At 34.1% G+C, this 144,179-nt stretch overlaps 11 protein-coding genes across 28 annotated transcripts; 5 read left to right on the top strand and 6 right to left on the bottom strand.

The window, feature by feature from the left end:
* The first annotated feature begins 4,044 nt into the window (after positions 1 to 4,044).
* On the top strand, positions 4,045 to 9,148 carry LOC107645605 (Zinc finger C-x8-C-x5-C-x3-H type family protein). Its single transcript, XM_016349672.3, has 7 exons — positions 4,045 to 4,603; positions 4,735 to 4,877; positions 5,344 to 5,406; positions 5,572 to 5,691; positions 5,785 to 6,072; positions 6,162 to 6,473; positions 8,228 to 9,148. Exons 1-7 carry the CDS (start codon positions 4,510 to 4,512, stop codon positions 8,603 to 8,605), a joined length of 1,398 nt encoding a protein of 465 aa, XP_016205158.1. The 5' UTR covers positions 4,045 to 4,509; the 3' UTR covers positions 8,606 to 9,148.
* Positions 9,149 to 13,054: 3,906 nt separating this feature from the next.
* Positions 13,055 to 16,848, top strand: LOC107645604 (BTB/POZ domain-containing protein At1g03010). 4 transcript variants are annotated; one of them, XM_016349666.3, is made up of 4 exons: positions 13,055 to 13,275; positions 14,412 to 14,478; positions 14,685 to 15,896; positions 16,113 to 16,848. In XM_016349666.3, the coding sequence occupies exons 1-4, from the start codon at positions 13,055 to 13,057 to the stop codon at positions 16,692 to 16,694; spliced, it is 2,082 nt and encodes a 693-aa protein (XP_016205152.2). In that variant the 3' UTR covers positions 16,695 to 16,848. The 4 variants fall into 4 exon arrangements, with proteins under 4 accessions (XP_016205152.2, XP_016205157.1, XP_016205153.1 ...); XM_016349671.3 differs by lacking the exon at positions 13,055 to 13,275 and adding an exon at positions 14,128 to 14,306; XM_016349667.3 differs by lacking the exon at positions 13,055 to 13,275 and adding an exon at positions 14,128 to 14,320.
* Positions 16,849 to 18,002: 1,154 nt separating this feature from the next.
* Positions 18,003 to 21,555, top strand: LOC107645602 (zinc metalloproteinase aureolysin). 6 transcript variants are annotated; one of them, XM_088489448.1, is made up of 5 exons: positions 18,003 to 18,423; positions 19,219 to 19,309; positions 19,774 to 19,802; positions 20,458 to 20,564; positions 21,165 to 21,555. In XM_088489448.1, exons 4-5 carry the CDS (start codon positions 20,524 to 20,526, stop codon positions 21,355 to 21,357), a joined length of 234 nt encoding a protein of 77 aa, XP_088345574.1. In that variant the 5' UTR covers positions 18,003 to 18,423; positions 19,219 to 19,309; positions 19,774 to 19,802; positions 20,458 to 20,523; the 3' UTR covers positions 21,358 to 21,555. The 6 variants fall into 6 exon arrangements, with proteins under 6 accessions (XP_088345574.1, XP_088345573.1, XP_088345572.1 ...); XM_088489447.1 differs by lacking the exon at positions 19,774 to 19,802; XM_088489446.1 differs by lacking the exon at positions 19,774 to 19,802 and having other exon boundaries at positions 20,363 to 20,564.
* A 1,771-nt stretch (positions 21,556 to 23,326) lies between these two features.
* Positions 23,327 to 23,968, bottom strand: LOC107647948 (monothiol glutaredoxin-S1). The gene has a single exon (XM_016351993.3). It carries the CDS (start codon positions 23,848 to 23,850, stop codon positions 23,533 to 23,535), a length of 318 nt encoding a protein of 105 aa, XP_016207479.1. The 5' UTR covers positions 23,851 to 23,968; the 3' UTR covers positions 23,327 to 23,532.
* Positions 23,969 to 27,658: 3,690 nt separating this feature from the next.
* On the bottom strand, positions 27,659 to 28,399 carry LOC107647947 (monothiol glutaredoxin-S6). Its single transcript, XM_021103850.2, has one exon. It carries the CDS (start codon positions 28,238 to 28,240, stop codon positions 27,932 to 27,934), a length of 309 nt encoding a protein of 102 aa, XP_020959509.1. The 5' UTR covers positions 28,241 to 28,399; the 3' UTR covers positions 27,659 to 27,931.
* A 2,696-nt stretch (positions 28,400 to 31,095) lies between these two features.
* Positions 31,096 to 34,761, bottom strand: LOC107645601 (Cysteine proteinases superfamily protein). The gene is made up of 3 exons (XM_016349660.3): positions 34,463 to 34,761; positions 33,021 to 33,137; positions 31,096 to 32,320 (listed from the first exon to the last, which is right to left on the bottom strand). The coding sequence occupies exons 2-3, from the start codon at positions 33,125 to 33,127 to the stop codon at positions 31,450 to 31,452; spliced, it is 978 nt and encodes a 325-aa protein (XP_016205146.1). The 5' UTR covers positions 33,128 to 33,137; positions 34,463 to 34,761; the 3' UTR covers positions 31,096 to 31,449.
* A 3,611-nt stretch (positions 34,762 to 38,372) lies between these two features.
* On the bottom strand, positions 38,373 to 66,408 carry LOC107645600 (uncharacterized). 10 transcript variants are annotated; one of them, XM_088490300.1, is made up of 14 exons: positions 66,191 to 66,408; positions 65,822 to 66,040; positions 65,659 to 65,737; positions 65,524 to 65,578; positions 64,430 to 64,540; positions 63,411 to 63,713; positions 61,923 to 62,030; positions 60,792 to 60,938; positions 58,710 to 58,826; positions 57,478 to 57,552; positions 57,073 to 57,109; positions 56,886 to 56,962; positions 55,588 to 55,656; positions 38,373 to 39,024 (listed from the first exon to the last, which is right to left on the bottom strand). In XM_088490300.1, exons 8-13 carry the CDS (start codon positions 60,803 to 60,805, stop codon positions 55,596 to 55,598), a joined length of 381 nt encoding a protein of 126 aa, XP_088346426.1. In that variant the 5' UTR covers positions 60,806 to 60,938; positions 61,923 to 62,030; positions 63,411 to 63,713; positions 64,430 to 64,540; positions 65,524 to 65,578; positions 65,659 to 65,737; positions 65,822 to 66,040; positions 66,191 to 66,408; the 3' UTR covers positions 38,373 to 39,024; positions 55,588 to 55,595. The 10 variants fall into 10 exon arrangements, 9 of the variants coding, with proteins under 9 accessions (XP_088346426.1, XP_088346421.1, XP_088346420.1 ...); XM_088490299.1 differs by lacking the exon at positions 38,373 to 39,024 and having other exon boundaries at positions 53,358 to 55,656; XR_015885906.1 differs by lacking the exons at positions 60,792 to 60,938; positions 61,923 to 62,030; positions 63,411 to 63,713; ... (3 more) ...; positions 65,822 to 66,040; positions 66,191 to 66,408 and adding exons at positions 39,493 to 39,943; positions 59,133 to 59,463.
* An 8,535-nt stretch (positions 66,409 to 74,943) lies between these two features.
* LOC110263683 (uncharacterized) lies at positions 74,944 to 76,483 on the bottom strand. The gene is made up of 6 exons (XM_088489551.1): positions 76,413 to 76,483; positions 76,036 to 76,159; positions 75,628 to 75,895; positions 75,420 to 75,527; positions 75,209 to 75,319; positions 74,944 to 75,122 (listed from the first exon to the last, which is right to left on the bottom strand). Exons 1-6 carry the CDS (start codon positions 76,475 to 76,477, stop codon positions 74,944 to 74,946), a joined length of 855 nt encoding a protein of 284 aa, XP_088345677.1. The 5' UTR covers positions 76,478 to 76,483.
* A 575-nt stretch (positions 76,484 to 77,058) lies between these two features.
* Positions 77,059 to 78,732, top strand: LOC110263682 (uncharacterized). Its single transcript, XM_021105410.1, has 6 exons — positions 77,059 to 77,064; positions 77,758 to 77,844; positions 77,941 to 77,991; positions 78,278 to 78,371; positions 78,451 to 78,535; positions 78,648 to 78,732. Exons 1-6 carry the CDS (start codon positions 77,059 to 77,061, stop codon positions 78,730 to 78,732), a joined length of 408 nt encoding a protein of 135 aa, XP_020961069.1.
* Positions 78,733 to 79,799: 1,067 nt separating this feature from the next.
* LOC148554532 (uncharacterized) lies at positions 79,800 to 80,735 on the bottom strand. Its single transcript, XM_088489773.1, has 2 exons — positions 80,649 to 80,735; positions 79,800 to 80,345 (listed from the first exon to the last, which is right to left on the bottom strand). Exons 1-2 carry the CDS (start codon positions 80,733 to 80,735, stop codon positions 79,800 to 79,802), a joined length of 633 nt encoding a protein of 210 aa, XP_088345899.1.
* Positions 80,736 to 87,380: 6,645 nt separating this feature from the next.
* Positions 87,381 to 87,854, top strand: LOC107646345 (uncharacterized). The gene has a single exon (XM_016350534.1). The coding sequence runs from the start codon at positions 87,381 to 87,383 to the stop codon at positions 87,852 to 87,854; it is 474 nt and encodes a 157-aa protein (XP_016206020.1).
* The last annotated feature ends 56,325 nt before the right edge of the window (positions 87,855 to 144,179 follow it).

Here is a 144,179-nt window from a genome sequence, read left to right as displayed (position 1 = left end):
ATCACCTATAAATACACTGACACACTCAGGTAAACCTAAATTCCAATACTTTAAACCTGCTTAATTCCTTGCAAACTTTGGACCATCGAAGTTGGCCTCCCCAGCAGTGGAAGAACCAGTCTCCGAGGTCTTCCGCTTCTTCTTTTCAGGCTCGGCGGAGGGCTGAACGGGTGGGGCAGGAGCAGGAGGAGGAAGAGAAGAAGTATTAATAGGGTTTACCAGGATATGGCGAGAGGAGGAGTGCCAGAAGCTCCGACATTCGCAGCATCAGCTTAGGCACGAGCCTTCCTCTTCGCCTCTTGCACCTTTTGATAAGCAGCACTCGATCCACTCTTCACCATTTCTGGAAGGAAGATAAAAAAAATAATTAATCTACAAGCCAGATAAATGCTAGTCTGAAGATACCACAAATGGCGACAAAATAAACCAAAAAAGCTACCTAGCTCGGTATGGACGAAACTCGAAGGACCAATGAGGAATTTCTTAGTATTCAGATTTGGAGCTCTCCCCCATACCTTTCGGAAAAACTCAATAACGGCCTCCTCCACCTCATCCAAGTCATCTAGGCCATATTTATCTACGGGGGAGGCCTCCGACCAGTACAGAAAAAATCGGGGCTCGTTATTCTCATTTAAGAAAAAGGGATGATGGCCCTCTACAGCTTGGACCTTGAAGAAAAAGTTTTTGAAGTCATGAAATGACTCATCAAAGATGGAAAAAATTTTTCGACCTTGAATAGCCCGAAAAGACACCCATTGATGTGTGTCTTGCTTACTAAAAAGTCGAGTAAGGTGGAAGAGATAGAAAAAGATTTTTAAGAAAGTCGGAAAGTCAAGCTCTTGGCTGACAAGTTGGTAGATCCTCATTAAACCCCAAGAATTGGGATGAAGCTGGGTACGGACAACTCGGCGGTGGGATAAAACGTCCATTTCAAAATCAGAAAAGGGAAAGGAACCCCCCAAACGGGTGAAAAGGCAGTCGTACATGAAAAAAAAATGAGAATCAGAATCAGCAACCCTCCCACAGCAAACCCGGTCCTCAGGATCCGAGGCCACTAATTCATACTTGGGCTCGTCAACCTCAAGACTACAAATCCTATGATGGGTACGAAGCTCGGTTATGAAGTTAGTATCCACTAAAGGTTTCTCATTAAGTACAGAATCATCTACCCATCTCAAGAGGGTCTCAGGGATACGAGAAGACATTTTTTCAGCAATAAGGGAGTGTATATAAAATCAATAAAACCTACAAAGAAAAATAAAATCATCAAAAACAGGGCTCCCAAAGACAAGACAGTTTCTTCCGAAAGCAAATAAGAAAAAGAATCACCAGGCGGCAACAGAAACGATTTCTACTGAACATGCAAAAATCCTAAAGTCTCGCATAGCAAATAAAGGAGCGGTAAGGGCATGAAATTTTCCTCAAACACACAAGCGCACCAAGTAGGAATAAAGAAAGAACTACACAAATGACAGAGGAAGATGAAGAAGAACCAACCTTCTTTGTAGGATCAAAAGAGAAGCAGTCACGGCGAAAGAAAACGGCAATGCACCCGCGAACGAAAGGCCAAAGAAAGTTTTTGAGCAAAGAAGTAAGATAGTAGGGAGAAAACTTCAAAGAGGAGATGAAAGGAAACAAAAAAAGAAGAGGAAAAAGTATTTATAACAGACCAGGGGCATAACAGTAAAACGACGCGGTCATTAAAGAAACACGCCGTTACCAATATAACTGCCCCCACGTGTAAATACAGAATCCCAAACAGACACGACGTTTGATTAGACGCAACGGTTGAGGAATTCAAAATCACGTCGGTTTTAAACTAAAATCACGTCGTTTTCCAATTTAAATAAACCCGAGTTTAATCAAATACTTGAATCCAACTCATGACTAAGAGATTGGACTCGAGTAGGGGCACTGTTCATCTCCTGGCCCAATATTATGGCACATGCCCAAGTAAGCTAAAAATGCCCAATCCAAAGGTTGGCCTTTACCACCTATCCGACCTCTTCAAAGGAGGTCGGGTTCGACATAGGCTCCTCCGCAAAGAGGACGGGTTCGACATGAGCTGGCAGATAACGCTTATACAAATAAGTAACTGCCCCCTAAAATCTCTCATCCACTTCTAGAAGAGATATCTCAACAACTCTAAAATAAAGAGACGGTTATCCACCTTCAGAAGTGGAACTACTCCAACGGTGGTTATTGGATCATCACCTATAAATACATTGACACACTCAGATAAACCTAAGTTCCAATACTCTAAACCTGCTTAACTCCTTGCTGACTTAGGCATCGGAGTGTTATTGCAGGTATCACCCCCCATTCCTTCAAACACACAACTCGGACGGTGGCTCCCGAACGCGAATAAGTCGGAGACCACCTTCCTCTAACGTTTGGGCCAATCATTCAAGCCCAATCTACCTATTTTAGGTTACCTACATAACAAAAATGATAAAATAAAAATCACTATTAAATTTATAATTTTTATTATATATAAAATTTTTATTTTAATTTATGAGTGTTTAAACACTTAATTTTTTTTATTTTCTAGTTTCTAACCAGTCAAATACACAAGGTAAATTAATGTGAAAAAATAACTATTTTTCATTAATAAATATAAGAATTACACTTAACAATTTTTATTTCCTCTCCTTACTTGAATGATGAAAAATAACTTTGATGGATTTATTAAGAAATTGGCTTCTTGTAGGGGGGTTGGTGCATGATTATGGAGGTTTGTTTAATGTTTTATGGTAACATGGTCTTTGAATCAAAGGACTTGCTCAATAACATTAGTAGAATTATATGAAATGCTTTTTTGGTCATTATGAATATGTGAATCACTTATTAGTTTTAAAATTATTATAGAGTTGAATCCATGTGTGCTTAAATTGAACTGCCGATATAAAATATCATATTTCCATGAACAATTGAACATTCTTCGCTGGTTTAGTTAGCAGAAGAACTGCATAAGTTGAGAATTTCAGCTGTCATTTGTCAAGTATGTTCTTAGGCGACAAGATTTGGCTTTACACGATTGCAAGGGATATAAGTATATAACAATGTAACTTTCTTTTCTTCCCCTTTTTTGACCTATGGGCTGATAACTAAAATTACAAAACAAGAATAAGAATTGAACGTAGAATTACAATGTATGTTGTAATCTTTTAACAAACTGAAATTTAAAACGGTTGAAACTGAAACCCTATTTGCAAATACTTTTCCTTTTTTTACATATTCAAATTACTTGACACCAGCTGAAGTTACAATTTATGAACTTCTAAAAAAGTTCTTAGCCCATACTGTTTTTTTCTTTGGTAACTTAGCCCATCCAGTCTTAAAGTCTTCACATGATTCACCTAGTCTAAATATTTTTTTTTTAAACAAACGAGCTCAACACAATAAAATAAAGCGATAAGAAGAATTAAACACAAAAAAAAAAATCAAAGTGTTAACCGAAAAAAAAAATCAAAGTAAAATAAATTTTATCTCTAATAATATTATCTCTTATATTACCATCAACAACAAAAAAGATCCACACTACTCCATATTTTATAACTGACTATATGTGAAAATTGTTTTCAACACCTACTTCCTTTTTATGAACTTCTCAAGAAATTCTTAACCCATACCGTTTTATTATAAAGTCTTTATAACCCCATGATTCACCTATCTTATGCTCTAAATATCCATCAAAGTATAATAAGAATCTTCTCCTGTATAAATATAATATAAATTAAAGAAAAAAGGAGAAAATAAAAGGACAGCTCGGAATGAGGTGGTACAATTTAAACGGACCAGCAAAAAGTAGGAGGCTAGGGTAAAGTTGAAATGACAAATTCATCCCCCATTTTCGAACCGAAATATCAAAGCCCACTTTTGTCACAGCTCACCCCACACCAACCAAATCAAAACCCCATTCCGTTGCCATCGCCCATCATTATTACCCCGCAGGGATATTCGCGTCATTTCACCACAGACTAGTAGTGTCGGTTACACCTCCTCAGCCCCTTAAGTTTAAACTAAACTATTCCCCCGAATATTATCATTTTCCAGGTGCGCCATTTGGCGGGTACGCACCCAAAAAAAAAAAAAAAAGAAAAAAGAAAAAAGAAAAAAGAAAAAAAAGGAAAAAATGGAGCTGGAAAAAAGCCTACACCAGACCGTACAGTCCTAGAGAGAGAGAAAGAGAAAGCACACGAAACACACGCTCCGTTACAGTCTTAGAGAGAAACAAAACCCATCTCTGTCCATCTCAGTCTCTCTCTCTTTCTTTTTCGGATTCGCGACGCAAACCCCAGCGGCTAAGAGAGCGGACGTATCCGATCTTCTTCCTTCCCTCTTCCTTCCAGAACATTCTAGAACCCTCCACGATCCCCGTTCTCTGTAAAGCACACAGCAATAACACACGTCCCTATCTCTCTCAGACTCTCACTTGTTACACTCTAAACTTGTACATAAGCTTCTCCCTAAAAAACAAAAAGCAGAAAGAAACAAAACCTGGCTTCCATGGAGCTTTACGGTCGCAACCCGGGGAGGAACGGGTCGAACCCGGGGAATCAGCCCGAATGGCGCTCGCCGGGCCCCGATACTGGCCTCGAAGGTTTTCCCCTTTTCAACTCTTGGTTTCGCTTCGGGTCGAATTTTTACTCCTTTTTGTCGGTTTTGTTAGGGTTTTGTTAATGTGGGAGTTAGGGTTTGGGGGATATGGCTGATTTTGTGGTTTGGATGCAGAATCAATGTGGCAGTTGACTCTGGCTAGCAGCGAATCGTACCCGGAGCGACCCAGTGCTCCGAATTGCGTGTATTACATGCGAACTGGGTACTGCGGATATGGTGCAAGGTGCCGTTACAATCACCCTCGTGACCGTGCTGCGGTAACATCTTCATTGTGAATCTAAATGATGTCTGCATTAGGTTGGATTGAAGTGTCGCACTCCTATCTGCATTAGTTCTGTGGTTCTCCATAGTGCTTTCTTTTTCTTTTTAAGTTATAGCTGAGTTTGGGACTTAGGATTGTGTGCTAAAGGGTTAATGTGCTGTTATTAACTTAACATTGTGATTCTATTTTCTTTTGTGGTAGGTTCCCTTTTTTTTTAATGAACTATTTTTCTCCTTTTTGTAATTTTAAATGTTAGTTGTGATTTTTAGAGTAGGAATGATGTTTGGATTTGGAATTATTCAATGCGGACTGAATGCAGTTCAGGTGGAGCAAATTTGTTTCCTGTTGCATAAGTACCACAAGATCAATCTAGATAACTAATATTTAATTTCGTCTAATCTTAGTAAGAATCATATGGTTGCACAAGTGTATAAATATGTATTAAATCAGTTACTGCTCAGGTTGCTGCGGCTGTAAGAGCAACAGGGGAGTACCCGGAAAGAGCAGGGGAACCTCCATGTCAGGTATATATATTTTTTTTCATTTTACTTGCAATGTGAATCATGAAGACCTGAACTTTCTTGTTTTTACATTTCTGTTGTCCCAGCCTCTGATGGGATCCTTACATTATTATCTTTGTAATAATCATCCGCTTGTTATGTTGATTATGTGTCTCTTCTGGTGAGCAGTATTATCTAAAAACTGGAACATGTAAATTTGGTGCATCCTGTAAATTTCACCATCCAAAACATGGAGGTGGATCTTTGAGCCAAGCACCGCTAAATATTTATGGATACCCATTACGGCCGGTTTGAGTCTTATCCCTTTTCTTTTCTTTCATTTAACTGATAGCAAATTATGCAATGGCTAAACCATACCTGTCACTTTTATTTCCACAATAGGGTGAGAAAGAATGCTCCTATTATTTGAAAACGGGGCAGTGCAAATTTGGTGTGACTTGTAAATTCCATCATCCTGCTGCTGGCACATCATTGCCGGCTTCTGCACCTCAATTTTATCAACAGGTGCAATCTCCTACGGTTCCTCTGCCTGACCAATACGGGGGAGCATCCACAAGCTTGAGAGTGGCTAGGCCTCCTATGTTGGCTGGTTCGTACGTTCAAGGGGCTTATGGTCCTGTACTTCTTTCTCCAGGAGTTGTTCCATTTCCTGGATGGAGTCCTTATTCGGTGAGATAAAAATACTCTGTGTTAGAAAGTTATTTATTTTGACTTTTCTTGAGTAGTTACTTAATGGTGGTGCCATTAAATTGGAGCAGGCACCTGTTAGTCCTGTGTTATCTCCTGGTGCTCAACCTGCTGTTGGGGCTACTTCTCTATATGGAGTGACCCAATTGTCTTCATCAACATCAGCTTTTGCTAGGCCATATACTCCACTGCCCTCTTCTATTGGCCCCTCAGGCAGTGGTCAGAAGGAGGAAGTTTTTCCTGAACGTCCTGGCCAACCTGAATGCCAATACTATCTTAAAACAGGGGACTGTAAATTTGGATCGGCTTGTCGATATGATCATCCACGGGATAGGGGTGTGACACGACCACTCCTCAGCCCCATTGGTCTTCCTCTTCGTCCGGTAAGTACAGTTACTCATTTGATTTGACTATTTTGTTTAATTTATCGCCTCAAATTTGTCCATCTCATGTTATATGGTAATAATGTATTTTCAAGTTATAGCTTATGATGTTCTATTTGTTTTTTTTATTTAAATTTAAAATTAGTTGTTCATATCTTAGCTACCTTTTTTTTTGGCACCTGTGGCAATTTCACAGTTGTAGGCCTCAATGACTTATTTGCTTAATCTACTCTTTTGCCTGGAATGAACTGAAGACTTGGAGCCAAGTGTTTTCTGAGTCATCTGATTAGATATAAATTCTGTAGATCTTGGCTCAATTATATTGCATTAAACATGCGGATTTGTACTTATTGTGGTTCTCTGATGTTTTGCTTCCTTCAACATTTGTTGATTTTTCTTCAGGATATTTCGCGACATAATTGAATCTATGTATTGTACGCTGATCATGAAATTTAAGGGATTTATTTCTTCTCCTTTTTGAACTATAGTTTCCCATATAAGAGGGTGAAACATGCATATGGCTTGGAGAACTTTATGAAGTATTTACTTTTTATTTTTACTTGGGGCATGTATCTTGGCAGTTTGTTTGAGACAAATAAAATACATGCCTGGGGCAAAGCTACATTGACATCTAGTGTCTGTATGCAAAACGCATGACCCCCTATATTTTTAGCTATTCGATAAAGCGAAGATGTTAATTAAAGATGTGTGTTTTCCTTCTCTCGCTATATCAGCTGATATTGTCATGTTAAAAAACCACTTCTCTGATTCTGGACAGCATTGACGTATGCTGAATTCCTGTTTTGACCATTTACTTGTGTCAGACCACAGTTTTTTGTTGTGTTATGCATATCTGCGCAATGAACCCATGTTTGCAAATGACTTTTTGAAACATCTTTATGTACTTGTATGTCGAGCTGATAAATATTCCAACTTAGGCTATGACACCGGGACTTATTGATTATTCTGAGAAGAAACTTATATTAATAGGATTCGGAATAAGAAGTCTCTGAGGGTATCGAGTACCCATGTGTGGCATTTAAGTCATAACCCTGATGTCAGTTGCACAAGGTCAAACTTGATAGTGATAGGAATCAAAAGTAACTGTCATAGTGCTATCAATGATGAATAAAGAAGATGCTATCATTTTTGTAATTCCCTGCTTATATTGGCTTCTCAAGATATCTTTTTAGCTGTAGTATTACTGGTGTTCAGGGATAGGAATCTGATTGAATGAGTTAATATAATTCTGCTATTTTTGGTTTTCTGATAACTATATAGGTAGGTATCATCTTTTGATGTAGGACTTCTTTTTGTTCATTTATTCCTTTGTTTTAATTTTTGATTGTTGACATAAGTGAATCCTTTGTTGATTACTGTATTAGACAGTATTAGTATGACGAGTTCTTTAGAGGACATGCTGTTTTTGCTTCATACTTGTTTCCTTTCTCATTATAACCATAAACCATTCAAATCAATAATACTCTCTCTCTCTCTCTCTCTCAAAAGAAGGTTACTTAATAGTTCTTATTGATACCTCTTAAGTGCATTGGATTTGTTCTCACTTAGGTAGTCTTACATAGTTTGAGATTACTAGTAAAAAGCATATCTAATTCTGCCTGTTCCTTTTAATCCTGTTGCAGATGTTTTAATAATTTGAGTTACTTGTTTCTGCATGATAATGCAGTGCAGCATTATAATTGATGCCCTTTCGTTGGAAGTTTTTCTTAATCAATTCCTTTTCTAGAAAACAGGGGGTTCAACCTTGTGCATTTTATTTGCAAAACGGGCATTGCAAGTTTGGCTCCACATGCAAATTTGACCATCCTTTCGGGCCTGTGAGATATAGTCCATCAACATCTTCCCTGACTGATGCACCAGTAACTCCATACCCCGTTGGGTCTTTGCTGTCTACCCTGGCTCCTTCCTTAACATCCTCAGAGCTTCGGCCTGAATTGATGTCGGGGTCCAAAATGGAATCCTCCTTTTCAACCAGAATGCCTTCTTCTGGAAATAGTCCCACTACCTCTGTCAGTTTAATCTTTTCACAAGGTGGAACTGTCTCACTATCTGATGTGCAACTCTCAACTCAGAGTTCTGCCCCTCTAAGCACTAGCCGAAGCACCAGATAGGAAAACGATGAAATACGTTTAGCAGGCTAATTAATTATACCAATGGAAGAAAAAGGTTTTTCCTCATTAGCATTGAATGTTGTTTCATTAGCCTCTATTGCTTCTGTCTATAGTCTCATTGAATATCTAGTTCAAACTACTCCAAGTTCCTTCCAGTGTTTATAATTCACCAGCGTAGGCCATTCGAATTATGTTCATATATTATCTAATTATAATATTATTATGTGGAATAAGCTTCAATAGAAAACTTGATATGGTGTTTTCTTTAATGGTCTCATGGGATAATGGTTTTGGTATGTGTACATTTTACTGAGGCATTCCAGATACTACCCTACACTGCTGCAAAATGGCGGTTCCAGTTACCTTCCTCGCTCGAGAAGGGAGAGCGACTGTTGCTTTTAGTATTTTTCTGGGAACACAGGGTAACCCTATGGCTATGGGGGCCTTTAAAATTAGTGAAGGGTATTTAATATTTATTCTTAGACCAGTAAATGTGTTGTAATTCTAATTTGTTAATTAATTTGAAGGTGTTGATTTTAGTTCTTTCTCCCTTTTTCCCCTTATGAAATTTTTAAAAATTTATATATATTTAGACTTATGATATCATTATCATATTAATTTAGCTGATAAATATTTAATTATATTGATTTTTCTTTAGTTAATAGATGCTTTTATTAACTATATAAATTAAATATTTTTTGGGTTGGGTTAGTTAGGGTTAAGAGATTGTAATACCCACACAACCCAACCCACTAATTAAATGAATGGGTTGCGTTGGAAAATCTTCAATCCATTCAACTCGGTCCACGGACAACCGTAGTCGAAACTAATATTTTAAAGCGAAATCAATATTTTGTAGCTCATGATTAGATAAAATGACACTTTCTAATTAGATATGTTAATTTTCACTTGTCTTTTAAGTTCCAACGGAATTCCAACCCCCCTCCCTCTTTTTTCTATTAGTAATTAGTTGATTGTTCTTTTAAAAAAGAAGTATACCAATAAATGAGGAATCAAACAGAAAGTACCTGTTGTAAATATTTAATCCTGTCTTACCATTTGACTCTAAATAAAGCTGCTCTTAGTTCATAGATAATAAGTTGAAGATTTACAATGTTACTGTAAAGTTTGTAACATAAATAGGAGTTAGGACCACCTGCCAGGTGTTCATATATATAATCATATTTCTTGGATGGAATGGCAATTGTTGGCTGTAAAGCCTGAAATGTTGATAAATAAATTGGTGACACACTCTAGAGCATAGAGTAAAAAATTTAACTAGCGCAACATAATATGCGACGAATCATTTTTACATACCTAAATTTTTCTTTTCCGCACCAATATTTATGTATTTATCAGGTTTTGACTATTGATGTGATATTCATCTAAATTCTTATTAAACGCTATAACTTAATTGAGTTGGATGTACATAAATATTCAATTTTTACGTGTTCAAATATTAAGAATTCCAAGTCCACAACCATAGAAAATAGAAAGAGTTCAATTAATAAGTTGGTTTTTTCCAATCAATATCAGTTAATTTTTTATCATATATTTTAAATTTTAAATTCTCCAAAAAATAAAAATTATTACAATAAAATTTGATAATATTAACTAATTAAAATCTGATTCTCTATTATTATTCAAATAAAAATATATCTATAGTTTGGTATCAAATTATGATATGATTACCTAAGCGGACTATTCGGCCATTCAACAAAAGAAATTGATGGCCTCATGATGACCACCAGATCGATGCAGTGTGAGACCATGATTCATCTAGCAGTTGTCACATTATTAGTAATTGTGATAGCTACACTATCATGAGTTGTGTCTTTTATTTTAATGCATACTTGTTAGTTGTTACTTGTTTACCTTTTATTTGGCTCAACATGATGTACTAATTGGTTGTCCATTGAGTCATCAGCTCCATTATCATACACTATATATTATTATGCATCAAAGTAATTATTATTATTAGAGAAAATATACCTAAACAATGTAAATGTTAAACAACGTTTAACAACAGTTTAAAAAAGAAAATTTAAATTAATTATTAAAATTAAATTTCCAATTTATTAGAATAACCAACTTTTTAAATTTTAATTATTAGGGTTAGACAACATAACCTCCTCTTAATATACCGTTACATCACATTCTCATTTCATTTCAACCCACTTCCGCTCCTCTACTCACACCGTCGTTCATCCCGGTCCTCCTCCGTCGTTCAGTTCGACACTCCTCCACCTCCACCAGTCAACCGGACGCGCCTCCCCTTCCGACGCTCAGCCCAACGCGCCTCTCACCCACCGCCTATCCACTGTTGCTGCTGTTTTTACGCCACTCTTCGTTCTCCTCCTACGAGGTCAGCAAAGGTTGTACAGTTTTACTCTCTTAATCATTTCTTCTTCTTCGTCCAATCCTTCATCTTCATCGGTTGAAGGAGCAGGAGCAGACCAGCAGTGTTAGTCATTGAGTAGTTTTCTACATCAATGACCACTTGAATTAGTGGTTGCGTGGTTTTCACTTGAATCGCTAGAGAAGAACCTTCATCCTCACTGGTGACCGCCGCTGGTAGTTATTGAACCGTTGAAGGAGCAACAGCAGTGTTAGTCGTTGCATCGTTTTCACCACGGCCTTTCAGTAAAATTATTTCATTGGCCAGTTCAGGATGGTCATTTTAGTAAATATGCAGATGGTTATTTTAATTCTTATGTGAATGGTTATTTGATTGGATTGAGTTTAGTTATATACAATTAAAATATGCTGGATGTTCAATCACAAGGTATGCAGATGATTATTTTTATCCTTAAGCGGATGGTTATTTTTACTAGGGGTGAGCGACACCAGTAACGGTGTATGGCAAGCCAAACAGCGACGATGAGAAGAAGTCCAACGGCACCGTTCGTTTCCGATCTAGAGGAAAGCGACGTCGATGAGGGTTTTGTTGACAAATCAGCGGTGGTGAGTAGGATTTCAATGACGATGATAGAACTAATTGGCAACCAAACAACATGACAAGAGTTAGAAGGAGAAGCTAATGCTTTAATAAATTAAAGTATAATAAATAATTAAAATTTTTAAATTATTAAATAAAATTTTTTTATTAAATAATTTAAATAGAATATATTTTTTTTTAATTTGATTGGGCTAAATTTCCAACCCATTATTTACGTTATTCAAAATTTTCATTATCTACGGAGCCGTATTACATGCTTCGTAGTTGTTTTCCTGAGCATGCTAGTTGATCTTAAAGCTATGTCTTAAAGAATGTGAACATTTTAAATATTGGAATATTTTTGTAAATAAAATTATACACCAAGACTTACGGGTCATCCAATAATAGATAGTATATATATTAATAATTAAAAAAATGCAACATGCATGATGCATAACCTTCGAGTCATTAAATATTGCAAGATGAACAATACTTTTCACAATTGTAATTTATTCATGTATTTAAGTTGGTCTACCTAGTGTAAAGAGCAACTTCAATGGATATTTTTTAGGTATTGACTTTTATAGTAACAAAATTAATTTAAAATTAAAACTTTAGTTGAATAAAATCTTTAAAATAATATTGATATTAATAAAGAGATAATGTATTATTTAAAAAAAAATTAATAAAATACTGTCATTTGTATATTCATTAAATTTATTAAATGAACATTATAATTTTGTTATATAATATTGTTAAATTAAAATGAAATCAAGTATTTTAATGACGAATTTCACATTAAATTTTAAATTAATTTTTATAATATATAGTCCATAAATATTTATATAGTATTATGTGAAATTCAAAATAAAATAAAACTAAAATCGAACATTGGAGATATTCTTAGCTTAGCTTGTGGTTCTCATTATGACTTGTAATAATCCAACTATTATTTAAATCCGAGCTACTTTAGTGAGCTTTACATATATAAATATATGATAATATTATTATTTTTGCTAATCTTTTCATGGTGGGTAGCTTTAGCTAGCCATTATTATTATAACTCTCAAAAGCACTATAATATTCTTGCACATTCTTACGATTCATGTCAAGAAAACGTTTGATAGTATAAAGGTTAAATTACTAGAAATTATATTCGTACCCCACTTTTTAGTTCACTTTAAAAGTATATACTTTCTTTTTCTTTTACTGATATAAAAAACAAATCTTTTGCATTATTATTTTTCCTTTAAATACTAAAACGAAAATGCATACACAAACATATAACATTTTTGTTATTGACAAAGTTGTCACATTCCTAGTCCTTTTTATAGGCTTGCATGGCTTCATGTGATTTTCACTTCATCACTCACCACAACTTTTTATTACAGACAGAGTGAAGTGGTCCTCAACAAAAGAAGAATAATGTAAGAAGAAGCAGACACGTGTTTCTTTTATTTTTCATTCTTCAATTTATTATCTTCTTATGTTACTTTAACTGGCATAGATGTATGGAATTGGATTGTTATAGGGTTATAGCATATAGTCCCATTCACATGCAGAGTGACAATTCCTTAGTAGGGTTGGTGCTGCTGCAGTGTTATTATCAAAATACTCACAAGTCAAATTTGTTGGAGATGGGAGTTGTAACTGTTGGTGAATTGAAGCCTAGTATTTCTCAAGGGAAAAGGACCTTTCGTCCAAGTTCAAGCATAAGACATGCCAATGAATGGTAATAATAATAATAATAATCTTCTCTTTGCTTCTTAATCAAGTTTTAGTTATTTTTTGCATTTAAAGTGTGTGTTTGCAATACTACATGTGTGCATTTATGTACATGAATGAATAATGGAGGGTTCATTAAATTTTCTTGTATGTGCAACCATTTTTCACAGACCTTCTAGTAGTAGTTCTTCAGTTCATTAGATTTGTTCAAAGAACAATACCAGAATTGGTTATAATAGAGGGTGAATTTTGGCAGAATAGTATAAGAGCATAGGTAGTTGGAACCTTAATTTTTGTTTTGCCTTGTCCTGTCTCTTCATGCTTTAATTGTGTTTGTTACTGTTTAGTGCATTCCTTCAATCATTGTACCAAAAATCTCTCATATGACTTGGTCACAATGAATCCAAATCAATGTCAGAAAACAACATGTGAGGCATTATATTGATCCGATTGTAATTGGTCAAGCTCTGATCAGATATTGACCTTGATGTAGTAATTTACCAACATGACAGCGGTTTGGCGCTGCATGTTTTGGTGAATGGTTTCAGATCTTTTCATCATGTTTTGCTTTTGTTGAGGACAATAATTACGTTTGTGCATCAATTATTATTCTTATGTTTTATTATCTTTAGGCCTTAAATGAACGAATTTGATAATAATAATTATAATGATGTGATAATAAGATCTCACCGACTATGTGGTAATAAAAATGAAAATCTTTTGGCTGTATGTGGAAATAGAACAGACAGCCATAGACATCAACTTATTTGACCATACTATAGAATGGCTCAAATGATTTTCCATCTTATCTTTAGGATTCAATGATTTGCATAAATGGGTTCCACGCAATGACACAACCAACCATGCAATATAAATTCAATATTGGAACTTACCTTATCCTCTGCAAAATTTAGCCTTGGGGGCCTATTCTATTCCAAGATTTTGATATTGGAAGATTAGATTGTTTCACTTTTTTCTTATAAGCATTCATTAAATTGCAAAATACAAGCTACACAAGAGGCTCTTTCAAGGTCTATGGTAATTTGGTTTTGGTAATATGTATGCCTCCACTGTTTGCCTTATATTGAAAATTTCCACCCCTATATGATGCAATGATTCAGCTAGATTTGTTGTTTCTTTCAGGCCAATATCTGAAGTCTCTAGTGATCTTACTATTGAAGTAGGAGACTCAAGCTTTCCACTTCACAAGGTATATCCTTATTCTGCCATGCTTATAAATATACATAATTGATCATATATATATCCTTATTCTGCCATTCTGATATGATGAATTTTTAATGGTTTCAAAGTTCTCCCCATGTAAAAAAATGAAAAATAAATCTATTGTTATGGACCTATATATTTAGGTTAATGTTTAAACAATGAACTAAAGTACTTGGCAACAAATTTTTGCAGTTTCCTCTAGTTTCTAGGAGTGGAAGAATCAGAAAACTGCTGCTAGAAGCAAAAGATTCCAAGGTTTCACGCATAAGTCTCCAAAATGTGCCTGGTGGTATAGATGCATTTGAGCTAGCAGCTAAATTCTGCTATGGAATAAATGTTGAATTCACTCTCTCAAACGTTGCCAAGCTACGTTGCATAGCGCATTTTCTAGAAATGACTGAAGAATTTGCTGAGAAGAACTTGGAGACTAGAGCGGAATCATATCTAAAAGAGTCAGTGCTACCAAGCATACAAAACAGCATTAGTGTTCTTCACCATTGTGAGACTCTTCTCCCAATTTCAGAAGACATTAACCTTGTTAGCAGGTTAATCAATTCAGTTGCAAACAATGCATGCAAACAACAACTTACCTCTGGATTGCTAAAACTTGATCATACTTTAAATTCTAAGACAATTTCAAACATGGAACCAGAAACTCCCTCGGATTGGTGGGGGAAATCTTTCAATGTTCTTGGCCTTGATTTTTTCCAGAGAGTAATTTCTGTGTTGAAATCAAAGGGGCTAAAACAAGATATGATCAGTAAGATTTTGATAAACTATGCACATAGTTCACTACAGGGGATTGCTCTTATTAGGGATCCTCAAGTTGTTAAAGGGAGTTTACCTGACTTGGAAGTAAAGAAAAAACAAAGGCTGGTCGTTGAAGCCATAGTTGGATTACTCCCTAATCAATCAAGGAAGAGCCAGGTTCCAATGGCATTCTTATCATTCCTGTTGAAGGCTGCTATCGCGGCTGGGGCCCCAACTTCTTGCAGGTGTGATTTGGAGAGGCGAATCGGCCTACAACTCGACCAGGCAATCCTAGAAGACATACTAATTCCGGCTAACTCGCTTCAGAACACACACAGCACAATATATGACACAGATTCAATCTTGAGGATTTTCTCAGTTTTCCTTAACCTTGATGAGGAGGACGATGATGATGATAATGATGGTGGCTGCTTCAGAGATGAAAGCCAAATGGTGTATGACTTCGACAGCCCCGGATCTCCAAAACAAAGCTCAATCCTCAAGGTATCTAAACTGATGGACAACTATCTTGCTGAAGTAGCATTAGACTCAAACTTGTTACCATCAAAATTCACAGCACTTGCAGAACTACTCCCAGATCATGCACGCATAGTGAGTGATGGACTCTACAGAGCAGTTGATATCTTCCTTAAGGTAAGAGAAGCAGAGAATCCCTTTTCTCCATTACTCTTAATCATTCCGTAGCTTAGTCAAAGATGTCAAATTATCTAACAGTTCTTGATTATCATCTTTACACAAAGAGATATCTTTATATGGTTAATTAACATCTATTGTCCATGGCTCAAACACATGGCGTGCGTGTTAGAAATAAAATCATTCATGTACTAATTAATTAGTCTCTTGTTATAGGTTCATCCAAATATAAAGGATTCAGAGAGGTACCGGTTATGCAAAAGCATAGATTGCCAGAAACTGTCTCAAGAAGCATGCAGCCATGCAGCACAGAACGAGAGGCTGCCGGTGCAAATGGCGGTTCAAGTGCTTTACTTCGAGCAAATGAGACTGCGAAACGCGATGAACGGCGGAGGACACCACCACAGCAACAGCTTCTTGTTCGGCGGCCATTTCCCTCAGCGGACGGGAAGCGGTGCCGGAAGCGGCGCCATTTCGCCGAGGGATAACTACGCGTCGGTTCGACGGGAGAATCGAGAGCTGAAGCTGGAGGTAGCGAGAATGAGGATGAGGCTGACTGATTTGGAGAAAGACCATGTTTCCATGAAACAGGAGCTTGTGAAGTCACAATACCCCGCTAACAAGCTTTTCAAATCTTTCACGAAGAAACTAAGCAAACTCAATTCTCTCTTTCGTTTAAGCACTAGTACTTTTAAGCAATCATCATTTGGTGCCAGTAATAATAATGCCAAAGGTATCGCTCATTCAGAAACTCATCGCTTTCCTTTTCCAAAAAGAAGACGCCACTCAGTTTCATGACTGCAATGTATATAGTATGCATAAATCATCATTTTCTAATTTCTCTCTCTTACTTCGCCTTCATGTTGCTGTTTTTTAGTGATGGGTTTGTTAGTAGTTGTTACAATTCTGAAATACGATTTTAAATATATGGAAGATTGTCTTCTTGAGTTAAGTTTCGTAACAAATGAATATGACTTACAAATCACTTTTGTTAAGAATGAAGGAGCAGAAAAGAAACAAAAAATAAAAAATTATAAAGATCACTCTTCACTTCTCACACATTTATATTATGACAACAACTCCTCACAAATTTATAATATGTAAAGAAAGAGATTATTTTTTATTTTAAATTTTAAACCTTAAATCCTCAATTTTAAATTAAAAAAAAAAAAAAAGTTAAAAAATAATTTTATAATAAAAAATTAATTATATTGATTAATTAAAAATTAGTTTTATATATTTATTTCATAAATTAAATTATTATATATGTAAAAAAGTGTATTTTTTTTAGACAAAGTAAAAAATGTATTTCATCTTGCCTTGCAGACATAATTTTTAGAAGCAAAAAAATAAATAAAGGGAAAAAAATGCATAGAGGAATTAAAGGGGAAAAAAACCCGGTGCCATTGGTAGCCACTTTTTTTTTATCATTGTGTGGGTCGAATAACCTAGCTCAAACAGAGATACATCTGTAAATATTGGTGAGCAAATTCACTCCTTCAAAATTGAACCAACTCGGTATCATTTGCCACCATCACTATCGCAATGGTTGCTATGATACCCAGCTTTCTGCCTGCTGCATCCTCTTCATCGTAATGTTTGCTTGCAGATGTTGATGGCAACTGGTTTCTCCTGTCTGCCTTTCCATAATATCAGTTCGCATCTTCTTGATCTTTTTTGTTTTTGGTCTGGGCCGAATCTTCTTGACCTTTCTACTTGTAGCCACTTGAAAACTAGTATACGAGTTTGATGGGCCATTCTATTTTGGGCCCAATGGCCATTCCTTTTGGGCCTGAATGAGCCACTGTGATTAACTATGGAGAACACAAACCTAGCTCACTCCGAGACAAAAAAAAAACCCAGCTCACTCCGTCTCTAGAAAGTGGAAAGTAATGTTCTGAAAATCAGACCGAACCTACCGGTCGGACCAGTTTAACTGCGAACCGATAATATTAACGATCCGGTTAAGCATGTAAAATCATAAATTATAAAACCGGTAAAAAAACTGTTGAATCGGACGACAACCGGCCGGTCGGACCGAACCGGAACCCGGCCGGTTTACACAAAAAAGGGGAGCTCATTCGTTTCTTTCTCCCTTTCTCCCTTTCTTTCTTTCAGTCAGAGAAATCACCCAAACCCAACCACAAAACCCTAGCACTGTAAGCCTACACCACCGCCACAAGGAGTGGCATACTGCCGCCGTCCGTCGCACTCAAAGTTCGCCATCCGTCATCTAGCTTCCCTCCTGCTCCAAATCTTCAACCCCTGTTCGCTGTCACCGATCGCGGTTGCTTCCTCGAGCTCGGCGTCCGTCGTCTTTGTCTGCTCAGCCGCGCTTCCGTCGCCGTTTGTTTGCCGTTCACGTTCGCGTCTTCGTTCGCGTTCGCTCGGCGTTCACCGTTCGCGTTCACTCGCTGTTCACCGTTCGAGTTCGCGTTCGTCAGGAAGCCACGTTGCTCTGCTTCAAACTCTGCCACCAACCCGCGCGCTCCACTCAGCCGTCGAACTGCTCTCTTTTGTCCCCGCCGTGAGTTCCCTAAACCCGCCACCAGACAATACACTCACACAACACCAATACTCTTCTTCAAACTCTGCAACTTCTGATTTCTATTACAATAAGTAATTATTTGATTTGGTAGTGGTTTGGATTTTTTCATAGACTAAATTGAAGTTACAATAGTTATGTTCTCTTCTCTATCACATTGAAATTAAGCTTTGAATTCTCTTATTTCGTTTTAATTTTACCGCACTCAACATGTTTGATGAAATGCTTTAACCATATTTCTGGTTGGTTTTATAATTTCTAGCTTTTAGAAACTTAGTAAGTTGATTGCATGTGAAATTAGAATAATTGGATCATAGTAATTAGGAAATTTTAGCTGTACAAATAGCATCTTTGCAGAAAACATGTTAGCATGATGATTCCACTTGCATTAGTGTTCTTCTGGTAAATTTTTTAGCTGTTATTGTGAACTTGTTAATTTGCTAATGGTTCTTGTGTTCTTCTGTTACTTTTATTTTTTTATTTTTTTTGTGATTCTCTGTTCTTGAATTTGTTAAGTTGATTTGCTAAATTGTTGGACTGCTGTTGTTTTAATTTGTCAAATTGTTTGGTTGCTGCGACTTAATTTGTTGGATTTTCTATTTAGGTCTTGTTCTTGTTTATTTGCTAAATTGTTGTTGTGTATTTATTGTTTATTTGCTGGATATTGGTGATCATTGTCTTTGAGATTATTTACTATGCAGGTTTAGTGTCATCACTGTTTTGGAATGTTTTATAATGTACTAATGTTTGTTTCTGTTTTGTAATTGCTGGTTGCAGGTTTAGTGTGATTATTGGTTAATGTTTTGGTTTAGTGTTCTCTCTTTTCCAGATTCCCCTTCACCCTGTATTTCTGCATGTTGCTGAATTGGTAATCAATAAATTTGCCTTTTTTCTGTAACTCGGGACTTTACTAGGATTTGTTAAATTTGTTGCTGTAACTTGCATTTGTTGCTGAATTTGTTGCTTCCCAATCACAGAATCAGAACAGAATGCTCAGTCAGTGTTTGATTGATTGGCTTTGCTCACCGATTGTATTTGCTGATAAATTTTAAATTGATAACTTTTAAATTTTAAATTTGCACTGCCTATGTTACTGATTCACTGTTCTTTCTGTGCTTTTTGTTGTTGTTAATCATTGTGATGAGCTTTGTTAAAATTTGCACTGCCTATATTACTGAGTGTTCTTTCAGTGCTTTTTGTTGTTGTTAATCATTGTGGTGAACTTTGTTAAAATTTGCACTGCCTATGTTACTGATTCATCCCTCTCGTCATTATCATTGGCATGAACTCCGAACCAAATCCCCAACTCTCTGGATAAAATTGTAATGAAAGCTTATTGGGACTTTTTCTTCTACTTTAAGGTATGAATCAGGATGATGAGGCCAAGTTTGTGAATACACAAGTGTCAATGGACTATAATATATATTGAATTTGTGACATTAGAAGGGTGTAATAATAACAATAATGGAGTCATGTTACTTGAATATTGAGGTTTAACATTTAAACTCTCAGCTTCTCAGCCCTGTTTGATTCTTCATCTCAGGCAATTGAATCGAATCAACCAGGCCTTCCTTTTCTTTTTCTTTTAGTTGATTCTTAATTTTTCTAATATATGTAACTTTCTGAATCAAGTGGATCAGATTATGTAGTTTTCTTGATTTGGGATATTTTCGAAGATGCATTAGAAGAGCTATTTTATTATTATGTTTGCTATAATAATATTCACATGTTCTGTATGCTTGTGATTGTTTTGGTGTTTACATTTTCTTTCCAAGTCACTTGCTGTGGTTGTTCTCTGGGTTAAGGCTTTGTATGTGTGTGTGAGAATATGTGATAATGTTGAATGCTGTTGCATCTAATAGGAGTTCTTGGAGTACCCTCATCTTTGGTCCTTTATAATTTATTTATTATTTTATTCTAGAACGGTTTTTCGGTTGAACCATCGGTTGGACCGGTTAGACCAATAAACCAGTAAACCAGTTACTAAAGTGGTTTGATGACCGGTCCGGTTTTCAGAGACGACGACGTATTTCAGCGAAAGATCACCGTTGCGTTCGATTGTTGCAGTGTCAGTGAGGGATCATGGGGTTTCGAAGTTCGCTGCCATTTTCCGGGCTAATAAGGTGAACCTCTTTTTCATCCTAATCACAGTTCGTAGTTGCCCCACCCTCTCAATTATGAAATAAGGGTTATTTTAATGTTTATTATCGATTTGGGAACATTGCCTTTATATTTCATAATTACATTAGCGTTGTTTTTGCAACAAATAAAAATAAAAATTGTTCTGTTTGATTGCGATACTTTGTAATGTAGGAAAACTCCTCCGGTTGAAAAGTTAACAGAATTGGAAATTGATGTTGTTTCGTAGAATTTTAAATGTTTAACTTTAACCATTCATATTTCACAAATTGTGAGATTGTATAGCAATGTAATCCTACTTGACTCTTTTTTATTAAAAAGGTTATTGATTAAATTTTATATTTCAAAATTTTTTTGGGGAAAAAATGCATTTTTTTAGTAGAATATAGAGCTGTTTTGTAATTTGCTAAGGGGAAAAAGAGGATCTTCTATGTTGAATTTGTCCCTAAAGTATAACTGTCTTTTAATGGTATTCTGAACCCACTAACTGATTTAAGGGTGCATATTAGAGGAGCCTGATCTTTTTGGTAAGTGGGGGTAATTTATTATTATTTCTTATGCAGACTTGTTTGAATGTGTTACAGACAGCTTGAACAAGAGATGGAAACTGTGATTAAAGTATTGCAGCCTGGACCCTTGGGAATCATAGAGCATAAGTTTTCTGCTGAGGAGATTCGTAAGGCTAATGATACTGTCTCTAAGGCTGTGGCCAATTGGCGAACCAATGCAAATTTGCATCAGAAAAATCAACTTTTGAAAGACTATATTCAGAAGTGAAACAACTTCAAAGTGCAGGCATATTTTGGCTCTTACATGTGAGGATAGTTTTATTTTAGATCCTCTAAACGTTTTTTGAGTTTTGCAAATTCCTTTCTGTACTTATTTATGATGTTGTATTAAACATGTGAACTTTGGTACACATAGCATTAGTTATTGAATCATGTTGACTATTTCACTATAATGAAGATCTTTAGTGAATGAGGAGTGAGGTTAGTCGTTTTTCTTGTTATTTAAGTTCATCTATTAGTTTATTCATGAAGGTATATGATGTTAAAATTAGGTTGCATTTGCCTTATTTGACTAAAGAATGACAAGGAATAAAGTTCTGCTTAGTCGTTTAGGTAGTGATGGCACCAATGAGAGACGATTTAATACACCACTTAGAGCGCCTAAGAGGCATAACTTTTGCGAAAAAATCTGTTGATGTAGGTAGAAAACCGAAGTAGTTCCATTATTTTGTGTTATGTAGTTTTTATATTGGATTTTCTCTATCCATTGATCAAACATGCATAAAGTTTTGGGTGCCTTTGTGTGCTGAAAGATAAAAGAAAGAAACCATGTTATTTTGAAGGAGTTAGATTGGTCGAGTGATTAGTTTACTCGTATACTTAAACAAATATTGGGGGGTTCGAATCTTACATTGTGTATGCAACAGTCTATTGGCCAGTGGCCAGAGAATGGCATGGGAGATCAAAAATGAAAAAAAGCTAATGAAATAATATTTTTTAAATAAGAAAAGAAAAAAAAAAAACTTTTGAACCCAAAAATTATGGTTTTCTGTAGTTTAATTGTCATGCATTGAATTCTGTAACCTGTTGTCTGCTGAAAGGTAAAGAAAGAAATCATGCTATTTTAATTTGGAGTTAGGTTCATCAAGTGATTAATTTACTTGTCTACTTATATAATAATTCATTGTCATCAACAAATCTTCAATGGAGCTTAATTTAGTGATAGTTAGTCTTTCATCCATCGGATACAAAAAAAATCATAAAAAAAAAAAAAAGCTAATGGAATTATATTTTTTAAACAAAACAAGGAAAGAGAAAGACCTTTTGGACCCAAAAATTAATGTTTTATATAGTTTGTCATGCATTGAATTCTATAACCTGTTGATGAATCTCTTATATTTTCCATTTATGCATGCTTTCAAAATGTTTAATATAGCTTTCTCTTGATAAATCAAGCTAATATAATGCGCAATCTTTTATCATTTGGCTATAGCTATCTTCGATTTCATTAAGAGTATTCTCACAAAAATTTCCCAGGTGAAAATAAACTCATTGTATGAATGAAGGGTGTGTTTCTCTCCAGCATAAGAACATTTAGAGTTTTCTGAAGTTGAATTATTGTTGGCATATACCCTTGGTAAAACAAAAATTGAAAAGGTCTATGGCATATGCGTTTGGGAAACCAATATAAAAACACAAAACCTAGTGCGAGGTCAGTTCTTGGCATCACAGTGGGGACTCAGGATTCCTCAACAAATAAATGCTTCTGCTTCAGAATTTATCTCTATACTTTCTGTTTTTGCCTCTCACTCCCTCTACTTCTCTCTAATTTATCTTAGGATATCCCACCTATAATAAAGTATAGAATATGTCTCTGTGAAATCTATATACATACGAATACAATACTTAATAAGTTTTGGCACCCTGCATAATTAATCTTCTGTGAAATATATACACATAGGAGATTCTTTATTTATCAACTTCAAAACTAAACGTGTCCTAAATAGGATATACTATAATAAATGTGCTATATTATAACTGCTCTGGTGGTACAATATTTTCAATTGAAATCTGTGATTGTCTATACTTGGGGATTGTTATAATGTTATTAGCATATTGTTCATTTTTTCACATTGCAGAGATTGCACACTGAATTTGGACTTAACTCTTCAAAATCAGATTATTACTCTCCAAAAAGGGACTATAACATGATAGAGCCATCTATGACTATGATGATGTAAAAGCTTAACTACTTGCATTATACAAAATTAGTATTAGGATAACAAGATTCAACAAGAGAAGAACACAAGAAGCATTGCTAGAAGAAGGTCTATACTCATCAAGGTTCCCAAGAACAATACTAGAACCTCTTATTTTCTCATGTGAGTTGAAGTGAAAGGGTGGAATTTACTTTGCAGTTGGATAGCTATAGCTATAGCTACAGCTACCTACCCCAGATGAATATAGCTTTAGCCCTTAGTAGCAATTGAGCAAGCTTGTTTTGAACATTGAGACTTATGAGTTCATCAGCACCACCTATGAATTGCTGTCCAATGAACACCGCCGGCACGCCTGGCCGGCTGCCGAGCTGGACCAGTGCTCTCTCTACTTGCTGACCATTTGGCAACTTGTCAAGCTCAATCATTGCAGGGTTTGCACCAAAGCTTTTTATCAGAGCCTTCACTGTGTGGCTCATGCAACAAGTGCTCTTGCTGAAGATCACCACTGGCTTCTCAGCAGTCAACATTGTCAACACATCCATTACTAATAACGCTATAGAGCTTATAATATAATCTGATATATAGTTTGATATAATATTATGAAGTAACTACTAACTAGAGAGAAAGATATGCGATTTATGTGTTTGGGTTTTTGGTTTGGTTTGGTTTAGTATGTGTAACTTTGAGATCAATAGGTGGTCTATTTATACCATCATTGCACTTGGTTTATTCTATTAGATGAGATTGGAAGGTTTCTTTCACTCACATACAGAGAAGAATAAACATCTGGAAAAGAATAAACGTTTTTGGTATATAAATAAAAAGTTCTGTCATCAATGGATTCCCAAATTGCCCTTTCTGATTGCTTGATTTTTAACTCATGTATCCTTTTGTAGAGTGAATGATAAGTGTAACTCATGGTTAGAGACTTAAAGTCAATGTATCCAACCCATGTTCTTGGCTATGTTAGCATAGCACATAGACTCACATTCATGTTGCAATTTTAGCTTAGAATATTTCAAAGAACATTGTGAAAATTATTCCAGGTGTCTACTTAATTATCAATCATCTTAATCTTTCTTTTTTCTTGTGCCTAATCAATTAATCAGTAATATTCAAAGTTTAGCATAATTACATTATGATTTAATTAACTATAGCAGTGTTTTGACATGATAGAAACTAACTATACCTACTGTTGTTTTTGTTGAAGGGGAATCTGATCAAAATGAAGTGAACGGAGTTGAGTTTATCTATTGCCAGCAAGTAGCAACTTTTTCCATGCCTTAACAATATTCCCACAAAGTTCAAGTACCAAATACCCAAAGATAAGTTGAAAGGTGAAGAACTAAAAATAAAAATAAGAAAAGTTTTTATTTTTTATTTTATTTTATTTTTTTTTATGGAAGGGTGGGGGCAGATAATAGATGCTTATATAATAAAGTTATATACAGTGCACAATAATAGCATTTGCCTTTGCCTTTTAATGGTTACCATGGTTGATTGGTCATTCATATCATGAAAATCTAAATATCCTTATATAGGCATGAGGGAACACAAAACTCTATTCATTGGGTAGCCATAGAATTTTGCTTTTTTTTTTTTTTTTTAAAAAATGCTATTTGTACACCAAAATCAGTCACTAAAATTAGCCACCAATATATTTGTGTATAAATATATGTGTGGTTTAATTTATTTTCAATGTGTATTTGTATTTAAACATGTATTTTATAGTGGTGGCTGACTTTAGTAGCTAATTTTGGTGTATACATAGCATAATCTTTTTTTTTTAGTTGCACGTTGAATAGAGAAAGATGCTAGAAAGATGTTGAGTTTTTATGTGCTTTCTTCTTAGAGCATATGGTTTTCATTTAAATATATTAATTATGTAACTTTGCATGGTCTCATGGTGTTTCCAGTTCAATGTATATGATTGTATGGCTAGTATTTTTGGTAAAGCATTTAGGCACTAATTAAAGAGGTTATTATATTCGTATTAATCTAATCAAATACTATTATAGTCAATAGTAAAAAAAGCAGTATTCGGTAGCACGTTACTACTTCTTCATGAATTACTTTTTTATTAAGAAAATTATCTTAAGTTCTTATAACATAGGTTTTAACCTTTTTCTTGAGTAGTTTTTGTTGACGGATGATATGAGAGACTTGTCAAGCCATTTTTTCTCCCTCTAATCAATAGTTGAGTCTAATTAATCAAAACTTTTATTTTACAAGTTATTTTTTTAATGATATATATTTTTTTGACTCGGCAGGATAAAAACTAGTCTATTATGAATTTGAACTTTATTTAAGAATTTATTATTATTCAATAATTATTGTATATATAAATGATTTACGATATTTATTTAAACCGAGCACTCGATTAATCCAAATTATTTATTTTACAAGTTATTCTAAGTAAAGCAAGAATTGAGTTGTCACAAAATCAAATCCACATCCTTATAGAATAATATATAAGCTATTTCTTGTGAGTGCAACTAATGCTTTGGTGAGAATAGCAGTGAACTACGAAATCATGCACACAATGTCTTCAAATGGTGTCATTATTACTTCCACAAAGATGTATGTGAGGGGTAGAGACTAGAGAAGAGAGGGGAGTGATTCCTTTGCACCCATTTTAATTGGTTATTACAGAGAAAAAACAAGATATGTAAATAGTTCAATATCATCCTGATTTAGATTTGGATCCAATAGGGATCTTACTTTTATGCCAGGCATTTTTTCCAATAACAGATAACATTAAAAATGTGCATGTTCATTTTTGTATATATATATATATATACACAGATTATTCGCAATGTTCTAGTAAGAGAATTTTCCACGTGCCATCAGCTTGTAAAAACAACCCTTGGCTCCAAGTTTTCAATTGTGTCAACCAACTTTGTTCCATCAATCTCAATAAACGGCTCAAACATAAATCAAAGGGCCAACTCTTTTGTACGGTTCCTTTGATCTTCACAATGCTTCATTATCTGCTGTCTATGCTGAAAAAGTGCACAACCATCAAATCATGAGATCGATTTATCTTTGTTTTTTTTGTTTTTTTTTTTTAGTTAATTATTAATTAATTAAGTATTGGTGTTTGATACGGAAACGAAAACGATATATGCTTTCACTAATAATCACAAGGAAAAGAATAATTAAGGTAGAAAAATTTGGAATGATAGATAATCACTTCACGCAAACTTATAATTATTAGCATAGTAAAAAAGAAAAAAAGAAAGAATGTGAGAATATATGATTAAGCTTCTCAGTCACATTTTGCCATTGGCTAATTAGTTTCTTCCATTAGTGTGTCAATGTGTCATTACCTGTCATACATACACAAAGTTATGTAAACTTGATGAAATATGTAAACGACACGTATTAGGTTAGGACGAGTTTTCAATTTAAAACTTTCAGTTAAAAATGTGAATGTTAAATATGAATATAAATGTTAAAGAGATATCTTAAAACAAGACTAAGTATGGCCAAGTATATCGAAGTTCGAATTTCATTTTGCTCGTGCAGTAATTTATTGGCTAATAATAAATTATTAAATAAAATTTCGATTTGTGACGAATTAGTCTTTAACTTATACAATAAAAGATATTATGGGCAACCAAAATAAATGTTAAAGGTGCAGCATATTATATATATACAAAACTTTCAATTCCATTTTAAACTTTTAAGTACTTAGAGATTGGCAGAGTCAACAAAATGGTAGTTATAGCGTGAAATATCAGCGAGATGTTTGTATATCAACAAAATTGTATTTTATATATATTAAATCGTGCATAAATTTACATCTCTAAAGTGATTAGTCACATTAATATATTTTTATGTAAGGATAATAATAATTAAAAATTATTAAATAATAATTTAATCAAACATATAAAATATGCGTCTAACATTTTCATATCAACAACATTTAATGTATATTTGTACATTATATCACCTTTAAAATACTATTGCAATTTAAGAAAGCGTTATAGTTTCCGTATGTACGATATATTGTAAAGCTAATAATTAGTTTTAAATTAATGAAGAGTAAAATGATAAATAAATTTTAAAAATTTATATTTCAAATAAATTAATTGTTAAAAAAAATATTAATAAAGTCTTTTAAATGTGGACACACTATTTTTAAATTAGTTCCTATGATTAGAGTATGTAAAAGATTTTAATTTAAACTAACTTGTTTATTTTTATGATTCTAAAAAATTACATTGATAATTTTTTTAAAAAATTAATATATTGAAAATATAAATTTTCAAGAATTTATTTGTAACTTTATTAAATTAAAATTGAAAGAGATGAACATACATAAAGTAAAACAATACATCATGCATAGCAATAACGCGCCAAATTTTCATTATGATGAAATTAAAGTATCCATATATAATATAAGTAGTGCATGGTAACTACTCATAATAAGTGATATTATATATCACACATGCATTCATAGTACTATATATAATATTAATCATATAGCTAATGTTGCTCACTAATTAATTAACTCCATATACATAGCAAGAGTACGTAACATAGAAATACATATGCATATGTAACTATATATCCTTATAGACTATGGTAGTAGTGATTTAATTTTGGTTACGTTCATGATCAAATCCAAATAGCCTTAGCATCTTTGAGCAATGGAACTAACTCATTCCTGACATGGAGGCTCATGATTCTCTTAGAACCACCAATGAATTGTTGGCCTATGAACACAGCTGGCACACTTGGCTGGCACCCCATTCGGATCAACTCATTCTCAATCTGCTCTCCATTTGAGATCTCATCAAGCTCATAAACAGTTGCATTTGCACCAAAGCTTCTTATCAGTGATTTCATGGAGTGACTCAAGCAACACGTGCTCTTGCTGAATATCACCACTGGCTTCTCAGCCACCATGCTCGCCACAACCTCCATCTTCAATGATTATTATTATATGTATGTGTTTATACGAATGATGATGTAAAGTGAGAATTGATGAAGGGTTATTTATAAGGTGGTGTGTGAGGAGTGGGGTTGTTATTGCATTGCCGACCCATGATTGAAAAAAAAATAAAATGATGGAAAATAAAGGGAATAATAAGATAGAAGAGAAGATTTGAAGAGTATTCTCGATAAATAATGTACCTTTTGTACTGCACTTGCATTGCATCAATATCATACATAACAACTTGCCTTATAGCTAGCTGTTAAGATCGATCTAATTCTTCAAAGAATAAGATTCATCAGAAATATGGAGAGCATATCTTTTTTCTTTTTTTCACAAAATGGAAATAAATGCTTGCCTTAGCTTCTATTTTGCGCCACATCTTGTCATCATCGTCATAACAACACAGAAGTATACACTATATATGCTACTATTATTGCTATGTGACTATTTGTGTTATCTCTTCATTTTTGGAGCATCTACTACTAAGGTTGAGAGAAAATAATAAAGAAAGTGGTCCTAAATAAAACACTACTCATGAGCAACTTTATTTATTTTATATATTTTCTTTGTAAGATTCTCACCCCTTCCGATCCGTAGTAGAAAAATTGAAGATATATTTGGTACCATGGTACTCATCCAAGGACAAAATCAAACATACGTAGTCCTACTTATATTAATGGCCGTGCAGGAATGTTTATAGATTATTATAACCAGTAACTATAGTCTATATATATAGCATATGAAAACGTTTTCATGGTTATTATTATATGACTTCCTTGATTGGATTGGGGGGGGGGGGGGAGAAATATAATAAATTTTTGTGTTAGTAGGTTTCTTTGAAGAGGAAGTATAGGGAGCCAATAGAGTATTTATACAATGTGTATAATGGGGGTATAGGGATGTTCGATTCAGTAGGATATCAGATGTTTATTATCCCTGGTACACGGATGGTTATTCTGGATAATATGGGTGTATTGTGTTTGAGAAATTAGTAGTATTTTATCCTGAATGTTCATTTTTTAACTCATATTGGGCCAAATAAATAGCTCATTGTACACATTGTACAAATACTCTATTGGTTCCCTAGCAGATGTAATACAAATAATTAATGTTTGTAGGTATAATAATGACAAACTGCTAAGGTTGGAGGTTCGAATCTTATTCTGTGCATGTAACAATTTATTGGCTAACAACAAACTTTTAAATGAAACTTCGACACGATTAGTTCTTAATCTGTCAAATTGAAAAATACTATGAGAAACAAAAAAAAAAAAAAAACAGAAAGCATATTAACTGTTACATAATGCACGGTCCCTTGGTATATTTACAATTTTACATTATCATCTGTTGGATTTTAATTATTAGGGGAGTGTTAAGGAAACAATGAAAATTTTGAACAACATGAACAACCACCAATCAAATGAAAATATACTACATTCTAATTTAATGTTATTAATTAAATTTACTCTTTTAACCCTATTAATTCACATTGTTTACACATTGTTCAAAATCTTATTGGTTACCTATACTTTTCCTAATTATTAATATTAGATCAAGATCAAAGGTAATGAAAAGAAAGGAAATGCATATGGTTATTGAAGAATAAAATGGAGGTCAAGAAATTTCGGGAGTTATATCACTTGAGGAATCGGTTACATAATACATACATTGTGGTCTCCAAGCTCATATATGCGTGAAGATCCTTCGATTTTGCTAGAGAAGTTCTATTTTTTTATTTTTTTACGTATTACTTACTATTTATTTTATTTATTTTTTTGTCAGAGTGAGAGATTAGAGATTTAACATCATAAATGGATAACACTTTTAAGTAACAGAATGTGCTTCAAGAACCCTAACTCTTGTATTACTTACCTCTTGCTATCTTGGTATGTAGATATAGGCTTTTTGTGATTAAGTTGTATTCTATTGTCTTTAGTATTGTCTTAGTGGGATTTCAAGAAATCATGGAGCCTCACGAGTCACGAGGATGCATAGTTATCTCCAAATGTCTCTTCTAGTCTTCTACCTTAGATATTTCCTTAAGCAGTGATCATAAAATATATGAATGGATATATTCTATTTGGTTCATTAAAAAAAAAAGAAAACACTTAAAACTAAAGGGTAAAGGCCTCTATTATGATCTTACCTTGCCTCAACCACGAGTTGAAACTCAGCATTGGTAACAATTCGATAGGGGGAATATATTGTAGAAGTGATTATGAGAGAGACAAATTAAGATAGAAATGGAATAAGAATATATGGTAAAAAATAAAATAAATAAAGTTGTGGCGGAGCGTGACAAAGACACAAGAATAAAAAGAAAACGAGGACGGTTTTCAGCATACAAGATTGTAAATTAAGGAACCTAGACACAGTTTCTCTCGTTGTTCCAAGCTGTTTATGCTTCAACTTTAACCCTTTTATAGATGCAAAGCAAAGTATTCCCTTTGCTGAATGTTCAACAACATAAAATTTGAGCTGCTCAAAATTTGAATTATGTTGATCAAAATCATTTACGTGGATCACAATGGTTCAATGAGCATGTCAATGACACAGGACTAAGCCAGTGGAATCTTTAGGTAAAAGTAAAACCTACTCGTTTACCTTCATTTGGCCACGTGGCAGCAAACTTTAGTTGTTAGATATTTAGATATAACATGGTATAGTTGGGGGTGAATAGAAAAAAATTAATATACCATGTCCAAGTTTACTAGACTAAACCCTTGGCACTTGCATAGCAAATACTAATGGGCATCGAAAAAAGTAAAGGAAAAAAAAAAAAACAAAAGTAAAGATTGCAGTACTTCCCAAAAATTACCTTAATATTAAAGGTGAGAAAAAAAGGAGAAACAAAAATATATAACACCTTAAAGTGTGCATTATAAAAATACAATAAAACTAAAGTGTGCATTATGTTAGAGCAAATCACTCATTCAAGAACTGTTGTAAAAATCTCACCTCATATATGGGTTTAGGTAAACCATTCAAAAGCAGGCAGACGCCATAAGAAAAATTTGATACATAACTATCAAATATAACTTATCCAGAAATCATACAGTAGAGAAATGTACAGTTATAATAACCATTACCAAATAACAACTTCGGTTCCAAGAGATCTTCCATCAAATGTTTGGCTTCTAAGAAAAATGCTACAAGGCAACATCGTCATAAAAATGCTTGTGATATACCCATCAGATCATGCTGGGACCACAGAATTATAATGCTCACCAAGTCCAAAAGCATGCTTGTGGTAGGAAAGCATAATACTTGAACTCAATGAGGCAGTGGCAGCGGCGGATTTATACTCCTTCCCCATCTCCACATCCGGGAAGGAGCCTGAAAATATCATAATATGCTTCTTCAAGCAGTGAGTCAAGGCACCAAGCTCTAACTGTCCTCCCCATAAAGCCGTGGACTCCACCTCTTTACAATAGTTTTCAAATTTCTGAGCAAGTGTTTCATCTGAATCATCTTCGATCAAATTTTCCGAAAGGAAAAACGGCAGGAACTCAGCTGAATTCTTTCTCATATAAGCAGCCGCCATTTCTCGAAGTTCTTGGTATGTATGAGGTGATCTACCGCCAGAGAGGAGGGCCAGCTGATCCTCAACAGCTCTATAGAGGCAGTGCCCATCAGGCTTTATTTCACACACAGTTAAACCGAGAGGCTTCAACTTCTTTTCCAATTTTTCATTTTCAATTGTACGATCACTTATAGTGTCACTCTGCTCTGCTTGGATTCTCTGCTCCCTTTCTGCTTCTTGTTGAGCTCTTCGGTCACGCTTCTGTTGGGCCTTGCTAACCCTTGCACGGTCAGGCTGATTGGCAACAGATACTCCAGCTATGGCCTTTATCAAACTGTCTAAATTTCCCTTTTCATTCCCATTACCACCACTGCTATAGCCTAATTCAGCCAGTTCTTTTGCATGTTTCTCTTTAAGATTAGCAGAAAGTCGAGTAACCTCGTCCTCCACTTGTTTCTTCTTAGCTTTCTGTTCAGCCTTGCTACCTCTAGCTGCTGCCTTTTTCATTTCAATTTCTTTTTTCTGCAGTTGTGATATCTCTTTCCTGAAAGTACATAGTCATCATGGAGAAATGTGTCACGAGACAAGAACAAGAAAAACTAAGAAGTAATAAAACGTATACAATCTAGAGTGAATGAAGTGATATTTTTGTAATTACAATTTAAACAAATAAAAACAACAGACAAACAAGTTTGATATCAGTAATGTGATTCAAATGTTGAAATATCTGAAAATCCATAGGAAGAACCTAATGAAAACTCATGGCCACACCTTTGATATCTTATTCATACGCATATAAAGGAAAAATTAAATATGCCTATATCTATGTTGAACATCTGGATGGTTGTGGGGGAAAGCCGACACATACCAATCACAAGATACATTGATATTACTTCTAATCAATAATTAGGAAGCCCATCTGAAATACATTTGATCAACAGAATGAATACTTTACAAGTGAAGTTTGTATTCCATGATTACTTTCAAGTTCAACATGTTAATCTACTGAAACATTATCCTGGATACTCTTCTTATAGTGTCCCTTATATCATTAACTAGGTTATTGAAGCTACAGTGCTGTCTAAACACCACGAATTCACCATAAACTCTTCTCTCTTGCTTAGCAACAGAAATGAACTACAACAATTTCTACTAAATACGATAGATTCCATGAAAAATAGATCCTACTACATGAACATGCAGAACCAAATAGATTCACTAAAATGACAAGCCTAAAACATCACCTGTGCCGCGAAAGCATCTCATCACGAGTTTCCTGCTTCTTTTCAGTTCCATTATCTGAAATCACTTCTTCCTGCACCTGCTTCTCAATTTCCTGGCTATCCTCCATTGGACCAACTCTAAAACAAATAAATAGATATTAACCAAAAATCACCAAAATTATCTTACAGTTATAAGAAATCATATGCAAACATCAACAAGAAAAGAATCGAAAGCAAACTAAGAATCGAAGTTAGAAAGGAAACAGTGAGGCTATACGCTATGCAACAAATTCTCAAAATTAGACAGTTAAACCTGGATCAACCAATGCCAAATTTTATTGAAAAAAAAAAAAGAGCCACGAAAAAATAAATGGAAGATGCAATGAGTTTAGAAAGCAACAACAGAACAAAGATAAAGGAGAAGGGGAAATTGAAACCACTGCTTGCAGGCACCGATGGGGAGGAAGTAGCCTGCAGCCGCCGCAAAGAGACGAAATTATGGAAGATGCATCAAAGAAAGAACAATGATTTTATTTCAGAAACAACTGAGACAGACAATGAAAAAGTGAAACCCTAGTGTTAGTCGGTGAAACCATAGTTGTAAGAACCGAACCGGTGATCAAACCGATCAGGTTACTGGTTTATTGGTTTATTGGTTCAACCGATAAATTACTGGTTGAACCGGTAAAACCGGTTTCACATAAATAAAAAATATAATAGCAAAGGTATAAAACAAAAGCTATTACAAAATACAAATTCACATCAATTGTTCAATGTTGGGAGCATAACCTATTTCCAACAATTCAATTCAAAGGGTTCCTGTTAAGCAAGACAAAAGCAACTATATATGCATTCACTAAAATCTGTTTTGGACATAAAACCAGTTTTGCCGACATGTTTTCAAGCCTAAATTTGTCGAATGATTTAAATTATGAGAAAGATTGGTACCTAACTAAGACATACAACCATGAGAAATTGATGAATGAATAACAAGCACTTACCTCACAAGTAAAATAGTTGCATTCAACTTGAAAATAAGATCATTCAATTCAACACACATTTAAAAGCAACACCATAGTAGTTCAACAGCAAATAATTCGACAAAAAGACTCAGAGTCACTACACTAAAGTCTAAACAGATGCACAATGGCATAATAGTTCAACAGCACATAATTCAACAAAAATTGCTAGAAAATCCAGCAATCCATCTTCTAAAGCAAACAGGCATAATGGCATAATAAAAAATTAATCAAAAATCCAGCAATCCAGCAATCACTACACTAAACAGATGCACAATAAAAAATTCAACAAATTCAGTAATTTCATAATCAAGAATCAATAAATTCATAATCAAGAATCAACAAATTCAACCAATTATAATTAAACATTTAACAAAAACAGAACATAATAACTACAAAAACAGAGATAATGGCATAATGCGAGGAGACCACCAACGGACCAACCTGTCCGACAGATGAGGCAGTGGACAGAGAGGACGCGACGACGCCGCCGACGGAGCAAGGAGCTGCGATGAAGAAGACGACCTGCGAGGCTGCGAGCCAAAACGCTACGTGTAAGGAGGTCTTCGGAGCCGCACCGTATCTGGAGGGACGAAGACGACGAGACGGCCGGCGGGTTGGAGCCTGGAGGGGTTGCTGGCTTGCTGCCTTGCTGGGGAATGGGTGCCGTTGGGGATTAGGGTTAGGGGGAATGGGTCAATGGGGATGGGGATGTGGTTGGTAGGTTCGAGTGTTTTGTGTGTTTATTATTTTTTTTTTATAAAACCCAAAACGACGTGGCTTTGGCTAAGGGGGGAAAAAAAAGGGAGCTTCGAACCGGATGGGCTATTCAAAACCGCCAGTTCGCCGGTTTTTCACAAAATCGGACGGTTCAACCCGGTTCTATCCAGTTCTGTTTCTAATTCGGTCAGATTATTCAATCGGACCGGCTAAATGACCTATTTACCATTTTTCGGTTGAATCAGTCAGTCCGGTCCGGTTCTTACAACTATGGGTGAAACACGAATATGGTTATCATGGAATACGTTTTATCATAGTTATCAGAATCGAACCGGTAACTGACCCGGTCATATGATTAGGTCACTGGTTCAACTGGTGAGTCACTGATTTATCCGGTTGACCCGGTCATAATTAAATAAAAATATAAAATTATAAAATTAAAATTAAAATTAAAAGTTAAATGCATATTTTTAAAAATATATTAATAATAATTAAATATTAATTCTTAGAAGTCACCAAAAAATATTAATTCTTAGATTTAATTTATACTGCAAAAAAAGATAATAAATTAATCACTAATACAAAATATTTTTTCAATTTAAATGAACAAGAAAAAAAATAAAAGATAACTAAATCAATATCAATATATTAATATATTTATATACTATGTGACAACTTATTTAGTATTCATGTGAATCCATAGTTTAAAAGAATAAAAAAAATAAAAAATCATTCACGTTTTGTTATATATATATTTTTTGTCATCTACATTAAAAAGGAACAAGTTCGGCACAGTGACAAAAGAAGGTTGTGCATTCATGCAGTCCCGTGTTTGAACCCACTTTTAGCATTTTTGGGGTTGTAGTGGAGGCAGCTCCTATGATGGTTCGGCGGGGCGGCCCGTGGCGGGTTTAATGCAATCTGAGACGCGAAGTGATTTGACCATTGTTAATCGGTTTAAATACATGTCCGGTCCAATCTACCAACCAAATCAGTCAGACTATTAGTTTTTCGGTCGAATTGGTCGGTCCGATCCGATTCTAATTATGCGTTTTATAAATTTTATTATAAAATAATTAGATCTAAAATATAATCTATACTAATATACTAATACTAATAAAACTTATAAACACTATATGGAGCTTAAGAAAAAGAATTCACTTAAACACAAAATTTATCATATGTCTCAATTGATGAATACTCAAATTTACATGAGTAAATTAACTACTGTAAATATTAATTATATAAAAAAAATCTACATCTTAACTCTCACCAACCCTAACAAAAAGAAAAAAAAAACTCTCACCAAACACTCAGATTTCCATTACTCTCCCACACCAACTACTAAACTCTCATCTTGGGAGAGATGCAACAAACTCAGATCCAGGCGAGGAACCAGGTGGCGATAGATCTGTTGTAGCAGTCTCCATCGTCGAGTCTCTCCGTTTCGAGGATTGCCGTCTTCGTCTGGCCAGCGTCGCCGACCCGCCATCCTCTTCTTCGAGCTCTGTTGTTTCACAGTCCTCTTTTCCAACCCTTCCCTTCGTGGTACTATTTTTTGCTTCTACATGCTTTGGAATTATTTTGTCTCTGTAAGCTCTGATTATAGTTCTTCGGACAGTGCTAAAATTTGTTCCTTCAAGCAATTATTAATGTATATTTTTTTTGTTTCTTGTTTAATTTAATCTCAGTGTCTATAGAAGTTAACAGGAGAAAATTTGTGCTATTAAATAATAAGTTGATTTAAGTAATAAGTTGAATTAATCTACTACAGAAGTTGTGCTATTAAGTAATAAGTTGATTTAATTCTTACCAACTAGGGATGTCAATGGGGCGAGGCGGGGGCGGGGAATGCCTCCCTGCTCCCGTCCCCGCCCCCAGAATTAATCCCCATCCCCGCCCCGATTCCCGTCATGGGGGATAATTGTCCCCATCCCCATTCTCCGCGTTTCCCATATTCCCCGCGGGGCCCATTCCCCATCCCCTTATATTTAACATTCATATGAAAATTATAAAAAAACAAACTACAAAATACTATTACAAACACACAAACATATCTTATCAAAGATTATAAGTCCAGAAATACAACATAGCAAATTATAATCCATAAAATAAAATCTTAAAATACAACTTCTATTCTAAAAAAAAGCAATAAGATATAGTCTTTAACATCAAGTATTCTTTGATGGTCAGCATACTCAGCAAGAGAAATCATAATTTCTTTAGATACATAGAAGGAGAGAAAATCAAGCAACTATTTTAAAATCAAACCCTAACTATTTCAAAATTATAAACCCTATATGTCTAATTGCTTTAGATACATAAAAGGAGAGAAAATCAAAATTATAAATATAGTGAGTAGAGAAGACTGAATAATAGGATTAGGCTTTTTTTAATTGGTAAAATTACTAAAAAATCCACCTATGTTAGAAATAAAGTAAGGTTATTTAAGAAATTTCAAACATTCGGGGAATTATCGGGGATGGGGCGGGGATCCCCGCTCGGGTCCCCGCGCCTGTCTCGGGGGAATTTTGCTCCCCATCCCCATCCCCACGGAGAAAATTCCCCACCAATGGGGCCCATTCGGGGCGGTCCCTGCGGGGATCCCGCCTCCTGGGGATTTTTGACACCCCTATTACCAACCCACATCATTCATTTGACACCATCACTCTCAATTTTGAGAAAGGCCTGCTGCTCCTTGTTAACATCATCTCCCTCTGCACTGCCACAGTCTCTCTTTATGCTTCTTCTCTCGTTCTTCTGCTGCTACCTCCTCTTCATCTCTGCTCCTCCTCCAGCCTTCCTCCTCTGCTTTGTTCCACCGCCTCCTCTTCTCTCCCGATTTGCTCTAACTCTCTGTCTCTGCAGGTTTTTCTAATCTCAGTTGATGATCTCTTTTAACTTACTTTCCTTTTTCATGCCAGTTTCTTCTATTGATCTTCTCCAATGAGAACAACAATACCACGCTCTCATTCCAGTCTTTAGGCGTATTATCAAGTTCTAAATACTAAAGTTACGTAAGTTTGCTTGGATTTTGCCTCTTGATTAATCAACTCCTTATTAGAAATCTACTTTTCAGTAATTTTTTTTTTTATAAAACCTTGCATTTGAACCTAGAATTGAGTTTTGCTCTTCGGTGAGTCACACACTCTTTAATCTTTGATTGTTACGACAACGTGTGATAGGAGAATTCAGATCTAGAAATGTGCCTTTAAATTTGGTAAGTTTCAACTTCTCTTTTTTTTTTTAAATTTATTTTACAATCAATAATTAGTTTAAATCCTTTGAATTTTAGGCTGTACTATTCAGGAGTGCAATTGGGTTCTCCTCCAGTTAATTTTTATGTGCAGATTGACACTAACAATGATGTTTTCTGTGTTAGCTATACCTTTTTCGGTGGTTGTCCCCAAACAAGAGGTCTCTTATGAATTATTTTAGCGATATTATCTTAAGTTGTAATCAGTTTACTATTATATACACCAAGTTTTATTTGAATAATATGAATTTTTATTTCTATTTTAATTCATTTTTTCTGTTAATTATGTTTTTATATTTTTATGCTCACATGTAATTGTTGTGTATGTAAACTAATTAAATATATTAGGAAGAAAAAAGAAAAAAGTGTGGAGAAAAACTGCTTCCATTCATTATTATTGTATAATATCATTGTACAATTTACAAAATACAATTCAAGGAGGAAGGATAAGACAAGTTAGATATGAAACTACGTAACAACACTAAATACAATCCAAATTGCTGAATACACCTTCCTGCAATTGTACTAAATGAGTAATCACTATAACCTACGGTTGTCATGGAAATTATAGCCAAATAAAAACTATAAAAACACTTATATCCTCTAAAAAATATGCCGTAATTGTTCGGCTACTAATGACTAAGAAGACAATAACAACGGCTGAACAAACTTTCAATTTTTGGACTAACTTATTCTCAACTATCCACCCATTTGGTATGCATGCTGTAAATGTTGTAATGATGCATGGTTCTAACTTTTTAAGAAGGTATTGTATGAAGTTTTGAAGAATATTAGATGCAAAGGGGTAACAAAGGGACGCAAAAATAGTTCCTATTTTAGTCCATGTAGAAGGAGGAGTAATATCCCTATATCCTACTGTAGTTAATGTAACTGAGATAAAATAAAGAACATTTACAAATTTTTTTGTAGACTTAAGGTTAAACTTTCCCTTCAAGTAAATTATAATCACAACTTAAAAAAAAAAAAGACACACTAAAGCTAATATAAAAAATAAAATAGTAGTATATCCCTGAAATTAAATAAAAAATAAATAATTAGTAATTAAATCATAAATTTTTATAATAAATAAATTAAAAACATATAAACAATAACATGTTAAAGAGTTATATCTAAAAAAATGTTTTAATTATATATTTATTAATTTTTATTTTAAATATTTTTTTAATAAAATAATTACAAAATTAGAATTGATTTCTTTAATTATTCTAAATATTTTTTTAATATTCTTTTTTAATTTTGAATAAAGAAATACCATTAAAAAATCTTTTTTTAAATATAAAAAAACTATTTTAATAATTCACATTCAATAAATATTTTTGGATTCTTATTTTTAAGATTTTTAAACAATACATAACCAAACTAATTAACTTAAAATATAAAATAGTAATAATACCGAATAAAAAAGTACTTAAAAGTAAAAAAAATTTCAAAATTATAGCCCAAATTCAATGTATGATAACAGAAAATTCACACACACCTACAGAAAAGGTAGGACAACCGACATAAGATGTTGCCACCATAATGGTGGATTTCCACCATTAGGCTTCCATGTCTGCAGCAGTTTCAGGATCTCTATTACTGGCCGTTAAGAAATGATCGGTGGTGATGAGGGGGTTGAGGGTGCTGGGGTTGGCGGTGTCGGATATCACTGGTAAGAATCGACTACGGACGACGAGGGGGTGAGAGTGCTGGACTAACTGGTGGCGACAAAGGGGATGAGGGTGCTGGGGTTGGCGGTGTTTTGCGATGGTGGTGGTGGGGTGGCAGGGGCGGTGGGGTGGCGGTGATAGGGGTGGACGTGGCTTCGGCGGTGGTAACGACTTTGGCGGCGGTTCTGGCGGCGGCAGTGCTGGCGACGGCGGTGATGGTGAGAGTGGCAGTGGCGGTGGCAGTGGGAATGATTCAGCCTTTTCAACATAGTCATAAGTCTGTACAAAAAATAAAGAAGAAAAAAGGTATTCGATTAACAATTTTAAAGGTCCAATTCTAAAATAAAGTGAAAATCAATTATTGAAGATAGATTATGGGCCTTTTTTTTTTACTTTTTGTTTTTTTTGTTGAATTTAAAAATATTAAGAGACGAGGGTTTATTTCATTATTGGATTTATTATTGTATATATTATTGGTCATTTTTATAAAATTACAATTTGTTCTAAATTTACAAAAAAAAAAAAATATATTTTGATCAAAAGTATAAAATTGTAAATTTTTAAAATATACCCACTACTCCTTTAAAATTATATTTTACATTAAATTTTATAAAAAAAATTTTTGTCGCACAAAAATGATAAAGTTTTGAAATATACCTATTACAAATTATATTTTGTGCCAAATTCCATGAAAATTTCACAAAAAAAAAATTTTCATCAATATAAAATATTATAAATTTAAAAAATATATTAATTATTTTTCTAAAATTATATTTTGTACTAAATAAATTTTTAAAATATTTCCATTATTCTTCTAATAAGATTAAATTTTGTCGTAAAATCTACAAAAAATAATTTCTGTCAAAATAAAATATTATAAATTTTTAAAATATACTTATCACTCTTTTTAAATTATATTTTGCACTATAATCAATACTAAAAATATTTTTTTAATAAAAAGTTATAAATTTCTAAATAATATTAATACTTTTTAAACTTCTAAATTTCTAAAGTTATAACTTACTTTCTCTTAATGAGCCATGAAGAGAAAATAGTGTTGTTGTATAGTATTGTAGGAATCACAATAAAAAAGAAAAAAAATAGTAGGAATTGAATTAAATTGTGTAGTATTGTAAGAATCAAAATGAAGAAGAGAAAAATAAACTATGAGAAACACAATAAAAAATGAAAAGAGGAGAATAATCCTTTCATAAGGTGATTTTGGAATGCATTGAGGAAGAATAAGGTGTGGCTAGTTTGGTGTCCTATTGCTGGAAGTGGTGGATGCATGTTTTAGTAATGGTGATGCACATGATCAGGTGACACTACTAAAATTATAAATAATAACTTTTCATTCATATAATTTTTTGTAAAAGTCATTGTTAAAAAATATTTATACTTTATAATATTTAATTTAGACATTTTATATTTTTAAATAAATTTATGACATATTACAGAATTCAAAAAAAAAAATAAGTGAAATATTTTAGTTGATAAAATCAAAATTATAAATAATCATTATTTTTTATGAAAAAAAAAATAAAAAATATAATAAATTAAATTGAATAATTTTATTTGAGTTGGGAAAGTGAATTATGATAACATAACGTTGTCATGTTTGTAATATTAGGTTTTAATTATTTATAAGTTTAATAATTAATGCTAATGCATAGATAATTTTAAAATATATAATTTTAATTTTTTTAATCATGTCAATTACATAAATTATAATTTCTGTAATGTAAGAAAACATAGATATAACACATATATAATATATGTTGTTCTTTTTTATTAATTTATTAAGACTTAAAAATATTGATTCTAACATAGTTATGAATTAAAGTGACATTATTTAAATTTAAAATTGATATTTCAGTAAAAATTTTTATTTTAACCCATTCAAAAAGTTATGCACAATATGTAATAATTTTAAATTAAACCATTAGGTATAATTTTAAAAGATAAATGATACTACAATTTCTATTTTTGATAATAATATCATTTCATATATAATTTACACTATATATTTGCATGAATTCATAAAAAAAAAAGTGATAATATCAAAATAGAAATGATGATATTTATTCTTTAATTTTAACATATAATCAAATATTTATAAGAAAAAATAAACTATGAGAAACACAATAAAAAATAAAGAAAAGAGAATAGTCATTTTATAAGGTGATTTTGAGATGTATTGAGAAAGAATAAGGTGTAACTGGCTTGGTGTCCTATTGTTGGGATAGTGGTGCATGCATGCTTTGGTAGTAGTGGTGAATCAAGAAATTACCTACACGGTCTTGTCCTTTGAAGGACAATCAAAACTTTTACTTTTTGTTTTTTTGCAAGCTATATGTCCTAGAGTAATTATTTGAGCCATATTAAATTTAAAGTTATTTTTTTAATGACCTTTTTAAACAAAATTAAATATGCAACTAATATAAAAATAAAAAAATATAGGTTATTATATGCAGATAGAAATAATAATAATAATAATAATAATAATAATGCCCATAGCCATCTTCAATAATTGTTTTCCCCTCTATTTCAGAATTGAACATTTAACATTGTGGATTCGATAATTTTTTTTCACTTTATTTCTTCTTGTAGGCCCTTGACTATGTTGAAGAGGCTAAATCACCACCACCAACTAGCCCCACTCCACCACCACACACCCCATCAGTGCCACCGCCGCCACCCTAACCACTGCCTCCAGAACCACCGCTGCTGTCAGCATCGCCACCGCCACCCTCAGAATTGTCGTCCCGCCATTGCTGTCACCGCCTTCTTTCCCACTGCCACCGCCGTCGCCAGAACCGCCACCCTCACCCTCGCCACCTCCACCATCCCCCACCGCCTCCATCACCCCCACCCCACCACCATCCCCCACTGCTTCCATACCATCGCCAGAAACCGCAACCACCATGAACACCACCCCCACCACCTCTCCCATCACCATGCCACTACTATCGCCAGACACCACCATCCCCATCAGGGCCAACCCCATGAGCCCCCCTCAAATCAGTCCTCACAGGTGCCATCCGGTCCCGCGGTAGACATTGGAGTTATGAGCCCCACCAATCAGTCCTCACAGGTGCCGTTCGGTGACAGAGATCCTGAAATTGCTGTAAACATTGGTGGTGTTTAGCGATGGTGGTGGCCTGAGTGGCAGGGGCGGTGTGGTGGTGGTGATGGGGTGGACGTGGCTTCGACGGTGGTGATGCCGTCGGCGGCGATAGCAGCGAAGACGGTTTTAGCGACGTAAATGACGACAGAGGCAATGGGGCTTGCGCAATTGGCGGAGGCGACGGTGGGGATGATTCAACCTCTCCAACATAGTCATCAACCCCACCGGCCCTGCCACCCCACCGCCCCGGCCACCCCCACCACCACCAACCCCAGCACCCTCACCCACCTCGTCGCCACCCGTCATTCCAGCACCCTCACCCCCTCGTCGCCCGCAATCGATCCTTACCAGTGGTATCCGACACAGCCAACCCCAGCACCCTCATTCCCGTCGTCGCCACCAGGCAGTCCTTACCAGCAGGATCCGTCACCGCCAACCCTAGCACCCTCGTCGCCGCCAGTCAATCTAGCATCCTTACCAGTGGTATCAGACATCGCCAACGCCAGCACCTTCATCGCTACCAGCGGGATCCGACACTGCCAACCCCAGCACCCTCATCGCCACCAGTCAGTCCACCACCCTCGTTGTCCGCAGTCGATCCTTACCAGCGCGATCCGACACCCCCAACCCCCGGCACCCTCCCCCTCTCGTCGCCCCTAATCGGTCCTTACTAATTGTATCCGACACCGACAACTCCAGCACCCTCAACCCCCTCATCACCACCGGTCATTCCTTAACAGCCAGTAATAAAGATCCTGAAACAGCTGAATAGACGGAAGCTAATGGTGGAAATCCACCATCATACATCTTATGTCGGTTGTTCTACCTTTTCTGCAGGTGTGTGTTCATTTTCTGTTATCATACATTGAATTTGGGCTATGATTTTGAAAATTTTTTACTTTTAAGTAATATTTTTATTTGATATTATTGCTATTTTATATTTTAAGTTAATTAGTTTGGTAATACATTATTTAAAAATCTTAAAAGTAAAAATTCAAAAATATTTATTGAGTATGAATCATTATATTAAATTTTTTTATACTAAAAGATATTTTTAATTATATTTTTTTATTCAAAATTAAAAAAAATATTAAAAAGATATTTAGAATAATTAAAGAAATCAATTCTAATTTTGTAATTATTTTATTAAAAAAAATTATTTGAAATAAAAAAATAATAAACATGTAATTAAAATATTTTTTAAATATAACTCTTTAACATATTTACTAATTATTTATTTAATTTCAGGGACATCCTACTAGATGTATGAAGCTTTGAATAATACTAGATGCAAAAGTATTGTATGAAACTTTGAATAATACTAGATGCAAAAGCTTTGAACGAGGAGTAATATTCCTATATGCTACTGTACTTAATGTAAGTGAAGTAAAATAAAAAGCATCTACAGATTTCTTTGTACTTAAACTTCTCCTTCAAGTAAATTATAATTCCAACCAAAAAATAAAAAATAACACTAAAGCTAAAATAAAAAATAAAATAATAACGAGTCCTTGAAATTATATAAAAAAATAAATAATTAGTCTTTAAAAATATGAAAACAATAATATGTTAAAGAGTTATATCTAAAAAAATATTTTAAATATATATTTATTATTTTTTTTATTTCAAATAATTTTTTAATAAGATAATTACAAAATTAGATTTAATATTTTTTTAATTATTCTAAATATTTTTTTAATATTTCTTTGATAATTTTGAATAAAAAATACAATTAAAAACATCTTTTTTAATATAAAAAAATTTAACATAACGATTAATAATCAATAAATATTTTTGGATTCTTATTTTTAAAATTTTTAAGCAATACATGACCAAACTAATTAACTAAAAATATAAAATAGCAATAATACCAAATAAAAAAAGTACTTAAAAGTAAAAAATTTTTAAAATCATAGCCCAAAATGAACACGCTTGCAAAAAAGGAAGGACAACTGAAATTAGATGTTGCCATCATGATGGTGGATTTCCACCATTAGCTTCCATCTAAGCAGCAGTTTCAAGATCTTTATCACTGGCTGTTAAGGAATGATGAGAGGGTTGAGGGTGCTGGGGTTGGCGGTGTCGAATACCATTGGTAAAGAACAGGCGACGAGAGGAGGAGGGGGCTGGGGTTGGCGGTGTCGAATCCCGCGGATCGACTGCGGTTGCCGAGGGAGGTGAGGGTGCTGGACTGACTGGTGGCGACGAGGGTGCTGAGGTGGGCAGTGTCACAGATCCTGTAGGTAAGGACCGGTGGTGACGAGGGGGTAAAGGTGCTGGAGTTGGCGATGTCGGATACCACTGGTAAGAATCGACTGCAGGCGACAAGGGGGGTGAAGGTGCTAGACTGACTGGTGGCGACGAGGGTGCTGGGGTTGGCGGTGAAGGATCCCGTTGGTAAGCACTGACTGTTGGCGACAAGGGTAATGAGGGTGCTTGGGTTAGGGATGACAAAATTCCCCGAGACGCGGGTATCCCTGCTGGGACTGCCCTGAATGGGGATCCGATTGTGGGAAATTTTTTTCCGCGGGAATGGGATGGGAGACAAAATTTTCCCGAAGCAAGCGCGGGGACCCGAGCAGGGATCCCCACCACATCCCCGCTATTTCCCGAAATTTATGAATTTTTTGAATTATTCTTTAATAGTCTATTTCTCATATATGTTTTTTAGTCATTTCTCACACACATATATAGAAACCCAAAACTCCTAATCTTTATTTTCATAACCCCTCTACAATTCAGAGATCCCTAAGGCTGTCCATACTCCATCCAAACCTCTCTGCGGCCATCCCCTCGTCACCCCTTCGCACCGCATCGTCACACCTCACCGTGCCATCATCCTTACTGCATCGTAATTTCTATTTGCGGTGTTCCGTTTCGTAACTCTACCGTCGTATCCATTCTCCTCTCTGTTGCCGCGTCTCCCACCTCGTCCACTGCTTTTTCCTTTGACTTGTCGTTGCGTCCCCCCATTGCGTTATTTCGAAAGAAGTCACCATCGTGTCATTTAGACTTTTTGCATAAAATCTTGCAGTTTTTGTATAAGATAAATACTTGTAGCTCTATTCATATGGAAATTAATAATTAGTTATAACTATTATGTAGATGGGGAATGGGGCGGGGATGAGGAGCAGGGAGACATCCCCCGCCCCCGTCCTGCCCCATTGACATCCCAAGCTGTGGTTGACGGCGTCGAATACCACTGGTAAGGATCGATTGCGGGTGACAAGAGGGATGAAGGTTCTGGACTGACGGGTGGCGACGAGGGGGTGAAGGTGCTGGGGTTGGCGGTGTTTAGCGATGGTGGTGGCCTGAGTAGCAGGGGCGGTGTGGTGGTGGTGATGGGGTGGACGTGGCTTTGACGGTGGTGATGCCGTCGGCGGCGATAACAGCGAAGACGGTTTTAGCGACGGAAATGACGGCAGAGGCGATGGGGCTTGCGCAATTGGCGGAGGCGACGGTGCTAGAGGTTGCTGGAAGCGGAGGTGGTGGGGATGATTCAACCTCTCCTACATAGTCATCAACCCCACCGCCCCGGCCACCCCCACCACCACCAACCCCAGCACCGTCACCCACCTAGTCGCCACCCGTCATTCCAGCACCCTCACCCCCTCGTCGCCCGCAATCCTTACCAGTGGTATCCAACACAGCCAACTCCAGCACCCTCATTCCCCTCGTCGCCACCAGGCAGTCCTTACCAACAGGATCCGTCACCGCCAACTCCAGCACCCTCGTCGCCACCAGTCAATCTAGCATCCTTACTGGTATCAGACATCGCCAACGCCAGCACCTTCACCGCCACCAGCGGGATCCGACACTGCCAACCCCAGCACCCTCATCGCCACCAGTCAGTCCACCACCCTCGTTGTCCGCAGTCGATCCTTACCAGCGCGATCCGACACCCCCAACCCCCGGCACCCTCCCCCTCTCGTCGCCCCCAATCGGTCCTTACTAATTGTATCCGACACCGCCAACTCCAGCACCCTCAACCCCCTCATCACCACCGGTCATTCCTTAACAGCCAGTAATAAAGATCCTGAAACAGCTGAATAGACGGAAGCTAATGGTGGAAATCCACCATCATACATCTTATGTCGGTTGTTCTACCTTTTCTGCAGGTGTGTGTTCATTTTCTGTTATCATACATTGAATTTGGGCTATGATTTTGAAAATTTTTTACTTTTAAGTAATATTTTTATTTGATATTATTGCTATTTTATATTTTAAGTTAATTAGTTTGGTCATACATTATTTAAAAATCTTAAAAATAAAAATTCAAAAATATTTATTGAGTATGAATCATTATATTAAATTTTTTTATATTAAAAGATATTTTTAATTATATTTTTTTATTCAAAATTAAAAAAATATTTAGAATAATTAAAGAAATCAATTCTAATTTTGTAATTATTTTATTAAAAAAATTATTTGAAATAAAAAAAATTAATAAACATGTAATTAAAATATTTTTTAAATATAACTCTTTAACATATTTACTAATTATTTATTTAATTTCAGGAACATCCTACTATTTTATTTTTTATATTAACTTTATTGTGTCTTTTTTTTTTATTTTTTGATTGGGATTATAATTTACTTGAAAGAGAAGTTTAAGGTTAAATCTACAAAGAAATTTGTAGATACTTTTTATTTTATCTCAGTTACATTAAGTACAGTAGGATATAAGAATATTAGTCTTCGTTCTACATGGATTAAAATAGGAACTATTTTTGTATCTCTTTGTTACTTTTTGCATCTAATATTCTTCAAAACTTCATACAATACCTTCTTCTAAAGTTAGAGTCATGCATCATTACAACATTTGCAGCATGCATACCAAATAGGTAGATAGTTGAGAATAAGTTAGTCCGAAAAGTAAAAATTTGTTCAACCGTTGTTATTTTCTTCTTAGTTATTGATAGCGAAACAATTATGACATATTTTCTAGAGGATATAAGTGTTTTTGATATTTGGCTATAACTTCCATGACAACCGTAGGTTACGGTGATTACTCATTTAATACGGTTGCAAGAAGGTGTATTTTAGCTATTTAGATTGCATTTAATGGTTGATACATATAGTTATATAACTTCATATCTAACAAGTCTTATCCGTCTACTTTGACTTGTATCTTATAAATTATTTTTAGTATTGACTATACTGCAAAAAATATAATTTGAAAAGAGTGATGAGTATATTTTAAAAATTTATAATATTTTACTTTGGTAAAAAATTATTTGCCCTAAAATCTACAAAAAGTAATTTTTTAACAAAATAAAATATTATAAATATATAAAATATACTCATCACTCTTTTCAAATTATATTTTTTGCACTATAGTCAATAATAAAAACAATTTACAAAATAGGATTCAATGAAAAAGAACAAGACTAGTTAAATGTGAAGTTACATAACTATATGTAACAACACTGAATGCAATCTAAATTGCTGAAATACACCTTCTACAACCGTATTAAATGAGTAATCACCGTAACCTACGGTTATCATGAAAATTACAGCCAAATAAAAACTATCAAGAACACTTGTATTCTCTAAGAAATAGGCCATAATGATACCGCTACCAATGACTAAGAAGACAATAACGATTGAACAAACTTTTACTTTTTGGATTAACTTATTCTCAACTATCCACCCATTTGGTATGCATTGTGCAAATGTTGTAATGGTGCATAGTTCTAAGTTTTTAAGAAGGTATTGTATGAAGCTTTGAATAATATTAGATGCAAAAGGTAACAGATACAAAACTAGTTCCTATTTTAATCCATGTAGAACGAGGAGTAATATTCCTATATCCTACTGTACTTAATGTAAGTGAAGTAAAATAAAAAACATCTACAGATTTCTTTGTAAACTTTATCTTAAACTTCTCCTTCAAGTAAATTATAAGTCCAACCAAAAAATAAAAAACAACACTAAAGCTAAAATAAAAAATAAAATAATGAGTCCTTGAAATTATATAAAAAAAATAAATAATTAGTCTTTAAAAATATGAAAACAATAACATGTTAAAGAGTTATATCTAAAAAAATATTTTAAATATATATTTATTAATTTTTTTTATTTCAAATAATTTTTAATAAGATAATTACAAAATTAGATTTAATATTTTTTTAATTATTCTAAATATTTTTTTAATATTTCTTTGATAATTTTGAATAAAAAATACAATTAAAAACATCTTTTTTTAATATAAAAAAATTTAACATAACGATTAATAATCAATAAATATTTTTGGATTCTTATTTTTAAAATTTTTAAACAATACATGACCAAACTAATTAACTTAAAATATAAAATAGCAACAATACCAAATAAAAAAAGTACTTAAAAGTAAAAATTTTTTAAAATCATAGCCCAAAATGAACACACTTGCAGAAAAGGAGGGACAACCGAAATTAGATTTTGGATTTCCACCATTAGTTTCCATCTAAGCAGCAGTTTCAAGATCTTTATCACTGGCTGTTAAGGAATGATGAGAGGGTTGAGGGTGCTGGGGTTGGCGTTGTCGAATACCATTTGTAAAGAACAGGCGACGAGAGGAGGAGGGTGCTGGACTGACTGGTGGCGACCAGGGTGCTGAGGTGGGCAGTGTCAGATCCTGTAGGTAAGGACTGGTGGCGACGAGGGGGTAAAGGTGCTAGACTGATTGGTGGCGACGAGGGTGCTGAAGGTGTTGGGGTTGGCGGTGAAGGATCCCGCTAGTAAGCACTGACTGTTGGCGACAAGGGGAATGAGGGTGCTTGGGTTAGGGATGAGAAAATTCCCCGAGACGCGGGTATCGCTGCGGGGACTGCCCTGAATGGGGATCCGATTGTGGGAAATTTTTTCACGCAGGGATGGGATGGGAGACAAAATTTTCCCGAAGCAAGCGCGGGACCCGAGCAGGGATCCCCACCCCATCCTCGCTATTTCCCGAAATTTATGAATTTTTTGAATTATTCTTTAATAGTCTATTTCTCATATATCTTTCTTAGTCGTTTCTCACACACACATATAGAAACCCAAAACTCCTAATCTTTATTTGCATAACCCCTCTACAATTCAGAGATCCCTAAGGCTGTCCATACTCCATCCAAACCTCTCTGCGGCCATCCCCTCGTCACCCCTTCGCACCGCATCGTCACACCTCACCGTGCCATCATCCTTACCGCATCGTAATTTTTATTTGCGGTGTTCCGTTTCGTATCTCTGCCGTCGTATCCATTCTCCTCTCTGTTGCCGCGTCTCCCACCTCGTCCACTGCTTTTTCCTTTGACTCGTCGTTGCGTCCCCCCATTGCGTTATTTCAAAAGAAGTCACCATCGTGTCATTTAGACTTTTTGCATAAGATAAATACTTGTAGCTCTATTCATATGGAAATTAATAATTAGTTATAACTATTATGTAGATGGGGAATGGGGCGGGGATGAGGAGCAGGGAGACATCCCCCGCCCCCGCCCCCGCCCTGCCCCATTGACATCCCAAGCTGGGGTTGACGGCGTCGAATACCACTGGTAAGGATCGATTGCGGGTGACGAGAGGGATGAAGATGCTGGACTGACGGGTGGCGACGAGAGGATGAAGGTGCTGGGGTTGGCGATGTTTAGCGATGGTAGTGGCCTGAGTGGCAGGGGCGGTGTGGTGGTGGTGATAGGGTGGACGTGGCTTTGACGGTGGTGATGCCGTCGGCGACGATAACAGCGAAGATGGTTTTAGCGACGGAAATGACGGCAGAGGCGACGGTGCTGGAGGCTGCTGGAAGCGGCGGCCGTGGGGATGATTCAACCTCTCCAACATAGTCATCAACCCCACCGCCCCGGCCACCCCCAACACCACCAACCCCAGCACCCTCACCCACCTTGTCGCCACCCGTCATTCCAGCACCCTCACCCCCTCGTCGCCCGCAATCGATCCTTACCAGTGGTATCCGACACAGCTAACCCCAGCACCCTCATTCCCCTCGTCGCCACCAGGCAGTCCTTACCAGCAGGATCCGTCACCGCCAACCCCAGCACCCTCGTCGCCGCCAATCAATCTAGCATCCTTACCAGTGGTATCAGACATCGCCAACGCCAGCACCTTCACCGCCACCAGCGGGATCCGACACTGCCAACCCCAGCTCCCTCATCGCCTCCAGTCAGTCCACCACCCTCGTTGTCCGCAGTCGATCCTTACCAGCGCGATCCGACACCCCAACCCCCGGCACCCTCCCCCTCTCGTCGCCCCCAATCGGTCCTTACAAATTGTATCCGACACCGCCAACTCCAGCACCCTCAACCCCCTCATCACCACCGATCATTCCTTAACAGCCAGTAATAAAGATCCTGAAACAACTGAATAGACGGAAGCTAATGGTAAAAATCCACCATCATACATCTTATGTCGGTTGTCCTACCTTTTCTGCAGGTGTGTGTTCATTTTCTGTTATCATACATTGTATTTTGGCTATGATTTTGAAAATTTTTTTCTTTTAAGTAATATTTTTATTTAATATTATTACTATTTTATATTTTAAGTTAATTAGTTTGGTCATACATTATTTAAAAATCTTAAAAATAAAAATTCAAAATTATTTATTGAGTATGAATCATTATATTAAATTTTTTTATATTAAAAGATATTTTTAATTATAATTTTTTATTCAAAATTAAAAAAAATATTAAAAAGATATTTAGAATAATTAAAGAAATCAATTCTAATTTTGTAATTATTTTATTAAAAAAATTATTTGAAATAAAAAAATTAATAAACATGTAATTAAAATATTTTTTAAATATAACTCTTTTATTATTGTTTACATATTTACTAATTATTTATTCAATTTCAGGGACATCCTACTATTTTATTTTCTATATTAACTTTATTGTGTCTTTTTTTTTTATTTTTTGGTTGGGATTATAATTTACTTGAAAGAGAAGTTTAAGGTTAAATTTACAAAAAAATTTGTAGATGCTTTTTATTTTACCTCAGTTACATTAAGTACAGTAGGATATAAGAATATTAGTCTTCGTTCTACATGGATTAAAATAGGAACTATTTTTTGTATCTCTTTGTTACTTTTTGCATATAATATTCTTCAAAACTTCATACAATACCTTCTTCTAAAGTTAGAATCATGCATCATTACAACATTTACAGCATGCATACCAAATAGGTAGATAGTTGAGAATAAGTTAGTCCAAAAAGTAAAAATTTGTTCAACCGTTGTTATTGCCTTCTTAGTTATTGATAGCGAAACAATTATGACCTATTTTCTAGAGGATATAAGTGTTTTTGATAGTTTTTATTTGGCTATAATTTCCATAACAACCGTAGGTTACGGTGATTACTCATTTAGTACGGTTGTAGGAAGGTGTATTTCAACTATTTAGATTGCATTTAATGGTTGATACATATAGTTATATAACTTCAAATCTAACAAGACTTATCCGTCTTGTTTGACTTGTATCTTGTAAATTATTTTTATTATTGACTATAGTGCAAAAAATATAATTTGAAAAGAGTGGATATTTTAAAAATTTATAATATTTTACTTTGGTAAAAAATTATTTGCCCTAAAATCTACAAAAAGTAATTTTTTAACAAAATAAAATTTTATAAATATATAAAATATACTCATCACTCTTTTCAAATTATATTTTTTGCAATATAGTCAATAATAAAAATAATTTACAAAATACGATTCAATGAAAAAGAACAAGACTAGTTAAGTGTGAAGTTACATAACTATATGTAACAACACTGAATGCAATCTAAATTGCTGAAATACACCTTCTACAACCGTATTAAATGAGTAACTACCGTAACCTACGGTTATCATGAAAATTACAGCCAAATAAAAACTACCAAGAACACTTGTATTCTCTAAGAAATAGGCCATAATGATTCCACTACCAATGACTAAGAAGACAATAACGATTGAACAAACTTTTACTTTTTGGATTAACTTATTCTCAACTATCCACCCATTTGATATGCATGGTGCAAATATTGTAATGATGCATAGTTCTAAGTTTTTAAGAAAGTATTGTATGAAGCTTTAAATAATATTAGATGCAAAAGGTAACAGATACAAGACTAGTTCCTATTTTAATCCATGTAGAACGAGGAATAATATTCCTATATCCTACTCTACTTAATGTAAGTGAAGTAAAATAAAAAGTATCTACAGATTTCTTTGTAGACTTAAACTTCTCTTTCAAGTAAATTATAACTCTAACCAAAAAATAAAAAACAACACTAAAGCTAAAATAAAAAATAAATTAGTAACAAGTCCTTGAAATTATATAAAAAAAATAAATTAGTCTTTAAAAATATGAAAACAATAACATGTTAAAGAATTATTTCTAAAAAAATATTTTAAATATATATTTATTAATTTTTTTTATTTCAAATAATTTTTTAATAAGATAATTACAAAATTAGATTTAATATTTTTTAATTATTCTAAATATTTTTTTAATATTTCTTTGATAATTTTGAATAAAAAATACAATTAAAAACATCTTTTTTTAATATAAAAAAATTTAACATAACGATTAATAATCAATAAATATTTTTCGATTCTTATTTTTAAAATTTTTAAACAATACATGACCAAACTAATTAACTTAAAATATAAAATAATAACAATACCAAATAACAAAAGTACTTAAAAGTAAAAAATTTTTAAAATCATAGCCCAAAATGAACAAACTTACAGAAAAGGAAGGACAACCGAAATTAGATGTTGCCATCATGATGGTGAATTTTCACCATTAGCTTCCATCTAAGCAGCAGTTTCAAGATCTTTATCACTGGCTATTAAGGAATGATGAGATGGTTGAAGGTGCTGGAGTTGGCAGTGTCGAATACCATTGGTAAAGAATAAGCGACGAGAGGAGGAGGGTGATGGGGTTGGCGGTGTCGAATCCCGCGGATAAGGATCGACTGCAGTTGCCGAGGGAGGTGAGGGTGCTGGACTGACTGGTGGCGACCAGGGTGCTGAGGTGGGCAGTGTCAGATCCTGTAGGTAAGGACTGGTGGCGACGAGGGGGTAAAGGTGCTAGACTGACTGGTGGCGACGAGGGTGCTGAAGGTGCTGGGGTTGGCGGTGAAAGATCCCGCTGGGAAGCACTGATTGCTGGCGACAAGGGGAATAAGGGTGCTTGGGTTAGGGATGACAAAATTCTCCGAGACGCGGGTATCCCTGCGGGGACTGCCCTTAATGGGGATCCGATTGTGGAAAATTTTTCCCCGTGGGGATGGGATGGGAGACAAAATTTCCCCTAAGCAAGCGCGGAACCCGAGCAGGGATCCCCACCCCATCCCCGCTATTTTCCGAAATTTATGAATTTTTTTAATTATTCTTTAATAGTCTATTTCTTATATATGTTTTTTAGTCGTTTCTCACACACATATATAGAAATCCAAAACTCCTAATCTTTATTTGCATAACCCCTCTTCAATTCAGAGATCCCTAAGGCTATCCATACTCCATCCAAACCTCTCTGCGGCCATCCCCTCGTCACCCCTTCTCACCGCATCGTCACACCTCACCATGCCATCATCCTTACCGCATCGTAATTTCTATCTGCGGTGTTCCTTTTCGTAACTCTGCCGTCGTATCCATTCTACTCTCTCTTGCCGCGTCTCCCACCTCGTCCACTGCTTTTTCCTTTGACTCGTCGTTGCGTCCTCCCATTGCGTTATTTCGAAAGAAGTCAGCATCGTGTCATTTAGACTTTTTGCATAAAATATTGCAGTTTTTGTATAAGATAAATACTTGTAGCTCTATTCATATGGAAATTAATAATTAGTTAGAACTATTATGTAGATGGGGAATGGGACCCCGTGGGGAATGGGGCGGGGATGAGGAGCAAGGAGACATCCCCCCCCCCCGGCCCTGCCCCATTGACATCCCAAGCTAGGGTTGACGGTGTCGAATACCACTGGTAAGGATCGATTGCGGGTGACAAGAAGGATGAAGGTGCTGGACTGACGGGTGGTGACGAAGAGGTGAAGGTGCTGGGGTTGGCGGTGTTTAGCGATGGTGGTGGCCTGAGGGGCAGGGGCGGTGTGGTGGTGGTGATGGGGGTGGACGTGGCTTTGACGGTGGTGATGCCGTCGGCGGCGATAACAGCGAAGACGGTTTTGGCGACGGAAATGACCGCAAAGGCGATGAGGCTTGCGCAAATGGCGTCGGCGACGGTGCTGGAGGCTGCTGGAAGCGGCGGTGCTGGAAGCGGCGGTGCTGACAGCAGCGGTGATGGTGGCAGTGGCGACAGTGGGGATGATTCAACCTCTCCAACATAGTCATCAACGCCACCCCCACCCCCACCGCCCCTGCCACCCCACCACCACCATCGCTAGACACAGCCAACCCTAGCACCCTCACCCCCCTCGTCGCCCCAGTCAATCCAGCATCCTCACCTCCCTCGTCGCCCGCAATCGATCCTTACCAGTGATATACGACACCGCCAACTCCAACACCCTCACCACACTCGTCACCCGCAGTCAATCCTTACCAGTGGTATCCGATACCGCCAACCACAACACTTTCACCCCCTCTTCACCACCAGTCCTCTCGTCGCCACCAGTCAATCCTTACTAGCGGGATCCGACACTTCCAACCCCAGCACCCTCAAAAGATTTCAAATTCTTTTACTAACGGATCACGATTAAAAAATGTTGAATTCATATTTATTTTAAACAAAATCAAAGAAATCCTAGTTAGAAGAGAAGAATAACTCATATTGATACATGGATATCACGCATAAATTAATAAAAGGGAGATAGAGTCTAAAACGTTGCTTACCTTTTTCATCAATGCTGCTTGATGTTCAGAAAGACCATCATTGTCACTGTAGCAATTAATAGAAGGTTCCTTGAAATGTTCAAAAACCCCATCACGGATCACATGTTAAAACAAAAGTAAAGATCAGATAAGATGTAGAAAATTAATTAAACACCAATTATTCAGACCAGTAACTAAATCCAAATATGATGATTAGTAAACTTCAAATGAATAAAAATAAGTAATACATAAAGAATCAAAATTTAATAGTCTTTGGAAGCAAAAAATTCTGCCTATCGTGAGAAATACCATATAGAAATACAAAAAACTTCTTTTCGAAAAAGTCAAAGTTTCCATCTTCTCAACAAATTTTTAATCCAGTTGTCCCAAAGCTCTTTAATAAGATTAAAGAACACATCTATATCACATTTCTAGATACAAAATAGTAGTTAAATAAATATGAATACATGACTTGAACTTTAAAGAATAAGACAAACCAACAAAGTAGAAACAATTTTCCAACAGTTCATGTTATAGTAGATGTATTTATACACTTTCTCTTTTTGCATAACAATGATGCCTAAATTAGATAATTTATCACAAAAAAGAGATGCTTTCCACAATATTGGTTACAATACAAAATTATACATCACTATTTCGGTGATAAAAATAAACTTATGGTACAAAAGAAGAACCCAAACTCAAAATCTCGTGTATTTTTTCTTCCCTTTATTATGAAACCAAGAGAAATTCAACAAAATTTGCATATTTCATCAGCTTATAAAATTGATCCTTATAAAATTGATCCTTAAATAAGCATATTTCTTAACCCATTCAAAACTTGATAACATAGGCAATTATCAATGTCTTCACTATTAGAAAGAAATTAACTATCTAAAAATTTAGAAGTCTCTAAAGTAATTTTTAATTTCTAAAAACAGATTAATATCCTAATTGAAATACTAATGAAGTTCTCTGGCAACTTTGAATTAATCATTTGACACCTATATAATGAGCGGCTCAGATTATCTTTTGACATGATAATAAACTTTAGTAACTTTGATTATATTAGCAATAAGCAGAAGATTTAACCCACAAGGCAAAGGATGGTTATTAACAGTAGAATTATAAGCATGACATAATGGCAGTTACAAAAAATAGTTGAGGTTATCATAGCCAAAAGCAAGACCATAAACAAAGACTCATTATCTAAACACAATCAAAAATTTTAAGATATGTGCAATGAAATTGGGGAACAATCAAGAAGAAGGCACAATCTATAATGTAGAATCCAAAGAGAATAAGTAAAAAGGCCATACCTTTTAGAATAGTGCCAGTAAATCCATTGTGGATCTAGCACACAAATAAAGTCTCCTCCACAAATTTGCAACTCCAGCTGAACGAAGAAAATCATATAAGAGAGCAAGATTTATCCAATAAATTATCAAATAAACAAATTAATATGAGAGATAGAAATTAGTGAAACTAGAGTTGAAGAGTATTTACAACAAACTCCAGTACAGCATTAACTTTTGAGGATCCACTGTGCAAAACAAAAAAAATTGTACATAACCTTAAGAAAAGCTTGGAGACACATATATGTGTTCATTTAGGCAGTAACTGAAAAGAAAATAAGAGTACACAGAGCAACACATAAAATATAGGAAGGGACAACCATGAAAAAGAAAAAGGAACCAAAACAGAAAATAACCAATTAAAATCAACAAAAAATAATGATGAAAAGAAAAGACAAAAAAAATACTAAATAAAAAGTCAAACAAAATGTTAAAAGCAAAGAAAGATGAACAAAGAAGGGAAAGTGAATTTGTTGGAAAGTGAATTTGACAGATACAATGAAGTGTTGTCTGGATTCCAATTAGAAAAATATTTCAACCAATAAGAGGACCTTACCTACAGCTTACGACGTTCTTACTCTCTTTCTTGCTGCGCGTTGGTATAATCTTCAAGCATAGAGAGCAGACAGGCCTAGAAAGTCACGCACAGCGAAAATCATTTTGACACAAACTTGAACTTGAGCAACCAATTAGAATGCACCAGTTAACATCCAACATGTCTAAGTTTAATAACTAATTTAAAAGTTTAACATCCAACATTTCTAAGTAACTTAGTAATTAAATTAGTTATTAAACTTTTATTTTGTCCAAGTTATTCTTTAAACTAAGTTCATCATTTTAGTTTTTAATAAATTTTAATTACTAAGTTATTCTTTAAATTTTATTTTGTTAAAAAATTATTCTTATATTAAATAAGTAAAAGTTGTGAAGTATATTTTTATAGAGTAGTGTAGTTCTAAATAATCTTAATTAGTGAAATTATATCCTTTTCTAAAAAAAGTATATAATTATCTGAAAATCCATAGGAAGAACCTAATGAAAACTCATGGCCACACCTTTGATATCTTATTCATACGCATATAAAGGAAAAATTAAAACCTTAGCTAAAATGAAATTAAAATAATAAAATTTATTAGTTTATGCATTTACTTATAAGAAAATTGACAATAATGGGAAGAAACAAAGAAGGTAATGGCAGCACCAATATAGACAAACAATGCTAAAGTATCGCAATGAACTCTGAAGTCCATGAATCATGCCTTTAGTTATAGAAACCTTTCATTTGAGGGTCAAGAAATTTGCTAAGGTTTTGAAAAAGAAACAGCCTTATCCAGACATTTACTAGGAGACAATATGCCTATATCTATGTTGAACATCTGGATGGTTGTGGGGGAAAGCCAACACATACCAATTACAAGATACATTGATATTACTTCTAATCAATAATTAGAAAGCCCATCTGAAATACATTTGATCAACAGAATGAATACTTTACAAGTGAAGTTTGTATTCCATGATTACTTTCAAGTTCAACATGTTAATCTACTGAAACATTATCCTGGATACTCTTCTTATATATAGTGTCCCTTATATCATTAACTAGGTTATTGAAGCTACAGTGCTGTATAAACAATACAAATTCACCATAAACTCTTCTCTCTTGCTTAGCAAGAGAAATGAACTACAGCAATTTCTACTAAATACTATAGATTCCATGACAAATAGATCCTACTACATGAACATGCAGAACCAAATAGATTCACTAAAATGACAAGCCTAAAACATCACCTGTGCTGCGAAAGCATCTCATCACGAGTTTCCTGCTTCTTTTCAGTTCCATTGTCTGAAATCACTTCTTCCTGCACCTGCTCCTCAATTTCCTGGCTATCCTCCATTGGACCAACTCTAAAACAAATAAATAGATATTAACCAAAAATAACCAAAATTATCTTACAGTTATAAGAAATCATATGCAAACATCAACAAGAAAAGAATCGAAAGCAAACTAAGCATCGAAGTTAGAAAGGAAACAGTGAGGCTATACGATATGCAACAAATTCTCAAAATTAGACATTTAAACCTGGATCAACCAATGTCAAATTTTATTGAAAAAAAAATAAAAAAGAACCACAAAAAAATAAATGGAAGATGCAATGAGAGTTTAGAAAGCAACAACAGAACAAAGATAAAAGAGAAGGGAAAAATTGAAACCACTGCTTGCAGCCACCGATGGGGAGGAAGTAGCCTGCAGCCGCCGCAAAGAGATGAAATTATGGAAGATGCATCAAAGAAAGAACAATGATTTTATTTCAGAAACAACGGAGACAGAGTTGAGTTTTGGGGACAATGAAAAAGTGAAACCCTAGTATTAGTCGGTGAAACATATGAGTACAAGTGAAACGATGGAATCCGTTTTATACATTTTACTTGTAAAACTCGTGCTATGCCGGGCCCAAATATTACTCCATTAATATATATAATATTTATGTTAACTTTTTTAATAATAGTTGATAAATACTGCTAAAACTATATTCAAGGGTAGGAATCCGATTGTACATTTATAAGCACAAATTTACTGTTACATAACAAACATATAAAAAAAAAAGGTCTAATTTTTCATTAGTAAAAAATTAATAATCATTCAGACTAATCATTTGGTCATGTCAATCGGACACACGTATTGTATTAAAAAAATGAGTAAAAACTAAAAATTACAATAGAAATTATCGAAATTTATCACGTGTATGTCTCACGCGCTAATTAATCTACTTTGTTATATTTAAATTTATATTTTTTATTGAAAGAGTTAATTTACTTAATATATACACGTATTTAGTGGTTAATCTTTGTTATATTATTGATGTTTAATTCGGTTAAAAAATTAATATTAATATTTGGAGTGGTTAATTTTTTTAATATTTGAATTAATATTTTTTTATCATTTCTATAATTTTTTTTCAATTCATAATTTTAATAACACACACACATATATATATATATATATAAACTATTATGTAAATGTGCCAACTATCAATCACTTAAAGATTTAAAAAAAAAAAGTGTTTTAATAAGTACAATTCTAAAATTGCATTCAGCTTTGATAATCCTAATTTATCTTATTGCTCTACCTATTACTTACCACACTCTGTAAAGTTCAATTTAAACGAAGAAAAAACAAAAACTATAATACAAAATGTTAACCACAATGATTTGCCAAGGAATAATAAATTGAACATGTCTTAATATTCAAATAGAAGTATTTGTGTAAATTTTATTTTCTGATATAAGTAGTACTTGAAAGAAGTCTATATATATTTCAGTAAAAATAAAAAAGTTATCATATTTGAATGTGTTTTAGTTGTAAAAAGTAAGAAACAAAAAACTTAAAAGCAAAAAGTGTTATATTTAACACTTACTATGTACTTTTGCATCAGCAGCTTGGGTCAATATCTATTTTTTTTCTCCAAAAAATCTGAACATTTTGTTGTCCAACACCAAAGTTCTTTTATTCACACAAAAATATTATCAACCATGAATATTACATCAACTTACATTTGTGTAGTATATGCCACAACAAAGGTAGCATAGTTTCAGAAAGAAGATAAAAATCAAGTGTTATCTTATTTTTCCTTTTCTCACTGTCTTCCCTTTTTAAAATTCAAGCGTTATATTGTTTTTCCTTTTCTCACTGTCTTTCCTTGTTTTATGTTATAGACAGATTTACGAAAAACAAAAAAAAAAATTGAAAGATCCAAACTATAGACATACACACCTACCAAAACCTCCAAAGACAGTGCATACCGTGCATACAAATATGTGAACTTGGTATCTAAATTCCTGTAAGATAATTTTTTCCCAAAAAGAAGGTACCTTAGGCCAATCATGAAATTGCAATGAAGTCATCTTTTTATAGTTGGGATAATCCATGAGAATATTTAAGCTTGGACTTTGATATATGTAACATCCACTATCAACAGCCATATTAACCAATGTCTTTTGCTTGATCTTCAAACAATTCTGTTTATAATAACAACGTTGAGATTTGCTATCAAAGAACAAAAATCAGAAAGATAACAAAGATAAACGTAAATATCATGAACGGCAATTTTTAACGTAAATTAAGACAACTCACACATCAAATTAAACAGCCTAAGGCCCAACAACTAATTAAAACTAAACACCTTGAAACTGATTGTAATTACTAATCTATTAAATATAATAAAATAACAAAATGCAAGAAATATAATCACGCATAAAACATGACAAAAGATTATATTCTTTAAAAAGAGAAGTAAAAAAAAAAAGAAAGCCTTGCCAAACCAACCTGTTATTCTCCCATTAGTAACAGATGCATATAGAAAGAAATGCTCACCAAATTGAAGGAGAAGAAGAATCTTTCTAGGATTTTAAACAGATCAACTACCATTTGTAAAAACTTATTGGAATGCAAAATATCTAATGGGGTGGGATTCACCATATGAAAAGAAATAAGAATATTTCACAATGATCTAATAAATTCATATGAAAGGAAAAACAAATCCCATACCGGAACACAACTCATTTTTTGAAGCCCAATTAGAAGATTGTCATTCATTATCCTCTTCTGTGTCTAGGAATTCACATTCTCTATCAAGTTGGCTTAGCAGAAGTTATCAGAAGCATACTAAGAACATCATAAAAGAATTAATATTAAAACTATAGCATTCCTAACACTTTGAACATTGCCAGCCCCATAATGGAGGAGAACATAAAAATCCAAAATGGTAACAAATAATAAATACACATAAAAATATTGAAAATTAACTAAAATAGAATAGGGAACTTATGAAAGGTCCACCTGGTTAATATAAAAGGCACCAATAAAAAAACAAAATAGATTTCCTAACCAATGATCAAGATAAAAAGCTTTTAACATAAAGGCCAAATGCAAAGTTCAAAATAACATATAAAATCAATGCCCAAAACAAATAAAACTTTTGGATAAATATACAAATCACTCACTTGTCTCTTAAAACTTCTTGAACATCTCAACTTCAGCTTCGAGAACACTACCCTCTTGGATTTCACTATCTCTCGCAAGTCCTCTAATTACAAAAATATGAAAACTCCCTGCAAAATTACCAAGCACCATAATAGATTATCACTTTAAATATTAAAAGGAAAAGCATATACAAAAGTGATGCATATAATATTCACAACCTCATAGTGGTTGAATTCAATATAAGGGCTCAATTTATTTTATTTTTGAAAAAAAAAACATACGCAAACATTTTCTAATCTCTCCCATTTTGGTGTTAGTACTTGAAAGTAAGTCCATAATGATATGCATGTAACACATTTTTCTGCCATTAGTCTTGGGGAAGTACTTAATGAATATGCATTGAACCAAACTCTCCATTGAAGTTTATTACTGAAATATAAATTTAAACTTACATTTTTTATTAGAGCAAAACACAAAATAAATTAGAATTTAATCTTAGTTTGTTAACTCAAAACAAAAGATATATTCAAACTTCATAATAAAGAGCAGAGCATAAATATATTTTAGTGTAGAATCCAGTTAATTAAAACCCAACTGATCAATTAAGAATTGCTAACTGTGATGATGGGGAATATTCAAAACAAAATGGATATAACATTCAAATGTTTTTATCCTTTCTTTTCTCTATGTCATATAATTTTTAAAAAAATATCATTTTGAAACTCAAATCAAATTGTTTATTGAGTTCATAGAGTAGTTTATAAATACACATGTAATTTCTCAAATCTCTATTGAAAATAAAAAATTTGGCACTCAAAAAATTTGTAATCCACAGAATTAATCTATATAATATAAACATAGTTAATAGCATTAATGATGTAACATCAGAAACAATCCAAGATGAATAGCTTTAACAAAAACATTTTACTTGAAAGTATGCACAAAATAGACACTTCTTTTTTTTTTCTCTCTTTAATTTTTTCTTATAGAAGCAAAAGAGAGGGACAAAGCTCTTAGTTACCACTTACCAGTATTCGAAAGTATGCTCAAAGTAACTCAGTTCGCACTGCTTTTAAAGGGTAAGCCTCCCTTGAACCAAAGACATGCACAACACCACGACTCATGTTCACATTTCAGCGAAAAATTCTCTTAAAGAATTATTTTTTGCATTACTTGAGGATCTTCAATAATCCAAAATTATCTCTTACAGAATTTCCAGAAACAAATCCTTTTTATTCCAGCTAATAAATTAAGAACTCAAAACATCTTTTGAAAAAATTTATATTGGCATATGTGAAGTGTTAGTGATGAGAGGATTGACATACCAAATGAAGAATTTCTAACAATGTGATGGTGGGTGCAAATCCATAAAGCTGTGTTATAGAATAAGGGCTACTAATTACAGGCATCAAACCCAAAAAAATAGAAATATCAAGAGTACCGAAGAGGATAGAAAAAAGTATAACAAAATATAATCAAAATCCAAAAATGAAATGATATAATAATACCTGTCTGCTAGGGTACTTTAGGGAGCTTTGATATGATTCATTTTCAACTGCATCTGACTGGATAGAGTAAGCTGAGTTTACAGGAGGCACTGATGGAAACTCATTCTGATGCTTTGAGGGAGTGACTTCAAACCACCAAAAGCTTGTCTGTGTGCTCCCTTCTTTTGTCGCATCATTCCACCATTGCCGACATCGAGATCTCCCAATCTTCTCTTTAAATGCGGCACACCATTCTGCCACTACACTCTTCCAGAGATGCCATTGAGCCACTGCCCTGTCTGGTGCTTCTGGCTCCCTTGTAAGCTATCCAACAACAAAAAGAATAAACAAACAACTATCAAATGCACAAATTAAATTTTATCCATAATCCAATATCATTTGATCAGAGGACAGATCAGAAATTCTCAATGTTAATAGTACTTTATCTATAGTCAACGATATGATTTTTAAAGACGGATCTCAAAACATGATTTTAGATGAATAGTTTGAGACAATGTATGAACTTTAGAAGTGAATACTACCATATGTGCTTTTGGTCAAGAAAGTCATTATCACTATTACAAAACTGAAAATACATGTATCTCACTATCTGTAGAGTGTAGACTTGATAAAAATCAAGTCAATGGAGAATAAAGGGGAAAAAAAAACACAAAGGTCAAGCTGTTTGAGGTTTTTTTTTCCTTAACTTCATGTTATAATCTCCTTTTAATATATTTTTTTAAGTCACAAAGTTACAGGAAGAACAGAAATTGCATCAAAGTTTAACGTCCTCATACTAACTAAAATGCAAAAAATGTTAAATAACTTTTTTGGTTCTCGTATAATTCATATATAGTTCATGTAGTTTCTCATATTTATTCAAATTTCGCTACAAAAACAATTAAAGAAGATTAATTCTAATCCAACAATTAATTTCTTTATATTAAATATTAAGGTGGTGACATGGATGCTATATTTAAATAAATCCTAAACCATTCAACATTTAAAAGTTAAGGACAAAGTTCTCACAAACATGTTACCTCCATCATCCTAGTCTGAATAACTGAATCCATCATTGGGTGAACTGGAAGAAACACTGCAGAGGCAGTTAATAACTTTGAGTTCTCCTTTTTAAGGACCCTCAACAAACACTGCAGAACAATTATGGAAAATTTAAAATACATGGAGAACATACATAAATTGCATCAACATTCTCAAAAAACAAAGCTTTTTTACTCTGATTCAATCACAGTTTCAAGGAATACAACAATTTTCACTATCTATACGTCAGTTCAAAGCCTTACACAGTAATATTAGATGAAAGACTCATATCCAAGAGATTGAAAACCGATATCACAGCAAACAGTCCTTAAAAACAGGTCAACAATTATACTGCTAGTTCTTTGGCTTTTGATTGCAGTTTATAGTAAAAGAAAGCAATTAATTATTTTTTCTATTGAGGCTAATGTATTAAAAGGAATTATATATTTACATGTAAAAGTATATATGTATAGATATTTGAATTGCATCCACAACCTAATCAGCAATATAAAACTACATTGAATAAGTGGCTGATGAACAATTACAATGATAATACAGTTTAATAATCAAACTTCAATATATTTTTTTTTGAATACTCAGACGTACTCTCTCCCTAGGTTTTTCTCTAATGATGTTTATGAATATTCTTTACAATTTCCAATTTTCAGTTTATTAAAACCCGAGTCACAGACTCACAGGCCAGCTTGATAGAAACCTGAGCTTATATCACCAAATAAAAGAGAAGGAAATCAAACAAAATCATTGACAATGTGAGAAAATCTCTTAATGCTAGTTTCTTGTCCTTCTTATACAGTATAAACTTCGTTAATATTTTACTCAAGACGCTGCATTTCAATAAAAAAAAATATTTAATGGCAGAAAAGAATAGGAGAAGAAAAAAACACAGCTCGATTCCTCAATCATGAATATTCTTTCCTAAAAAAACAAAGAAAACGATATACAAAGAAACATGCAATTAAAATTCACCATTCAGCTCAAGCTCGAGGTTTCTCAACCAAATGCGTCTCAACGCAGAAAAAGCAAAAGGAATAGCAATTCAATGCAGTGAAAGTGAGAGAGAGTGATGGCTTACAGTAACTCACAATTTGCACCCAATTTGCACGGGATTATGCTACGGGATTATGTTCCTGCACCCAATTTGCAAACCCAATTTATCATATAACAGCTCACTAACTTTCGATTAAGAAAAACACTTGTGATGGCTTACCAGTAAATTTTCAAACCCAATTTATCATATACCCCCATCAGTTGTGCACACCGGATATTCAAACAGAGTAAATGAAAGCCTGAATTGTTAAAAAAGTATAAGGTGAAGAGATAATTAATGTAAAAGGAAGAAGCTTAGGGAGAGTTAGAGGGAGAGTAGTTACGCGCAGCAACAGAAAGGAAGTTGCTTGAAGGGGGTGCGATGAACATCCTATCCTTGCTGTGCTGCTTCTTCCCCACTCTGCCGCCTCTGAAATCGCCGTGAAAGCTCTGTTCGCCTCGGCTCCTGAAGCTTGAATCTCCTCCTCCGCCTCCTCGTCTTTTAGATCTTCCTCTCCTCTTCTTGATTTTCAACTCTCTCGCCTGTGACTTGTCCAATACTTCTACCACGTCGTTGTTATGGACGAAGAAGATGATAAGAGAAAATCAACCAGAGAAAGAGCGCGAGAAAGAAAGAAGAGAAAGAGAGATTGAAAGAAATCAAGGAAAGATTTGATTTTTAAAACTCTAATTTTAAATTTGTTCACCCTTACCCTAATTTCAAATGCTCAAGTTCAAATTCTGATCCAAAAGGGAAAGAATGCGCCCACCGGTGAGATATGAGACTGAGTGAGTTGAGTGAGAACGGAGAAGAATCCAAATTTGATTTTAATTTCAAATATCCCGCCTAGTTTCTATTGTTGTATTGAATACTGAGTTACTGACAACTTTCAGGTTTTTGCTTCTTTCATGTTTCCTTTCATCATGTATCATACTAGCAGAGCACGGCAACATATATTATTGTTTAGAGTTGGAAAGAAAAAAACTAAAATTTTCTATCCTTAAGCCACAAGAAAAATACTAAATCTTTCCATCCTTAAATATTATTAAGCTATAATATTATATTATTAAAGAACAATCTTTTGTTTGAATTTTATTTTTATTATCCATGTAAAAATTATTTTCGATCACAAATCAAACATTGAGTACAAAATTATTAAAGAGAAGTCGCTGGAAAAGTTAAAAAGAGTAATTAAAAATGTAAGATTAAAACGGCTATTTTTTTTTTATATTGTTTAAATATATGTGTAATACATTGTTATTGGAAGATTAGGTGTTTTTTTTATATGATGTTTTATTCAAATCGGACGGTCCGATTTGTTTGAAGAAAAAAGTAAACTACAAATCGGAGGGGTCCGATTTGTTTGAAAAAAAAAATACAAATCACATGGTCTGTTTTGTATTTTTTTTTTTTAAATAAAAATCGGACGGTCCGATTTTAACATTAATTTTTTTTTATTTTCGAAATCACAAATCGGACCGTCCGATTTATAATTATTTGAGAAAAAAATAAAACAAATCGGAGGCACCGATTTGTAGCTCCCATAGCAAAGTTAAACACTTCTCTTCTCACATCATTGGGAAATACACTCTTCTCTTTCTCACACGAAAAACAAAAAGTTCGATTAAAACACTTGTTGCTTGTTATGATTACCCCTTATACTTTAAAAAGTTGCTTTTTAAACTAATGTACATTTAATAATTTTTAAAAATTGAATTAAATAGTTAAAAGTTATTACTATAACTTTGTTTGCAAGAAAAACTTTTTCTTTCTTAAAAAGGTTAGTTTAAAAAAGAAATTCTCGAAAAAAAAAAAACTGCTTATATTTTTCTAAAAGATATATTAAAAAAGATAAATTTTTTTAACAACTTATGATGCAAAACTGATTTATTTAAGAAAAAAGAAAAACTTTAAAATAGGGTAAAAATATGAGACTAAAATATTTGCTGCTTGTTATGATTACTGTTTATGCTAAAAAAAGCTGTTTTCAAAAAATAAGTAATTTAATCATTTTTACAAATATAATTAAATAGTTAGAAGTTGTAACTATAACTTTGTTTTTAAAAAAAGAACTGTCTTTCTTAAAAAGGTTGTTTTTGAAAAGAAATTCTCTAAAAAACTCTTTATATTTTCCTGAAAGATATATTAAAGAAGAATTGATTTTAAAATGATTTATGATGTAAGACTAGTTTAATTTTAAAAAAAAAAAAAACTTAAAAAAAAGTAAAAATATTAGACTAAAATCATGGTTCTGAAAATCGAACCAAATCGGCCGGTTCAACCGAAAAATCGGTCATCTAACCGGTCCGGATAAAGTCAAAAATCGTCTGTCAAAAAATCGGTTAAAAAATCGGTCGAACCGACGGTTAATCGGTGAACCGAAAAATCGTCTGATTTTTTTGCGGTTTTTTGTTTGAAAGTAAAAGTGTTAAACGGCGTCGTTTTGCCTCTTAAAAAAATAAAAAAAAATATAAAAAAAAAAAAGAAGAAAAGGCTAAACACCTAACGAAGCCCTAATCAGTAATCACTATCAGAAATCACCCAGCAGCCAGTAGAGGAATCTCTCCTCTTCACAGTCGCATCACCACCACCATCCTCCTCGCAGCCCACCGCCATCGCCACCACATCCCGCAGCCACAGCAGCGACGGCGTTGACCACCGCAACCACCACCGCGTCCTATTTCGTCGCAGAGCTCGCCTCCTCTTTCGTCGTCGCCGAGCTCGCCTCCTCTTTCGTCGCGGTTACTCGCTGCCGGTAATACTCTGTTCTTATTCGGTTATTCCTCCTCGCTGCCTTCTGATTTTCTGTGCTTGATTTTATGATTTATTTGTTTGCGATTTTGATTTATTTGTTATCTGTTCATGATTTGTTTGTTTGCTAGATTTATGATTTTGTTTTTTTATTTTCTGAGGTTATTTGTTCATGATTTATTTGTTTGCTGTTTCATGATTTTGCTTGCTGAATTATTTATTTGTTCATTGTTTTCTGAGGTAATTTTTTGTTTTCGAGTTCTCCAATGTGAACTATGCCTCCGGCAATTTTCCGATGAGGGTGGGAGTTCCAGGATGCTGGAGGAATTGAGGGGAGATGGAAGCTCCGGCACTATGGAGTTTTGCGAGAGTTTTGATAAGTCGGGGAGAAGCTCGAGTGCGCTGAGGGTTTCGAACGAGTTGCATCAGCACGATTGGGCCTCCACTGAGTCTGTTCTGAGTTTGGAGTACCCTTCCACTCGGGTTTCTTCCCTGAAGGTTGAGGATTGTGGTGATGCTAGGCGCCCCCCTGTTGTTACCTTCGATGTGGATTCTGATGATGCTTTGGATGGGGATTTTGGTGATGAGGAGGAAGCTGTGACTAGACCTCTTAAGAGGGAGCCTCTCACAAAGGGGAAGAAAGGGTCTTGCTATAGATGATTTTGATTATCTGGATTATTGATTTTATTTTTGATTATCTGAGGTTATTTGTTCATGATTTATTTGTTTGCTGCTTCATGATTTTGGTTGCTGAATTATTTATTTGTTCATTGTTTTCTGAGGTAATTTTTTGTTTTTGGTTGCTTCATTATGAGTTTGTCATTATGTGCGTTTTTTTTTTTGTTTAGTTATAAACTTTGATATTTGAAGTTGTTTATGAACCTCTAATATTAAGTTATGGATAATTTATTATGTCAAATTTTAAATTTTATTAAGTTAGAAATTATTGAATTTATAGATTTAAAATTATTTTTAGGTTTTTTAATAATTTTATTTAATATTTAATTAAACCGGTTGAATCCCGGTCGAACCAGTGAATTATTGAACCAGTGACTTTACCGGTTTATTGACCGGTCCGGTTCTCGCAACCTTGACTAAAATACTTGCTGCTTGTTATGATTACACTTTATGCTTTAAAAAATGCTTTTAAAAGAATTTCATTTAAAATTTTGAAAATATAATTAAATAGTTAGAAGTTGTTACTATAACTTTGTTTTTAAGAAAACCTTTTTCCTCCTTAAAAAGGTTGTTTTAGAAAAAAAATTCTGTTGAAAAACTTCTTATATTTTTCCAAAATATATATTAAAGAATAAATTTTTTTTAACCAGTTTATTATGTAAGACTAGTTTATTTAAGAAAAAAGAAAAACTTAAAAAAGGTTAAAAATGTAAAACTAAAATACTTGCTGCTTGTTATGATTATTCTTTATGCTAAAAAAAGCTGCTTTTAAAAAATAGTTTACATTTAATAATTTTTAAAAAAATAATTGAATAGCTAGAAGTTGTTATTATAACTTTGTTTGCAAGAAAAATTATTTCTTTCTTAAAAAAGTTGGTTTAGTAAAAAAATTATCTAAAAAAACTTCTTATATCTTTCTAAAAAATATATTAAAGAAGATTTTTTTTTTTTAAACAACTTAGGAGATAAGACTGGGTTATTTAAAAAAAAATCAAAAATCTAAAACACTTACTGCTTGTTATGATTACCCAAAAGAAAAACTGCTTTCAAAAAAATAACATTATTAAAATTTTTTAAAATATATAACTTTGTAAAAAACTACTTATATTTTCCTAATAAATATATTAAAGGAGATTTTTATAAAAAATATATATTAAAAAAAAAATTTTAGACACTGTTGAAAAAGATGTTAAAGAAAAGAAATGGAAGAAAAGTTAGCTAGACTTATATTAACATATGAATTAAAAATTATTTAAAGTTAACCATAACTAATTTAAAAAAAAGGTTGAACCTAAGCATAACTTAAAAAGATGAAAAAATTGAATAAACTAACCTTGCATTTCACTTTGTGCAAATAATGGGTGATCAGCAGCAACATCATCAACATGTGAAATACTGATAGAAGGATCTAAAACATCTAATAATTCTTCTACAATTTCAAACCAAACAAAAATAAAATCAAATCACACAAATCAACACTATAAAATTATTTATCATTTATTTTAAAAAAGATAAATTATTTATCATTTCTTATAATAATACGGGAATAATATTGAATATAGTTATGACAACTAAATAATTTATCTATATTGAATTAACAATAAAGTTAACCAATAAACAGGAGAATTACAAACAACATATATATTCCATTAAAAGTAACACATTTTATGAAATAAACGTATAAACATTTATCATAATTAATTCCAGTGGCTTTATCTCCAAGTTTCCTTTTAGCAACTAAGAACAAACCAGCCATGGATAAAAAAAAATAAATAGGAAATGAAAGTAAAACCAATCAACTTATATTAATAACTATGACAGACTCTAACCTAGTAAAAAGAAGGACAACACACCTCTTATATTCCCATATTTCAATGCTTTCTTCCTTTTCAAAATGTTAATTCTTTTCAACCTCGAAGTCGCAGGATTGGAAGACATGATTTTAAAGGAAATAAAAGACAGCAGTCTACAAAAAGACAAAATGACGCATCATTTTATACGTAATCGAAAAGACTGTTGAATCACACACACGCGTGGATTTTTTTTATAAGCACAAATAGAAATAATGACTAACCATCGCATGGATATTGTTCTGTATACTTATATACATAACACAAAAAAGTTGAGATATAAATCGATAGGAACAAAAAATAGTATATAAGCACAAATACAAAAGGATAGTAGCAAACTTGCAATAGAAATCAAACATTCGATCAATTACAATACAATCAAATGAGACTATTACATTGGAATTTACTGTAACCATATGATATGTTGAATTAAAACACATGTTCAAAGGCAATTATGGAGCATAACAACAACTAATCATGAACAACACAAATGAATAAAAGACAGCATACGAAAAAAACAAAATAATTAAGACTACTGAAGCTATTTCCTTCCATTAATATTATAAAATTCATTACACTTGGTTGCTTACATTCACAAAAGTGACATTATAATTCCACACTCTGACTATAACCTATGTCCTTCTAAATACATGACAATATGTCCAATCTTTAGCAGAGTACATTTGAAATTAACACAAACCCTTCCTAATTCAAAAAAGCATAACAATACTTACAATAGACTAACCAAAACATGAAGGGATAAGTTGTGACTCTCCTAACAGTTGGACATATCTCAAAAAAAAGGGACACACTTCAAATATAAGTCAGCATGAGAAATATGAAATCTAATTCGGAATTAAAGTCATATAACCCTAATAAAGCTGCTAACTTCAGCTAAATAACTATCCATCCTAATTATTTTCAACCTTGATCATCTTTGATGAAGGACTAACAGTTTTCTCCAAGGCTTTCTGAAAATTCGATTCAAGGTTTCTCTTTACTTTGGAACACACACAATCATTGCAAATAGAAGAAACATCAATGTTGTCTGAATTATCCAGAAGATGAGATAGGAAGTCCTAGACAGATAAAAAAATATAAAACAACACAAAACCAATGAATAAAAAGAGAAAATGGAATGCAATAATAAATTGAATAAGAGATATGATTCAATAGAAAATTCAGACTGTGTGACCTGAGTTTCTTCAACACCTGAGTTGAGCAATGAGCCAACTTCATCACTAAAGACCTGATTCTCATCATCATCGCCAGAAACTTGAGGAACAACAGATTTCCTATTAGCGTCCATATCTATCGAAATGTCATCAAGACCAGGAACACTTTCATCCTTATCCAAGACTGAAAGCTTAACATCTTTTGAGGTAGGCTATATATGAGAGGGTTCACCTATGTCCAAACCAATTCCAGGAACACATGCATCCTTCGATAAAGAATGAAAGAAGAAACACTCAAGCAAGAGCAATGTAATAAAAAAATAAAAGAATCAAAGAATAAAGAAAAAGCAAAGAAGAATAAAAGAGAATAACCTTGACAGGTGTCACTTCATTCTCATTCTCAGCAAGCTCAAACATAGAAATAATAGTTGGGTCATCACAAATCCTTTTTACACGAAAGGTTCCAAAGTATTTGTCTATACCTTCAAGAAACTGCTAGAGTTTTAGCAAAAGCCACTCTCTGGGGTCGTATCGATTGGTGGCGGGAACAGAACAACAGGGAAAGACCTGGCCGACCTGCCCGTTGAATAGGGCTCGAGGACGAGCTTTATTTAAGAGAGAATGGGGAGTGAATCGAAAGGCTTCCTTTTTTGGGTGATCATCCCCTTACGAAAGAACATCTTATTACCATATTTAGTGTAAGTGCTATGAAGAGATAGGTAAGTGACGGAACAGATTCCTGCTAGTTTAGAATTTCATAAAAATAATCACGTTGTAGGTATAGTTTCTAAACCAGCAAAGAATCCTTTCGTACAAAAGTTTGTTTGTCACTTAAGCAAACCCAATAAAATTTATAACCGAAGTATTTAAACCTCGGGTCGTCTCTCAAGGAATTGCAGGGAAGTATGATTTATTATTGGTTATGAAATTGTATCTTTTTGGGTTTTTGAAATAAGGAATAGAAAAATAAACTGGCAATAAAGTAAATTAATTATTATGAAAACCATTGCAAGGTATGAGAACTGAAAATCTCATCCTAGTTATCCTTATCAGGTGTGATAAGAATTGTTTATTGCTCCCACTTAGTTAACCCTTACTAAATAAAGGAAAGTCAAGTGGACTAATCAAATTGATTCCTCAAGTCCTAGTCAACTCCTGTGGAAAGACTAGCTTTAGAGGGATCCAAATCAATCAGCAAATTCTAATTTTTAATCAACAGCTGAGTTTGATAACTCAAGTGTCACCAATTAATCAACCAAAGCAAAGGGAAAAAAATCTAAATTATTTATATCATAAATAGAAGAAAACAATCATAAATCTGAAATACCTCAAATTGCATTAAATAAAGAAATCAAATCTAACATGGAGAGTTCATAAGCCAATTTGGCAACATAAGTAATTAGCAAATTAAATAGAGCAACTAAAGTAATAGAGTAAATGAAAGTAGAAGAGAAATTAAATTAAAGGAACATTGAACCTGGAATTGAGAAGGAATGAACCATAAACTAAGAGAAATCCTAAATCCTAAAACCTAAGAGAGAGGAGAGAGCCTCTCTCTCTAGAAACTACATCTAAAACCTAAAATTGTCCATAATCAATGAATGATTGATGAATGATTTGATTCCCTCATTCTCCAACCTCTATTCTGTGTTTTTGGGCTTGGATTTGGGCCGAAAAAGGGCCTAGAAATCGCTGGGGGCAAATTCTGTATTTTTTTGCATGTGGCATCTGTTACACGTACGCGTAGGTCACGAGTGCGCGTCATTTGGAAGTTTTCCTTGTCACGAGTACGCGTCCGCGTCGTCCATGCGTGCGCGTCGCCGCCATTTTCTTCAAAACTCCATTTTGTGCGTTCCTTCCATTTTTGCATGTTTCCTTTCTGTCCTCTAAGCCATTCCTGCCCTATGAAGCCTGAAAATACTTAACACACAAATCACGGCATTGAATGGTAATAAAGAATAATTAAAATTAATATTTTTAAGGCATAGGAAACATGTTTTCACATATATCACATAATAAGGAAGGAAGTATAAAACCATGCAAATTATATGAATAAGTGGGTGAAGAATTGATAAAAACCACTCAATTGAGCACAAGATAAATCATAAAATAGTGGTTTATCAGTAAGGGACTTGGTATCTACTTTTAGTAAAACTTTTTTACCCTCTAAAGTTTTAAATGTAATAGGATAGCTATATCCACACAGAACCTATAAGGACTCAGAGAGGTCACCATCTACATCATAATAAATAATATCATAAAAAATGATAACTATTTATAGCTCAATATTTAGATGGACGTAAAAAATTATACGCACAGTTGGCTCCTTTTGGACTTCATTAAAAAGGTCAGCACATGCTTTTTTAAGCAAATAAGCTGTTTCACGATCGAACAAAACAAATATGCCCTATCCAGTATGATTAGAAACTGCTACTTTAAGTCTGAACCTATAACAACATGACGATAAAATAGAAAAATTAATAAAAGACCTTGTTAGAATTTAAGTAAACAGAAAGAGCAAGAAGTAATTATTTGAAAAGCTACAAATCATGAAGATAGAAACCTTGGAATCACATTTGTCACATGATGCATGCAAACATCACAGAAATAGACCCCAGACTCAGGATAAACTGCCTTTCCACACACACAAGTGGAATACCACCAACAACCCTCTTCAACAATATCAGTGATAGTACCCATAATAACAAAACTCCTATCTTGCATACCATGCACAACAGAACACCACGTGAAGGAAAAAAAATAATCTAATCGAGGAAAAAAATTAGTTAAAACCACCTTCAAGTATATTCAAACATACCAATTATGTATAAACATAAGAGGGTAGAATGAAAAAAGTACAAATTTATAAGCCTCTTTGTTATCATGTAATTGATCTATTGTGGATCGCCTAGTTAAGCGCATGAAGTCATCCTCCAATGAAATGGATTTTCCATCATTCGCAATGAATAAAGGTTGAGTGCCATTAATCCCTTGTTCGACCATGCTAAGATTTAAAAAACACTATTCAGTTTCACATCAACAGAATAAAATAAAGACAAAGAAAGGACTGCAACATAGAGATAATTTGGGAGTGATAACACAAACCTTTTTCGAAAATCAATAACTTCTGACAAATCAAGATTAAAGTAAATTTTTGTTGCTTTCATAACATTCTGGAGACCAGGTTGACCTATGAGTAATAAAAGAATGTCAACAGATCTAAAGATCAGGATAACATAACCGTACACATAATAAGATAAAATTCAGTTACAACACCTCGAAAAAGTTTAATCTTAGCAAGTTGAACAATGACAACCGGTTGCTCAACATAACCAAAAGCAAGAAAATCATTTAACTGGTCCACGTACTCTCCAAATAATGTGCATCAGCATCATCCTACACATGAAAAAAAAAGGAAAACTCAGTAGAAGCTTTTTTCAAAATGGAATCCAATACAAATAAATATAGAAACAGAAACAAAGGATGAGAGCAACAAACTTTTGTGAAGAAAATTCGACAACAACCATCTTAACCATTTTACCATCCCTGTCATAGTTTTTCTCTTCCCCAACCAATGTCAAAGGACCAATTACATCTAGATTGATATGTTAATAGGAGTAAAAAAGATGTAAGAAAGAATTTTCAGAAGAAAAGAAACTGAAGAAGTAACTGAAAGACACGAGGCCAAGACTCACCAACTAAATAGTCATGATCCTGACTCATTTGCAATATGTCTTCAAAGGGATATATAGAAAAACAAGACTTGGGTATTATATCATCAGCAATTGTTGTCACTGTTGTACGAAACAGAAAAATGAGTTTGAACTTATACTTTGTAGCTCTATAAGAGCCTTGGTTTGAAACAACAGCAAAATAACTCATCTTATAACAACTGCCTTCAAGAAGATGATCTTTAAGCTTGTGGATTAGTTGCTTCCTTATAGTGGCCTGGACTTTGGTAGACTATGAACATCTAAAAGAACAAAAACATACAACTCATCAAGAACAAAAACAAAAGCACAACAAAAAAAAATTGGAAAAATTAATAAGAAGAAACTGAGTATATGAACACAACAAATAAAAAGGAAAGATCAACCGCTCACATTTTCATCAACCAGAATAAGTTCCATTGAATTTGGAACATCTGCATTACCAAAGCTAGGTACAGTCCAAGCCCTTAGTACCCTGACTTTGATCCTCCAGGCCTCACGTGGAGGAATGATCTTACTGATAGGATCAAAAGGAGGACTCATTGCAAACAATAAAATCTCACAATATCACACTTACGAAAGGCAGAACAAACTCAACAAAGAACAAACAACAGAAAAGATAGCAGAAAGACAAAGAAGAGATGGGAGTAGAGAATGATGTGCACGATATCGAAGAGAGGCAATAGCCTTTTATAGGCAAAAACTAAAGAACAACTCAATATTTGAATTCAAAAATTGTGCGATAGTGGAGGGAAATTAGCATTGCTTACCAATTGGAATCTTCCTCATATCCAGGGATGATAACATCAACCACTCTACCCCTTCTTTCAAACATCAAATCAACTATCACCTTCATCCCAGTTCTCAACCTTACCTTTTTATTAGTAGCTCTAGTTTTTAGTTTAGCTCTATAGGAAGAAAGAAGAGCAAAAAGATGGAAAGAACCAATGAAGAGAATGTCGTAATCTATCTAAAAGAAGAATATATTGTAATGTTATATACCAACTAACATGACATGACATGAACGGCATTCCAACTGACATCAAGAAGGAAAAAAAAGTAAAAATGCATACCACACGTCACAATCTCCTACCTAAACTATGACATCAGTTCCAGATTCAGAAACATCACTATTCATCAAAATTCAATTCAATGAATGACCATAAACCCTAAAATGGGACAAGATTAGTATAATTATACATAAATAATCTAATTTCAGATTTCAGCAAAACATGTATTATCCATAGTTCACACAAACATGGATAAAGGCAATTTAATAGTAAAAAGAAGATATAAATAAACAAATAATCGAATTCCAGACATAACAAAACATGCATTATGGTTCATTACAAAAACATGGATACAAACAATTAAATAGTAAGAAAAACATAATATTACTTTGAATCGATTACCGCAATGAAAGTAAGAAGATGACGGCTGTCACTCTGTTGCCATCGGTCTCTATATCCAACAGCCACGCTAATTGCTTGCCCTAAGTAACATGTTTTGTATATACATAATCAATTTAAGCTAAATGTTATCCTGAACCTTCTATTGGGCTTATAACAAGTGTTGGATACCCACAATTTTTTTTTTGAAAAGTGGCCCAAAAACAAACACATTGAATACATGTTCTCATTGACTAAGAATATACATTGAATTCTATAAGGTAGCATTTGTTTGCAAGACAAAGACCAAGAGACAGAGACTAAGAGACAGAGATAGAAATAAGTACTAGTATTGTATTTAGTGTGAAAATGTACAGAACTGATTTATATCTCAGTATCCTATTTGGTTTAAAATAAAAGTTGAGACTAAATATTAAAAATTACAAAAATGCCCTTAATTTTAACTAACAACCCTACCCCCAAATCAAATTTCATTTACTCAGCATGGAACCCTAACCCCCTTTCTCCTCTCCTCTACCCTCTCTCCTTTCCTCTCCCATAAATGAATCCTGGAGTCTGACCTGCCGCCGGTAGCACCTCCAAGGGTCCGAATGATGACGACGACGCCTCTCCAATTCTTCACCAGTTCATCTTCGTGGCGCCAGTTGCTCTCCAATTCTCCACCAGTTCATCATTTTCCATCTCATCTTTTTAATGTTTCGTGCAGCTTGGTGTCGGAACTTCCTTGCCTGGTTTGGTTGCAACAAAAGTTGGAGCCAATGTTACTCTTACTGATGACTCCACCAGATTTGAGGTTTCAAATTAAGCTGAATTTGGTTTTAAAAACAAATAGTGACTGAGTTTTTATTTATTTATTGAAATGGCTGGTTGTTGTTTTTGGAATTTGCAGGTGCTTGAAAACATGAGAAGAGTGTGTGACTTAAATAAAATCGAGTGCAATGTGAGCCTTTGATTGAGTAGTTAGTAATTTAGTCACAAAATGTAGTGAATCGCGTAACATGTTTTCTAGTAACTGTTTATTTCATTTGTAGCAATGTGCTTGTTCATTTTACAATTGAAATTATGATTTTACACTCATGTTTGGTATAGAATTTCTATGATGTGCTGAACATGTGGCTCAAGGGAGCACAACCAGTGGTTATGTGTAGACATGATGTTGGAAATTTTATGTTTTCATATTTTTCGTTTTGTATAAATGTCAATGTGTAAATCCCTTGTGTTTTTAGGTGCTAGGATTGACATGGGGTGTTTGGGATTCATCCATAGAAAGTTTACAACCAACTATTATTCTAGGAGCTGATGTCTTGTATGATTCAAACGGTGAGACAATGTGGTATTAAGGATTTGTCATCTTCCTCTATCAAGTTAACTAAAACATTGTTTATTTTATGGCATTTAGCCTTTGATGACCTCTTTGCCACTGTGACGTTTCTGCTGCAAAATTCTCCTGGGTCAAGTTTTATAACCTCGTACCACAATCGAAGGTACTTTTTCATTCTATGTGATGCTCAGAATTTATGAGCCGATTCCATACTAGCTCTACAACCTCCATATTTTTATGGTGTTTTAAAAATTTATATGTCTAATCTTTTGCAGCGGGCATCACTTTATTGAGTTCTTGCTGAGGAAATGGGGCCTAAAGTGTCTCATTCTGATCATGGCGTTAACAAAAGCCTCATAAAGAGCCTTTTTTGAGGCAGCAAACTTAAAGACCAGGTTCTTTCCCTCTTGGCTATCAAGCAGAACTTGATCAGAAGTAAACAGAGCTTTATGTTGGAGGATCAACTTGTAATATGTATTATCAAAACTTATTGAAGAAGGATCCATAATGGTGCCTGCATTTTTGGGCTGGTTTTTGGTCTACTTGTTTATTGTTGTTTCCCCTCATGTGTGCAAGCATGTATATATGATGTCTTATGTTGTAGTGAGGATTGTTACAAAAGTGTTTGATGTACAACAATGTAAGGTCACTATTGCTCAAAAGCAATATCAAGACAGCTATGAATGCTTGTGCAATTTGAGATATGTTTAATAGAATATGTTACTTGTGTTCTGAATTTAGCAACTATGTGCATCTTTTCCCACTTTTTTATGTACATACTTCAATAAAACCATTATACACAATATCATATCACCAAAATTTCTACAACACTCATAAACACAAATCTACTGCTTTCGGCTAATGCAGGAAAACAATCTTTATTAAGAATACATGCACTTCTCTACAGCTTTATACAAGTTCAAAGTTCAAACAAAACTCAACAGTGAGCCGGTTGCTAACTCACCAATATGAATCTAACTTAAGCATATAAATCAGTCACAATGAATTCTCACCAAAGCTATTTTGCAGTTTTTCATTCACACAGCATGTGATTTTCTAAGTAAGACAGATGACCAGTGAAAAAGCATATTGATAGTTTATCAGAATGGGACAGTTGATGACCAAAAATTATTAGAATTTTCATTAACATGATCATGACCATAAATATTGTACTTAACCAACAATTTCTGCTCAAGCGACCAAAGCAAAGGCCATACCACAATACCAAAAAGATTGTACGAAGAACCTACACCTATTCAATACATACAAAAATAAAGGCATTACCAAAATATCTATCCAAATATATACCAAGCATAAGTTTGTACGTTAAACCATCTTAAATATAACCTATAGACAAAATACTAAAACCCTATAGTGAAAACTTAATACCCTAAGCCAAACTTAATACCCTTAGCCAACAGTCAACTTCATATAATGGAACGCATAAGGCCAATCATCTGTGAATCTGTTAAACCCCAGAAGTGTGCATAAACATTAAGACTCTCAGCAAACTTCAAAATCACCCTCACCACCTCGTCATCACCGAACCCAAGCTGTGTGAGCTTCTCACCAACCTTAAACTTCTCGTTCACACCAACAATGGCATCAGCAATTAGTTGGGCATTCTTCCTTTGGTCAATCGAAGATTGCTGGATATGGTCAGCCATCCTCTCCAAAACGTCAGCTTGCTTTCTCTTCCTCCCATATCGCCTTGTGCTTCCTGCACTCGCACCAGCTTCAGAATGTGATGCTTGTCCTTGCATTGCTGGCCCTCCGTCTAATTCTGGTTGTGGAGACATGTCAGAGTCATCAAATCCAATTGTAGTGTCTACCATCTCTTCGTTAACATGTTCCTCCGCATTGAAGCCACTAACTGCTGCTACTCCCGTGGCTCTATCCCTGCCAAATATACCCTCTAGCCGGTGAAAAAGAGGAAAGGGCTTGCCAACACTGTAGAACTTCGTTGGATGTGCCTGTGAAAATATAAACCCGATTTAACAAACATTAATGAGGTTCCTGCTGTAAAACTAGTTACATTAATGAAGTTCCTAATAAAAGTGACAACGCCACAGCTACATTCTCAAATAATTGGTAGTTACTATCACAAACACAAATATTATTTTACTCTAAATCCCATTCAGAGTAGATCGGAAACAAATTTAAAAGTGACTCAAATTCAGTATAAACCGTATAGTTCTATACAAATCCTAAAAGAAAGATAATTAAATGGGACCAAATGCTTATATGATATCCTAAAAAGCATGAATCACACTCACCTTCAACCATGCATCAAGGACGTCTTTGCTGTCAACATCGACACATTGTTTCTCATGATTCCAGCCAAAACCACTGCATCCAAGCATGTCAGCGGCGTACTGATACTTCTCCTTCAACCGCTTGTGCTTATTCTTGCAGTGCTTCGCAGTCAGGGTACAACCAGGGAAGGCCTCCAGCATTTTCAGAGCCAGTTTCTTGAATGTTCCTAGTTTGAACTGCCCACAATCATCCCTCTAATCGTCTACCACAAACTCCTCCATGAAGCCAACAAAAGCATTAGTCTCTTCATCACTCCACATGCGTTTGTTCTCCATTTTTACCTACCAAAATTAAGATAATCAACCTTGTGCAAAATTCATTTCTGTGTACATGAATTAACTAAATTAAAATCAATTAACATAATGTAACAAAAAATAATAAAACAGCAAACAATAACACAAATAACTACAATTTATCCACAGCCTACAATTCACACCATAAGCAAGTACAAATATGTAAAACTGAACCACGAATAGTTAGTTGCCATTACAAACAAAGAGGTGCTATTACAATGTTTCTCGTCTCAACAAGTGATACAAATTAAAATTTAGCCATTACAACAATACTCAATTGATTACAATGTTCATTACGCTGCTCTTACAACACTACTCCATACGACTTGTACGCCACTCTTCATACATCTCAGTTGCTATGTTGTCACGCCAGTGAGTCCTCTTGTTCGTGTTTTCAATCACATCAATCATTCCATCCTGTGCTTCATCTCCATCAGGCATAAATTCATCCAATATGCTACCTTCCTCCTCCGGATCCATACCCATACTCTTTCGAATGAAATTTTGAAGCAAACAACAAGCAATAATTATTTGAGATTGTGTCTTTAGAGGGTAAAAGCTAGGGCTTCTTAAGATGGACCACCTCTTCTTCAGCAAACCAAAGCATCGCTCAATGATATTCCTGGTGGAAGAATGAACCCAATTAAAATATTCTTGGTAATTGCGCGGTGCATGTGCTCCTTGGGCCCACTCTCTAACATGATATCGAGTGCCTCTATATGGTGCTAGAAAACCCGAACCATTTGTGTAACCAGCATCAACTAAATAGTAATTACCTATAGACAAGTAATGTAAACAACATAAGCTTAACTATCGTGAATGCAAGCTATATGTATAGGCTTATATCTAAAGATGGCATAATTACCGTAGGGTATCTTAAGACTATTACAACGAGTTATTGCATCTCGAAGTACCTACGAATCAGATGTCGATCCCTCCCATCCACTGAGTACATAAACAAAACCCATCTCCCGATTACACACTCCTAAGATGTTCGTGCAGATTTTTCCCTTTCTTGTTCGGTATTTTGCCTTCTCAGACTCGGGGACTGTTACCTCTATATAAGTGCCATCTAATGCTCCCAAGTAACCCTATCATCCATAGAAAGTTATGATACTCAGATATAGAATCCTTCAGGCAAATATGAATCAGACACAACATCAAATAAGCTCTACCTTAGACCTTCTCCATGTGGGGTCAAGACAATCCTCTTCAACTGGTGTAGCCTTGGCAAACAAAATACTTTGAATACGTATTACAGCCTTCAAAACTTTATTAAAATACTTACTAACTGTCTCGCTGGACCTACAAAATCTAACCTGCAGACTACGATTTTTTTTGTGATGCGCTAAGATAATTAAGAAAGTCACAACCTGCTCCGGCAGGTTTACATGACCATCTTCATTAAGTCCTCCTTGAACTTCGAGCAACTCACACAAATTAGCAAAGACATTTGTGTTCATTCTCAACTCCCAAATACAATTCCTATCACCCTCACTAACAATATGCTCTAAAGTTTCACGTCTAATTCTACTATTCATTCTTCCGCCTAACGACAGTTGGCCACTAATTCTATCCCTAAAGTAAACAAATAGTGTAAGCACAAAGAACAACATCAAATCTTCATGCTTGGATCTCATCTCTTTATAAAAATACACGCATCACTTAATAATTTCCAACCGCTCCATTTCTTCCTAGCAAAGTCATTACATTAAAAAACGCATAAACATTCAAATTAATCTAACACTTCTTCATGCAAAATCTACTTTATCTTCTTACAACCAGAAACAAGAATAAAAAACTGGAATAAAAAGATAATTAACTCTATTTACTTCTCAATTTTAGTTAAGTTTCAACTGGAAATCAAAATAGGAAATACAATATAAACACAATAAAAAAGATAATATCGATTTTCCTCTCTCATTTCATAAACTGAAAGTGACTTTTTCAGGTACTTTAAGCAAATCAAAGTCTTTCAAAAGGCAAGAAAGAATATTCGGTAATTAAAATGTGAAGTGGTTCACACTTGACACAAACAACTATGCTGTCATTATCACCTAAGCCGTATCAAGCATATTTATATGATATCATGTACATTCAACAATTTCACTTACCAGTTTAGAGAACAAACATTCTTCCCCTCAAATAGATATGTTAATAATTGTAGCCTACCTAACAATAGTTCTAATACATAAACCAGAATGTTGTTATAAAGCTGCACTAATCCAAGTATTACAAACCAAACAAAGACATCGAAACTTATTAAAATGGCCAAACTTAATCGCTGACCCTGCTATCAAACTGACCAAACTTAAAAATTGATCCCAGATTGTTCAGTAATTAGTTCTTACGAGACAAAAAAAGGAGGTAAACATCATAAACTCATGTTATTATAAAGCTGAAATAAATAGGTTAGTTAGCTTGGCTTTCGTTCTCATCAAAGAAACTTTCACAAATTAGGGCATGACGGAAAATATGAAAGGAACAAATCCACGGATTAGGGCATGGCGGAAAAGATGAAAGGAATCAGTAAATTAAACAACTTTTATATATAACTAACCTGGGTCAGAGCAGTTAGGACGAGGAGTTGATGGTTGACGTCGACAGTAACCGGGGAGAGGCGGTAGCTTCGTTCTTTGACTTTCCTGTGAAGGTGAAAGAGGGGAGATGAGAAGATGGGGACCACGAAGATGAACTTGCAAGCGGCAAACCACTTACCTAGCGGTGGCGAGGCCAGCGGTGTGGTGAGGCAGCGGCTGTTCTTCAGATGGTGCTTCAAAGGCTACAGGGGCTGTTCTGAAGAAGAATAAGAAGATGAGGTCACGAGGGTTGATCAAGAAGCCCTGATTTACAAAGGATAATTTTGGAATTAATGAATTAGAATGGGGGTAATTTAGGTACAAATTATAATTGAAATTTCTGTCCCCGTCTTTAAAATTTTCTATCTCTAGTGTCCTTACTTTTTGGAGGTACTGAAATACTGAAATTTGGAAGATAGAGATAGAAATTTAAGTTCCAATCTCTAGCTCAACAAACATAATACTGAGTTTCTGTCTTTCAGTCTCAGTTCTAGTCTCTACAAACAAACGCTACCTAACTTACTGAACCCCCTACATATTAGGTGAAGAATTAGTTTCAAAGCAATAGATAGAGTTGTAGCTCTCAAATCAAACAGTGGAATAGAAGCATCTCATTCGTTCTTGCTTTTTATTTTTAGCCTACAGTTTTGCCCAAAAAAAAGCAAAGAAAGGGAAAGGTGGATTAGAATTTCGAAGTGGCAATAATAATACATACCTACCCTCTTTGACCAACAAAGAATCAGGATTTAAAAGTATTTTATTTTTGAGAAAAATCAAAATTTTGAGAAAATGCCATGTAAGCGCTAACTCTTCCAAGTTTACTAGTATAGAAAGATATGGATTATTATTAGTTTTTTTGGTGTGCCACTTGTCATGAATGCAGACATACCACTTGTCGATCATTGGAGCTGAACACTTGTCAAACAATAAACCTACTACTACTCTTCTATTATATATTAATAGATTATAAAATAATTAATCTAAAAAATATATATAAATGCTTATTTGGACCTCATTAAATCGATAAAAAACATTTAATGAGAAAAGATGTTTTTTTTATTTTCACAAGAAATACTCTTTCTCGAAATATGGACAAATGGGAGTTTAACTCCTAAAGAAGCGCTTTATGAAGCCTCCTGTAATTTGATTGACCTATTTATTCCTTTTTTACATGCGGGAGAAGAAAACTTGATCATACCTTGGATTTTGAAATATAAGAGAATCTCTCATAGAATAGAATAGGCTATGTCATCATAGAATTCAAGGAACTATTCCTCTTGGATGAAATGCTAAAGGAATACCCAGAACTACGTTCACAAAATCTTCGTACCAAAATATACAAAGAAACCATCCAATAGTATGTTTGGCAAATTTTTAATATTAAAAATAAAAATACTAGAAAAATTTAAAAAATATCTTTTTTGAGAATCCATAATTTATATATTTTTTTAAAATATCTTTTTTTTTTAAAAAAAGATATTTTTCACATAATAAACGAATAAAAAAGTACTTTTTTCTCATTTTATCCAAACATAATTGATAGATAAAAATATCTTTTTATATGAGATATCCAAACATAAAATTACTTTTACTTTTGTAAAAGATCTTTTAAAAAAATATCATTTAAAAAAAAATCTTTTTCGAAAATGCTACCCAAACAAACCTTAAGACTAATATACTAATACTAATATTATACAATCCAAACAAAATTCACGACTTCTAATTGAGTATGAAAAGATTATGTCATTTAAGTTATAGTTCGTTGGCAAACTTTAGTTATGTTAAATTATTTAGATTATTTAGATTCTACCTTTCTCTCTTTTTTTTTTCTTTTTTATTTAAAAGCCACTAACCACTCTTCCTCTCCCCTTGTCGGTCTGCTAGGGCACAATCTAAAACTCCAGTAGCCACAACGAGTGTAGTGCACAACTCCATTATTTTTTAACTAAAATCGTGTTTCCCCAATGCCACAGTGCAGAACATTGCCGCCTTAGTGCTGTTGTTCCAACATTTCTGAAATATGGAAGAAACAGGGCATGAAATTGAAGAGAAAAATATAAGAACAAGATCAAATGCAATAGAAGAGGGAAGAAGTCTTGGAATACGAAGAAGAAGACATAGAGGAAGGTGTAGAAAAATGCAATCACAGCCTAGTAGGAAAGCTGGTGACAGACAAAAACATCAACCCAACATGGGTCCAAACGGCTATGTTCAACATTTGGAGAAGGCCAGAGGGCTTTAAGATGGTAGAGATCAGGCCAAAACTTTTTCAGTTTTTCTTTCATAAGGAAATAGACATGAGAAGAGTTCTGAAAGGAAACCTATAGATGTTTTGAAACTCATGGCTACTGATCAGGAAATGGAAAAGAGGAGTAAACCCAATAGAAATGAATTTTTCTAGAATAGAAATTAAACTTCAAATATGAAACATGCCAGAGCATTGCAAGATAACAACTTTAGGAAGAAAAATCGCTGCTAGGGTAGGAAAAATTATGGAATGCAATGTATTCTCAACGGGTCCAGGAAGAAAAAACTTTCTTAAAGCATCAGTAATGATAAAAATAGAGGATCTATTGAAAGAAGGCTTAAACATCGGGAGTAAGCGAGATGGTTTAACAAAGGTGGAGTTCAAATATGAAAGGCTGCCCACATTTTGCTACTTTTGTGGTAGGATCAGACATGATGTAGCAAACTGTGAGATAGCAGAAGTAGAAGAAGAGCACATCAGTAGTTCAAAAAAGGTCTAGGAGCCTGGCTAAGAGCAGATATAATAGGCAATAAGGTGGAGCAATCAGTAGAACAAGAGAAGCCAACCAAAATGGAAGACAAAGAAATTGAGAAAGGAACGTAACAAGGAAAGGGGGAGGTGTTGGAAAAAATGGCAAGTTAACTATGAAGGAAAAGAGCCAGCAATGCATAGAATACAAGGAAGGAAGCAAAGTTTCAAACAGGGAGAAAGCGCCACATCAAACAACAGAGGCTGAAACCATTACCATCGAAGAGACGAATAGAGAGGCTACAGATCAAGGGGAAGAAGACGGAGGAAAAGAAAAGAAAGTAGATAAGGAAATAAAAGAATAGAAGAAGGACAAAGAGAAAATAGAGGAAGAGAAAGAATCTCAACTTCAGAAAAATCAAAAGAAATGGAAGAGGATGGCAAGAGAAGCACCACTAAGAATGACATGCCAGGAAGCTAAAGTGCTAGAAAAAAATAAAAAGAGAAAGGAAGAAGACACAGAAATAGAGGATAAGGAGATGGGAGGCAGCAGCAAACACTACCAAGTAAGGAGCAAAAATGCACAGGCAGAGGCTGCAAGGCAGCCCTGCCAAATCCCATGAAGATAATTAGTTGGAACTGCCGTGGGCTTGGGAATCCATGGGCAGTGAGAGCTTTGAACAAGCTCTTGAAACAGCAAGCTCCCAACCTCATTTTCTTAATGGAGACGAGGAGAAAGATTGACAAAATAAATCGTATTAGAAATAGAGTAGGAATGGAAAACATTGTGGGGATTGACTGTGAAGGGGAAGGAAGAAGTAGAGCGGGAGGTTTAGCTGTCATGTGGGATAGCTCTTTTGTTTGGAAGTATCATCTATGTCTTTGAATCATATAAACATGAGGGTAAAAGTAGTAGAAGCTGGACAACAGTGGAGGATCACGGGGTTCTATGGGAATCCGGATGCAGCTAACAAGCAAAAATCATGGGATCTCTTGAGCTCGCTTGGTCAATCTCAAAATATGCCATGGTTGGTGTTTGGAGATTTTAACTAAATCCTGGAACAGAAAGAGAAGACAGGGGGATTGCCAGTTACTTATAGCCAAATGAAAAGCTTTCAAGAAGCACTACAAATGAATCAGCTGCTAGACTTGGAATTTGTGGGATACCCTTTTACATGGGCAAACAAGCAACCGGGAGACATGAACATTCAAGAGAGACTCAACAGGGCAATTGCAATAATTGACTGGAAGGAAGCTTTTCCAGAGACAATTGTAAAACACTTACAGAGGTATAGATCAGATCATTGTCCACTCTTAATTGATGTAACAGGTCAAGAGAACAAAAGAATGAGAAAGAGGCCAAATATCTTCAAATTTGAAGAAATGTGGCTTCAAAACCAAGAGTGTAAAGAAGTAATATCCAAGAGCTGGTCGGGTAGTGCAGAACTTTTAAAATGGAAGCTGGAAAATTGTGGAAGAAAGCTGCAACAAGGGAAAATAGAATTTTGGACAACTACTAAAGAAGATCAAAGAGAAGAAAGATTCTGTAGATCATCTCACAACCCTCCTACAATCTGAATCGACCATTACGAGACTAAAAGAGACATAAAGAGAGTTAGATGATTTGTTGTACCAAGAAGGGATTAAGTGGGCACAAAGATCTAGAGCAATGTGGCTTAAAGCAGGGGACAAAAATACTAAATATTTTCCTTAGAAAGCATCATAAAGGAACAAAAGAAACTGTATAGAGAGGATTACTGATGATGCAGGAATTCTTTTTGAAGATGAGGAGAAAATAGAGGAAATTATAGTGAACTTTTATGAGGAATTGTTCAAGACCGAAGGGACGATGGAGGAAGAACAAGTGGCTGTAGTGGTGGGAGGCAGAGTCTCGCAGGAGGCTTTTAATATTTTGAAGGAGGGCTTCACACAAGAGGAGGTCAGAATAGCTTTAAAGCACATGCACCCAACTAAAGCTCTCGGACTGGATGGGATGCCGGCACTCTTCTACCAAAGGATGTGGGATATTGTGGGAGAGGAAACTTCCAAGTGGATCCTTAACTGTCTAAATGGGGAGGGAGACTTTGAAGAGATGAACAATACTTTTTTGTGTCTAATCCTCAAAACAAAGACCCCAAAGCACACTAGAGAGTATAGGCCGATATCTCTTTGCAATGTGATTTTCAAGCTAGCGACGAAGGTCATTGCAAACAGACTAAAGCAAATTCTACCGGGGATTGTGGGAGAGTACCAAAGTGCCTTTATTCCGGGTAGATTAATTACGGACAAGGGATTGGTGGCTTTTGATATATTCCACTATATGAGGAAAAAGGTAAACGGAGCAAAGGGTTTTGTGGGCATAAAGTTAAATATGGCTAAGGTATATGATCGGATCGAATGGAGTTTTCTCTTGGCAGTTATCAAGTCTATGGGATCCCCACAAAAGTGGGTGAAACTAATCCAAAAATGCATCAGCTCAGTGTCTTTCTCAGTACTTATTAATGGTTGTCCCTCCAAGAGTTTCAAACCCACTAGAGGCATAAGGCAAAGGGATCTACTTTTCCCATACCTGTTTATATTATGTGCGGAGGTGTTCTTGGGTCTCCTTATCAAGGCTCAGGAAAGGCAAGCGATTCAGGTAATAAAGATAGCTAGGAATGCACCCGAAATATCATACCTTTTTTTTTTTTGCAGATGACAACATTCTCTTCATAAGAGAAGCTGATTAAGACATCACTAAAGTGAAGGAAATCCTACAAGCATACCAATTAGCTTCAGGCCAAAGAATCAATTTCGATAAATTGAAAATCTCTTTTAGCCGAAACGTGCCTCCTCTCAGACAAATGCTTATCCAAGAATGGTTACAGATTAAGGCAGTGGAGAATCATTCAAAGTACTTGGGGATTCCAATTTTTGTGGGAAGATCTAAGAAACAAATCTTTGATTTTGTCCAAGATAGAGTTTGGAAGAAACTGAAGGGATGGAAGGAGAATAGCCTTTCCAAGGTGGGGAAAGAAGTTCTTATAAAATCAGTCACTCAAACAATCCCCTCATACATTATGGGATGCTTTCAAATGCCTAAAATCTTATGTCAACATATAGAGAGCATGATTAGTAAATTCTACTAGGGGAGAAAAAATGGAGAAAGAAAGGTGCATTGGGTTAGATGGTCAAATTTATATATTTTGAAAAGTCCTATTTTGAATCAATTTCAATTTATATATTTATTTATGGTTTTAATTTCAGAAATTATTTTTATTGAAAATAATTAAAGGCAATTAATTGGATTTGAAATAAATTAAGGTTTTTATCCAAACCCTACACCTATGGATTATTTTTCTACTTATGATTTAAAGTTCTGAAAATTTGAAAAATAATGAGGTTTGGCTATTTAAATTAGAATTTTGTCTAATTTTATAATTATTGAATTATTTTCTATATTTAAATTATAAAATTGGTAGTTATGAAATAATAAGAATTTTATATGATTTGATTTTAGATAATTTAATTTATATCATTTAATACATTAGTTAAAGATAAAGAAAAAAATTAATTATATTACCATGAATTTTCAATTAGAGTAATTTATTGAGAATTAATTAGTGTTTTTATGCCACAAATAATATTTTAAAGTAACTTTAGAGATTAAATTAGTTTTTCAAATATTAATACTTTATGCTTTAATTATATTAAAATTATTTTACTCAAATCAAACCCAAAATTCCCAATTCCATATACAAACCCTAACCCTAATTAACACACATCTTTTCTCTATTCCAAATGAACCCTAGCCGACACTTATTTTCTTTCATTCAGTAAACATATCAGAAAAGAAAAAAAAAGAGAGAAAGAAAGAAAGAAAGAAAGAAGCAGAAGAATGAAGAAAAGAAAAAAGGGAAGAGGGGAAGGGGACCGCCGAGGAGAAGGAGAGGAAGAGGAAGGGAAGCTACTCGCGCCCTGCCCCCGCGCCAGTTCCCCGCCGCGCCGCCGTCGAGCCCACTGAGCAGAAGCCCATCGCCGCGCACCACCGCCACGTCGCCGATGAAGAGGAGAGAGCGAGCAGCGCCGAGGAGGCTTTGAAGATCCGCTGCTGTCCAGCCCGTGCCGTCCTCACCGTCGCCGTCGCGAGTCAGATCTGAGGCGAGAGAGCAGGCCGCGAAGGAGGAGGAAACCGCGCCGTCTGTTGAAAGTATTCGTGTCGCCGCTGCCGTTGGACGAAGGAGAGAGGAAAAGATGCGATGTACATAGCAGCTCACTGCCGTGCTTCGTCTCCGCCGCTGCCATGGACGCCGGTGAGTTGCACGGTGTTATCGGGGTATGACGAGGAAGACCCGTAGATTGGGGTTTTCCAAAATCAAGGTTTGGAGTTTGGTGAAGATTGGTTCAGTAGTTGGATTTTTGGCGTTACTGTTCTGCCACCGCCGTTGTTGTAGCCGTGCCTCTATTGCCGGAAAACGGCGCCGTTGTTGCCGGAGAACCACCGTTGAAGCCGTTACTGTTCTAGTGAGCCTTACCCTTGTTTCTGATCTCCTTTTGTACGCTTAAGTTGTTCTGTTGCTGCTGTGAGGGAGTGTTTATGTTGAATGAAATCGTTATTGTGTTATTCAGCTGCCGCCGCCACTAGAGGTAGCTACTGGAGCTGCCGCTGAAACCCCTGTCTTCTTGGTAAGCACTTTGTTTCCGAAACTTCTTAAAATCAGTGTTCTATTGTAATCTGTTGGAGATTCTGGGATGTTGGTACTGTAGGTTTGGGTTCCGGTATTTGCGCATCAAAATTAAGGTTGTTACAGAACCATCAGAGCTTCCGACCGCTATTAGAGCTACTGTCTGGTCAATTTGGAAGCTGCTACTGTGTCGTTCTATTCTGTTTATTGTGGTGAGATTATTCGGTTCCGTTCTTGTTTATCGCAATATTCTATTATCAAATATGTTCTAATATCGCTCAATATCCATTCCGCGTTAATTCTAAATTATGTCAGATATGTGGTTGTTGCTATGATCCCTGCGGTTCCTTGAGAATTTCTACGGTTGCTGCCAATTAACATAAGAATAAGGATTTAATGGGTTTAATTAGGCAACTTGCGACTAATCGAGGTATGGGTTTTTCTTAAAATCTACTTTATATTACAGAGTTGTTATGAATAGATATTAATGTGAGAAACATATGTCTGTGATTATGATTGTCTTATAAATGTGGTTGTTTGCTGGGCTGAATGATTGGCTGCTTGATTGCTTGAGTAGTTTGTGATTGCTGAAAAGAAATTAGTTTGAAAAGTTTAGTTGATTATTATGAAAAATGACTTTCTTGATTTTGAAGCTATTTTTGATAATGTGAACGAATCGTCTTTGGAAATGATTTGGAATATGAAACTGAATTGATTTTAGAAACGGTTTAATTTTGAGTTAGTCTAACTTTATAAATGATTAAGTATTTGAGCTGGTTTGGTTTTAAAAAGAGATTTATTATTGGCATTGATTCGCTTTGAAAATAAATTGATATTGGAGTTGGTTGAATTTTGGAAGATGATTGAGATTTGAAAATAGTTGAGAAAATGTTTGAGAAATGTTTGGATGGGACCCGAAAAGGGTGGCAGAATCCGAGTTTTAGAGGAGATGCTGCCGGAATTTTATAAAATTGGAAGTTTTGTTTGAAGTAATTGTTTAAAAAGATTTAGTTCTTAAACATTATATGTTTAAGATTGATTTATTTAGAAAAAAAAGAATTATGTTTTGGATTGAGATTGTTGATTAACGGAAAGAAGGATGATGATGATGGATTTGAAATATGATTTTAATGAATTTGGAAATGGGATATGGATTGACGAATGATGATGATATTGATGAATGTGAATGAATTATTTATGTGGCTTATGAATTTGAAATATCTGAGATACGAGGTTCCCTGGATTAAGTGTCGTGGCTTGCCACCTCGTGTACCAGGTTGAAAACTCGATACTCTGTTGACCCTACGACGTAAGTGTGACCGGGCACTATATAAATTCCCGGGAATGTTACCCCCATTGAGCAATATTGATTATTTGAGAAAAAGCTACACATAGACTCTTAGGGATGCACGTCGGGGGACGGTCTAAGGACAATTCAGACTTGTCGGGTTGGCTGGATAACCGACAGATGAGCCTCATCAGCCATAGGACAGGCATGCATCATATGCATTTGTATGCTTTGCTTGGGTTTGAACTTGTTTTGGTTTGCCTAATTGCTAAACTGTTCTTAACTGCTACTTGAACTATTTGCTGTAACTGCTACCTACTTGTGCTTTCCTTGTCTGTCTTGCCTGTGTTTGTCCTGGCGTGCTACACTTGAGAATGAACTTTGGTGCTGAATTAATGACTGTGTTGTTTGATTGCATGGTTGGTTTCTGATTGAGATTTTCTTATAAGAAAGGAAAGATTTTGGACTTCTAAAAGATTAAACATTGTTTCTTTGAAAGAGTTTTGAACGATTTCCTATTGGTTTTAAAGGATTCATAAGGCAATGATAATCACTGAGCTTGAAAACAGTTTTCTTACTAAATATCTTCTTATGACAACTTTGAAACTCCGTGGTGAGACCGTGTGGTTAGGTTCTCACCCCCCTACAGCTTTACCTTTTCAGGAACCAGATGAAGAGGCATTAAGAAGAGTTATACTGGGTCTGACTTATATGCTGCTGTGTTAATTAGATTATTTTCTTCCCTCGTCTTTGTCATTACAAATTTGTAAGAGGGATAGGGATTGTATGTTCTATATGTATATTATATTATGAGATATTATGTAAGGAGTCTTGTATATAAATCTATGTCTACTTGCATTTTTCTTAAGATAAAGTGTTTATTTCCAGTTTAAAAAGAAATCAGCGAATACAGTGTCGAGTCAGGCTCCTATTTTAGTATTTAGTATGTAAAGCAGTCGTAATACTTCTTGCTATCAGAGTGGCGCAGCCCGAAGCGTGACTTCTGATAGTGAGGGTGTTACAATGGCGACCTCCCCACACTTATATAATAGCATCGTCCTCGATGCTCAATCAGGCTGGGTGTGAAGAAGTGGCATCTTCGGAAGGGTGTTCTGCTGGTGTCTCTATAGTGGCCTGAGGTGCTGCAGTCTGTGTGAGTGTCTGGGGATCTGCGTGCTGAAGCGGAGGCTTTGTCTGTAAAGGGACCTGTGGATCAGCCGGCTGGATCTGTTGGGGCTCCTCATGATGTGGCGCAGCCTGCTCGGGTTCTGCCTGCTCAGCCGCTGCTCGTGCATCCTCCTCCTGGTCATCTGCCTCCTCCTCAGATGGCTCTGATGGTGTGTCAGGCTCGGAGGGGATGTTATCGTGGCCTGACCGGATCATCAACTTCAAATGCTCATAGCGTCGCTTGCTGCGACGCTCAGACCTCTCATATCGCCGCTGGTTGCGGTGCTCCATTTGGTCTAGCCGCTCAATGAGGTGGTGCACTATGTGGTAAATGGGCTCGGAAGCAGGTGAAGGTGCTGTGGTGGTGGCTGGTGCGGCAGGTGCTGAAGGAGCAGCAGAAGATGTAGCTGCATCAGTGGAGGCAGTGAGAAAGGGCGGTCTGTAGCCCAAAGCCATAAACTTTCTACCATGTGGGATGATCTTCTTGCAGTCGGCGGCTGGTGGCTTCTCATCTGCAAGCTCCCAGGGTACCTCAGCTCGGCGGCCCATCTGAGTAATCAAATAGGGGAAGGGCAGAGTGCCTTGGACATGAACCCTGGACATGGAATACCGGATAAATCTGGGAAGGTACAGATCCTTGCCCTCCATCACGCACCAGATAAGAGTGATCATGGCAGCTGGCACCTCAGTCTCGTGAGTGCTCGGCATCACATAATTGCTTAGGATTTGTTGCCATAGCCGAGCCTCATCGTTCAGGTAGATGATTTTGATGCCTTTTGGGGTTACTGTTGACTTACCCATAACCCATGGGACAGCAGGGTCAATAGCTATGGTGCGCTTCACTGCTTCCCAATCAAACCTCATAAATCTCATATCTTCTTCAGCCTGCTGATAACCATCTGACTGATCGGATTTAGGCATAAAATGGAGGATCTCTTCAATCGCCTCCTCAGTAACTAGAATCTGTTTGCCTCTGAGCTGCACTGCATCTAGGGTCGTTTTAAAATAGTTGCAGTAAAATTCCCTGACCCAGGATGCATTTACCTCAGTCAAGTTCCTCTCCAGAAAGAACCAGCCTCTCTGTTTGATCTGGTCTGTGGTGTACTATAGTAATTCGGCTGGAATTCGGAGGGTCTTTTCTAGATATAGGTTCCATGAAGTTGCAAAGACTGGATACTTCAGTTCACAGTATCGATTTGTAAATTTGACTGGGTCGGTTGCAGGCACTAACTGATCAGCTTTTTCCTGCGGAGTAAAATTCTTCTCCCGCCAGGAATTATCATGCAGTATATCCAGGATAGCCATAGAGGACTTTCCTCTTTTTCTTTTGCCCATGCTTGCTTTAGCTTTTCCTTTGCCTTTTGGGTTAGACATCCTGAAAGACAGAGGTTCCAGGATACAGTTTATTAAACTAAAGCAGGAAAACAGGTAAGCAAATAGTATTGTAGTAATATAAGCATAAATGGGCAAAAGAGGAATAAAATAGCAATATAAGCATGAAGTGAGTTAGATAGATGTAGAATTTTGGACTGTATGCAAGCTAAAAGTCAACGAATTGAAATAAAAATCACAATCCAAGATCTATGATATGCGGAATGCTTGTTGATCAGGAACAACAATAATCATGCCATGAATTGGGTTGAAAGTAGTTAGTGGAAAACTAAGAGAGAAGTTAGAAAGTTAATGCAGTTAAGAGTTAAAGAGTGGAGTTAAAGTGAGTAACATGGAATTGTAGCTCCTAATTAGCAAAAATTGCACAAAATTGAAGAACCAGCAACTCACATTCAAGCAGAGAATGCAGATTATTGATGATGAATCATATAAATAAAAGAAGTGCAAAATGAATAAAATCATCAATAATGCGATTTAACGAAGAAGGGAACCAGAAGGAGTAGGAATGCTAGCCCATTCATCCATGAATTGGCTTGGTTGAAACCAATTAGTGCAGAATTCAAAAGTACCAAAGCCAATTTATAAATGGGAGTTGAGTGAAACAATTTGCAAAAAAATCGGGCAGCATTCCGGCTAAAAGCTGGACGTTCCCGGGTAATAAACAGCAGCAGAAATTCAGTTCATATGATGTGAAAGTAGTACATAAAAGAGGAGTAATTAGCAAGTCACATGAATTCAAAAGAAACAAACTCAATCTTCAGCAAGAAACGCAATATAGGTTGAATAATGTTAAAACAGTAGTAAACAATAATGAACAGCATATTAGCAGCATCAACAGCACAGCAATTTCAAAATTGCAAAACAGATAAATCAAGCAGCAAGAATGGAGTAATTATCATACCTAAATCCACTAACCACATTCTAGCTACCTAACCACCTAAAATTCACTACGAACATGCATCTCTAACTATCCTGATTTGAACAGAATTGAAAAAAAATGCAAACTAACTAACTGTAGCGGCAAAGGAAACGGAGTGCAGTGGAACCTGGTGTGCGCAGTGACAGAAATTGTTAGTGCAGAATTCAAAAGTACCAAAGCCAATTTATAAATGGGAGTTGAGTGAAACAATTTGCAAAAAAATTGGGCAGCATTCCGGCTAAAAGCTGGACGTTCCCGGGTAATAAATAGCAACAGAAATTCAGTTCATATGACGTGAAAGTAGTACATAAAAGAGGAGTAATTAGCAAGTCACATGAATTCAAAAGAAACAAACTCAATCTTCAGCAAGAAATGCAATATAGGTTGAATAATGTTAAAACAGCAGTAAACAATAATGAACAGCATATTAGCAGCATCAACAGCACAGCAATTTCAAAATTGCAAAACAGATAAATTAAGCAGCTAGAACGGAGTAATTATCATACCTAAATCCACTAACCACATCCTAGCTACCTAACCACCTAAAATCCACTACGAACATGCATCTCTAACTATCCTGATTTAAACAGAATTGAAAAAAATGCAAACTAACTAACTGTAGCGGTAAAGGAATCGGAGTGCAGTGGAACCTGGTGTGCGCAGTGACAGAAATTGAACGAAGAGAGAGGGTGGTGGTGTGGTGGCGCTGGTGGAGGCACGGCGGCGTTGGGAGTCCCGCGGTGGTGGCAGGGGGTGTAAGAGGGAGGGGAAGAGAAGGGAGGAAAGAGGGAGAAGGGGAAGGGGGTGGTACGGCGGCAGGGCTCGTCGACAGTGGCGGGCTGGGTTGGCAACGGGGCAGGGGGCAGTGGTGGTGCGAGAGGGGGAAGGAGAAGGAGAAAAGAGGAAGAGAAGGGGGAAAGATAGGGTGAGGGCGGTGCGGCGGCGGTGGCAGTGGGAGGTTGGAGGGAGAAGAGAGAGATGGAGGTGGAACGTTGGGGAAGGGGGAAAAGGTGACGCTGGGGTTAGGGTTTCCGCGTCAGGGGGGTTAAGTGATTTCAAATCCACGCGGACGCGTGGGTCACGCGAGAGCGTGGCTGAGGCGGAAGTGCAACGACGCAAAAGCGTCATTAACGCGAACGCGTGAAGAAGGGATAAGGAAAATGACGCATACGTGTGGAGCACGCGTACGCGTCGATTAGAATTGTGCTAAACGCACAAATCCAACGTCGTTTTGGCGCAACTCTCTGTTTCAATTAAAGGGGACAAAGATTTTGATGCGTGGGCGACGCGTAGTGTGTGTAAGTGAAAATGACGCGTACGCGTCATCGACGCGCACGCGTGGCCCAAATTGTGCCTAACGCATACCAGCCGCACAATTCCAGCTCAACTTTCTAGGTGTTGGATTGATACGCCGATTTGGAATCGACGCCCACGCGTGGCCCATGCGCACGCGTGGTGTGAATTTTTTTTTTGAATATGCAGAATGCAAGATGCAGATACTGATGTGGATGTTATGAATGATTCTGGGGAAAATAAGATAAAATAAAGTAAGATGAAACTAAAAACAAACAAAACGAAATAAAATTAAAATTAAAAAAAGGAACGATCATACCGTGGTGGGTTGTCTCCCACCTAGCACTTTTAGTTAAAGTCCTTAAGTTGGACATTTGTTGAGCTCCCTGTTATGGTGGCTTGTGCTTGAACTCATCCAGAAATCTCTACCAACGTTTGCAATTCCAATAGCCTCCGAGGTCCCATACTAGGCACGTAAAGCCTTTGAGCAAGTTAAAGCAGGTTTTCAGGCTCCAGGAGTATTGATTGTCAGGATAAATTCCAGGATCTCAAACCTTGCTTTTGTACCCGCCTTCACTTCTATCTTCATTATTCCAACCGGGCGGTACACAACCTGAATTTCCACTGAGATACCCAAACTTCTTCCGAAATTCATTCAATCGAGCTCTATACCAATCCTTGCACTTCCATTTGGAGCGTGGAACCATATTGAACTTTGGATGCCAACTTCTATCACTAACCATTTCCCGCTTACTCTTAAAGCCACAAAGAGCTCTAAGCTGGGCATCGGTTTCAAGCAAACCATATTCAAGTGGAAAGGTGAAGATAAAGGCTAAGGATTTTACCCACTTGAAGTTTGTATTGGGTGGTAATGGCCTTGGGAGAGGTGTTTCCGGTGGTCTTTCAAGCTCCACTTCCTTGTACTCCTTTGTGAATTCTTCCATTTCCTGACAAATCTCTTCAACTGCAACCACGTCTTGATCAAAGTCTCCAATTTCTTCCTCATCACTCAAGTCATAAGTTGGAGGTTGAGAAAAATCTACCTCTACATCATCTTCATATTCACTTGGGGCAAATTTTTCAGTCTCAAAGAATTCAATTACGGATGCAAGTTCATCACTAGGAGAGCTTGATTCGTGATCATCATTACCAAGGAAACTTGCTTCTTGATTTGTTCCGTCCAGTTCTTCATAAGATACATGCCTTGGGGGTTGTGCACTATCCTCCTTAGCATCAATTGCAAATTTCTGGGCAGAATTCTCCACAACTCTTAATTTCCATGGAGCTTCAGCGTCTCCTAAGTCTTCAACCAATTCTTCTTCCTTGATAATTTTAGCTTCCTCTACTTGTTTCAGTACAAAGTCATGCTCCGTGCTGTCAACCGGAGCTTCTAGTGTCTCCTTCATGATACGTTCTTCATTAGATTCTCCACACAAAGCCATGGGAGTTCCTTGAGTGCCCGAACATCGGGAAGCTAATTGATTTATCGCTTGCTCCAGTTGGTGAAGGGTTGCATGAAATTGATCTACTGTTTCCTTGAGGCGAGCCTGTGATTCTTGGGTCGATGGATATGGACATGGTGCATATGGAAGTGGTGGTTCTTGGGAGTAATTGGATTGGAATTGGGGTGGATAGAGGTTAGGGTCATATGGAGGTGAATGGTTGTGATTGGCTTGTGAGTATGGTGGTTCGAAGCTATGTTGAGGGGGTGGTTTATTGGCATATGATGGGGCTTGTTGGTAACTACAATGGGGTCCACCATATCTATCATCTTGGTATGCACCTTGGAATGGTTCTTGACCATAGTAATTAGGTGGAGGTGGTTTGTCACGAAGGGGTCTACCATAACTATTGTCTGGGTATGCATCGCAGAATGGTCGTTGTCCCTGGTACCTTGGAAAGTGTTGTTGCCGAAAGGATTGATCAGATCCTCGTGGCTCTTTCCATCTTTGATTGTTCTGACCTTGATGAATGTTTCTGTTATAGCTTCCATTCCTTCCAACAACATTAGAACCAAACTTAAAGCCAGAGGGGTGAGAACTCATAGTAGCTAATAAAATTTAAAAACAAAAATAAAAACAAAAACAAATAAACAGCAAAAGAAAATATTTACAATAACCAATAATAAGGCACACGTTTGCAAGTCCCCGGCAACGGCGCCATTTTTGACGATTGGACTTTTGCTAGTAAAGAATTTTATAAAAATAATCACGTTGTAGGTATAGTTTCTAAACCAACAAAGAATCCTTTTGTACAAAAACTTGTTTGTCACTTAAGCAAACCCAATAAAATTTATAACCGAAGTATTTAAACCTCGAGTCGTCTCTCAAGGAATTGCAAGGAAGTATGATTTATTATTGGTTATGGAGAAAGGTATATTTATGGGTTTTTGAAAGGTTGAACAGGGAAATTAAATAGCAGGAAAGTAAATTAATAACTAGAAAACTCTTGGCAAGGTATAAGAACTGAAAATCCTATCCTAGTTATCCTTATCAGGTGTGATGAGAATTGTTTATTGCTCCCACTTAATTAACCCTTAATAAATAAAGAAAAGTCAAGTGGACTAATTAACTTGATTTCTCAAGTCCTAGTCAACTCCTGTGGAAAGACTAGCTTTAGAGTGATCCAAATCAATCAGCAAATTCCAATTTTCAATCAATAGCTGAGTTTGACAACTCAAGTATCACCAATTACTTATCCAAAGCCAAAAGGGGAAAATCTAAATTATTTATATCATAAATGGAAGAAAACGATCATAAATCTGAATTACCTCAAATTGCATTTAAACATAAATTCAAATCTAACATGGGAAGGTTCATAAACCGAATTGTAACATAAAGTAATCAATAAAGGGAAATAGATAAACTAGAATGCTGGAATAAATAAAAGTAGAAGAAAAATATAAATTAAAGGAACATTGAACCTGGATTGAAGAAATAACCATAAACTAAGAGAAATCCTAATTCTAAAACCTAAGAGAGAGGAGAGAGCCTCTCTCTAGAAAACTACATCTAAAACCTAAAAATTGTTCCTCCTGAATGAATGATGAATGAATTATTTGATTCCCTCATTCTCCAGCCTCTATTATGTGTTTCTGGGCTTGGATTTGGGCCGAAAAAGGGCCCAGAAATTGCTGGGGGGCGACTTCTGCAATTTTCTGCACGTGGCGTCCGTCACGCGTGCGCGTGGGCCACGCGTGCGCGTCAATTGGGGATTTTCCTTGTCACGCGTACGCGTTGCTCGTACCTTTTGCTCAGCGCGCGTTCGCGTCGTCCATGCATGCGCGTCACTTGTATTCTGCGTGAGGCACGCGTCCACGTCGTTTATGCGTGCGCATCGCTGCCATTTTCTTCAAAACTCCATTTTGTGCGTTCTTTCCATTTTTGCATGTTTCATTTCTGTCCTCTAATCCATTCCTGCCCTATGAAGCCTGAAAATACTTAACACACAGATCACGGTATCGAATGGTAATAAAGGATAATTAAAATTAATATTTTTAAGGCATAGGAAACATGTTTTTACTTGTATCACAGAATAAGGAAGGAATTGTAAAACCATGCAATTTATATGAATAAGTGGGTGAAGAATTGATAAAAACACTCAATTGAGCACAAGATGAATAATAAAATAGGGGTTTATCAGTTTTCAGTGTCATAACCTCTGTAAGCAACCTCTGTCTTACAGGTGCAACTCTTTTAAGCCGATGTATGCAAACATAACCTCTGTCTTACAGGTGATGCTCTCTCTAGCCAATGTATGTATCGATAACCTCTGTAAGAAAACTCTGTCTTACAGGTGTGACCATCCCCTGGATTGGCCGATGTATCTCTGGAAATCAAATCTTGGTAGACTCACCACCATATCTCTGCTCATTTTCAGCAGGTAGACAATTATCTCAGCTCGTTCTTTCTTTCTTTCTTTTCTTTTCTGTTCTCTTTCTATTAAACCAAAACCACCTCTTTATAACATTCTTCAAAACCTTTAAAACAATTCCACTTAAACTAATTCTTCTTTTAAAAGACAAAGAGAAATCATTTACTAGTTAAACCCCTCAGCAAAGGCTCTAGACTTTAGGGGAGCGACAACCAATCTCATTTTTTTTTAAGTTCATTGAAAATCCTTAACAATCATTGTTTTCTTAAATTGAGTTAATCAAATAAAGTTTCTAAATCAAATCAAAACCAAACCATACAAATCGGAGGTTCCAAACCAATGTCAAAGCCAACACCAATCCCAATTCCATCCTTAAAATTAATTCTTTAACTTTTTCAAGACGTTGCAAAACGAAATTATTCAGTCAAAATTCAATTACTTTTAAAGTTCACTAAACTCCTCCGAATGAAATTTTTAAGTCAAATTCAAAACTTAAGCCATTTTCATATTTAAATCAACCTTAAAACATAATACTTCTCTTAAATAATTTAAAATCGTAAAATAATTCTTTTCTAAATAAATCGAACTCAAAACATATACTTTTCTAAAATGAATTAAACTATAAACATAACTATTTTCTTAATAAATCAAAAATCAAATAATAGAACCTCAGAAATCCAATCTTTTTCAAAATAATATTTCAAACAAAGTCTTAAATTTTATAACAAAATTTCGGCAGCATCTCTCCTTAAACTCGGACTTTGCCACCCTTCTCGGGTCCCATCCAAACCAATTCTCAAAATCGTTTCCAATAAATCAAAACCATTTCTAATATAAAAGAAATTATAAAATTAAACCAATTAAAATCCAACCGCTTCCAAAATCAAACCATTTCTATATCTCAAAGTATGTCATCAATTCATTTCTTATTAAATCTCAATGTCATCATCAAATGTCACTAATTCCACTTGATTACCAACAACATTCCAGCCCCGAAGTCATCAAAATAATTCGATTCTTGGCTGTACTTAAACTGACCAAACCCCAAACTAATCACAAATATTAATATATCACAAAATTCAATATAAATTCAGTCAAATTCAATCAATAATCAATGAAACAAACATTCACTTATCAAATTCACATTTAATTATTATAAAGTTACCAAAACCCTATATCTGTACGGAATCAAGATATTAGAAGTTCCGGGAAAGCTTTCTGACCGAGCTGCCGAAGAAGAAAACGTCCGAAATCGTGTGTGCCTTCTAGAACTCCAGTTGGCCGAACTCAAGAGGTAGGGGAACTACGTCACTGTCGACTTCCACCGATCAAAAGTGACGCCAATACGTAGAGGAGGAGAATAATTTTCATAATATATATATATATATATATAAAAGGTTGAATAATTAATAATAATAATAATAATAATAATAATAATAATAATAATAATAATAATAATAATATATAAATAAAATTAAATATATATGAGTTACTAATATAAAGGACATTAGTAAAACTAAGTTCATTGAAAAGTATCGATATTTATTCATATCAGCAGATATTGAGCTCGATAATAATTTTATTAACTAAACTCTATTTTTAAATTAAAAATATCAATTACTCAAATTAAAATATACATATAATTTTCATTTCTTATTAATTACTAGAATTATATTTTTAATTATGTAAAATATTTCAATGTAAGATCCCGAATTTTGAAAAGAAATTAATAAATTATTTATGATCTATTATATTTATTTAAGATAATATTTTTGGAAATTCTATATATAAAGGTTGAGTAAACTCTTATTTATTATTTAGAGTCCTTATAATTGAAAAATAATGAGTATTTCATGTCTTAATTTTAACATATAAATTTTAACCTTATTTTATAAATAAAGGAGGATTAATTTACTTATCTCCAATTTTCACTAAATTGGTATTTAACCGAAAATTATTTAAAGATTATTAATTAGAAGATATTTTTTAAAAGATGGATACTTTATATTTAATTTGATTTTTATTATTATCCTACTTTTTATTTATTTCATAAAATTACACTACTATCCCTATTGTTCACAAAAAAAAAATACCTAAACCTAATTTTCTAACCTAACCCTAACTAAACTACACTCACCTCACCCCACATCCACGGTCAGCCCATACAACCCACTACCCATCTCACCAACACTCAAAACAAAGAAAAAAAAAGAGAGAGAGAGAAACGAAAGAAATGGATGAGAGGAGAGGGGAGCTACGGTAAGGGAGAAGGGGGAAAAGAGGGAGAGAGCGACGGAGAGCTGCGCCCTGCCGCCAATCCGCTACCGAACTCGCCACCCAGCCGTCGTCATGTTACTACCCAGCCACCATGGCATCACTGCCTGCTGCCGCCGAACCTATTCCGCCGCCGAACCGATTATCGCGTTCTGCTGCACGCCGTCACGGAGGAAGACCAAAACCCAGGGAGAGGGCCGCACAAAGAGAGGTCGGCGTCGCCGTTCCCTGAAGCCCGTGTCGCCGTCGAGCCCAGATGAGAGAGGAGAGATTGAGCCTGAACCCCGACGAGCTGGGAAGAACCAGCGCCGCCGTTGTGCCGTCGTCATGGACACCATCACCGCCATTCGTGCCTCTGATTCGCGCCGGTGTGACTTCTGTCGCCGTTAGGCTGTCCGCTGACGTCACTGCCGCCATAACCGCCATTGCTGGTGACCGCCAGTGGAACCCTGATCGTCTTGGTAAGTATTTTGTTCCGGAACCTTTGAAATCAATATTCTGTTATGTTTGGCTAGAGATTCTGAGATCTTGGTTACCGTAGGGTCGAGCTCCGAGGTTTGCATGTCGAATTTTTAGGTTGCCATTGAACCACTGGAGTTTCTAGCCGTTGTCGAAGCTCCCGCCGAGTCAGTTTGGGATTGCGGCTGCTCAGTTCTGCTGTCACCGTAAGTGTACTCTATTTCGAACCCTCATCGTTAGTTTTTCGTTATGGGTTTTAAGATTTTCGCGAAATTAATGTTTTTAGGAATTAGAAATCGAGTTTGCATGTCACGATTGAGGCTGTTCTGCTATTGAGAAAGTAAGTGGAGCTGAGGTTTTGGTTGCTGTTGATTCCGGGCTGAGAGAAAAGAGTTCAGTTGACACGTTTGGATTATGGTTTCGCTTACCGAGGTAGGGGTTTTTATAAAACTAATTTATTTTAAAGTGAAATTGTTATAAATTGATATGACGAGCGAAATGCTTTTTTGGTGATTATGTAAGTCTTATGCATTGTTTGGTTTATCTTAGATGAATATGGTTGTCTGCTTGACTGAGATAATGTCTAATTTTATTAAAATTGAGATTTCTAATTGGTTTGGCTTGAAATGATTTTTGATATTTAAAGTTCTAAGTTTTGTTTATTGGAAACTGATTTGGTCTTGAATCCTTTGGAAAGGAGTTGAGAATTGGTTTGGTTGGGACCCGAAAGGGTGGCAAAGTCCAAGTTTTAGGGAGATGTTGTCGAATTTTCATAAAAATCTAGATTCTATTTTAAAATGTGATTTAGAAAAAGATTTGGACTTGAAAGGTTCTACGAATTGGTTCTTGATTTATTAAGAAATTGGTGTTTTGAGTTTAAACTGTTTAATAAAAGTTTATGTTTCCCGATTGATTTAAATATGAAGGGGCCATGTTTTGAAGTTTGGTTAAAGAAGTACCTTTGGGTGAGTTTAGCGGAATTTGAAAGAAATTGAACTTGATTAATTAATTTCGTGTTGCTCTTAAAGTATTCTTTAAGTTCGACTAAACAATTCTGAGCCTTTGGGAGAGTTTCTGATTTAAGAATGAAAAGAAATTGGTTTTTTTTTTACTTAAATAATTTTGGTTTTGAAACTAGTTCAGAACTCTTGGCTTACATGCTTTGGTTTTGATTTTAAATCTTTACTTTAATTTATCTCAACTTAAGCAACTATGATTCCGAGAATTTCTGAAGAGTTTAAGAAATGAGGCAGGTTATTCTTCCCTAAAGTCTTGAGTCCTTGCCAAGGTTGTTGATTAATAACTCTTGATTTCAAAGTGATGGAGCGAATGATTTGAAAATGAGTGATTTTGAGTCTTTCAGAAGAGATTTTGAATCTGACTTGGTTATGAAGTTGTTTGAAAGTTTTGAAAAGAAAATTTACTTAAGAAAAGTGGTTCTTGGCAAGATGTAAACTGAATACGTTTGTGATTTGAAAGTGGGCCAAGAATGATTTTTGAAATAAGATTTTGAGTCTGATTGATTGTGGATGTTATTGAGAATATGATGAGGCCTGGCAAGGATGGTGGTATAGTCCCGTTTGCTCAGTGCGTAAATCGTTATGCAGGGATGGTGGTTTTGTCCCGCCTGCAGTGAGGATGGTGATTTTGTCCCGCTCACATATTGATAAATTATTTGGCAAGGACGGTGGTTTAAATCCCGCTTGCGTGTTCCGGGCAAGGATAGTGGTTTAGTCCCGCTTGCTTGTGGAACCTACGGATAAGGACGGTGGTTGAATCCCGCTTATCCGAGTCGGGTCTGGCAACATAACCGACGCGTGAGCTCATGCCAGTAGGACAGGCATGTATAATATGCATTTATATGACATTGTTTGGGTGTGCATATTATAATTGGTTTGCCTATGTGAATAGTTATGTTAATTGCTAATTGCTCTAGTTGATATAACTGCTTGATTGTGTTTGCACCTTCTTACTTGTGTTTGTGGCTGAGAATGGGTTGGATTGTGATGAATTGGTTGTTGATTGAGCTGCTTGGGCCTAGGGCCGTGGTTGATTATGAGATGGGCTGAATGCTGTGTTTGGTTGTGTTTTCGGTTTAGAAAAGTATGAAAAACCAGACTGGTTCAGCATAGACTTAATGAACCTATGCTTGGAACAGTTTGATCATTCATGCTGTCTAGGGAAAAACTTTAGAAAAAAAGGGGAGCTTTTGGATTTCTGAGAAATTAACAGCTTTCCCTTTTAGAGAGGATTTTGGATTTTGAATATTAAATCTTTGGTTTTGAAAAGAAGCATAAGGCGGTTATTAATCACTATACATTAAAAATGGTTTTATTTTTGTATCTTATTATAGCAATTCTGTAACCCTATAGTGAGAACCCTTTCGAAGACGATGTTCTCACTCCCCTACAGGTTTTTCCCTTTTCAGGATATGGGCGACGGAGTTTCAGGAGAATTATATTTATTTTCTGTTTATTCGACATTATTTTGTATTATCTTAGTTTTATGTTTCCCTCGCCTTTAATTTTGCAAGTCTTCACAAGAGGGATAGAATTTTGATTATGTAATGCTTGTAATATTAATAATATGCAGATATGTAAGACCCAAAATTTTCAAATAAATCTTATTGTGAATTAATTTCATTTCATTGATTCATTAGAAATTTTATTTTCAGAAATTATTTTATTAAAGTTATTTAAATCAAAAATTAAATCAGGTTTTGATAATTAATTAGAATTTTACCTAATTTTATAATTTTTAAATTATTTTCTATATTTAAATTACAAAATTAGTAGTTACGGAATGACAAGAATATTTGTGACTTAAATCAAATAATTGATATTTTTATGATTTAATACCTCAAATTTTAGGAATAAAGAAAATTAATCTTATTATCTTATAAATTCAATTAGAGAATTTGATTTCAAACTAATTAGTATTTTAATACAACAAATAATATTTTAAAATAATTTTAAAGATTAAATTAGATTTTAAATTAACACTCTATATCCTAATTTGATTAAAAATAACCAAAATCCAAATTAAACCCTAAATTGCTAAAACAAAAAAAAAATAACCTAACCATAATTTCCCCTAAATTAGCCGCCATTTCCCCCCTTTCCCTTTCTCTAACAAAGACACACCCACAACACATACGGATAAAGAAAAGAAAGAAAGGAAAAAGAAAAAAAAAGAAAGAGAAGAGAAGAGGGAAAACGGAGAGGGTAGAGGAGTGGGGAGCCGAAGGAGAGGAGAGGAGAGAAAAGAGTGCCGCCGCTGTTGTGGTTGCATGTTCATCCTTGCTGCCGCCGCCACTGTGGGTCCGATGCCGTCAAGCTCGAAGGAGAAAAGGAGAGCGATGTCGAGATTGAGAGAGACAAAGACGGTGTGATGCAAAGAAGGAGGCGAGTTGTTCCCGTCACCACCGCGTCGCCATGCGCGTCGCCGCCGAGTGAAACCGCAAACGTCGCCGTCATTGGAGCAGAGAGCGAGAGAGAGAGAGAGGGCTTCCAGTGGAGAGAGGGACGGCGCTGTCGTGCAGCGCGAAGCCGCCGCCGCCGTCGCATGCTCTGTCGCCACGGTTGATGATGGGTTGCCGAGCCTTACCGCCGTGCCTGGTTGCCGGGAAACGGCGCTGCCGTTACTGGGATCCACTGTTGGTAAGGGTTTCGTTTTAATCTCCATTCTTCTGAATTCCTGCAACATTGTTGTCACTACAGAGCTTTTACAGTTGCGTCATCGGAGCCTGGGGCTGTTGTTGTCACTTGAGGTAGCTGCCGGAGCTTCTGCCCCTCTGTTGTGGCATTTTTCTCTTTAACTGTGGTAATTTATTCTAGCCTTGGAATTCTTACCGTTATTATTCTGCTATAAAATTTTGAGAAGTTCATGATGTTAATATGCTAGGGTCGCGTTCTGGAAACTGTATGATTAAAATAGAGGCGGTTGCGGTGTCATCCTTCTTCGTTTCTCGTGGTTGCTGCCGCGAGTTAAAACTAAAAAAGGACCCTTGACGCGTTAACCCTTAAAGGTTTTGACTTTTGAGGTAGGGGTGTTTTTCTTAAACTCGTTTTATTTTCCAAAGTTGTTATAAATCGATATTAATGCATAAAATATATCTTTGGTGATTCCCTAAGTTTTATGAATTAAATAGAGTTGTTTTGGATGAATGAGATTATTAGTTTGATTGATAGATTGATTGATTGAGAAAGCTGAAATATTCTGATTAGTTGATTGATTGAAATTTGATTTGATATTGAACCGGATTTGATATCGGAATTTGATTTCAAAACAAATTTGGAAAGGACTAGATATTTGGAAACGGTTTGTATATTGAGAATAGTTTACTATTTTGGTAATGGTTCGAACAAGGTTTGAGGAACGGTTTGGTTTGAAACTTTTTAAGAAAATTGAAAGTTCTTAATTATTGATTAATGCTGTTGAATGAAGTTGATTTAAATTGCAATTTATAGGATTGGTTGATTGGATTCTGGATTTTGCAATTTCCTTGTGTTGAGTGTGGTTGTTGTGAAAATTGTTATTGGAAGTGATTTGAATGATTAACAGGTGTTTGGTTTGGTTTGGTTGGGACCCGAAAAGGGTGGCAAAGTCCGAGTTTTAGAGGAGATGCTGCCGAAATTTTATAAAATTGGAATTGAAGTAATTGTTTAAAAAGATTTAGTTCTTAAACGTTATTTGTTTCAGATTGATTTATTTATAAAAGAAAGAATTATGTTTTGAATCGAGATTGTTGATTAATGGAAAGAAGGATGATGAGGATTAATTTGAAATATGATTTTTGAATGAATTTGAAAATGGGATATGGATTGACGAATGATGATGATATTGAGAATGGCTTAGATATTGATGAGTGATGAATGAATTATTTATATGGCTTATGAATTTGAATCTGAGATACGAGGTTCCCTGGATTAAGTGCCGTGGCTTGCCACCACGTGTACCAGGTTGAAAACTCGATACTCTGTTGACCCTACGACGTAAGTGTGACCGGGCACTATATAAATTCCCGGGAATGATACCCCCATTGAGCAATATTGATTATTTGAGAAAAAGCTATGCATAGACTCTTGGGGATGCACGTCGGGGGACAGTCTAAGGACAATTCAGACTTGTCGGGTTGGCTGGATAACCGACAGATGAGCCTCATCAGCCATAGGACAGGCATGCATCATATGCATTTGTATGCTTTACTTGGGTTTGAACTTGTTTTGGTTTGCCTAATTGCTAAACTGTTCTTAACTGCTACTTGAACTATTTGCTGTAACTGCTATCTACTTGTGCTTTCCTTGTCTGTCTTGCTTGTGTTTGTCCTGGCGTGCTACTTTTGAGAATGAACTTGGATGCTGAATTAATGATTGTGTTGTTTGATTGCGTGGTTAATTTCTGATTGAGATTTTCTTATAAGTAAGGAAAGATTTCGGATTTCTGAAAGATTAAACATTGTTTCTTTGAAAAGGGTTTTGAACGATTTCCTATTGGTTTTAAAAGGCAATGATAATCACTGAGCTTGAAAATAGTTTCTTATTAAATATCTTCTTATGACAACTTTGAAACTCCGAGGTGAGACCGTGTGGTTAGGTTCTCACCCCCTACAGCTTTACCTTTTCAGGAACCGGATGAAGAAGTATTAAGAAGAGTTATACTGCGTTTGGTTTATATGCTGTTGTATTAATTAGATTATTTTTTTCCCTCGTCTTTGTTATTACAAGTTTGTAAGAGGGATAGGAATTGTATGTTTTATATGTATAATATATTGAATTACTATGTAAGGAGTTTTGTATATGAATCTATGCATGTTTGTATTTTTCTTAGATAAAGTCTCAATTTTTGGTTTTTCAAATAAATCAGCGATACAGTGTCCAGTCATAGGCTCCTATTTTAATATTTAATATGTAAAGTAGTCGTAATACTTCTTGCTATCAGAGTAGCGCAGCCGGAAGCGTGACTTCTGATAGTGTGGGTGTTACATTATGGTATCAGAGCGGTCTTTCCTGTAGAGCCTGAGGAATGGACCGGTTATGCTTCAATTGCATACTTTGAGAGTCTGTCATGTAGTAGATCTTGTTTGAATAACGAGAATTAGAGCTTTATGCACATGACGGTCTATTGATTAATGCCATTAGTCTTGCATTGCATAATTCCTGGTATTAAGTTTGGCCGGCTTAACACTAGTGAATTATGTATATGTAAGCACTAATGGGTTGTCGTAGACAATATATGAGTCATAGATAATGCGAGTCGCGGGTTTTGGGAACGCTAGAAACTAAATTCTAGATATTATTTTTGTTTCAACGTATAATCTTTATTCGTGCTTGACGTTATCTTTTCTTTATCAATTTTATTGGAATCCCTAGTTCTTGATTTCTTTCTTGAAATGTGTTTTGAATATTTTTCTACCATATCTCCTCATCCATATACATCCTTGTTTGATTTTGTTCCTAATTGTTGCTAGAATCTTTAAGGAACATTCAACCTTGACACTGTTCATAAATTTGGTATTTATTGATTTGATCTTGAATTAGTTTTGGTGCAATGTATAATCCTTGATTCCTAAATTATTTGAAATCTTAAGAGTCGCGATTCATAGTGAACTGATTATGCGATTTAGTTCTCCTGTTTCGTGTTCTGCAACTATTATGTGTCCTGCTCAGATTACAATTTTTGGTTTTTTGTTTCTTCGCAAAAATGATGAGAACTGACCTTGTTTTAATAAAATGTATCAATTCTAGTAGTTTTCTTTTACAACTCTTATTTTAGAATCTCTTTTAAAAATAGTTTTATTTTGGTTCTTCTCTGTTTGATTCTGATTGTAACCATTATTTGAATTTTGAATACAGTCTTTGATTTTGTAAGTACTTTCCTACATAAAAAATAAATATAATAATTTCTTTATATAGTTAAAACATGCTTCTATTTAAAAGTACTACTTAGTCTTTATATATTTTTACAAGAATACTTTATCTTAGATTTTCTTATTTGAATATAATTTGATCCTTTTGCAACATTATTCGAATTTTTATGTATATATATATATCTATTTACTTAACTATGTATCTACGAACTCTTCAAACTTCCTAAAGCAAGATTTTTATTTTTATTTCAGTTAATTTTCATTCAATAAACTTCACACAAATCATTTTAATTTGAATTTGATTTAGCATAACATAATATTTACCTTTGTTTAATTTTTTTGAAAAATATTGAATTTATATACTTTCTTTAGAAAAGATAAACCAATTTCTTTAGGTTCAATTTGAAATTGTTCTAAATTGTTGTACTCTCTTTCCTATTATTGCCCATGTCGAAAGTCTTTGATTCAGAATTCTTTCTTAAGCTTTCGAATTAACTCCCTTTACACTACACTCCATTGCTTATATACATCTTTGTCTGTTGATAGCCTCACGTGTGCTTTCAAATTCTTGCGAAGTACCCTCCTTGTCCAACTGCGAACCTGAGCAATCTCCCGATTTTTTGTAAATACCGTTTATGTCATTTGTTCTTCTCTTCTCAAATTCCGTATTCCTTGTATGTTAACTTCTAGTGATGTGAATTGTGCGCACAAAAAATGAATTTGGTAAGTGTACAAGGTTATAAGGAGTCGCGAAGTTTCAAGGTAATGCAAACATTTATACTTTGTTCAGTTCCCTCAATTGTTTATTTCATATCTTCTTTTTCACTAGGTAGAATGATCTCCCTCTTAAATTTATCTATTTCGTGTGGACCTTTCATTTGATTGCGTTCCTACACATTTTCTTGGATTTTGTAAATGACGTCCTTGACTCTGGTCACCTTCTTGTGAATCTTGTACCTTGATTCAGCTTGAATTCAATTCTAACGAATGCACCATTTTCTTCTTATTGTCTCTATTGAAGTTTTTTAATCTCCCTATTCGTCCGCCTCTTATTTGTAAACTATTATTTGGATCTTTAAGAATGTCTATTCTTGTTATTATACTTCTTTTTATGAAATCTTGTATTCTTGACATAACATTGAAATTGTTTTGGGTACGATGCCGTCCCTTGAATCTTTGAAAATGTAAAGTGCCCCTTTTTATTATGTAATATTGGCTTATGCGTTTTAAATTGTGTCAATCAATTTGATGTGTCGTTCCTCCTTCTCTTTCTTTGGAGTGTAATTTAAATTTCCTTGCTTCGCCATTTGTACCTTACGCATATCTTGACTGTTTACACTTCTGACTATGTTAAAACTCTTGCAACATGGCTATTAATTCCATATTCCTCCATGAACTATAAAAACCCCGTGATCATTTGAAGTTATTCCGCGGTAATGCGTCACCATAGTCTTAAATAATTCTTTTTCTATGAAATCTCATATTTCTTCGACTCAGCTTGGATATGTTTTAAACTAATGCGTGGATTTTCTTTTTATTGATCTTATTGAATTTCTTTGATCTAAGAATTATCCTTGAAATTATCAATCGATTTCTTTCTAGTAAACTTTGTTGCTTGAGCATCCTTATTTACCTGCAATTGCATTTGTTCTCTCAAATTTTTGCGAACGCAGTTCTTGTCGCTTTTCTTTTTTTCCTATGATCTATTATCCTTCTGAGTATACTCGAGATTAGTTTTGGTATCTTGTGCGACCGTTAGACTTAGTAAACAACACCTTAGTCCTTTAGGACACGTTTGGTGAACGCAAAAGGTGAAACCCGTAAGTGTATGACGTCACAGGGAGTTGCGAAACCTTATTTTACGTGAAAGGGTTCTGTTAATGTGGGACTTATGACTAGTAGTAAGATTTGTAAAGTGGTTGACAAAATTGAGAACCTTTGGATGAATTGTTCAATGAAGTACGGTTGAGAATGATGAAGATAAGTTATGTTGAAGTTTGAATAGTTGAATCTCTGAGGTTGGTATGGGATTAGTAAGCGGACATTAAGCACATCGTTTTAACCCAAATTTGATTTATAAATTTTTTTTACCTTACTTTACTATCACATGTTTGAAACATATCATCAAGCCTATCTTGTAACTTCTGTTTCGCATAACACTTATACCCTTTATACTTTTGTGCCATATGAAAAACCTGGTATTTGAAACTATATGTATATATATACTGAAAATTTTTTTGCCTTTTCTTTAAATAAGTTCAAGAGTGAAGTAATATGAAATCTCTTTTATTTTGTATCAATTTTCGAGGACGAAAAGTTTTTATAAGGTGGGTAGGATGTAAGACCCAAAATTTTCAAATAAATCTTATTGTGAATTAATTTCATTTCATTGATTCATTAGAAATTTTATTTTCAGAAATTATTTTATTAAAGTTATTTAAATCAAAAATTAAATCAGGTTTTGATAATTAATTAGAATTTTACCTAATTTTATAATTTTTAAATTATTTTCTATATTTAAATTACAAAATTAGTAGTTACGGAATGACAAGAATATTTGTGACTTAAATCAAATAATTGATATTTTTATGATTTAATACCTCAAATTTTAGGAATAAAGAAAATTAATCTTATTATCTTATAAATTCAATTAGAGAATTTGATTTCAAACTAATTAGTATTTTAATACAACAAATAATATTTTAAAATAATTTTAAAGATTAAATTAGATTTTAAATTAACACTCTATATCCTAATTTGATTAAAAATAACCAAAATCCAAATTAAACCCTAAATTGCTAAAACAAAAAAAAAATAACCTAACCATAATTTCCCCTAAATTAGCCGCCATTTCCCCCCTTTCCCTTTCTCTAACAAAGACACACCCACAACACATACGGATAAAGAAAAGAAAGAAAGGAAAAAGAAAAAAAAAGAAAGAGAAGAGAAGAGGGAAAACGGAGAGGGTAGAGGAGTGGGGAGCCGAAGGAGAGGAGAGGAGAGAAAAGAGTGCCGCCGCTGTTGTGGTTGCATGTTCATCCTTGCTGCCGCCGCCACTGTGGGTCCGATGCCGTCAAGCTCGAAGGAGAAAAGGAGAGCGATGTCGAGATTGAGAGAGACAAAGACGGTGTGATGCAAAGAAGGAGGCGAGTTGTTCCCGTCACCACCGCGTCGCCATGCGCGTCGCCGCCGAGTGAAACCGCAAACGTCGCCGTCATTGGAGCAGAGAGCGAGAGAGAGAGAGAGGGCTTCCAGTGGAGAGAGGGACGGCGCTGTCGTGCAGCGCGAAGCCGCCGCCGCCGTCGCATGCTCTGTCGCCACGGTTGATGATGGGTTGCCGAGCCTTACCGCCGTGCCTGGTTGCCGGGAAACGGCGCTGCCGTTACTGGGATCCACTGTTGGTAAGGGTTTCGTTTTAATCTCCATTCTTCTGAATTCCTGCAACATTGTTGTCACTACAGAGCTTTTACAGTTGCGTCATCGGAGCCTGGGGCTGTTGTTGTCACTTGAGGTAGCTGCCGGAGCTTCTGCCCCTCTGTTGTGGCATTTTTCTCTTTAACTGTGGTAATTTATTCTAGCCTTGGAATTCTTACCGTTATTATTCTGCTATAAAATTTTGAGAAGTTCATGATGTTAATATGCTAGGGTCGCGTTCTGGAAACTGTATGATTAAAATAGAGGCGGTTGCGGTGTCATCCTTCTTCGTTTCTCGTGGTTGCTGCCGCGAGTTAAAACTAAAAAAGGACCCTTGACGCGTTAACCCTTAAAGGTTTTGACTTTTGAGGTAGGGGTGTTTTTCTTAAACTCGTTTTATTTTCCAAAGTTGTTATAAATCGATATTAATGCATAAAATATATCTTTGGTGATTCCCTAAGTTTTATGAATTAAATAGAGTTGTTTTGGATGAATGAGATTATTAGTTTGATTGATAGATTGATTGATTGAGAAAGCTGAAATATTCTGATTAGTTGATTGATTGAAATTTGATTTGATATTGAACCGGATTTGATATCGGAATTTGATTTCAAAACAAATTTGGAAAGGACTAGATATTTGGAAACGGTTTGTATATTGAGAATAGTTTACTATTTTGGTAATGGTTCGAACAAGGTTTGAGGAACGGTTTGGTTTGAAACTTTTTAAGAAAATTGAAAGTTCTTAATTATTGATTAATGCTGTTGAATGAAGTTGATTTAAATTGCAATTTATAGGATTGGTTGATTGGATTCTGGATTTTGCAATTTCCTTGTGTTGAGTGTGGTTGTTGTGAAAATTGTTATTGGAAGTGATTTGAATGATTAACAGGTGTTTGGTTTGGTTTGGTTGGGACCCGAAAAGGGTGGCAAAGTCCGAGTTTTAGAGGAGATGCTGCCGAAATTTTATAAAATTGGAATTGAAGTAATTGTTTAAAAAGATTTAGTTCTTAAACGTTATTTGTTTCAGATTGATTTATTTATAAAAGAAAGAATTATGTTTTGAATCGAGATTGTTGATTAATGGAAAGAAGGATGATGAGGATTAATTTGAAATATGATTTTTGAATGAATTTGAAAATGGGATATGGATTGACGAATGATGATGATATTGAGAATGGCTTAGATATTGATGAGTGATGAATGAATTATTTATATGGCTTATGAATTTGAATCTGAGATACGAGGTTCCCTGGATTAAGTGCCGTGGCTTGCCACCACGTGTACCAGGTTGAAAACTCGATACTCTGTTGACCCTACGACGTAAGTGTGACCGGGCACTATATAAATTCCCGGGAATGATACCCCCATTGAGCAATATTGATTATTTGAGAAAAAGCTATGCATAGACTCTTGGGGATGCACGTCGGGGGACAGTCTAAGGACAATTCAGACTTGTCGGGTTGGCTGGATAACCGACAGATGAGCCTCATCAGCCATAGGACAGGCATGCATCATATGCATTTGTATGCTTTACTTGGGTTTGAACTTGTTTTGGTTTGCCTAATTGCTAAACTGTTCTTAACTGCTACTTGAACTATTTGCTGTAACTGCTATCTACTTGTGCTTTCCTTGTCTGTCTTGCTTGTGTTTGTCCTGGCGTGCTACTTTTGAGAATGAACTTGGATGCTGAATTAATGATTGTGTTGTTTGATTGCGTGGTTAATTTCTGATTGAGATTTTCTTATAAGTAAGGAAAGATTTCGGATTTCTGAAAGATTAAACATTGTTTCTTTGAAAAGGGTTTTGAACGATTTCCTATTGGTTTTAAAAGGCAATGATAATCACTGAGCTTGAAAATAGTTTCTTATTAAATATCTTCTTATGACAACTTTGAAACTCCGAGGTGAGACCGTGTGGTTAGGTTCTCACCCCCTACAGCTTTACCTTTTCAGGAACCGGATGAAGAAGTATTAAGAAGAGTTATACTGCGTTTGGTTTATATGCTGTTGTATTAATTAGATTATTTTTTTTCCCTCGTCTTTGTTATTACAAGTTTGTAAGAGGGATAGGAATTGTATGTTTTATATGTATAATATATTGAATTACTATGTAAGGAGTTTTGTATATGAATCTATGCATGTTTGTATTTTTCTTAGATAAAGTCTCAATTTTTGGTTTTTCAAATAAATCAGCGATACAGTGTCCAGTCATAGGCTCCTATTTTAATATTTAATATGTAAAGTAGTCGTAATACTTCTTGCTATCAGAGTAGCGCAGCCGGAAGCGTGACTTCTGATAGTGTGGGTGTTACAAGATATATGTATATGTATCTTTTGTAAGTATTATGGTTTGTTTTGTAAATGTGGTTGTATGTTATCAGATAAGAAGCCTCTTGAGCGGTTATACGGTTTAATTTTTTTAAACAGGCTCATATTTTAGTATTAATATTTTAAAAGTCATCGTAATACCCGAGCTAACAGAGTGGCGCAGCCAGAAGCGTGACATTTTGATAGTTAGGGTGTTACATTCAACATAACAAAAATATATATAAGAATATAAATTTGATTGAATTCAAACAGTTATAAAATTAATTTAATTACTTATAATAAAATAATTTCTAAAAATAAGAAACTTCAATTTATAAAATAAATTATAACATATTTATATTTATGTTTTCAAAAATGTAGATTGTTAGACGAAATTTAAGAAAAAAAATTCACTTAAAAACAAAATTTATCCTATGTCTCAATTAATGAATCACGACTTTTTTATCAACTTTTTTATTTTTTTTATATGCAATTCATCACACACACACCGCTAATATTTTATAGATATTATGAATATTAGTAAACTATAAAAAAAATAAATTATCTAAAAATAACTTTAAAAGATAAATCTAAAAGTAAATGTTAAAATTTAAAATTTGTTAGTTTGCATTTAGATTCCATATTCTTGAATTTAAAAAAATGATTTTTTTTGAAATAACAAATTTCTAAATAAGTTGGACAAAATAAAAGTTTAATAACTAATTTTAATTATTAAGTTATTCTTTAAACTAAGTTCATCATTTTAATTTTTAATAAATTTTAATTACTAAGTTATTCTTTAAATTTTTAGTTTGTTAGAAAAATTATTCTTAAATTAAACAACTAAAAGTTATGAAGTATATTTTTATGAAATAGTGTAGCTCTAAATAATCTTAATTAGTGAAGTTATATCCTTTTCTAAAAAAGTATATAATTATAAATTAAAATAATTAAATTAGCAATCCATTATTTCTCAATCAAATCAATATTTATTCTCTATCTAGAATTCATCATCGTTTGTATCTAAGAACAATAATAACTCACCAATCACTTATTCTTTAAACTAAGTTTTTAATTTTATTTTTTAATAAATTTTAATTACTAAGTTATTCTTTAAATTTTTATTCTGTTAAAAAAATTATTTTTATATTCAATAACTAAAAGTTGTAAAGTATATTTTTATGACTTAGTATAGTTCTAAATAATCTTAATTAATGAAGTTATATCCTTTTCTAAAAATGTATGTAATTATAAAATAATTGAATTAGCAATCCATTATTTCTCGATGAAATCAAATTTATGTTGCTAATGGCACATGTTTACCTATTTCTAAAATTAGTTCTATATATCGTACTAACTTTGAGTTGTTGAAAATGAGAGTTTGTACCACCTACGCCAGGATGTCGGTGATTTTTGGAGATTTGATATTGAAGAAGAATACCTGAGTGTGGCTTGGTGTCTGACAAGAATAGTTATATTTGGGATAGTGGTGCATGCGTGGGTTGTGATTTCGAAGTGGTAATGCGAGAGAAATGTACATCAATCGTTTTACAAAACAATTTTGTGGGGTACAAAAGACAATTCTTAATCGAAAACTTTTAGCTTTTTGTTTTTTTTCTCAAGCCATATGTTGTAGAGTAAGTTGAGTCATACTAAGTGTGAAGTCACCTTTTTCTTAATGACTCTTTTAAACAAAAATAAATATGCAACTATTATAAAAGTGAAAAAAAGAATATTTGGTTATTTGGACAATTAAATAAAAAAACATAATAAATCAAATTGAATAATTTTATTTGAGTCGGGTAAGTGAATTATGATAATATAACGTTGTCAAGCAGTACAAAAAAAGGGTTCAAATGGCGGTTTTTTATGGAAATTACGGCGGTTACAACCGCCATTATTACCAAAAATGGCGCCTCCAAGAAACGCCGGTATTCTTGGCACCATTCTGGTTATTACGACGGTTTTCTAAAAACCGCCGTAATAACTAGTGGATAATACGGCCGTTTTTTTACGGTTAAAATGGCGGTTCGTAACCGCCGTTTTTACCAGGATTTAATGGCATCCTTCTTGTTTAAAATGGCGGTTTCTAACTGGCGTTTTTACCTGGGTTTAATGGCATCCTTTTCGTTTAAAATGGCGGTTTCTAACTGCCATTTTTACCAGGATATACTGGCACCGTTTTCATTTAAAATGGCAATTTTTAACCGTCGTTTTTACCTAAGTTTGATGGCAATTTTATACTTTTTAAAATGAGACTGAAACTACCGATTTGAAGTGACATTTTTGGAACTCAAACTTTAAAATCTATTAATAATCAAAAGGCATAGCCTTAAATCAAACATTACAACAAGATTTTTAATTCATACATGATCTCCGAAAATCAAGTGTCATACTCCAAAAACAAAGTATCAAAAATAACATTTTTCAATAATTCGTCTTACAATATATATACTTAATACATAAAATCTTTATCATGCAAGATCATGCTTCTTTGTTGCTCGCTCCAGAAGACCTACTTCTTAATTCTTTTGGCGATGGAATTTCACTCTCTTGATGCAATTCCTACAACAAAAATATAATTATGAGCACAATAAAAAAGGATAGAAAATTGAATCTGAAACTATTAATATGAAATTATTCAATCATCAAAGTTTTATATATGCATATATCAAACGTCGAGATAGGTTTCAATTCATGACATTGCCTGTTTAACAAAAAAAGAACCAAACGTCGAGATTATTGAAAATGGTAATTAATGCTATTGACACGAGATTTGTATTTTCTACAAATAAAACAAAATCATGGTAAAGCATGTTAAAAGCTTATATATACTTGGTAAGAGAAACCACACAAGCATAAAGAATGAAATTAATTTCATATATAGTTTATAGCTTTATATAAGATGTCCCTAATGACAAGACTAAATTAAAAGTACTAATCACAATTAGGCAGTAACTGGATGGAACAGAACACAAAAAAAGAACATGATACCTATGCTGTATAAAAATGACAAGAATCAAAAGTACTGAATTTGGTTTCATATTTATCACGTAAATGAAAGCTTAGGTGTCCAAGATGTTATCATTCACTAAACTTAACGGTTCCAAGAAATTAGAAACAGAAGTTCCTCAATGAATGCTTGCACAAGTTATAATACTATTTCTAGCATGAAAATACAGCATACATGCAGTAAGATATAGGGTGTTAAGTAAAGAAAAACCTCCCTTTGAGTTTGAAAGACATAAATCACAGTAGAAGGAATTTCTTTATTGATGATCTTATCAAATCTGTCCCATCACAGAATAAAAGAAAAAGGAAAATAAACATTTAGAAAATTGGGAAAAGTCCTAAAACAAAACCAGAAATAATTGTCAAAATATTAATCAAGCAAAAACGATACGAATGGAAATTACAAATTAGTACGTAGCATACCTCAGCTGAAATGGTAGACACTTGTGAGGTGACAGCTCCCCCAAGCTTTGGAGTCTCAGGTTCCTAAACAAGCTAATCGGTTACGTTACTTTCGTAATTCAGTAATAACAGTTCAACTAATATATACATGTATGAGATAAAACGACCTAAAAGAGGCAAGCCGACCTTACTGATCCAGAACGAAAGGGAGGCACTGAGATTTTGGCGAAGAAGACACAGGGGATGGCAACGAGAGGAAGCTGGAGGGGCTGTCACCGGAGGAGATCGTCGCTAGAGAAGCTGTCGCGGGAGGATATGTCATCGGAGAAGATCGTCGTTGGAGGAGATCGTCAGAGAACGCAAGAGGGAGAGGTCACTGCAGTAGCGCCGTACACGAGCTTCAACTTTCAACCAACTGAAGTACTGAACCAAGTGTTTCTAAAACTAGGGATTTCCAATTTGTCATTTTATATACAAGTGATAATGGCGGTTTAAAACCGCCATAATGACCAAAACCCCTCACCAAATTCAAATTTATTATCGGCAGCGATCAAAATTGCCATAATATCCAAATATTACAGCAATTTTAAAGAACTGCCGTAATATAAATGGCATTTTAAACTTATTTTTTTGTAGTGAAGTTTATAATGCTAGGTTTTAAGTATCTATAAGTTTAATAATTCATGCTATACACAAATAATATTAAAATTTATAAATTTAATTTTTTTAATCGTGTCAATTACATGAATTATAACTTCTGTAATGTAAGAAAAAATATATATAACACATATATAATACGTGTTGTTCTTTTTTATTAAGTTATTAAGACTTAAAAATATTGATTCTAACATAGTTATGAATTAAAGTGACATTATTTAAATTTAAAATTAATATTTCAATAAAGATTTTTATTTTAACACATTCAAAAAGTTATACATAATATGTAACAATGTTAAATTAAACCATTAAGTATAATTTTAAAGAATAAATAATACTACTATTTCTATTTTTAATAATATAATTTCATATATAATTTACATTGTATGTTTGCATGAAGTCATAAAAAAGAGTGACAATATCAAAATAGAAATCACGATATTCATTCTTTAATTTTAACGTTTAATCAAATATTTATATATTATCTTATTTTAAAAAAGAAAAAGAACAAGATCAATTCAAAATTAATAAACAATTGTGAATATGTTATTGAAATAATAGAGCATCATTAATTACTATTGAAATAATAGGTTTCTAAATAATTTGAAAAAAATAAAGTTTAACAACTAATTTAATTACTAACTTATTCTTTAAACTAAGTTCTTTATTTTAGTCTTTAATAAATTTTAATTACTAAGTTATTCTTTAAATTTTTATTTTGTTATAAAAATTATTCTTATATTAAATAACTATAAGTTGGGAAGTATGTTTTTATGAAGTAGTGTAATTCTAAATAATCTTAATTAGTGAAGTTATATCTTTTTCAAAAAAATGCATATAATTATAAAATAAAATAATTAAATTACCAATCCATTATTTTTTATTCAAATTAATATTTATTCTCTATCTCGAATTCATCATCATTTGCATCTAAAAACAATAATAACCCACAAATCACTTACTTGGTTGTATCATATATTGTGTCTAAAGCATCTTAGTATACCGATTCTAGTGCACCCCAGCATCTAACTAGTAATGATTCTCCTAATCTCTTCTCATCTCAACCACAGATTATTAAGGCCAAAATCAAATTTTTGTTGCTAATGGCACATGTTTGTCTATTTTTAAAATTAGTTCTATGTATCTTACTAATCCTGAGTTGTTGAAAAGGAGAGTTTGTACCATCTATGCCAGGATGTTGGTGATTTTTGGGAATTTGACCTTAAGAAAGAATATCTGAGTGTGGCTTGTTGTCTGACAAGATTAGTAACATTCGGGATAGTGGTGCATGCGTTGGTAGTGATTTCGAAGTGGTAATGGGGAAGAAATGTACGACGATCGTCTTGCAAAACAATTTATGGGGTACAAAGGAGAATCCTCAACGCAAAACTTTTAGTTTTTTGTTTTTTTCTCAAGCCATGTGTTGCAGAGTAGGTTGAGCCATACTAAGTTTGAAGATATTAAAAAAAAAGATGTTCTTAATTATATTTTTTTATTCAAAATTAAAAAAGAATATTAGAATAATATTTGAAATAATTAAAGAAATCAATTCTAATTTTTTAATTATTTTATCAAAAAAAAATTTGAAATAAAAAATTAATAAATATATAATTAAAATATTTTTCTAGATATAACTAACATATGACTCTTTAACGTTATTGTTTACATACTTTTAATTTATTTATCAGTTACATTAAGTACAATAGGATATAGAGATGTTATCCCTCGTTATTCATGGAATAAAATAGAAAATCTTTTTTTATCTCTTTGTTGTCATTTTGCTTCTAACATTTTTCAAAGTTTCATAAAATACTTATTTGAAAAATTAGAAACATGCATCATTACAAATTTGCAGAAAACATACCAAATAGGTGCATAGTTGAGCATAAGATAAAATTTTGATCAGCCCTTATTATTGTCCTCTTGGTCATTAGCATCAGAACAATTATAGCTCATCTTTTAGAGGATATCATTTGGTTTGATAGTTTTAATTTGGTTGTAATTTCTATGACAACGATAGGTTTTGGTGATTATTCATTTAGTACTATTGCAGGAAGATGTGTTTAAACTATCTGGATTTTATTTGGCGTTATTATATATAGTTATGTAATTTCATATCTAACTAGTTTTATCCTTCCTTGAATTGTATTTTGTATTGTACAATAACAATGAATGAAAGTAATTTTTTTCTCACATTTTTTTCTTTTCTCCTCAATATATTTAATTAGTTTACATACATAACAAATACATCGTGTGAACATAAAAATATAAAAACATAATTAATGGAAAAAATGAATTAAAATAGAAATGAGAATTCATATTGTTCAAATAAAATTTGGTGTATATAGTAGTAAACTAGTTACAACTTAAGATAATATCACTAAAACAATTCATAAAAGTTTGTTTAGCCCTGGTTATTGTCCTCTTAGTCATTAGTATCGGAACAATTATAGCCGATCTTTTAGAGGATATAATTTGGTTTGATAGTTTTTATTTGAATGTAATTTCTATGACAACGATAGATTTTAGTGATTATTCATTTAGTACGGTTACAGGAAGATGTGTTTAAGTTATTTGGATTTTATTTGGCGTTGTTATATATGGTTATGTAATTCAATATCTAACTAATTTTATCCTTTCTTAAATTGTATTTCGTATTGCACAATGACAATGAATGAAAGTTGTTTTTTTTTCCCACATTTTTTTTATTTTCTACTCATAATATATTTAATTAGTTTACATACACAACAACTACATCGTATGAACATAAAAATATAAAAACATAATTAACGGGAAAAATAAATTAAACTAGAAATGAGAATTCATATTATTCAAACAAAATTTGGTGTATATAGTAGTAAACTGGTTACAACTTAAGATAATATCAGTAAAACAATTCATAAAAAATTGATCAACCTGTGTTATTGTCCTCTTGGTCATTGGTATCGGAACAATTATAGCCGATCTTTTAGAGGATATAATTTGGTTTGAAAGTTTTTATTTGGCTGTAATTTCTTTGACAACGGTAGGTTTTAGTGATTATTCATTTAGTACGGTTGCAGGAAGATGTGTTTAAGCTATTTGAATTTTATTTGGCGTTATTATATATAATTATGTAATTTCATATATAACTAGTTTTATCGTTCTTTGAATTGTATTTTGTATTGTACAATGACAATGAATGAAAGTAGTTTTTTTTTTTTTTTACATTTTTTTCTTTTCTCCTCAATATATTTAATTAGTTTACATACACAACAATTACATCGTGTGAATATAAAATTATAAAAACATAATTAATGAAAAAAATGAATTAAAATAGAATGAGAATTCATATTGTTCAAATAAAATTTGATGTATATAATAGTAAACTGGTTACAACTTAAGATAATATCAGTAAAACAATTCATAAAAGTTTGGTAAACTCTTGTTATTGTCCTCTTAGTTATTGGCATCGGAACAATTATATCCTATCTTTTAGAGGATATAATTTGGTTTGATAGTTTTTTTTGCTGTAAATCTATAATTTCTTTGACAACGGTAGATTTTGGTGATTATTCATTTAGTATAGAAAGATGTGTTTAAGCTATTTGAATTTTGTTTGGCGTTATTATATATAGTTATGTAATTTCATATCTAACTAATTTTATCCTTTCTTGAATTGTATTTTGTATTGTAAAATGGCAATGAATGAAAGTAGTTTTTTTTTCTCATATTTTTCATCTTTTCTCTTCATAATATATTTAATTAGTTTACATACACAACAATTACATCGTGTGAACATAAAAATATAAAAACATAATAAACAGGAAAAATGAATTAAAATAGAAATGAGAATTCATATTGTTCAAATAAAATTTGATGTATATAGTAGTAAACTGGTTACAACTTAATATAATATCAGTAAAACAATTCATAAATGTTTGGTCAATCCTTGTTATTGTTCTCTTAGTCATTGGCATCGGAATAATTATAGCTCATATTTTAGAGGATATAATTTAGTTTGATAGTGTTTTTTTTCTGTAATTTCTTTGACAAAAGTTGATTTTGGTGATTATTCATTTAGTACGGTTGCAGGAAGATGTGTTTAAGCTATTTGGATCTTATTTGGCATTGTTATATATAGTTATGCAATTTCATATCTAACTAGTTTTATCCTTTCTAAAATTGTATTTTGTATTGTACAATGACAATGAATAAAAGTAGTTTTTCTTCCCACATTTTTTTCTTTTATCTTCATAATATATTTAATTTGTTTACATACACAACAATTACATTGTGTGAACATAAAAATATAAAAACATAATTAACAAAAAAAATGAATTAAAACAGAAATGAGAATTCATATTGTTCAAATAAAATTTGGTGTATATAGTAGTAAACTGGTTACAACTTAAGATAATATCAGTAAAACAATTCATAAAAGTTTGGTCAGCCCTTGTTATTGTCCTCTTAGTCATTAGCATTAGAATAATTATAGCCCATCTTTTAGAAGATATAATTTGGTTTGATAGTTTTTATTTGGCAGTAATTTCTATGACAACGGTAGGTTTTAGTGATTATTTATTTAGTATGGTTGCAAAAAGATGTGTTTAAGCTATTTGGATTTTGTTTGGCGTGGTTATATATAATTATATAATTTCATATCTAACTAGTTATATCCTTCCTTAAATTGTATTTTGTATTGTACAATGATAATGAATGAAAGTAGTTTTTTTTCCACATTTTTTTATTTTCTACTCATAACACATTTAATTAGTTTACATACACAACAATTAGATCGTATGAACATAAGAATATAAAAACATAATTAACAAAAAAAATAAATTAAAATATAAATGAGAATTCATATTCAAATAAAATTTGGTGTATATAGTAGTAAACTGGTTACAATTTAAGATAATATCAATAAAATAATTCATAAAAAATTTGTCAACCCTTATTGTCCTCTTGGTCATTGGCATCGGAACAATTATAACCCATCTTTTAGAGGATATAATTTGGTTTGATAATTTTTATTTGTCTGTAATTTTTATGACAACGGTAGGTTTTAGTGATTATTCATTTAGTACGGTTGCAGGAAGATGTGTTAAAACTATTTGAATTTTATTTGGCATTTATTATATATAGTTATATAATTTCATATCTAACTAGTTTTATCCTTCCTTGAAATTGTATTTTGTATGGTACAATTACACTGAATGAAAGTAGTTTTTTTCTCACATTTTTTCTTTTCTCCTTAATATATTTAATTAGTTTACATACACAACAATTACATTATGTGAAAAAAATTAAAAAAACATAATTAACGAAAAAATGAATTAAAATAGAAATGAGAATTCATATTGTTCAAATAAAATTTGATGTATATAGTAGTAAACTGGTAACAACTAAATATAATATCAGTAAAATAATTTATAAAAGTTTGGTCAACCTTTTTTATTGTCCTCTTATGCATTGGCATCGGAATAATTATAGCTCATATTTTAGAGGATATAAGTTTTTTTGCTGTAATTTCTTTGGCAACGGTAGGTTTTGGTGATTATTCATTTAGTAAGGTTGCAGGAAGATATGTTTAAGCTATTTGAATTTTATTTGGCGTTGTTATTTATAGTTATGTTATTTCATATCTAACTAGTTTTATCCTTCCTTGCACTATATTTTGTATTGTACAATGACAATGAATGAAAGTAGTTTTTTTCCCACATTTTTTCTTTTCTCCACATAATATATTTAATTTGTTTACATACACAACAATTACATCATGTGAACATAAAAATATAAAAACATAATTAATGGGAAAAATGAATTAAAATAGAAATGAGAATTCATATTGTTCAAATAAAATTTGGTGTATATAATAGTAAACTGGTTACAACTTAAGATAATATCAGTAAAACCATTCATAAAAGTTTGGTTTATATCCTCATAGTCATTAACATCGGAACAATTATCCCCATCTTGTAGATGATATAATTTGGTTTGATAGTTTTTATTTGACCTGTAATTTCTATGATAATGGTAAGTTTTAGTAATTATTCATTTAGTACAGTTACAGGAAGATGTGTTTAAGCTATTTGAATTTTATTTGGCATTGTTATATATAGTTATGTAATTTTATATCTAACTGGTTTTATCCTTCCTTAAATTGTATTTTATATTGTACAATGATAATGAATGAAAGTAATTTTTTTTCCACATTTTTTTAATTTCTACTCATAATATATTTAATTAGTTTACATACACAACAATTATATCGTATGAAAATAAGAATATAAAAACATAATTAACAGAAAAATGAACTAAAATATAAATGAGAATTCATATTCAAATAAAATTTGGTGTATATAGTAGTAAACTGGTTACAACTTAAGATAATATTCAGTAAAACAATTCATAAAAAATTTGTCAACCCTTGTTATTGTCCTCTTGGTCATTGGCATCGGAACAATTATAACCCATCTTTCAAAGGATATAATTTGGTTTGATAGTTTTTATTTGTCTGTAGTTTCTATGACAACGGTAGGTTTTAGTGATTATTCATTTGGTACGGTTGAAGGAATATGTGTTAAAACTATTTGGATTTTATTTGGCATTTATTATATATAGTTATATAATTTCATATCTAACCAGTTTTATCCTTCCTTGAAATTGTATTTTGTATGGTACAATGACAATGAATGAAAGTAGTTTTTTTTCTCACATTTTTTCTTTTCTCCTCAATATATTTAATTAGTTTACATACACAACAATTACATCGTGTGAACATAAAATTAAAAAAACATAAATAAAGAAAAAAATGAATTAAAATAGAAATGAAAATTCATATAGTTCAAATAAAATTTGGTGTATAGAGTAGTAAACTGGTTACAACTTAAGATAATAACAGTAAAACAATTCATAAAAGTTTGGTCAACCCTTGTTATTGTCCTCTTAGTCATTAGCATCAGAACAATTATAGCCCATCTTTTAGAGGATATAATTTGGTTTGATAGTTTTTATTTGGCTGTAATTTCTTTGACAAAGGTAGGTTTTGGTGATTATTCATTTAGTACGGTTGCAGGAAGATGTGTTTAAGCTATTTAGATTTTATTTGGCGTTGTTATATATATCTAACTAGTTTTATCCTTTCTTGAATTGTATTTTGTATTGTACAATGACAATAGTTTTTCTTCCCACATTTTTTTTCGTTTATCCTCATAATATATTTAATTTGTTTACATACACAACAATTACATTGTGTAAACATAAAAATATAAAAAACATAATTAACGAAAAAAATGAATTAAAACAGAAATGAGAATTTATATTGTTCAAATAAAATTTGGTGTAGATAGTAGTAAGAAAAATTCTACGGTGCTGATATAGGTTTTCAGCATCTTATGCTTATTATGCGTGTCAAGCTTTGAGATCAACGGGTGGAGGAGAATGGTGCTTTAAAAATGAACGTGTCTCGTTTCGTGTGTGACAATCATTATGTTTAGTGAATTGTCTAATTATTTTTTTAAGCTAGTTGGGGGTAATAACTAATAAGTCCTTTATGTGTAAGTTCCATGGGATTTATTGTTTGAAAATATAAAATTGGGAGAAAAATAAAATTTGAGAAGTATAGTCTTTTGTTTTTAAATAAAAAACGTATAAATGCTTACAAAATATTTTTATTTTGTAGATTAATTATTATACAATAAACTTTTTTAACATAAAAAATTTATATTAAAATATGAATTTGAAATACAAAATATAAAATATTTAAGTTATAAAAATAATTACAAAATATTGTTATACACTTCTCTTTTATTTAATGAAATGATAAAATAATAAAGATAGTTCCTAAATACCAATTAAATTCTTATTATATCAAAATTTAATTAATTATATTTAACTAATTCAAACTATTTTTTTAGTATATTTATTTTAATAAAAACATATAAAATGATCATTAATTAGTGAGAAGGCTAGTACAAGATAGTAGAGAGAGAAAAAATAAAAAAAATTATAAATTGCTACACATTTTAATAATTTATGATGGTAGTCATGTTCATAAACTTATACATCCTTTAAAGATTTATGATGATAGTCAATTTTCATATAAATCTCTATACCTTGTAGCGATTTATAATGATAATCAATTTTTACATAAATATCTATAAATTTAACGATTTATTTATAAATTTTGAAACATTTATACCATGTAACAATTTGTATAAAATAAATACAAAATTAAAATGTAAATATTTTTAAAAAGTTATAATTAGATAAAATTAATTTATTATTTATTTATTTATGCAATTTATCCTTTAATTTATGTTGTTCTAAATAAGATTTTTTAATGGAAATTTAGAAAGCCATTACTTAAGTAGATATACATAATTGAATATTTAAATTAGAAAATAAAAAATTTAATATGAGGTCTTAAATAAGATTTATGCAATATTCATAGTAGAATATTTTTCATATTTAGTTAAACAATTATAGAAAAATAGAAAATTATACATTTTGTCATATGTAGCGAGACAAGTGACGGATAAAATTTTCTTTTCGCTTCAATTATTTATTTATTATTCTTTCATTGATTTTTTAGGCCATTTTGACTATTTTCTGGATCCCAATATTTTTTTAATTGAAATGTATAAAATAATTAGCCCATCAACTCATGCAGTCCACTAATTAATTTTTCTAACAGTGCCATTAATAATTAATTAGACATATTTTTTAATACGGAAAACGGAAAGCAAAAAAACCCTTAACCCATCAATGTCATTCGTGATCATTGTTTCAATACTAATTATCCACGCGTCATTTTCTCATATTTACACGACTTGTAAGCATACTATACTTACAATTACTATCAGCACCATAGAATCTCCCTAGTAGTAAACTGGTTACAACTTAAGATAATATTAGTTAAACAATTCATAAAAGTTTGGTCAGCCCTTGTTATTGTCCTCTTAGTCATTAGCATTGGAACAATTATAGCCCATCTTTTAGAAGATATAATTTGGTTTGAAATTTTTTATTTGACAGTAATTTCTATGACAACGGTAGATTTTAGTGATTATTCATTTAGTACGGTTGCAAGAAGATGTGTTTAAGCTATTTGGATTTTGTTTGGCGTAGTTATATATAATTATGTAATTTCATATCTAACTAGTTATATCCTTCCTTGAATTGTATTTTGTATTGTCCAAAGACAATAAATGAAAGTAGTATTTTTTCCACATTTTTTCTTTTCTCCTCATACTATATTTAATTTGTTTCCATATACAACAATTATATCGTGTGAACATAAAAATATAAAAAATAATTAACGGTAAAAATGAATTAAAATAGAAATGAGAATTCATATTGTTCAAATAAAATTTGGTGTATATAGTAATAAATTGGATAAAACTTAACATAATTTCCGTAAAACAATTCATAAAAGTTTGGTCAGCCATTGTTATTGTCCTCTTAGTCATTAGCATCCGAACAATTATAGCCCATCTTTTAGAGGATATAATTTGACTTGATAGTTTTTATTTGACTGTAATTTGTATGACAACAGTAGGTTTTACTAATTATTCATTTAGTACGGTTGCAGGAAGATGTATTTAAGCTATTTGGACTTTATTTGGCGTTGTTATATATAGTTATGTAGTTTCATATCTAACTAGTTTTATCCTTACTTGAATTGTATTTTGTATTTTTGTATTGTACAATGACAATGAATGAAAGTAGTTTTTTTTCTCATTTTTTTCTTTTTTCCTCATAACATATTTAATTAGTTTACATACACAACAATTACATTGTGTGAATATAAAAATATAAAAACATAATTAACGAGAAAAATGAATTAAAATAGAAATGAGAATTCATAATGTTCAAATAAAATTGTGTATATAGTAATAAACTAGTTACACCTTAAGATAGTATCAGTAAAACCATTCATAAAAATTTGGTTAGCCCTTGTTATTGTCCTCTTAGTCATTAGCATCAGAACAATTGTAGCTCATCTTTTAGAGAATATAATTTGATTTGATAGTTTTTATTTGGCTATAATTTTTATGACAACGGTAGGTTTTAGTGATTATTCATTTAGTACGGTTACAGAAAGATGTGTTTAAGCTATTTGGATTTTATTTGGCATTATTATATATAGTTATGTAATTTCATATCTAACTAGTTTTATCCTTCCTTAAATTGTATTTTGTATTGTACAATGACAATGAAAAAAAATAATTTTTTTTTTCACATTTTTTTCTTTTCTCAATATATTTAATTAGTTTACATACGCAACAATTACATCGTGTGAACATAAAAATATAAAAACATAATTAACAGAAAAATGAATTAAAATAGAAATGAGAATTCATATTTTTCAAATAAAATTTTGTGTATATAGTAGTAAACTGGTTACAACTTAAGATAATATCAGTAAAACAATTCATAAAAGTTTGGTCAGCCCTTGTTATTGTTCTCTTAGTCATTGGCATCGGAACAATTATAGTCCATCTTTTAGATGATATAATTTGGTTTGAAATTTTTATTTGGCTGTAATTTCTTTGACATCGATAGGTTTTGGTGATTATTTATTTAGTACGGTTGCAGGAAGTTGTATTTAAGCTATTTGGATTTTGTTTGGCATTGTTATATATAGTTATGTAATTTCATATCTAACTAATTTTATCCTTCCTTAAAATGTATTTTGTATTGTAGAATGACAATGAATGAAAGTAGTTTTTTTTTCCACATTTTTTTCTTTTCTCCTCATAAAATATTTAATTTGTTTACATACACAACAATTACATCATGTGAACATAAAAATATAAAAATATAATTAACGAAAAAAATTAATTAAAATAGAAATGAGAATTCATATTGTTCAAATAAAATTTGGTGTATATAGTAGTAAACTGGTTACAACTTAAGATAATATTAATAAAACAATTCATAAAAGTTTGGTCAGCCCTTGTTATTGTCCTCTTAGTCATTGGCATCGGAACAATTATAGCCCATCTTTTAGAGGATATAATTTGGTTTGAAAGTTTTTATTTGGTTGTAATTTTTTTGACAATGGTTTTGATGATTATTCATTTAGTACGGTTGCAGGAAGATGTGTTTAAGCTATTTGGATTTTTTTTGGCGTTGTTATATATAGTTATGTAATTTTATATCTAACTAGTTTTATTCTTCCTTGAATTGTATTTTATATTGTACAATAACAATGAATGAAAGTAGTTTTTTTTTCCACATTTTTTTCTTTTCTCCTCATAATATATTTAATTTGTTTACATACACAACAATTACATCGTGTGAACATAAAAATATAAAAACAATTAACGGGAAAAATGAATTAAAATAGAAATGAGAATTCATATTGTCAAATAAAATTTGGTGTATATAGTAGTAAATTGATTACAACTTAAGATAATATCAGTAAAATAATTCATAAGAGGTCAATTTCAGCCCTTTGCATGAAATGTCCTGTCACCAAACTTATGTCTCTGTCTCAAATCAAATCTCAGATGAAAATAAATCTCTATAGATAACCCAGACCAAACATATAAGAATAGCTAAAGAGTGATTGCGAAAAGCAGGCATGTGAAGGTGGACAAGCAATTTGAATAGCTGGAGATGAGGCTAACGATGATCTGGTGGAAGACAAGGGAGAGGATGATACAGATGCTAGGCATGCCGAAAGCAAAGATGTAAGTTTAGAAAGTAGAGGTTCGTTTAAACCGGTTCTCCTATCACACTTACGAACCGGACAAAATGTTTTCCATGTGGTAAGCTAAGAATCCACGCATATAACATGAAACTCTGCAAATAACACATTATACACAATGGAATGAAATCTAAACGCAATAAGCATCATATAAGCAATGTCAAAAAAGAATGCTGAAATAAAATTATTCAATTCATAAAAAAATATTTGGTTTAATAATTCATGCTATATGTAGATAATATTAAAATTTATAAATTAAATCTTTTTAATCGTGTCAATTACATAAATTATAACTTCTGTAATGTAAGAAAAAATATATATAACACATATAATATGTGTTGTTCTTTTTTTATTAAGTTATTAAGACTTAAAAAGATTGATTCTAACATAAATATGAATTAAAGTGACATTATTTAAAGTTGAAATTGATATTTTAGTAAAGATTTTCATTTCAATCGATTTAAAAAGTTATGTATAATATGTAACAATATTAAATTAAACTATTAAGTATAATTTTAGATAATATATAATACTACTATTTCTATTTTTGATAATGTAATTTTGTATATAATTTACATTGTATGTTTGCATAAATTCATAAAAAAGAGCATAATATCAAAATAAAAATCATGATATTCATTTTTTAATTTTAACATATAATAAAATATTTATTTATTATCTTATTTAAAAAAAAAAGAATAAGATCAATTCAAAATTAATAAACAATTGTTAATATGCTATTGAAACAAAAGTTTATCATTAGTTACTATTGAAATAATAGGTTTCTATTTAACTGGGACAAAATAAAAGTTTAATAACTAATTTAATTACTAAGTTATTCTTTAAACTAAGTTCATCATTTTAATTTTTAATAAATTTTAATTACTAAGTTATTCTTTAAACTTTTATTTTGTTAGAAAAATTATTTTTATATTAAATAACTAAAAATTGTGAAGTATATTTTTATGAAGTAATGTAGTTTTAAATAATCTTAATTAGTGAAGTTAATCTTTTTCTAAAAATGTATGTAATTATAAAATAAAATAATTAAATTAGCAATTTATTATTTCTCAATCAAATCAATATTTATCCTTTATCCAAAATTTATCATCATTTGCATCTAAAACAATAATAACCCATCAATAACTTACTTGGTTGTATCATATGTTGTATCTAAAGTATCTTAGTATGTTGATTCTAGTGCATCCTATCATCTAACTAATGTTGGTTCTCCTAATCTCTTATCATCTCAGCCTCATATTATTAAGGCCAAAATAAACTTTATGTTACTAATGGCACAGGTTCGCCTATTCCTAAAATTAGTTCTATGTATCTTACTAACCCTGAGTTGTTGGAAAGAAGAATTTGTACCACATCTATGTCAGGATGTCGATGGTTTTTGGCGATTCGATATTGAGAAAGAATACTTGAGTGTGGCTTGGCGTCTGGCCAGATTAGTTACATTCGGGATAGTGGTACATGCGTTGGTACTGATTTTGAAATGGTAATGCGGGGAGAAATGTACGACGATCATTTTGCAAAACTATTATGGGGGTACAAAGAACAATCCTTAATGCAAAATTTTTAGATTTCTGTTTTTTTTTTCTCAAGTCATATGTTGTAGAGTAAATTGAGTCATACGAAGTTTAAAGTTACATTTCTTAATGACCCTTCTAAACAAAAATAAATATGCAACTAGTATAAAAATAAAAAAAGAATATTTGGTTATTTGGACAATTAAATAATAAAACATAATAAATCAAATTGAATAATTTTATTTGAGTTGGGTAAGTGAATTATGATAACATAACGCTGTCAGTTATAATGCTAAGTTTTAAGTATCTATAAGTTTAATAATTCATGCTCTATGTAAATAACATTAAAATTTATAAATTTAATCTTTTTAATCATGTCAATTACATGAATTATAACTTCTATAATGTAAGAAAAATATATAGCACATATATAATACGCGTTGTTCTTTTTCTATTAATTTATTAAGACTTAAAAATATTGATTCTAACATAGTTATGACTTATGAATTAAAGTGACATTATTTAAATTTGAAATTGATATTTCAGTAAAAGTTTTCATTTTAACCTGTTCAAAAAGTTATGTATAATACATAACAATGTTAAATTAAACCATTAAGTATAATTTTAAAGAATAAATTATACTATTATTTCTATTTTTAATAATGTCATTTCATATATAATTTACATTGTATGTTTGCATGAATCCATAAAAAAGAGCGATAATATCAAAATAGAAATGACGATATTCATTCTTTAATTTTAACAGATAATCAAATATTTATATACTATCTTATTTTAGAAAAGAAAAAGTACAAGATCAATTCAAAATAAATAAACAATTGTTAATATGCTATTGAAACAATAGTTCGTCATTAATTACTTTATGATCATATTTATAAATTTAAAATTAAAAATGAAAAATTTATGTAAATTTATAAAAATTTAAAATTTAAATAAATAATGTAACAACAATAAAAGTCAAAATATAATAAATGCTGCATGTTAACTGTTTTTTTTTCTTTTTTGGGGACTTGATGCCAGAAAAATTGACCCGAACGGAAAACACTTAGAAGTCGCTCGAAACCCAACCCAGAACCAGGCGAGGAACTAGGCGGCGAGAGATCTGCAGTCTCCACTGTCGAGTCTCTCGATTTCGAGCATTGCTGCCTTCGTCTGGCCAGTGTCGCCTCTGACCTGCCATCCTCTTCTCCGAGCTCTGTTGTTTCGCCGTCCTCTTCTCTAACCCTCTTCGTGGTATTATTTTCTGCTTCTACATGCTTTGGGCTTTTTTTGGTCCCTGTAAGATCTGATTATAGTTCTTCGGACAGTGCTGAAATTTGTTCTTTCAAGCAACTATTAATGTATATTTTTTTGGTCTCTTGTTTAATTTAATCTCAGTGTCTATAGAAGTTAATAGGAGAAAATTTTGTTCCAATTTAATAGTTCAACAATGTTATGAATGACTATGTTATGTTCTATGTCATTAGATTTATGTTTTCATTGAGACTTATGTTATTGTTGATGGATGGAATTGTTATATGTGCTGGAATGCTGAATTATTGATGGGATTGTTATAAATTTATGTTTTCCTTCTTGAAATACAGTACTGAAACACTTTGTTTGCATATGCTTTTAAATTTATGTTTTCAATCTAATGGTTCTTACCTCAACAGATTCAGTAACGTTATATTATAATATTACATATTACATTCCTCTGCTGCGTTGTGATGTACTAACTCCCATTTAGACAGTGTTTATCCTTTGATTTTTTGTTTCTTTTTGTTTTCTTTTATTTTCAGACACCAAAAGAATATATTAAATATTACATATTCAGATTGATTTAGTTTCTCATACTTTGGATATTGTAATTAGATTTTTGGTAAGTTATCCTTGTTAAAGTGAGTGTGAGTGGCCTTAGAGATATTGTGTCACTGGGACGGGATATGTAGAGTGCTCTCATAATAAACACGTGGCAATCATAATGGTTAGCAAGAAAGAAGTGAGTGAAACCGTTAAAAAGTGAGTGTGAGTGGCCTTAGAGAATGTAGCGAAAAAGTTGCTTGCTTTCTTTCTTTTAGTAACCTCTCTCTCTAACCCATTCCCTTCATTGTTAAACCTTCACCTCTTCCTCCTCCTTCTTTGTTGTTTTCTATGTTTTTGTTGTTGGGTCTATTTAGTTCAAGGCAGAATGTTGAATTCATTAGGCATTTAAATAAACTTGAATAATAAGCCTCCTATTAAGACAATTCAGTTAAGTTTCTTCTTCAATATTTGTTCTTTTTTGCTTTGATGAAAAGAATTGTGTTTTGAGTTGGAGTTTGTTTATTTCAAAGAAAATTGTCTAATTTTAAAGAAAATGATCATTTTTTTATGTTTTTTGGTGGATAGCCTAGGGTGGTGATGTTGTCACTTGAACAGTGATAGTCAAGTTTCTTTTTCAATCTTAATCCCTTTTTGCTTTTCTCCGAAAGTTTTCCTTGACCAGGGTTTCTTTTTTGTTGTTTTTACAAAGAAAATAATCTGATTTTGAAGAAAATGAACTTTTTTTGGATAAAGTATGGTGATGAATGATGATTTGTTGCTTGAACAGTGTTGGTCGTTTTTTTTTCCGAAGTTTTTTTCAACTAGAGTTATTTTTTTGTATTTTTAAAGAAAATAGTCTGCTAGTATGGTGTTGAAGAAAATTTTTTTCTTGGTTCTTGAATAGGTCAGGGTGGTCATGATGTTGCTTGAACCAACATTTTGTTGCTTGAACGTAATTTTTTTTCGTGATCATGAACAGTGTTTATCTTTTGTTTTATTTTTTCAGGTACCACATGTGTTGCTTGAACATATATATATATATATATATATATTGTTTTTGTGAAAAAATGTATCTCTTTTGTTTTGAATTTTGCAAGTTGAACCACATACACGTGTGTTGGTTGAATATTTTTTTTTTTACCTCGAAGGGTGGAGGGTGGAGGGTTCTCTTGAACCAGTTCATTTCGGTTTAAGTGTTCTTTCCTTCAACCAGACTGGTTTATGATCCAATTCAGTTGGACCGGTTTTCCATTTAGACCAGCCAGTCCGGTTTGGGCGTGGTTTTTCGTTCCTATTTACGCACACTAATTGGGAATATGTTCGTTAGATGCTCTGACAAATGTTCTAGTGATGAAAAATAAATAAATTTTATTAGAAAGGAAAAAGATTTGCAAAAAGTTGATAAGACATTCTTGCAAATATATTTTTATTTTCAAAAAAAAAGTATCTTTTTAGATCTATTAGGAAGATAGGTGATAAACCATGTAGGAACTATGATAGTCACTCTGAATTGTAGCTTTAAAGTGATGCCAAATTAGTAATCATGTCTCAAATATATTCAAGAATGAGAAAGCTCTAGAACTCTAGAATTCTTTTCCAACCAAATACACTAAAGCACTGTAAAACCGAGGACCGTCATGAAATATTTGGCCCTTTTTTCATAAGCTAAAACTTTTGAACTTGGTGAGGAGATACTAATGTAAGCCCCATCTTAGATAGCAAATGGCCTAATCCAAAGAGAATCTGCCATGGGTAAGAAAAAGCTGAGCACACGAATAATGCTAAATAGAAGTTAGTTGAATCAGATATGGAGAAAGTAGAAATTAGCTTGAGACTAAGGTCCTGGTACCATGGTAGCTAACTAAACAGATAATGCTTAAGAAGATTATTTCAGCATTCTTCTTTGACATTACTTATATGATGCTTATTGCGTTTAGGTTTTATTCCATTGTGTCTAATGTGTTATTTGCAGAGTTTCATGCTATATGCGTGGATTATTGGCTTACTACATGGAAAACATTTTGTCCGGTTTGTAAGTGTGATACGAGAACCGGTTAAACGAACCTCCACCTTCTAAATCCACACCTTTGCTTTCGGCATGCTCAGCATCTATATCATCCTCTGTTTTGTCTTTTACCAGATCATCGTTAGCCTTATCTCTAGCTATTCAAATTGCTTGTCCACCGCCACGTGCCTCATCTGTTTCTCGCAATCACTCTTTAGCTATTCTTATATGTTTGGTCTGGGTTATCTGTAGGGGTTTATTTTCATCTGAGATTTGATCTGGGACAGAGACATAAGTTTGGTGACAGGACATTTCATGCAAAGGGCTGAAATTGACCTTTTATGAATTATTTTACTGATATTATCTTAAGTTGTAACCAGTTTACTACTATATATACCAAGTTTTATTTGAACAATATGAATTCTGATTTCTATTTTAATTTATTTTTCTTGTTAATTATGTTTTTATATTTTTATGTTCACACGATGTAATTGTTGTGTATGTAAACTAATTAAATATATTATGAGGACAAAAGAAAAAAGTGTGGGAAAAAAACTACTTTCATTCATTGTTATTGTACAATGTCATTGTACAATACAAAATACAATTCAAGGAAGGATAAAACTAGTTAGATATGAAACTACATAACTATATATAACAACGCCAAATAAAATCCGAATAGCTTAAACACATCTTCCTGCAACCGTACTAAATGAATAATCACCAAAACCTACAGTTGTCATAGAAATTACAGTAAAATAAAAACTATCAAACCAAATTATATCCTCTGAAAGATGGCCTATAATTGTTCTGATACCAATGACGAGGACAATAACAAAGGCTGACCAAACTTTTATCTTATGGACTATCTTATGCTCAACTATCCACCTATTTGGTATGTTTTTTTCAAATTTTGTAATGATGCATGTTTCTAACTTTTCAAGAAAGCATTTTATAAAGCTTTAAAAAACATTAGAAGCAAAAGGGCAACAAAGATATAAAAAAAATAGTTCCTATTTTACTCTATGAAGAACAAGGAATAACATCTTCATATCCTACTGTACTTAATGTAATTGATATAAAATAAAAAATATCTACAAATTTCTTTGTAGAATTAACTTTAAGCTTCTCATTCATATAAACTATAATCCCAACCAAAAAATAAAGTAAAAGACACACTAAAGCTAACGCAAAGAATAAAGTGGTAGCATGTCCCTGAAATTAAATAAAAAATAATAATTAGTATTAATTCATAAACTTTTTATAATAAACAAATTAAAAATATGTAAACAATAACGTTAAAGAGTCATATGTTAGTTATATCTAAAAAAATATTTAATTATATATTTATTAATTTTTTTATTTCAAATATTTTTTTAATAAAATAATTAAAAAATTGAAATTGATTTCTTTAATTAATTCAAATATTTTTTTAATATTCTTTTTTAATTTTGAATGAAAAAATACAATTAAAACCATCTTTCTTTTAATATGAAAACGTCTAATATAATGATTCGTACTCAATAAGCATTTTCTTATTCTTATTTTTAAGATTTTTAAATAATACATGACTAAACTAATTAACTTAAAATATAAAATAGCAATAATACGAAATAAAAAAGTACTTAAAAGTAAAAAAAATTCAAAATCATAGCCCAAATTCAATGTATAATATTGTAACAGAAAATTAACGCACACACACCAGTAAAAAAGCTGGGATAAACGACGTAATAAGATGTTACCATGATGGGAGATTTTCAATATTAACTTCAGTGTCTACAGCAGTTTCAGGATCTCTGTCACCGGATCGCACTTGTAAGGACTGATCGGTGGCGATGACGGAGGTGGAGGTGATAGGATTGGCGGTGTTGGCAGTGTTTGGTGATAATAGTGGTGAATTTCCAATATTAGCTCCAGTGTCTACAGCAGTTTCAGGATCTCTGTCACCGGATCGCACTTGTAAGGACTGAACGGTGGCGATGACGGAGCAGGGAGTGATGGGATTGACAGTGTTGGCGGTGTCTGGCGATGATAGAGGTGGATTTCCACTATTAGCTCCAGTGTCTACAGCAGTTTCAAGATCTCTGTCACCGGATCGCACTTCTAAGGACAGATCGGTGGCGATGATGGAGTTGCGGGTGATGGGGTTGGCGGTGTTGGGGGTGTCTGGCGATGATAGTGGTGGATTTCCACCATTAGCTCCAACGTCTATAGCAGTTTCAGGATCTCTGTCATCGGATCGCACTTGTAAAGACTGATTAGTGGCGATGACGGAGGTGGGGGTGATGGGGTTGGCAGTGTCTAACGATGTTAGTAGTGGATTTTCACTATTAGGTCCAGTGTCTATTGCATTTTTAGGATCTCAGTCACCGAATCACGCTTGAAAAGACTGATAGGTGGCGATGACGGAGGTGGGGGTGATGGACTTGGCGGTGTTGGCAGTGTCTGGCGATGGTAGTGGTGGATTTCCACTATTAGCTCCAGTGTCTACAGCAGTTTCAGGATCTCTGTCACCGGATCGCACTGGTAAGGGCTGATCGGGGGAGATGACGGAGGTGGGGATGATGGGGTTGGCGGTGTCTATCGATGATAGTGGTGGATTTCCATTATTAGCCCTAGTGTCTACAGCAGTTTTAGGATCTCTGTCACCGGATCGCACTTGTAAGAACTAATCGTTGGCAATGACGGAGGTGGGGGCGATGGGGATTGCGGCGTTGGCGATGTCTTGCGATGATAGTGGTGGATTTCCATTATTAGCTCCAGTGTCTGCAGCAGTTTCTGAATCTCTGTCACGGGATCGCACTTGTAAGGACTGATCGGAGGCGATGACGGAGGTGCGGGTGATGGGGTTGGCAGTGTCTAGTGATGATAGTAGTGGATTTTCACTATTAGCCGCAATGTCTATTGCAGTTTCAGGATCTCTGTCACTGGATCGCACTGGTAAGAACTGATCGGTGGTGATGACGAAGGTCGGGGTGATGGGATTGGCGGTGTTGGCAGTGTCTGGGGATGATAGTGGTGGATTTCCACTATTAGCTCCAGTGTATACAACAGTTTCAGGATCTCTGTCCCCATATCGCACTTGTAAGGATTAATCGGTGGCGATGACGGAGGTGGAGGTGATGAGGTTTGCGGCGTTGGCGGTGTCTGGCGATGATAGTGGTGGATTTCCACTACTAGCTCCAGTGTCTGCAGCAGTTTCTGGATCTTTGTCACCAGATCGCACTTGTAAGGACTGATCGGTGGCGATGACGGAGGTGCAGGTGATGAGGTTGGCGGTGTTGGCGGTGTCTGGCAATGATAGCAGTGGATCTCCACTATTAACTTCAGTGTCTATAGTGGTTTCAGGATCTCTGTCATTGGATCGCACTTGTAAGGACTGATCAGTGGCGATGACGGAGGTAGGGGTGATGGGGTTAGAAGTGTTGGCGGTGTCTGGCAATGTTATGGTGCATTTTTACTATTTGCTCTGGTGTTTATAGCAGTTTTAAGATCTCTGTCACCGGATCGCACTTGTAAGAACTAATCGGTGGCGATGACGGAGGTGAGGGTGATGGGGTTGGCGGTGTTGGCCGTGTCTGGCGATGATAGAGGTAGATTTCCACTCTTAGCTCTTGTGTCTACAACAGTTTCAGAATCTCTATCACCGGATCGTACACGTAAGGACTGATCGGTGGCGATGATGGGATTGGCGGTGTTGGCAGTGTCTGGCAATGGTAGTGGTGGATTTCCACTATTAGCTCCAGTGTCTACAGTAGTTTCAGGATCTGTCACTGGATCGCACTTGTAAAGACTGATCGGGGGTGATGACGGACGTGGGGGTGACGGGGTTGGTAGTGTCTGACGATGATAGTGGTGGATTTCCAATATTAGCTCCAATGTCTACAGTAGTTTCAGGATATTTGTCACCGGATCACACTTGTAAGGACTGATCGGTGGCGATGACAGAGGTGGGGGTGATGGGGTTGGCGGTGTTGGCGGTATCAGGCGATCATAGTGGTGGATTTCCACTATTATCTCCAGTGTCTACAGCAGTTCCAGGATCTCTGTCACCGTTTCGCACTTGTAAGGACTGATTGGTGGCGATGACGAAGGTGCGGGTGATAGGGTTGACTGTGTTGGTGGTGTTTGGCGTTCATAGTGGTGGATTTCCACTATTAACTCCAGTGTCTACTGCAGTTTCATGATCTCTATCCTCGGATCGCACTTGTAAGGACAGATCGGGGGCGATGACGGAGGTGGGCATGATGGGGTTGGCGGTGTTGGCGGTGTCGGCGGTGTCTGGCGATGATAGTAGTGGATTTCCACTTTTATCCCCAATGTATACTGCAGTTTCAGGATCTTTGTCACCGAATCTCCTTTGTAAGGGCTGATCGGTGGTAATGACGGAGGTGGGTTGATGGGGTTTGTGGTGTTGGCAGTATCTGGCGATGATAGTGGTGGATTTTCACTATTAGCTCTAGTGTATACAACAGCTTTAGAATCTCTGTCACCAGATCGCGCTTGTAAGGACAAATTGGTGCCGATGATGGACGTGGGGTTTATGGTGTTTGCGGTGTTGGCAGTTTCTGGCGATGATAGTGGTGGATTTCCACTATTAGTTCCAATGTCTATAGCAGTTTCAGGATCACTGTCACCGGATTGCACTTGAAAGGACTGATCGGTGGCAATGACGGAGGTGAGGTGATGGGGTTGGCGGTGTTGGCTGTGTCTGACAATGATAGAGGAGGATTTCCACTATTTGCTCCAGTGTCTACAGCTGTTTCAGAATCTTTGTCACCGGATCGCACTTGAAAGGACTGATCGGTGGCGATGACAGAGCTGGGGGTGATGGGGTTGGCGGTGATGGCGATGATAGTGGTGGATTTTCACTATTAACTCCATTGTCTATAGCAGTTTCCGGTTTACCGTCACCAGATTGCACTTGAAAGGACTGATTGGTGCGATGACGGAGGAGGGGGTGATGGGGTTGGCGGTGTTGGCGGTGTCTGCCGATGTTAGAGGTGGATTTCCAATATTAGCTCCAGTGTCTACAGCAATTTTAGGATCTTTGTCACCAGATTGCACAAGTAAGGACTGATCAGTGGCGATGACGAGGTGGGGGTGATGGGATTGGCGGTTTCTAGCGATGATAGTGGTGGATTTTCACTATTAGCTCCAGTGTCTGCACCAGTTTCAAGATCTCTGTCACCGGATCGCACTTGTAAGGACTGAACGGTGGCGATGACGGAGCAGGGAGTGATGGGATTGACAGTGTTGGCGGTGTCTGGCGATGATAGAGGTGGATTTCCACTATTAGCTCCAGTGTCTACAGCAGTTTCAAGATCTCTGTCACCGGATCGCACTTCTAAGGACAGATCGGTGGCGATGATGGAGTTGCGGGTGATGGGGTTGGCGGTGTTGGGGGTGTCTGGCGATGATAGTGGTGGATTTCCACCATTAGCTCCAGCGTCTATAGCAGTTTCAGGATCTCTGTCATCGGATCGCACTTGTAAAGACTGATTAGTGGCGATGACGGAGGTGGGGGTGATGGGGTTGGCAGTGTCTAACGATGTTAGTAGTGGATTTTCACTATTAGGTCCAGTGTCTATTGCATTTTTAGGATCTCAGTCACCGAATCACGCTTGAAAAGACTGATAGGTGGCGATGACGGAGGTGGGGGTGATGGACTTGGCGGTGTTGGCAGTGTCTGGCGATGGTAGTGGTGGATTTCCACTATTAGCTCCAGTGTCTATAGCAGTTTCCGGTTTACCGTCACCAGATTGCACTTGAAAGGACTGATTGGTGCGATGACGGAGGAGGGGGTGATGGGGTTGGCGGTGTTGGCGGTGTCTGCCGATGTTAGAGGTGGATTTCCAATATTAGCTCCAGTGTCTACAGCAATTTTAGGATCTTTGTCACCAGATTGCACAAGTAAGGACTGATCAGTGGCGATGACGAGGTGGGGGTGATGGGATTGGCGGTTTCTGGCGATGATAGTGGTGGATTTTCACTATTAGCTCCAGTGTCTGCACCAGTTTCAAGATCTCTGACACCGGATCGCACTTGTAAGGACTGATCGGTGGCGATGACGGAGGTGCGGGTGATGGGGTTGGCGGTGTTGGCGGTGTCTAGCAATGATAGCGGTGGATCTCCACTATTAGCTTCAGTATCTATAGCGGTTTCAGGATCTCTGTCATTGGATCGCACTGGTAAGGACTGATCGGCCAGATCGGGGGCGATGACGGAGTTGGGGATGATGGGGTTGGCGGTGTTGGCGGTGTCTAGCGATGATAGTAGTGGATTTTCACTATTAGACCCAATGTCTACTGCAGTTTCAGGATCTCTGTCACCAGATCGCACTGGTAAGGACTGATCGGTGGTGATGACGAAGGTGGGGGTGATGGGGTTGGCGGTCTTGGTAGTGTCTGGCGATGATAGTGGTGAATTTCCACTATTAGCTCCAGTGTATACAACAGTTTCAGGATTTCTGTCCCCATATCACACTTGTAAGGACTAATCGGTGGCGATGACAGAGGTGGGGGCGATGGGGTTTGCGGTGTTGGCGGTGTCTGGCGATAATAGTGGTGGATTTCCACTATTAGCTCCGGTGTCTGCAGCAGTTTCAGGATCTTTGTCATCGGATCGCACTTGTAAGGAATGATCGGTGGCGATGACGGAGGTAGGGGTGATGGGGTTGGAAGTGTTGACGGTGTCTGGCGATGTTAGTAGTGGATTTTCACTATTTACTCTAGTATTTATAGCAGTTCAAGATCTCTGTCACCGGATCGCACTTGTAAGAACTAATCGATGGCGATGACGGAGGTGAGAGTGATGGGGTTGGCGGTGTTGGCGGTGTCTGGCGATGAAAGTGGTAGATTTCCACTATT

This window comes from Arachis ipaensis, chromosome B6, assembly GCF_059453495.1.
Source record: "Arachis ipaensis isolate K30076 ecotype BB chromosome B6, ASM5945349v1, whole genome shotgun sequence".
NCBI classification, from domain to species: domain Eukaryota; kingdom Viridiplantae; phylum Streptophyta; class Magnoliopsida; order Fabales; family Fabaceae; genus Arachis; species Arachis ipaensis.
The sequence above is the reverse complement of the archived record's forward strand: the minus strand, read 5'-3'. Positions and strand labels throughout refer to the sequence as shown.

Excerpts from the sequence above, each read along its gene's own strand:
- LOC107645605 (XM_016349672.3), top strand. The coding sequence starts at position 4,510 with ATGGAGCTTTACGGTCGCAACCCGGGGAGGAACGGGTCGAACCCGGGG. Across the intron at positions 4,604-4,734 it reads CCCCGATACTGGCCTCGAAG|AATCAATGTGGCAGTTGACT; the intron begins GTTTTCCCCTTT and ends GTTTGGATGCAG. Across the intron at positions 6,073-6,161 it reads CTGGATGGAGTCCTTATTCG|GCACCTGTTAGTCCTGTGTT; the intron begins GTGAGATAAAAA and ends AAATTGGAGCAG.
- LOC107645604 (XM_016349666.3), top strand. The coding sequence starts at position 13,055 with ATGGAATTGGATTGTTATAGGGTTATAGCATATAGTCCCATTCACATG. Across the intron at positions 14,479-14,684 it reads CAAGCTTTCCACTTCACAAG|TTTCCTCTAGTTTCTAGGAG; the intron begins GTATATCCTTAT and ends AAATTTTTGCAG. Across the intron at positions 15,897-16,112 it reads CAGTTGATATCTTCCTTAAG|GTTCATCCAAATATAAAGGA; the intron begins GTAAGAGAAGCA and ends CTCTTGTTATAG.
- LOC107645602 (XM_088489444.1), top strand. The coding sequence starts at position 20,524 with ATGGGGTTTCGAAGTTCGCTGCCATTTTCCGGGCTAATAAG. Across the intron at positions 20,565-21,164 it reads CCATTTTCCGGGCTAATAAG|ACAGCTTGAACAAGAGATGG; the intron begins GTGAACCTCTTT and ends AATGTGTTACAG.
- LOC107647948 (XM_016351993.3), bottom strand. The coding sequence starts at position 23,850 with ATGGATGTGTTGACAATGTTGACTGCTGAGAAGCCAGTGGTGATCTTC.
- LOC107647947 (XM_021103850.2), bottom strand. The coding sequence starts at position 28,240 with ATGGAGGTTGTGGCGAGCATGGTGGCTGAGAAGCCAGTGGTGATATTC.
- LOC107645601 (XM_016349660.3), bottom strand. The coding sequence starts at position 33,127 with ATGGAGGATAGCCAGGAAATTGAGAAGCAGGTGCAGGAAGAAGTGATT. Across the intron at positions 32,321-33,020 it reads GAGATGCTTTCGCGGCACAG|GAAAGAGATATCACAACTGC; the intron begins GTGATGTTTTAG and ends ATGTACTTTCAG.
- LOC107645600 (XM_088490293.1), bottom strand. The coding sequence starts at position 64,465 with ATGATGGATTCAGTTATTCAGACTAGGATGATGGAG. Across the intron at positions 63,714-64,429 it reads TTCAGACTAGGATGATGGAG|CTTACAAGGGAGCCAGAAGC; the intron begins GTAACATGTTTG and ends GTTGTTGGATAG. Across the intron at positions 63,276-63,410 it reads TAAAGTACCCTAGCAGACAG|CTTTATGGATTTGCACCCAC; the intron begins GTATTATTATAT and ends TCTATAACACAG.
- LOC110263683 (XM_088489551.1), bottom strand. The coding sequence starts at position 76,477 with ATGTTTGAAAGAAGGGGTAGAGTGGTTGATGTTATCATCCCTGGATAT. Across the intron at positions 75,528-75,627 it reads GGATCATGACTATTTAGTTG|ATGTAATTGGTCCTTTGACA; the intron begins GTGAGTCTTGGC and ends ATATCAATCTAG. Across the intron at positions 75,123-75,208 it reads TAAGATTAAACTTTTTCGAG|GTCAACCTGGTCTCCAGAAT; the intron begins GTGTTGTAACTG and ends TATTACTCATAG.
- LOC110263682 (XM_021105410.1), top strand. Across the intron at positions 77,992-78,277 it reads TAAATAAAATCGAGTGCAAT|GTGCTAGGATTGACATGGGG; the intron begins GTGAGCCTTTGA and ends TTGTGTTTTTAG. Across the intron at positions 78,372-78,450 it reads TGTCTTGTATGATTCAAACG|CCTTTGATGACCTCTTTGCC; the intron begins GTGAGACAATGT and ends TATGGCATTTAG.
- LOC148554532 (XM_088489773.1), bottom strand. The coding sequence starts at position 80,735 with ATGCTTGGATGCAGTGGTTTTGGCTGGAATCATGAGAAACAATGTGTC. Across the intron at positions 80,346-80,648 it reads TCCTTGATGCATGGTTGAAG|GCACATCCAACGAAGTTCTA; the intron begins GTGAGTGTGATT and ends ATATTTTCACAG.
- LOC107646345 (XM_016350534.1), top strand. The coding sequence starts at position 87,381 with ATGAAAAGCTTTCAAGAAGCACTACAAATGAATCAGCTGCTAGACTTG.